General features: G+C 45.7%; 2 protein-coding genes across 2 annotated transcripts; both read left to right on the top strand.

Annotated features, from left to right (window-relative positions):
* Positions 1-26,203: 26,203 nt before the first annotated feature.
* On the top strand, positions 26,204-123,169 carry CYRIA (CYFIP related Rac1 interactor A). Its single transcript, XM_090280935.1, has 12 exons — positions 26,204-26,247; positions 68,619-68,771; positions 93,420-93,499; positions 110,564-110,685; positions 111,941-112,046; positions 114,398-114,534; positions 115,009-115,086; positions 115,266-115,382; positions 115,466-115,545; positions 116,734-116,860; positions 120,970-121,040; positions 123,023-123,169. Exons 3-12 carry the CDS (start codon positions 93,430-93,432, stop codon positions 123,084-123,086), a joined length of 972 nt encoding a protein of 323 aa, XP_090137061.1. The 5' UTR covers positions 26,204-26,247; positions 68,619-68,771; positions 93,420-93,429; the 3' UTR covers positions 123,087-123,169.
* LOC150005635 (glutamate dehydrogenase 1, mitochondrial-like) lies at positions 100,897-102,102 on the top strand. Its single transcript, XM_090280159.1, has one exon. It carries the CDS (start codon positions 100,912-100,914, stop codon positions 102,085-102,087), a length of 1,176 nt encoding a protein of 391 aa, XP_090136285.1. The 5' UTR covers positions 100,897-100,911; the 3' UTR covers positions 102,088-102,102.
* Positions 123,170-144,179: the final 21,010 nt, after the last annotated feature.

The raw sequence follows: 144,179 nt of genomic DNA, 5'->3' as shown, positions 1-144,179 counted from the left end.
AAATAGGTCAACAAGTATCCCATTTTCACACTTAATATGGAAATATAAAACAATTTCTTCAGAAAGCGGAAATGAGACAAGGATGCTGACTACTGCTAATTTATATAACATTGTATTGGAGGTCCTGGGCAACACATATAGGCAAGAAAAAGAAATAAGTAATAAAAAGTTTCAAAAAATAAAAATTGTATTACCTGTCACTTACATGATTGTGTAAATTTTTTAAAAATCTATAGACAAACTAATAGCACTAGTAAATGAGGTTAGCCAAGTCAGTCTCTGGATAAAAGATCAATAAGCAAAACTTGTATTTTTAAATACCAACATCAAAAAGCTTCCAAATAAAATTTAAAATGAATTCCATTTTAAGAACATGAGAAAATATCAAATGTCTAAAGGTCTTTCTAACAGAGGTATGTAAAGACTCCATAAAGTTGCAAAACGTTATTGAAGTGGATTTTAAAAAGACATAAATAAAGGGATATAGCATACCATGAATTGGAACACCCAATATTCAACAGATTTTACTTGTCCCCAAATTGATTTAAAGATTCATTGCAAACAAAACCATAACAACAGCAGATTATTTTGGTTTCTTTCCTATGTATAATTTTTCCAAGAAAACTAACAAACTGATACTAAAATTAAAATAGAAAGACAAAGGACCAAATAAAGCCATGGTATGATAATCCTGAAGAACAAAACAAAAGTAGAGAACCTGCGCATCAGATATTAAGACTTATTAAAAAGTTATAGTAATTAGCCCTGGCTGGTGTGGCTCAGTGGATTGACCGCTGATCTGGGAATTGAAAAGTTGCCAGTTTGATTCCCGGTCAGGGCACATGCCTGAGTTGCGGGCCAGGTCCCCAGTTGGGGGCATGTGAGAGGCAACAGATTGATGTTTCTTTCCCTCTCTTTCTCCCTCCCATTTCCTCTCTCTAAAAATAACTAACTAAATTTTTAAAAAGTTACAGTAATGAAAAGCATATGACATTGGCCTGTGGTCAGAGAAGTGAATGGAGCACAGTAGAGGGTTCAGAACAGGCCCATAGAGAGAGAGAGAACTTATTTATGACAAAGTGGCCCTTCAAAGCCATGGGAAAAGAACAGACTTTTCACTAAATGGTTCTGGGGCAAATGAATTTTCACACTAAAACTCACAAATCTTGATCCTTACTTTGCATTATATGCATCAATTAATTATGCAAACATCAATTGCAGATTGTTTATATAAATATAAAAGAAAAAACAACACAGTTTCTGAATGACAACTTATACTAAGTGATACATAATATAAAGAATATAATTCAGCAAAAAGACAGAGCCAGAAGAAAAACAACAGTGATAAAAATATTTCAATAAGTCTAAATTTTGTTAATTGTAAATGTTGAGACTTGAACTAAATGTTAAATGTATAAAAAATTAGATAGCAGTATTTTCAAAAATTCATGGGCTAAAGAGAAAATAAAACTGGAAATTAATTAATATTTGTAAGTGAACAAAATACACTACACCTTAAAATTGGAAGATGTAGTTAAAACAGTTTTTAAAAATATAAAGCCAAAGGCATTAATTGGAAAACAAGAAGAAAATGAAAACAAATGAACTAACAATAAGGAAGAGTAAAGTACCAATGCAAAGAATCAAAGTATAAAAACCTTTAAATAGCAAATAAAATAGTAACAGAAAACAAATAAACATATATCAGGACTCCTTATTGTTTCCAAGATTCTTCTTTTCAAAAACCTAATAAAATATGAAAATTCATCAGATGAGGGGCTAATACCCAAAACGTATCAGCAATACATACAACTCAATAGCAAAACTGCAAACAACCTATTTTTAAAAAATGGGCAAAGGAACTGAATGGACATTTTTCCAAAGAAGACATACAAACGGCCGACAGGTAAATGAGAAGATACTCAAGGTCAGTAATCATCAGGAAATGCAAATTAAAACCACAATGAGATGTCACCACACCCGTGTTAGAATGGCTGTCATCGAAAAGACAAGAGACAAAAATTGATGAGGAAGTAGAGAAAAGGGAACCCTTCTTTGTGCACTGTTGGTGGGAATGTAAATTGATGCAGGCTTTATGGAAAACAGGGTGAGGTTCCTCAGAAAAATAAGCACAGAGCTGCCTGGCATTTTCAAAATGAGTGTGTCAGGTGCAAGTCTATGCAAAGCCTAGGCCCAGAGGAAACTGTGAATGGCTGTGGGATACTCTGTCCCTTAGTAAACCTTTTGCTTTTTGCAACAACCAGCGTTTCCATTACAAAGTTATGGTGACAAGGAGCCGTTAGGAGCCCCCAAATAATCTTCCAGAAGGAAAGACCCAGGGTGAGCATTTTCTGTGCTGACTCAGCATCCACCAGTAACAGAAACCTCAGTCCTTTTGCTGAAATGATCACTTTTGTCATCACTTACAGAAGGGAGATGCCTCAGAGTGGCCAAATGGGGATATTGGCAGAATCAAGGACACCCAAGGAAGCAATGATGAATGGAAATAAAATCGAAACCAGGTTTCTGCAGCAGAAACACTATTTATTGGCTTTCCACCCAAACCCCATCAGGTCTTTGTACTGTTTTGGGGGGGTGCTATTTGTCCCTCTCTGCTTTGTAAGGCTTCACCTGAGATTCTTCCTTGGGCTTCTGCAGCTGCTTCGAAAGCACCCAGCTAAAATGCCTGGAGGTTACATTCTCCCTCATCACCCCACCACTCCCAGCCCCCTGAGGCCCTGAGTCAGGTGACTGGTGTCAGAGTATGAGACTCATGAAACTGAAAGGGAGGAACTCTGTGGCATGATGTCCACTCCACAGCTCCCCTGTGACATCTGGCTTGGTTTCTTCCTCCTTCCTATTCCCTTTTCTGCTCCTGGCACTCCCTTGCTGGTTTACCCTGGCAGCACATTCTACATAAATCGTTTGCACATAAATTTCCTTCTCACAGTCAGGTGCTGGGGGACTCAAGCTAAGAAAGTTTCTAACCCCCAAAGCAGCTTATAGTTGTGTAAATAAGGATATAAATCCACTGGTGTTAATTCAAGATTCAGCCAACCAATAATAATGGGCATCTTTTAAGTGAAAGCCCTGTGCTACATGTTATAGAGATGTACTGCTGACTCATACCCTCAAGGAATCTTCAGGCCAGTGAAGAGCACAAGATGGAACACAAGTTATTACACCATAGAGCACCAGGTAGAGGTAGGACATCCAGGGTCTTGATGGTCCAGATACTTGACTCCTTCCACAACCCCATTTCCCTTCCCTGTGTCCCACTAAAATGAATCAGTCAGTGATCGAGATTTTAAAAAATACAAAAACACCGGAAAATAATGACAGTTCATACTGCATGGTGAAGCTACAGGTGAGAGTGGAGAGAGAGAGCGGCCATTTACCACATTCAAGGTGAAGCCCTTCCAGGCAGTATGTGAATGGAGATGATCCCACTGCCATCTCTGCTTTTTTCTCACCAATGTCACAGTCATTCATTGCTAATTTTTCAGGGTGGGGAACAAGGACAGTGGAAGCATCAAGTCGTGTGTCAGAACGCAGCAGGACAAGGGTCCTCTCACATGGCTTTAGACACACATGCACAGAAAGCCAAGGACATGTCATGACTTTGGGTCAATAAGATGAACGGGAAGAGACTTTGTTCATGAGGACTGCAAAATTCCTTCCAGAACCTCTGTGGGTGCCCATCATTCCCCACATCTAACAACCTCAGCCTCCTTCCAGGAAGAGGATTAGGCAGAGAAATATCACTGGATACGTGAAAAATTTCAGGAGGTTATTAAAGGTAACCAGGCTCAGCACACAGAACAAAGGAGATGTAGAAACAGAGACTCTCTGGGGAAGAGAAGAACACTCACAGAAACAGAACGAGCAAAAACTCTGTGTGTTCTGAAGTCTCAAGGTTTCAACCTGCTGGGCCTGAAGGTAGTGAACCTGGACGTTCTGCTTTATTCTTGACATTGGCGGGAAAATGTAGGTCATTATTTAATGTACTGAAATCATGAGAAGACTGGAAATAGAATTAATAACTTCCAAATCAATATAGAAGAAACCAAAAAGGAAATAATGGAAGCACAATCAACAGAAAACACAGAACATCGCAGGAATGAGGTCGGTGTATCTGTGATCCATAATAACCATGACTGGGTTATGAAGACAAAACATCATAAGTTAACAGAAACAATGCATTAAAATATACCCCCAAAAGTGCAAATAAAATACAAGTTGTAGTGGCTACATTATAACAAAGTGGGATTCAAAGTATCTATAAAAAGCAGTAAATGGGACGTTACAGATTACTAAAATGTGTACTTCACAATGAATATAGAATTTTTTGAATCCTCAGAAAGATTTTTCAGCCAGAGTTCCTTAGAATATACTCTAACAAGTAGACAATAAATATTATAATAACATGACAGACTGAAGTATACATTGGATAAGCTTAAACCCATAATTATTTTTCCTAATGTACACAGAACATTGGTAATGTAATACTCAACAACAACAACATAATTCCCCCAAAATAGAGATTTTCAGTCTATATTCATTAACGACTCTGTGGTGAAACAAGAAATTACTAGTAACCAAATAACAAACTTAATTTTTTAAAAAATGAAAATATTATTTTTTTAAATAACATTTGTTTTGAAGAGAAAATAAAATTTGACATTATAGATTATTAGTAACTTAATAATCAACTACAAAAAAGCACAGCATAGCAAAACCTAGAAGTGTATATACCTAAAGAAAAGCTATAAAAAAGTTTTTTATAACTAAATAAGAAAGACTAAGAATAAATGAAATAAATATCAAACTAAAAAGTTAAATGAAGGAAAATAAAGGCTGGGAAGAAATTTATAAAGATAAACAATAATATATTGTAAATTTGAAAACAACAAAAATATATTTTAAAAAATTTAAAGCAGAATTTATGGAAGAAACCAGTAAAAAAATCCCTAGTAAATTAAATTAGGGAAGAAATAAAGCAGAACAAGAAAGCCACAAAAAGCAAACTTTTGAAAAAGATTTTAAAATTATAAGACAACTCTATATATTAAAAAGTGCTAATAAATTTGAAAATCTTTTGGATTTTAACTAAAATACAAATTGCCAAAACTGACTTATGTACAAAAAATCTGAATAGACTCATAACTTCGAAAAAACACTTAAGACACAGTCACTTAAAACTAGTATATAAAATGGTACTCATGCAAAATAATTTCCTAATTATTTTTACAGCTGAATACTAGTGTCAAAATGTTTTAAAAAACCCTCAGAAATAAAGTCACAGAACTAACACATTTGGGGGGAAAAAAAAGTATGTCTCTATAAATAAATTACATATTGGCAAATAAAACCCTGTATTTCATGGATTAAAAAACAAAGCTGCCCTGTAAGGTCACTCTGGGCATAACGGTTGCCATTTAGTGAACAGTTGTAGCAAATGGAACAGGCAGGATTCATTTGAGTCATGCAAAGGTAATTCAGCTTTAGGAAATGTATGATAGCAATTTAGTGCATTGCGAAGATACAGAGGGAAAAACCCTATGATTATTTCTATAGAGAGTAGGCAGGCATTTGATAAAATTAATATCCTTTCCTGATGAAAGCAAAATCATTTTTCAAAATGGAGTGAGAGGGGATACGTCTAAATGCCATCACAGGTGAGAGGTCTTGAGCAAAGGTGCTCCCGACAAATGCAGAATAGCACCCCAGGGAGAGGTCACCCTGCACATCGCCCAGAATCCAGTGGGAAGCCAGCTCCAGGGCCCCAGTTTAAGTAAGAACTTGCTCCCTCGCTAGTCCTCATTCCCAATCTCCAAACTGACGGGAGAGAAACTTAACTCTAAATAAAGTTTGGAGTTTCACTTAGTATCTTGGAGTTTAAATTCTAATATCTGGATTGAGATTGTTTAGAATTTAAAGTGACTGTAGAACTATCTGTTACCTAAGAATGAGAAGAAAAATCAAGTGTCTGCTTGAGTTTTTATTGAAGGGCAGAGGAAAATGGCCTTCTCTGAGTACATTTTAAATGATTTGGGCTTTAATTATATTATCAGTCATGCTTAGCCAATTGTATTATTTACATTTATTTTACATTCTATATAAACATTTGAATCTGCTCATTAAATATCTTTTTATTTAAAAAAATCTTGAAATTCCAAGTAGAGTTGCTTTTAATTTATAGACTGACCTGTAATAAAGTGATATTTTTATAATATTAGGTCATTTCTACTCAGGTTTTTTGTTTTTTTTTTAATATCATTTAGTACTTTTCTAATGTCTTCACATAGGTTATGCATATTTTTGTTAGGATTCTCTCTAGGCTTCATTCAGTTTTGTGTAGCCACAGAAATTTTAGGTATTTTTCTTAGAACTTCTAAGTAATAGTTATAATATATTGGGATGTATTGAGACTTCATGTTGGTCTTTAGTCCAGTTACCTGATAAAATTTGTTATTCTCGTTAACTTCATCACTTAAATAATTAAGTGGTCTGCAAATTTCATTTTTGTTTTCTAATACTTATCCCTTTGATTCTTTTATTACATTCAGTGAATTGTGTAATTTTATAGATTTACTTTATGGAAATAAAGATGTTTCCCACTATTGTTAGCTTAGAGCAGAGAGGTGTGTGTGTGTGTGTGTGAGAGAGAGACAGAGAGAGACAGAGAGAGAGGGAGTGAGCTTGTTTGGGTTTTATTATCAGGATATCATTAAGCTGGCTGTGACATGCCCTTTTCTGTGTGCTAGAACAGGTAATGTACCAGGAATTACCTCATTTTTAAAAGCAACCTGGTTAAGACTCTGTCAAACGGCTAGATCTTGACTACTTTTTTCTTCATTTCTCCCATGTTCATAGACAAGTGTGCTAACTTTCATTGATTCAATTTTTCTAAATTGTATGTTACTAGAAAAATCACCTATGACTTCCAGCTTTTCAAGTTTCATTAAAATTAATATATTATTCTTTTATCATTTTAATCATTTTCTAATCTCCATATTTGTTGTTTTTTATTGTTCTTACTATTATTGGTTTTTTTAAAGTTAATTTGTCAAGATTTCCTATTTTATTGATGTTTTCAAAAAACCACACTTCATTTTACTGTTCAGATCTTTTTTGTCACTTTTTTATTTTGATATTTTTTCTTTCTCCTTTTCAAAATATTCTTCTATTTTATTTTGATTTATTTTGATGTGTTTTCCTACCTTCTTTAATTATATACTTTTTTCTTTTATTCTTTTTTTAAGACAAAGATTTTTAAAAATTAATTAATTAATTTGTTTGTTTGTTTATTTATTTTATTTTTAGAGAGAAGGGGAAAGGAGAAAGAGAGGGAGAGAAACATCACTGTGTGGTTGCCTCTCACTCATGCCCCCAACTGGGGACCTGACATGCAACCTAATCATGTGCCCTGACTGGGAATCGAACCAGCGACACTTGGCTCGCAGGCTAACACTCAATCCACTGAGTTTTCTTTTATTCTTAATCTTTTATTTCTCTTATATAAAATGAAAGTAAGGCTATACGTTTTCTTAGGAATACTATGAAACTGAAATTGTACTGTTTTTAAAATATAATAACAGTCACTGTAACCTACTGCCAAATAGACATTTTAACTTCCTCTTTAATTTAAAAACTCTTTTAAAATATTTTGTATAGTCTTTGTATTTAAGTATAACTTATGTACAGGAGCGATCACAAAATTACCAGAATGCAATATAAATCTTTAAAATTTTTAACAGTATATTTTTAGTGTAAGCTATCTTTTTTATGCATTTTCTAATTTTATTACATTACAGTCAGAGAAGACCTATATAAACATTTTCATTATTCAAATTTTATTAAGATTTTCATTAAACCATAACACATTGTCAATTTTTTAACTATTTGTATTTTGGTGTACTTTAGAGGTAGAGAGTCTCATAGAAAATATATGTAAATACATAATACAAACATATATAAGACATCATACATATGTATCTCATCATATCATGTATCAGATCCTATTTCATATTTCTCAGTTACTCCCAAATTGGTTCAGGTCAGAGAACAGCTCACATAGAAATTTGTTTGAACGGCACCTTCGGAAAATGAACGAAGCTGCCTGAAGTCTGACTTGATTGATTGGAGGCTGTGGCCGCCCTGGTCCCTGCAGGCCACTCCGTGACCACATGGATCAATAGCCCAGCACTTCAGTGACCCATCTGCGGCCCACCGCTGAGGAAAGGGCTGGGAAGCTCAGCTCTCAATGATTTTTTATTATTTACTTAACCTGCTGGTTTCAGAAAAACATATGAAATTGTTCTACTCGAATGTGGATTTGTGTGTTTCCTTTAGAATTTGTCAGTTTTCTTCACATATTTTAAAGCAAGATTGTTAGAGGTCTAAAAATCCATGGTCCCTGCCTTCTTAAGGATTACAATTTTATTAAACATCTCGCTATTGTCTTGCTTAGACACCCTCACTTTACATTCTCGCCTCTAAAATAAATGTTGTTCTTCTGGTGTTTGTACAACAATGTCAGGAATAGGTAAGAGTCACTTTAAACGGTTCCTTTTATGGTTCTTTGTTTCGGTGTGCCACTCATAAACAGCACAGAGCCGGCACCCTATCTAAGGACGTCATCGTCATCAGCAGCCGTCCGTCTCGAGAGACGATGGTGTAGCTTCTTAAGAGTCTATCTGCACCGCCGAGAATGGCTGTGCAGTCCGACTCGGGAGTGACACGGTATCTGTCTCCTCCCGTGTTGAATCGACATCTTGCGATGACGCTGGAGTGTCCTCTCCAGTGAAGCTGAAGCTACAGAGCCTGGGCAGGGTGATATGGAGGGTCTGCTGTTGCCCATGCAGCAGACCCCCCCTCTCTTCGCAGCTGAAGGGTCCAAGGGAAAGACGGAGTCAATACAGCTTGGCTTCAGGTGCGCCGCAGGAGTTGCCGGTGTTGACTACAACGTCAAACCCCCTTAGGGACTCCGGCTCCGGATTTTCTGTCGGGGTTTACTCCCTTAGCCTTTCCCCTGAAGAGGTATGCCGCAAGGCAGCGGAGGTTTTTTGGAGTCAGAGTTTTCCTTCTCTGATGTGCCCTGACTGGAAGATCGAACCAGCGACACTTAGCTCGCAGGCCAACGCTCAATCCACTGAGCCAAACCAGCCAGGGCTAAGGACGTCATAGTCACTGTAATTACATCTGCTGGACTTCTTTTGGCCTTTATATGTTCTATTTTGTACACTTTCATGCTGTTTGTTTTTATTTCTCTGTCTTGTTTTGCTTTAATTGATGGAGGTTTCTCTTGTTCATCTTCTTCCTCCAGTTTTTTAATATTTGTACACCCTGACTTTTGATACTGGAAATCCTTAAATCATAATGTTGCGTGTGAGGCTCTCGGCCAGTTGCTCTGCACACCCTTAACCTCCACAAGAGAAAAGCCTTAGTAAAATGTCACTCTCTTCCTCTGTCTAACCCTAGCGTCCCTTCCTGTTAAGATCCAGATTGGTGCTAAAGTATTTTGAAATTACACAAAACTAATTACTTAAGCCATAGGTTTTATTGGTCACTAAGAGGTTGTGTAGTGTGGTTTTTTCTTTCTTTCTTTCTTTCTTTCTTTCTTTCTTTCTTTCTTTCTTTCTTTCTTTCTTTCTTTCTTTCATTCTTCCTTGCAAGGCAATTTTTTAAATCTGTTATTATCCCTTTCTGGAATTTATTATTTATTTTGCCAGAATTAGGGCCTTAACAAGTCTACTAGAAGGTTCTCTGAGTTGTAAATTTTGAGTCCTTGCATTTCCCCTAATATCTTTACTTTATCATCTTGTTACTATAGGTAGTTAACTAATTATTACTAAGAAAAGAGAACAAAGGGAAATAGACATTGAGCTTAACAGACTGGGGAGCATGACCCTGTTTGCATCACTAGGAAGTTATAGCTTCACACACCCCGAGACATATGCTGCCAACGAGACTCAATCCTAGGAGCACAGGAAATCTCCCCAGGAGATCGTAGGGGAGTTCAGGGGGAGGTGCTTGACCACAGAGGCCTGTCAGTCTAACTAGGGGGTGTACCTATCAAAAGCCCATGAAAGGTTGATTGGTTGATTGGTTCTTTTGAAAAAGCACCTGATCCATCCCAAATCCAAGCTAATAGAATCCCAGGGGAATGAAGAATACACACACACACACACACACACACACACACACACACACTCTCTTTCTCTCCACCCACTTCCTCTCTCTCTCTCTCCCACCTGGTAATGCACTTGCCCCTTGCACTCACACTTTCTCTGTAGCCATGTGGCTTTAGCAGCCACGTGACCAATGGCCATGTGGACTCCACACACAGGCTCCAGGCAGGAACCTGAATACCTCAACACAGCAATGGATTGCAGCCAGAAACACAAGCTAAAGTAGCCAGTTGCTGGACTGGACTATGTTTTAAGATGAAGCAGAAACTCTGAACAGTGGCTTTTGTTTTGGTCTTGCTGAGGACACAGTTGCACTTCTTTCCATGGTGGGACAGAGGGAGAGGGGACACTGAAAACCCAGGGGGCAGCTTCTGTTTCCACCTGCATAAACCATCACCACCATCTCCCATGCACGGGTCCTTGGAACACTTTCCTCACCATCCCTCAGAGGAGCCTGATTTCCACCTGCAAGACTCTGATTTCAATTTCAGCTTGGTCCATCCTAGGGTTCCAGTTTCAATATAATTTTATCACCTAACTTTGAAAAAGCATGTTTTATTGTTTTAACAACCAACACTGTGAAAGAGAAGTTGAGTGATAACATAATCGTCAAGCCACTGAAGGTGTCCTGATTACTTCATTTCTATCTCTAAAATCTTTGAAGAATTTTTATTTATTTTAATTCTGAGCGTTTGCCAGCATGGGTCTGGAGGTCTATCATTATTTATTTGTTTGTGTGTTTGTTTGTTTAAATTTACTCTCAGCAGCACTTTTTGGGTATTTAGATTTAAGGATTCTGCTCCTGCCTTAGCTTCTGGAAAGTACGATGTGATCTGTCTCTTTGAAAAAGGCCAGTATTTCTATTGTCAATTGCTTGGAGAGGGGCCGTTTCTTGAGTAAGACCGAAAACAACTCTGAGGGCCAGAATAATGCCAGGTCCTCTGCTTTTTCAACACCAAGGTCACATTAATGTCCCCCCATCTGCCCAGGTTCTGTCCTGGGTGGAGAAGAATGGAAACAGGCTCCCCAAATGATGGGGCAGGTTTTATCCAATCGGAGATTGAATAATGCCTCAGAGATCATTTAAATTTTGAGATCAGCTTAAGCTTTATACCAGATTGAAATTTAGGTCCGGATGTCTTTTCTTTTGTCTATAAGGTGTGTATGTTTATAGGCATGTGCTTGGCATGTGTGTGAGTGTGTTTTGTTTTATTCTGGCTAACCAGCATGCAAAGATTTGGGAGCAAGGCCGTTCAATTACATGCAAATTTTACAAAAATTACCATTTTCTCTGCAAATCCAAGTTGTTGTGAGAGTTAACCTTGTAACTTCCTCCTACGGTAGCCTTTCAAGATGAGTAGGAAGAAGAGGAAACTGGATAGAATCCCAGGAAATTACTTAACTTGACATTTAACTGACTCCATGATGGGTCCCAACCTCCCTTCAAGAATCATTTCAAGTTTCTTCCTTTCATCTACCCAATCCCTTTCAAGAATAATTTCTTCCAAAATTAAAGTCTCTTGGAACATGTGGTACAGCTTCACAATGAGAAAATGGCTGTTTTATTAGAAGCAGGGATGTCCCTTCCTGCCACCTGTCCTACTGCGTCTCCCAAGCCCATTTTTCTTCCTGTCTTTGTTCTGAGTTCTTAGACTCTGAATGTCAAGGCTGAGCCTCAGTGGGCACAAAGAATGGGGACTGAAAGTGGAGAGGAGCAGAAACTGGAGCATCAACCTCTCTGAGACACGGAATCAGATAAGAGCCAGCCGGCAGAGACAGAAAGAAGGGACGCCATCCAAGTGGCACAAAAATGGCCTTTGTGTGGAACCGTCACTGCTGGGAGTTGAGGAAGTAGCCCCTCTGGGCTGCTTTCAGGAATTCCCAAGCATCTTATCAGTGGCCTCTGGCCTTGTTTGCCTGTCAGCTTTCTCTCCCCACGGGAGTGGGGCTCCAGGCTACCACTGCACTGGCTGGGGGATCGGCAACGGTGCCCTATGCAAAGGCCAAGCCTGGTTATAAGGCAAGTTTCGTTAGAAGTAAAACTTGAGAAACTTCCCGCGAGTGTCGGCTGCTGTGTGCCTGACACTGAGCTGGGACAGTGAGCAGCCAGGGAGTTTCATCAGAAAGTACCGGTGCCAATGGGACTGTGGGGGTGGGGGTGGGGGTGACAGGGGTGCATGTATACACACAGATCAGGATCACCTGGCAGTGGAATGAGTGTCACAGTCAGTACAGGAAATGCCTACATCGGCGATGAGTTTTCAGGAAGCTTCTTCTGAATGATTATGAAAGTGAGCCTACTTGGGTTAATGCTGCGCTCAGACCGCCCTTTCGACTCCCAATCCTGTCTCTTTTCCTCTGTTCATGGCTCCGCTGGGTCTGTGGTATTCGGTCATGAGGATTGCAAGGCAGGTCTGGAGATTCCGGAGCATATGAATGTGGTTGCTATAACACGGTTTGTTTGAAAACCATCAGAATTGTGCGTTGTTTTCCTTAGTAACTAATGGCAGAACATTCTCCCCTTTTCACCTTTTCATTCCACCCTTCAGTTCCATCCCTCCCTGATGACTATCCAGCTCCGAGCCTCCAGGGAAAGCCTGGGGCTGGGATCAGCATCAAGGCACACGTTTGAGGCCTCCGGGTCTGAGGCACACGCCGCATCGGCTGCATCAACAACATACCCTGCTTAGTGCTCAGTCTGAGCCTCAGTGACCGCCTGCGTTCAGGGTCCGAGCGTGCGGGCCTTCTCTCCTTAGAGGGCTGGGCTCCCTGTGCCATTCCCGGGCGGGCTGCGTCTGTGCCCTCACAGTGACGCCCTGGACAGCTTTCCCAGCCTCTGCAAAGATGCATGAAATTGAATCATAAAGCAGAGGTTCCATCCCACCGCCCAGTGAACTTGGCAGATGTTCGTTCGTCTTCCCTGGGTTGTGATCGCCCACACAGAGTCTCTCCTCGCGTTCCCGGAACGGCCCGTCATCCTCTCCTTTCCCTCTCTGTGCGTGTCCTCGGCCAGTTGGCTCAGCGTCTCTGTCATAGCCTCCCCAGAGTCCTCCTTCCTCCACCCCTCATCCTGGCTAGGCTTCCCCCTCCTCCTCCTGAAGACCTCTGGGCCCCGTGGATCCTGCTGCTTCCATCCGTGGTGCGTTTCCAGACACCCACCCAGGCTGACCCAGCTTATCTCCCTGCTGGCTCTCCTCAACCTGCCCACCCTCTAGGACACTTAGGGAAACCCGGAGAATTCCGACAACAAAAGGAGCTGACCCAGCACAGAAATGACCCCTCCTGCAGCCGACCAGGCGGTCCTGCCTCAGGTGCAGCCAGTGACAGTGGGACCCCAGGCCTCTCTGGCTTGGGCTGCTCGGACAGGCAGCTCTTCCTCAAAATCAAACAGAAGTGAAGGGGCCGTGCAAACTTCCCGGAATGCACATCGCCTGTGGTCCATGTGTGACCCTGGGCCAGACAGTGGCATTGAGCCTCCCAGTCATTCGGTGAGTGAGCGCAGTTTCAGGGCTCTAACAGCTGCGTTGTCTTCCAGTGTCCAAGCGTGACATGTCACCCCATCTATCGCAGGTCCAGCTCTGCCTCCCTGCAATGTCAGCCCTAACCATACTGCTGTCCTCTGGGGCCACAGGGGGAGAAGTTTCTTCTCTGCCTGGGAGACCCTGCCCAGTTGTTCCTTATGTATATTATTTTTGGGGTTTCTGAAGCCTCCTCATCCTCAGGCTCAGCCTCCTGTGGCAGATCTATAAACTGACAAGAACCCCACCTAAGCTTTGACCCCTGCCTTCTCCCCACTTGGATTCCTGTATGGCTCAATTTTTCTTAAATACACTGAGCTTCTTGGAGGCAGGAACTCATTCATGCATTATTGTTCATAGGTAAAGAAACTATATGTGACCTTTTCATTCATAACTGTTGTCTGACTTCATAATTTTGTCCAACTTCACATGGGAAAGTGAAGCCCATTTCCAAGTTCTCTTAGCTGAGCTAGGAAAGCCAGACTAGCACCCAGGTCTCTTGTCTCCCATTCTGGTAATTTTATTTCCCAGCACATCCCCTTGGCCTGTATAGAATTTCAATACACCAGTTCTATGTGTAAATGATCTTACCTGTTCAGGTGTCTGTACATCCTCTGAGTCACATGATCATTCCCCTTTAATAACATCAACACGTTCATGCATCATCTCTAATTGAGCCTTTGCATTTTTTCAGTCCTTTAAAAGAGCCATGCACAAATGGTCGCTTAATAAATGCCTTTCTGATGACACTAGGGGTTTCTATTGGGATGTGTGCAATTCGAGGGAGCAAGGCTTCAGCTCTCCCTCACATGCCCACACTCACTACCAGCAACTTTGAAGCAGTTCTGCAGATGGGAAATGCCTCTGCGTTTCCATTGAAGCTTTCTGCAGCCATTTCTCTGCCGCCACCCTCACATGTTAATTCCCCAAATAGAAAACGAACTGAATAGACATTAACAAAGTAATCTCTCCGCTTCTTTGAAAATTGCAAACTAGTTGAATTTTTCTCTTTTGGCTGATAACAGCCATGAAGAAACCAATCATAATTCCTTCTCTTCTGCCTCTGAAAAACATCATTTGAAAAAGCTTTCCTTATTGGGAAATAAAGAGAGGAGAAAATTATATTAGCGATTAATAAACTCATCTAGCATTATTTTCATTCCTCAGGGTATGGATAATATTTTTAAACACATTTTTTAAATGTGGACGGACTAAGAGACACGTTTCCTTAAAAGTCTGAAGAGATCAAATTATGGTGATAATTTATTTTTTTCAAGTTTATAAATTTTGAGGTAGGAAGAGAGTCTTTTGCAGCTTTGGGTATTTTTAACTGAAATCACATATTCTAGCTGAAGTCATTAAGCCTAGGGACTGACCCAGATTGAGAAAAAGGAGGCACATGTTTTGAAGGCAGAAACATCTAGAACGCCTGTGGCCACAGCTCAGTGTTGAGACGGCAGGTCCTCCTGTAGAGACGGGCAGAGGGCTTCCCAGGGGCACTAAGCACACATTCCAGGCCGAGGCGTCCCCTGGCAATCCTAGTGCGTGCCATCCAGAATAGGCATTAGCTGACCAGGTCCTGGAGAGTCAAGTACAGGCTGCAGTGACCCCGGAAGCCAAAAGAAAGGTGTAGTGGACAGGTTAGTTGTGTGACCGGGCAAGGCTGACTCTTTGCTTAATAGGTGGTGTGACAGGAGAGTCAATATAAGCCAGCTTCAGCCCAGGGCTTTGTGTGCACCTACCCACCATCTGGCTGCCTGGAGGAGAGACCCTGCCATTTGTACGCCCCTTTCAGAACATACGTGTCTGCCAACCACTGAAAGGGAAGGCAAGTTGAGCTAAAGGGGAAGAAGACACACTCTCCTTACTCAAAACATGATAGGAATGCTGGACAAAAAAAATGAAAAAGCAGATTAGCTAGCAATTGTAAATGCACAGCCTAACTTGAAACCAAGAAAGGAAAATTCTGAAGTGGAAAGAAAAAAAAAGGAGAGGGAATCTCACAATCGGTAAGACAAGTTAAAACAGAAAAGTGTTACCGGGGACTTGGAACCTGTTGTGGACTATAGCAGCTGGGGCTAGGGATGGGTGCCCGCGCAGAGAGGGCAACTCAGCCGGCAGCCCCGTGTGGGTGGGCAGTTAAAGACAAGTGGCTTGTAGTGGTTCTGCAGCCACAGGGGTTGTCATTTGTAAGAAAATCATTGTCCACCTAATCCAAATTCTCTGGGTGGAAATAGACACACTTGCAAGCGATCAGAACACAAGAAGGGATCCAAATTTAAGCCAACTCCGTAGGTCAGGACCCCAAATAAATAAATTAACATAAACATTAGTCCAGTATACTTACATTCACTAAGTCTCAGCAGATGCACACAGGAAATGGTCACCCAAAGCCAGTCACATGGGTTTCCCATTGAAAATTGTCTCACTGGCAACAAGATCATGGTCAAAATTAGGGGAACCATAGGAGAAAAACAAATGAACCAGAAGAGACAAGAGGAACAACAAATAACCCTGGGACAATAGAATCATTTAAAAAAAATTATAAAACGATTATTTTTAAGTGTTTGCAGAGATAGAGGAGTAAATATTAGTAGAAATCACAATGTAAGGAAAGGTCAATATGAGAAAAGAAAAATAAATTCTAGGAATGTAAGTTATTGAGTAACTCATAATACCCGAAGCACAGAGACTACGCAATCTTTTCAAGTACATGAGAAACATTTCTGAAAATTAACTATGTATTAGGACACGCATGAAAATGTGCTCTTGGGCCAAAATGCAAGTAGAAGTAAAATAAACAAAATAAATATATCTTTTTTTAAATTAAGAGCTGGAGACTTCAGGTCTCCAGTTCAATATGTATAGAACTTGGATGTCTTCACTCCCATCCTCACAACAAGAAAAAAGCTGAACAAACCACAAGTCAACAACTTGTCAGAGATGCATCATAGAACTGAGGTCACAGGGATTAAAAAGCGGAGACACAAGAAGATGTAGAGAGTCACAGTTTACCAGAAGCAGGGGCTCAAGCGGAGCCTGGTGGGAACACTCAAAGGGTGATTGACTAAGTGAGGACAAGCTTGAGAGATAAAACCTCCTGGGGCCTGGCCTTAGGCAGCACCTGAGCCTTAGGAGCTGTACCTTCAGGAGCCCCACCAGGTTATCAGGATAAAGATGAAAGAAAAAATCCCTTCCATCAGTCCTACTCGACCTTTAACATTTTCTCCTGAAAGTCCTTACGGACTAGGCTGAATGCGCTGTCCCTGAGTTCTGTAACACACTGCTCATACTGTAAGGCAATTTCTTACATACTTCATGTCTGTCTCCCACCTGAGCAGTGAGTCTATAAGAGCATCCTTCCTGGTATCCCGAGCATCTATCAGAGCATCTGGCATATAGTAAGTGCTAAATAAATTCTTAAATACGCGCAAATATAAAATTTGTCCCAATTTTAATGATGTTTGAAAACCTGACCTCCTGAATGAAATTAACATCAGCTCGCTACACGTGCCACTTTGGCAATAAAGAAAGCGAAATATTCTGCTGTGTTTCTGCTGCTACACGAAATAAAGATTTTTCGTTTAGCTCCTCACAGTCTTCCACATCTGTCATTTCATTTGATTCTCTCAAGATTCCTCTCATGTAAGCATTTGTTATCCATGGTGAACAAGAGAAAACTTTGAAACAAGAGCAGTTGACTGCCCTGCCCCAAATCATACAGCAAATAAAGCAGTGCTGTTTCTACCAGCCAGGATTCAGGTCAAGCTCTTCACCCCGGACCACTCTACCTGCTTACAACGGCACATTCAGATTCTTGCATCCAGACTTGGCCTGGACCTTTCGCTCCATAGACTCATCTCACTTGGGGACAAGACCCAGTATAGGCCAACTGAATAGTTTTGGGATCTATGAGAAATGGTGGAGGAAACTGGATCACTTATGCATAGAGGATTAGCAACCTAGATCCACAACAGGCTAAAAGCTTTAGTGCTCAAATCAGAAGGTGTGTGCAGACTTGTTCTGCATCAGAGAGAGAAAAGAACAGGAGCCTGAAACCAGCTCTCTGTGCTTTCAGTCCTAGGGCTGCCGCTGACTTGCCACATGACCTTGGGAAATCACCTTGCCTCTCTGAGCCTCAAGGTCTCCATCTGTCAAATGAGCACATTAGACTAGATGATCTCTAAGACCCCTTCTGCTCTGAGATTTTTTTTTTCTTGAAGATTGTATTTATTTATTTATTTAGGGAGAGGGGGAAGGAGGGAGAAAAAGAGGAAGAGAAACATCAATGTGAGAAAGAGACAATGATTAGTTGCCTCTTGCATGTCCCAGCTGGGGGCCAGGCCTGCAAACCAGGCATGTGCCCTGACCAGGAATCGAACTGGTGACCTTTCACTTTTTGGGATGACACCTAACCAACTGAGCCACACCAGTTAGGGCTGCTCTAGGATTCTTTACACATCTTGAAGTGTCTAAATGTGGGTAATAAAAGGTAATGTTTCAATTATTTCTTTAAAACCATCTTAAGCACATTCGTGGAAGCCTGTGTATGGATGAAATGCAGAGATCAGAAAACCAGCGGTATTTGCGTATAACAGCAGAAAAATCACCATACTTTCTAAAACCTTCCGCTTCCTCTGAGCAGATGGGAAGCAGTTTGATGGAGTTTATTGGATGAAGCAGCTGCCATCTGAGCAGTCACACCACATGAGTGACACTAATGAGACAGGTGAAATATTCAAGAGCCCAAGACTCTCCCCAAGAAATCACGGCAGCTCTCCCAGGGCCAGCCTGGGCATGCCTGTGAGCAAGTCTGCAGCTCTAAAAATAGAGTGCACAATAATATTTTTTATAATGATGACGGCTATTATTTATAGCTTGCCCCGCCCTCCCAGGCAAAGGTCCAGGAGGAAGAACAAAAAGATGCTTAGTATAATTAAAACAGAAAAGGCAGAGGTGTTGGCATATGAGAAAAGGAAGCGCTTCGGCCTCAGAAGACAAGAGCTGTTTGTTGCGTTTGATTAATAATCACTAACATGCGTTTTATTTTAAGATCACACGGTTAGTGAAGCACATTGTGAGAGTTTTGTTTCATTTGTCACAAAGAAGAAAGGACCCTGGAATCGATCTCTTATTAAAAAGTTCCTATGTTGCTCTTCCAGGCTTGATTATATCTTATTTTTCCAGAAATAACCTGAAAAGGCAGTTTTTCTAATCTCTGCATCTTGAGGGATTCAGTTTAACTCAGATCAACTCAGTGGATGTTTATTAGGGACACATTAGATGGTCCAGCACTGGGAACACAGATGTTTTTTATATATACACACACATTACATATATACAAATACTTATACATATGTGTAATTTTACACATATAATATATTTTAAAAATCTCTAACTTCCAGGATCTCATGCAGTAATGGGCAGAACTAATACACTATTCAATGAGGTATTAACTGGGCCTGAGAATACCAAGAGTCAGAGTTCAGAAATGACTTGGTTAAAAGGTAGTCTTTCTCCCACCTGGGAGGATACCTTGGCATTTATCCATTTGATAATGAGTGGGGAGTGGGGCCTTCTGGGAACTAGAAGGTACAAAAGGAGTGATATCATATTTTGAGTTACAGAGTGAAAAGAAAGAGAAGAAAAGCAACCAAGGAAATGGCCATATGGGTTTGGCAAAGAATGTCAGACTTTGTGGTGAGGTGGCAGGGACCCCCTTGAAGGGCTTGAATAAAGAGGCTGCCATGATCATATATGTCTCTTAGAATGGTCACTGAGTCTTCAGATTGGACACTGGCTTGAATGGGCTAAAAATGAAGGCAGGGGACCAATTAGAAATAACCCGAAATGCCTCAGGTGAGAACTCATAGGGGTTGATCTGCATAGTGACTCAAGAGAGATTAACAAAAAGAAGATAAATGTGAGTTCTAAACATACCAAAGTTACTGCATCACTACTCTAGGTTATTTCTCCAGTGATAAAAGAATTAACACAACAGGTTGAATACTTAAAATGGCCATTTATGTGATGGTCACATATAGTAGTTATGTTCATTTAAACACATTCATATGTTACTAGCAGGACTTGTAAAAAAGCTCTATATAGTTGGCCATTCAGTTTGGTGGGAATTTTAACATTGTCTTAGAACGTAGTTGGGTCTTCAGCTCCTTAAACTGGATAAAACCACTGATAGAAAGAAGGAGAATCCTGGCATATGCCTAAATCAACCTGCCTGCTTGATCGCTGATAAACTTTCTGAAGAACAAACGATAAATACAAAGAAAAGGAAGAAGATTAGCACTGGTTGGTATGGCTCAGTGGATTGAGTGCTGGCCTGGGAACCAAAGTCACTGGTTCAATCTACTCAGGGCACAGGCTTGGGTTGCAGGCCAGGACCCCAGTAGAGGGTGCAGAGAGGCAACCACACACTGATGTTTCTCTCCCTCTTTTTTTCCCTCCCTTCCCCTCTTTCTAAAAATAAATGTAAAAATCTTTCAAAAAGAAAGGAAGAAAGAAAATAAAAGAAGAAAGAAAAGAAAAGAAAAAAAAGAAGATAAATTTGTTCAAGGAATTCAATGCTTGACTCTAAATTCAAGAAGCCATGACACCTTCATTTGATTTGTGTGCTTGTGGCTGAGACTCAGTTGATGGCTTAAATAAGTTACATCAAGCTTTCATTTTCTTGGCTATAAAATGGGTATAGTCAGAAGTCACCCCTACTTACCTGTTGGTGATGCTGCCTAGATGACTGGGCTATGCTTGTAAAATGCTCTCCGCCTTTGCTCAGAGGTCCTGGTCTATGCGTCATTACTTTGTTGATGGTGATTCTGGAGATGGTGTAAGCTTTGTGGGTGGTAAGGCTGAATCCCCTAGAGGGGCTGACTCATTTTGTCAAGATGCCAAAAAACTTTTGGAACCAAAAATTTCTGGATTTACCTGGCCAGACAAAGATTGAAATTACCTGACCTATGAAAAAACATCAGAGGGTTTGGACCTCGAAGAGCATAGAAATTGTACATAGAAATCTTGCAAATTAGAGAAAGAAAGAGAAGGGGAAATGAATGTAGAGATAATTACAAATAAGTAAAAGCACTATTTAAATTCGGTAGCTAAGTGACATCAGGTGCCATGCTCAGTAGTCATTCATTATGTGCACATTGATGACCTCATCCATGTTCTTCTCTGGCACACAGTAGGCACACAGCAAGTGTCAGCTGCATAAACAGCCTTTATGGGAAGTCCTATTATCCCCATTAAATATAAATGAGAGGCAAGAAAGAGTAAGGTTGAGAAAGCTGCCCAAAGTCATACTGATGTAGGGGAGGGACAGGACTCAGGTTTAAACCTTGACCTCACTGCAAAGCTCCTGCATGGTCCCTGTGACTTCCCTCTTACCACTCTGTACCCTTTCAGCAGTGTCCCCTTTCAGTTCCTGGGCTATGTAATTTTTCTCATTGTTGGCCATTTGACTAAGCTTTTTTTAGATCCTTCAAGCTTATTGCCCCCTCCTCTCTTTGGGGGAGATGGGTGGGGGGTGTTGTTTATAATCCTTACTTATCTTAGAAGCCACTATCTGTAGGACCCAGATGTGCCATACATGAGAGATGTATGCCACATAGAATGTTTCTTACATTTAAAGGCAGGACTCTTCTCAAATAACTGAAAGGAACCAAATCAAGTCCTGACATTTATATGAGAGAAGAACCAGACACTTTTTGCTACTATAAATTTATAAGTTGTTGGGACTTTATTACTATAAATTTATAAGTTGTCAGAAATGCAAGTCAGGGTGGCATGGTGCACTCATTCAATTGACATTTATTGAGCATCAATTTTTTTTACATATCAGGGGCTCTTAGAGGTGCTGGAAAGATACAAAGACCAGTAAAACACAGATTCTGGCCACAAAGAGTTCATATGCTAGTCTGGAGGCACATGCAGTCCATGTTCATTATTTGCGGATCCTGTGTTTGCAAATTCGCCTACTCGCTAACATTTATTTGTAACTTCAAAAGTAATACTCTGATGACTCTGTGTCATTTGCCAGTGTGCAGCATGCAGCAAAAAACCTGACTCACCAACATGCATATTCTTAACGGGGGTCAATTTAAGCAGAATTCTGCCTTGTTTCAGCTCTCATACTGTGAACAATCATGCTTTTCATGATCTATTCAGTACCGTATTTTCCACATTTTTGTGCTTTATGTCGGTGGTTTCATTGTTTAAAATGGCCTGCAAGCGCAGTGCTGCACAGCTGTGTGGTGTTTCCAAGTAGGAGATGGCTGTGTGATGGGCTTTATGGAGAACAAGCCTGAGTTAGATCATCTTTGTCCCAAAGTCATGAGTTCAAGTGCCGCTGGCTGTGAGTCCAATGTTAATGAAGCAACAATGCATATTAAGTAAGTTGTCCATCAACAGAAACACATAAAACAAGGTTATGTGCTACTGATCAGTTGATGAAAATGTTGTGAGCATAGGCCCTCAGGAACCTAACCCTCTATTTCCCTTAGGAGCAACGTTTCCCTATTTGCTAGTTCAGTGCTTCCGATAACTCCATAAAACATCGCTATTGTGAATAACAAAAATGGGCTACGTATAATCCGACATGGTCAGCAATGGCTTGGCGAGTGCTATGGTAACGGTGTTAGGGCAAGGGGTGGAAGCTTACGGGAAAGGACAGTTGACATGGCCTTGGAGACTTGAAGACAGAGTTAAGGAGGGGTTGCTTCTGAGCTGGGATTTTTTTTTTTTTTTAATGAGAAGAAATTTAATGCATGGGCCAGGGTGAAAGGCCATTTAAGGCCTAGGAGAACCATGTTCAAAGAAAGGGTGGTCTGAAAGAGCTTGACAATCTCAGTGGCCAAAGAAGAGGTTAAAGTCCGAGCTCTTAAGTCATAGGCTCCAATTCAGCCACAGGCAAAGCTTTTTAGCCATTACCAAGTTTCTCTACATAGTTTGAACTGTGATTTTTGTAACAAGAAATTATGCAGCATGTCAGCTGTGAAGATTGGCTCAATATTCATAATCAAATCTCCTATGTTCCTTCTGAAGCCTGGCGATGTTTCCTTAGAAACCCCTAGTTACCTAAAGGAACCCTGGCCTGTAATTGGCAAGAGAACCCACCACCTTTGGAAGCCATTATAGTGATGCTGGAGGGAAAGCACTATACGGTTTCTGGGGGGCCGAGTGAACAAGGAGGACAAGATAAAGCTCCTTTCTGTAGAGCACTGTAGGGCTTCATGACACCAAACCCTTCAGCTTCCACTCCAACTCCTCACCTATGAAACAACCCACTAAGTAGCAAGTCTGAAATGAGCCCTTATGGCATGCCCAGCATCATTCGAGGCACTAGGCAGACACACACACACACACACAGTGTCTGCTCATGTTCTTTCTTTCACAGCTACAACACAATGTACATCAGCCCTCACACCAACCTTCTAAGGCAAATTTATTACTTCCATTTTATGGAAGAGAAACTCGAAACTCCAAAGCCTTGGGTAGCTCCTGTCCACATAGCCAGTGAGTGGCATGCTCACCTTTGATTCCAAATCAAGTGGGGGTTTTGTCTACATCTCAGAGTAGGTCCTTGTCCTCAAGCCACTTGCATATGCAATGAATAAGTGGCTCCTATGGTCAGTTTTACAAGAATTCAGAGGAAAGAAGTGTGAGGCTTCATTAGCATTGAGACGGGTGGTCTTTGATAGCTGGAGATGGGGAGCAAGTCATTCTGGGGGACTATGCAGGAGCAAAGGTACGGAAGCAGAAATGACCTTTTGAAGAACAAGGGGACTTACACTGCAAAGGGCAATGTTCCACCTGCCCCAGGATGGACCTCAGTGAGTGGAGAGGGGCCGTGGACAGGATCAGCTCTTGTTGCTTTGTCTTCAGAGTGGATGCCCATCTCTCATGATCCTATCATTAAGATATTAAAAAATATTATCAGGGACTGATCTATGACAAATATTATTCTCAGTCTGGGGATGCTTTTCGAACATGAGGGAGCAGAGCCTGGTCCATGGAGGGCAGCCAAAAGCTCTTAGGCAGTGATGTTAGTATTTTGATTATTCTCACTGCAGCCTCCTTTCCTCCTCCATCTCTGGTCCCGAAGTGCCCCAAGCCTGTCACCATTCTCTTCATTGGAGGCTCTAGTCAAGGCTGCCTGGTCCCTGGAAGCTCGCAGGCCAAGTGCAGCCTCCTCAGGCTGGCATTTCAGTTCTCCAGCCTCAGCCTCACTTTGTCCGGTCCCTCTGGCACTGCGGCCACACCAAACCCTTTGGTCCCTCTACCTGGAGGGTCCTTAACCCTATTTCCTACTCATGGAAGTCTAGCTCATCCCTCAGGGTCCAGCTGAAAAGGGTCTGTTCCTGATTTCCCCCAGTCACAATGAATTCCATCTGGTGCTGGGACCACACAGTCAAAATACCTCCACTTTCCTCTGTTTCCTATTCTGCCTTGTTGGAAGCTGGGCTGGCAGACTGTCCGTGTACTCCTCAAGGCTGGGGACATGCGTCCGTCATTTAGCATAGTACCTGGCATTTTGCCAAAATTCACGAAATCTCTTATAAAAAAAGTAAATGACGAGGATGCCCTTGAAACTAGAACAGTTCAGTTTAAATTTAATTTAACTAAGATATTACGGGCCATTTTAGCAAATGTATATTGTGACTAAAAACCATCTGAAATTTTATCTTAAGCTACCTGCCCCCTCAATGATAGTTTAATTTCACTGTAATCTTTATTATACTAACCTCTAAACTTGTTATTAGTATTACTGATGAAGCTGAAAGACTGTTTCATCTGATTATTGTGTCTTAGGAAACACTTAATTATTAAATTCCACACTGGTAATTAGAAACCCTATTATTCCCCAATGGGCTAGGCAACACCATGCAGGTATCCCTCAATTACTGAAACAGAAGCTGTCTTTACATGTGTGGAAGTGAAATTTCATACATCAAATAGTCTCTTCTCACCAACTTAAGTTGTATTATTAGAGACAGGCAGGTGTAAAGTAAGGAGTCTTCTCATCTGAAATGACAGTGTTTTATGGGGTGAATGGCGTCTGGCTGATCCGTCCATACTTTTCCTAGAGCCTGACCAGGTTCAAGGTGGAGGGATTAAGTTAGACATTTTGGTGTGAATGTGTGGAAGTGGAACAAGAAGAATTTTCTAATAAAACCACCCCACAATAAAAATGGATTGTCTTTGCAGGCAATGAGAGCAGTAGCTGGGCCACGTGTGGGGGGCGGGGGGGGGGGAGGGAGGGGGGTGTTGGCAGCGCAAATAAAGAATGGGAAAGTGTTTGTTCTGATCCTAAGGACCCCTACTGATGGGGAGACTATTTCCTTCCAACTACACTGTACCCTCCTGCCTTCTGTCTGAACTCTTGCCAAAACCCAGAGCAGAAGCCGTGCTAGGCAGCTCACGAAAGCTTTTTAGACCCACAAATTGTCTGTCTCAAGGAGACTGGGATGGCATTGAGTCCTGCATGGGGACACTGGAGCTCAGAAAGAGGAGGGACTTGCCCAAGGTCTCCCGAAGCTTCCCGCACTCCCAGATCGGCCTGCCTCATGCTACCAAACCCACACACTCCTGCACCGACACAGCTCCAGGCACATGGCGTGGCCCATTGTGTGGGTTTCATAAATGTTTCACGACGCTCCAGCTGATTGGAAAAGGAAGCAGGAGAAGCAGGGGCCTGCAGGAGGGCCCCCCACCCCCCCACCAGGAGCTCTGACTCACTACCTGTTTGGCACCATCGCGGCCCTCTCCGGTTTCCTGAATCTCTCTCTTTAATGCAAAAAGCCTCCCTGGCAGATGTTTTAAAACAATGATCATGACAATGACTCTGTGATTCCCCTGCTTTCTCCTTGCACGACAGAATTTTTAAGAGTGTTTTTGTAGACTTAACTTCAGGGTGATTATATTCCGACCAAGCAAGCACTCGTGAAGAACCTGTTCAGAGTGGGAGCCCAGAGAGGCTGGGCTCAGCATCCGAAGTAATTTGAGAGTCAGGGTGACGGCCATGGTGTGACTGGGCGCAGGGGAGCCCGTCTGAGAGTGGGTGTGAATCTAGGGGTTGAGAGCAGGCTCTTTCCTGTGTTTTTTTCTTTCTCTCTCTCTCTTTTTTTTTTTGGAGAGGAATAATGGGTATGGGAGAATTCGACGTGTAGAAACAGAGCAGATCCGGACTTGCTCTGGGCGGGCGAAGCCCAGGGGCCAAGGCCGAGAGAAGGGCAGGTGTTGCCGCGTGAGGACGTGGTCAGCACCGGCTCCCGGGCACAGGCGGGACCAGGCCGGGTGACCACGGGGGTGGGATCCCCGGGGGCCAGGGCGGGCCGGGCTGGGGGCGGGGCTGGGAGCGGGCCGGGGCGGGGGCTGGGCGGGGCCGGGGGCGGGGCTGGGCGGACCGGGGCGGGGCTCCGGCACCGTCTCGCAGGCTGCAGCGGCCGCGGGAGAGGCGTCCACAGCGCGGCGGCTGGGGCAGCGGCGGACGGGCGGCGGCGGCGGCGGCGGCGGCGGCGGCTCCGGTGAGCGCGGCGCGGGCTCGGCGGGGGCGCGGCCGGGGGTCTCCAGGGAAGGGGGCTCGCGAGGCGTCTGGGCGCCCCTGCCATCCTTCCTCCGCTCCCGACGCCCGTGCAGCCTTGGCGGCGGGCGGGAGGGAGCGTCCAGGACCCAGTCCTTTAGCCCTTCTGCTGCGATCTCCGTCCAAACGGCCATCTCTGCGCCCCACGGCCCCTTCTCCCCGGAGACAGCCTGCTGATGCGCCAGGTCACCCCCGCGCCCCTCAGCCACTCACCCCCCAACCCTCACCCCCAGGTAGCTCCAAAGCCATTCTTTAGCGGGCCCCAGCCGTCTGCTTCCCCTTTCCCACCGGGAGGGACCCGGTTTCCCACCAATCCCTACGGCCCCAGAGGCAGGGATGAGCCCTCCCCGGGGCCTGCACACCTGGGCCCGTCGGCTGCCACCTGCCCCGGAGATTCTCAGCCGGGCAGCAGGCTGCCGTGCCTGGGACCCAGGCCTCCCGGCCATCCCCCTCCCCTGCCCTCCTCTCCCCGTCTGCCGAAAAGGACTGACTTTATGGATCCTGAGCTTTGGGAACAATTCTCCCCGCTTCCCAAAGGGCTGGTCCCAGGCCAGCCATGCTGTTTGGTGGAGACACCTGTCTTGCCTGCCAGCTGAAGGGCCGAGAAGCCTCTGTCAAAATGGGCCAGCTGGCCCCTGGGTCCTCCTCCAAGCTCTCCAGGCTCGCTGGCCAGTAGCCCCAGAGACCAGGACCAAAAGCTTCATCATTAAGACCTCCAAAGCTATTTGCTGACCCCACCCACGACCCCCAGGATTTCCCCAGCCACTGCGGTGGAAGTGCAGGGTTCAGCCCAGAGGGGGCCCCGGCTCCTGGCCTCATCTCCCCTCCCACACCCTTGTTTCCCCCCACTTGCTCCCTGGGGAACCCAGGGCTGGTGTTCCGGGCCTCGGTCTCCCCTACAGCTCTGTGGCCCTCCTTCCTTTCCCTGTTCGAAACTTTTCCCCTTCCTCCAGTCACCATCACTCTGACTGGGGCTGGACCATGTGCACCGCATTGAGTCCCCGGAACACAGAGCGCTGGGCTGGGGCCATGCTGGACCCGCATGAGGGAGGGTGGCGGCTGGCCAGGCCCACCTGGGCTTCTGGGCGGGGTGGGGGTGGGGGGGCAGGGCTTTCCCTGAGCTCCGAGCGAGCAGGGTCTCAGGGCTCTCTTTGCTGTGAAGAGAGGAGGTAGAGAGCAGGGGCTGTTTTTCCTGCATGCTTCCGACTGTCTTGTGTTGCTATGGTGACAGTTTTGCCTCCCTTCCTCCTTCTGACTCTTCTGGGAGCTGGTTTTTATTGGTCTGTTGCCCTGTCTTTTATGGCTTTAATATCTCCTTTCTACTGGCTCTGAAATAAACAGTCATAAACATGGGCACTGGGCCCAGGCTGGGGGCTGGCAGAACTTCACCTCATCCTGGCCCTGGGCTCCTGGGAGGGAAAACTAGGGCAAAGAAGTGGGGACAGAACTGCCCACACTCCCTCCTGCCCCCAGCTCTGGGGAGGGGGCATGTTCGCAGCACCACAGTCCCAGGCACCCAGTTGGCAGCATCCTGCCTTGGTGCTGATAATGGGTTGTCAGGGGTGGTGGAGGAGCTCACTGGTGTTATTTCCTTTCCTCTTTATGGCAGCCCTGTGGGGTAGGGGCTGTCCCCGCTCTGCAGTGAGCTGCCTCCCTGAGGTCACCCCGCTTTTAGCACACCATGCTCATTTTGTTAAATGAACGGAGCGGAGATGGAGCTGGCATCTCTCTGGTTTTCCGCCCTGTGGGTGGGATTCCTGGTCCTGCTCCCAGAAGGACAGCAAAGCCCCCTAAACCCATATTCTGGGGGGACTCATGGGAAAGTGGTCCCCAGTTTCTTTGCCCCTCGGTGTGCTGCCAGACTCACATGGAGGCCAGCTGCCGGGGAGCTGCCTGTCAGATCCCTTGACCCCAAGTTGGGACCTAAGTTGAGAGGAGAGCGAGGCCACTTGGGACTTCCTGTTTTTACTCAGCACTGTGAAGCCTTGGGTTTGCTTTTACTAGATGCAGCCAGATGAGTCAGGGACACAGCCAGCCCATCGGTCTCTCCAAGCCAGCCCTCGTTCAGCACCAGGCCATAGGGTCGCCCACTATCAACCGTGAGACTCCAGAAGAGCTGCCCCTGCTCTTCCCTTTTATATTTCCCTTCATTGCACCCTCCTCTCTTTCCCCACTCCCTCCCCTCTCTCCCTTCCCATTGCCCATCCTCCAGGCTTTTAAGAAGGAGCTGAAAAAGCATTATGGTAACATGAAAAGCCTCAAGGTCAAACTCTGGGCCTCAGTTTCAGTCTTTAAAACGAGGTTGACAGCCTCTGTCCTGACGTTTGCGTGTCCTGGTAGGATGGAATGGTGTAGCTTATAGAATGCTTTGAAACGCTGAAAGCTGAAGAACCCGTAACATCCTCTTTCTGTTGGGAGGTCTCACTGTTAAAGGGACTCTGGACCACTGATGAGAGATTGAGAAGTGATCTAAAATCTCAGGGTTAGAGGCATTCTGTAGTCATCTTGTCCAGCCTTCATATTGAACTTGTCCCTTTATCTATGCACCTTAGACTAATCGAGCATCTACTTATCTGTACCAAATATAGTTTTGGGAACTGGGGCTTAAAAAAAAATCAGAGCCTGTGGTCTGGGGGTGAAGATGGACATGGAACGAGATCCTTGTAATTAATGAATTCAGAGAGGTGGTGTGAGAAGGGAAAAGGCAGGGTGACGGGGGGCCCAGGGATGGTGACTTGACTGGTCCCCCATTAAGGTGGAATCAGGCAGCCTGTGCTTTGTGGCGGAAAGATGGCCGTCCCTCCCCTGCCTGCTTGGCAAGGCCTCGTCTGGCCCGCACAGTGATGGGCTGATTGCCCCAGAACTCCTCATTCAGCTCTGTGAGCAGGGACCGGAGAGAGGCAGGTGGCAGGGAGCCAGCCCTGCCTTCCTCGCTGAGTTTTGACTCACCCGCTCATAGTAGCCTCTGGTTCCTCTTTCATCTTGATTCAAATCCTTTCTCAGGGAGCTGCATGGTGAGTGGAAGGAGTGGATTTTGAGTTCAGACTCTACTACTGTTACGTCCTAGCTGGGAGACTCTGAAAGAGTGACCTCTCTGAGCCTCAGTTCTCGTATCTGTAAAATGGCAATAACGATACTTGCCTTCTAAGAAGTAAATGATCTTATGTATTTAAAGGGTCTGGCATGGTGCCCACCTCATGGTAGACGTGCTATTATTTAGTTCTATTGATTAGAAGAGTTCTCAGTTACTGGGCCTCTGGGTCCTCTTAGAAACGTGGTGGGAAGCTCTTTGGATGAATTCTGGCATCCGGAGCTCCATTTATTATCTGGGAAGGTTAAAAATCCCCCATGCTCAGGTTCCGCACACTGCTGGTTAATCTTTGCATTATTTATCTCTTACCAGATAAGCTATGTTCTGCAACACCAGGACTCGGTGCACCTCACCAGCGCCTTTGTTTTCTCAAAGAGGAACACATTTCAAATGGCAACAAATGCCCTGAATTTTAAAAACACGTTACTATCTGTGTGGATGATATAATGTGATGTAGTTCCACGTGTTTATTTTCGCTTTTGTTGCCTTTGCTTTGGTGTCAAATCCAAAAACGCATCACCAAGACGCATGTCTTTTGTGTTTTGTTCTAAGGAGTTTCATGGTTTGGGTCTTAGCATTCAAGGTGTTAATTGCATTTTGAGTTAATGCTTGTGTATGATGTAAGATTGTGGTCCAGCACCGTTCTTTTGCACGTGGCTGTCCAGAGTTCTCAACGCCATTTATTGAAGAGACTGTCCCTTGCCCCATTGTGTATTTTTGGTTCCTCCATCAAAAAAATGCTTTAAAGTAAGTGCTCCAATATTTTTTTATTCTGGGCATGTTTTGCTTCCTTTTGTTTTCTTTTGAAGTTACCATATATATGCGTATTTACCTTTTTTCCAAATCATCGGCTCAGCTTTTTGGCATTCGTATTATCATCCCCTGAGGGAACCAGGCAAGGTGCGGTCTCTTGCACAGAGTCCAGCATTTAGTAAGTGGCAGGGCCAGAATTTAAAACTGGGTCCTGCTCGCTCTTTGTACCATGGCGCACAGTCTTGTCATTTCCTTGGCTGGCGTGTCAGTGACCTAAAATAATTGTGTGTGAAGAATGTGAGCCGGTTTTAATGGGGGTAGAACCGGTCAGTGTTGTAACTCAGACTCGTAGTAAACATTTAGAGGCTTTATTAGGGTTTTGCACTCAGCACGGCATTAACAAGGCTTTGTGCAGTTGGCTGAGGCCTCTTTTCTAGAGTGATGAATAGAGGAGGAGCGGGACATGTCTGAGTTAGGAGGAAACCGATGATGTTGGAAGTAGCGTTCTTCGCACAGGAATGGCCTGCTGGTTCATTGCTGAAAGAAAGTGAACTGATTTCGTAACTGAACGCGTGAAGGGAGAGCATGGCAGGGACATCCCAGGGGTCTAGAGAGGGAAGCAAGAAGGACAGAAGGTGAGGTGGACGGTTCCTCAGATTCAGGCTGTTTAACTGCTGGCTAGGAGGAAGAAGGGGGTATTGAAAAGCAATTGCAGAATCGCTCACTAAGCTTTCTTAGGGAACTCAGAAGCCTGATTTGCCTGGTGTAAGCAGCCCATTGTCCCAGAGACTCCAGGTGCTGGAAAACAGGTGCCCTGTTTGCCAGCAGTGAGCTTACCAGGTCCACCTGGGCTCTGCGGACAGATGCGTCTCTATTTGCAATTATCTCGGGCCTGCGTCTGGTGTCTGCTTATTTAATGACTTCCCTCGCTAATAAAAATTCTATGTGGCATGGATAATTAGATCTTTAAAATGAAACTGGGGAATGCAGTGTCCCCAAAGAGTTTAATTGCAGTTTTATGATGGATCAAGCATAAAAATGAGATCGTTCATTCATTCGTTTGACAAATGTGTCCAGGGTGGATTCTTCAGCCTGTGCTGCTCGGGATAGGACACCATGATCAGTATGGCATTTTTCCTGCCCGCAAGCAGCTCCCACTCCGCAGGGAGGCAGAGGAGGAAGCAGGGATCCAGGTGGAGCTTGGCAAGGGTCATGCAGAGTGCAGGGGGACAGGGGGAATCTGGAAATGTCATTGTCTCCACTCAGTGAAGCCCAGCCCATCTTCTTTCCCGTGGGCGTGACCTGTGGAGTGCGTGAATTACATCTGACATGTGGCAGGGAGGGGTGGCATGCGACAGCAAAGCACGCGGCCTGAAGGACTTCATGGCCCAGGATGGGCTCTGCTCCTCACTGCCTGAGTGGACGTGGAGCAGGTCTCTACTTCAGTTTCACCGTGGAAGGTTGGATTTCGTAACTTACAAGGGCTCTTCCATATCTGGCCTATGATTCCAATAAGCCCTTGGACTCCTTCCCCTGAGTGACAGGAGAAGCAGCCGAAGCTGGCAGCCTCTGATTGTCAGCAGAGCTGCCGAGACAGAGCTGGGGATGGGGACAGCCAAGTGTGTTCGCAAAGCCTTTTCTCAGAGCGAGGAGAAACCTGGCTCTCCCTCCCCGAAAGGGAACCGCATTCTTGTTGAGCGTCTGATAAATGACTGGAAGTCAAGGCCGATGACAGAAAGGGGAGAGAAAAGGGGTGCAGGAGCCCAGCAGAGGTGGGGAAGAAAGTGACCAGCTTCCTGCCGTGGCCTAGACCCTCCACGGTCACGGTTATGGAGGGCTTGACCTCACAGATGCCTTCGTTACTGCAATGTGCTCTTGCTTTAAGTTAATGTCCTTGAAAACAATAATTTGGCTTGACGATTTCTAGGTCTTAGAGTACATTAAAATGTACAATGCGTTTAGGATCATGAGGAATAATGCCAAACACACAACTGCCTCAACACACCGCCAAGCGCTCACTTTCCCGCTGGGTAACGTCCCAGGTGCCTGGAGGAAAGAGGTAGCATGCTCGGTCAGTGGGGAGCAGAGAGTCCTAGAGGACCCAGGGTCTTGCACCCATACGGCCCACAACCAAGCAGCCTGAGCTTTGGCCAGTCATGTGTCTCTGGGCCTTGTGTTCCCCTTGGTCAAATGTGGGCAGCACCACCCCTGAGCCATGTAGGCATGCAGGAGGGATCACAAACATTTCATAGCCATTTTTAGCAATTCTCTGAAGAGCTTTGGACATGAAGTCCAGACGTGTTAAGGGACTCACATAGTGTCACCTCCTCAGGTGGAAGGTTGCGTCGTGGCTGGTGTCTGAAACCACATCTATGTAGCCCTGAAAGCCTGATCTTTCTCCGCCACCCACACTAGAAACGAGAGCTGTGAATGTGTCAAATCAATTAATATGCATGTGTCTTGGGTAGAATTCTCATCTCAAAGAGCCAGATGTGCCTGCACACCTTAAATTTAAAATAAAATAAAATAAAATATAGCTGTGTTTTAAGCTTCCCTGTGACCAGTCTCTCTGGCTTTGGACACATGTCCTTTGAGGGTGTCCTCTGCTCAGCTCATTGCATCTGAGAATATGCCACCCGGCAGAAATGAGCGGAGGCTCGGCTGTGTGCAGCCCGTGGCCGGGCTGAGCTGAGGAGCCCCCCACCCCTCGAGGCAGGTTGTGTGGAACTTATTTTTCATACCCCTCCCTGGGACAGTTGGAGGTCATAGGAACACAGGGCTGGCTGGTCTCCGCTCACAGAATGGCAGACTCCTAAGCCACCAAAACTGGAAAAACACCATTAGTCTAATTACTCTGTTTTATAGAAACTGAGGTCAAGAAAAAGGTAGATCGATGATGGATAGATACATAGGTGGAGAGACAGAGAGACAGTCTGAGGGAAACCCAAATCAAAGGCTTTTCCGAGGCTTTTATAAGAATTCAGCCTTATAAAAGCTGCAACAGGACTACAACTCTTTGAAATCCAGAGAGGTGGCCTGTGCTCTAGACGTTCTGGGTGCTCTGGCCGCAAACGGAAAACAGTGCCGGCAATCCTGCCTCCCCTGTGGAAAATTCTTCAGGCCTGTGAACTGAAGTTAATAATATTTGTGGCCCGGGAGGAATATTGCAAAGACTAAGTGAAACATATGTCAGTCTTTCTTTTTGCCTCATCTTTGAAGAAAATGTGTTTGAAAAGCGATTGCCAGTTCCTTGAGGCTCCTCCTTTGTTGTTTGGGTGGAAAAGGGCAGGGAACCCATCCTTTCTCTGATAGACACATTCCTGAATTGCCCGGCGCAAAGCCCTCCATGTCTACTCCTCTGGACCTCTGTAGCCAGTGTGTGAGCCTTCATTTCATATTTTATCTTGGATATGATGTTTATTGGAGGGCAGCAAGGATAACGATTCCGGTCAGCATCCAGCATTGCGCTTACTATATGATCGATCTTTTTCTTATTGTGTAAGTGTGTGTGTGTGTGTGTGTGTGTGTGTGTGTGTTTTCTGCAGTGTTGAGGTTTCAAATCTGGGCCCTTGAGTCCTTCAGAATTAAATGAGATCACAAACTATTTTCTGACATTCCCTTTTTAATAAATCCAAAATACTCTGAACATTTCATTTTTTCATAGCTCAGTTGGAGGCAAAGGCTGGCCTGATTGTACACAAAACTATTCACAGGCAAACCTTGGACATACTGCGGGTTTACTTCTAGAGCGTCTTAATAAAACACGTATCGCAATAAAGGGAGTCACACAAAATTGTCAATTACTGTCGTCTATTAAGTGTGCAATAACATTATGTCTAAAAAGGATGTATATACTTCAAAAAACACTTTCTAAAAAAGGTCACCATCGTCTGAGCCTTCAGTGAGTTGTAATCTTTTTGCTGGTGGAGGGTCTTACCTCAGTGTTGATTGCTGCCCACTGAAAATTGGGGTAGCTGTGGCCACTTTTTCTTTTTTCTTTTCAGCAATCTTTTCAAATAAGACCATAATGAAATTTGCCTCATTGATGGCCCCTTTCTTTTACAAACAACTTTTCTGAGGCATGTGATGCTGTTTGGTAGCATTTTACCTACAATAGAACTTCCTTCAAAACTGGAATCAGTCCTCTCAAGCCACTGCTTTATCGATTAACTTTTTGTAATATCCTAACTTCTTGGCTATCATTTCAGCAATCTTCACAGCTTCTTTGCCGAGGGTGGATTTCATCACAAGAAACCGCTCTCTTTTCTCATCCATAAGAAGCCGTTGCTCGTCCTTTAAAGTTTGATCACGAGATTGCAATTAAGTCACGTCTTCAGGCCCCACTTCTAACTCTCGTTCTCTCGCTGTTGCGACCACATCTGTAGTTACTTCCTTCGCTGAGGTCTGGAATTTCTCAAAGTCATCCAGAGGGTTGGAACCGACTTCCAAACTCCTGTTCATGTTGATATTTTATCTCTTCCCATGAATCACAGATCCTCTTAATGGCACTAGAATGATGAATTCTTTCCAGAAGGTTTTCAATTTACTTTGCCTAGATCCATCAGAGGAATCACAGTCTATGGCAGCTAGAGCCTAGCTATAATAAATATTTCTAAAATAATAAGACTTGAAACCAAAATTACTCTTTGATCCATGGGTTGCAGAATGGATGTTGTGTTAGCAGGCATAGAAACAACATTAATCTCCTTGTACCCCATCATCAGAGCTCTTGGGTGACCAGGTGCATTGTTAATGAGCTGTAATATTTGAAAAGGAATCTGTTTTTCTGAGCAGTAGGTCTCAACCGTGGCTTGAAATATTTAGTAAACCATGTGGTAAATAGATGTCCTGCCACCAGGGCTTCGTTGCTCCATTTATTGAGCACAGGCAGACTAGGTTTAGTATAATTCTTAAGGGCCCTAAGATCTTCAGAATAGCAAATGAGCATTGGCTGCAATTTAAAGTCAGTAGTTGCATTAAGCCTGTCCCTTAAGCACTGACGCAGGCATCGATGTCTCCTGTCTCGCTCTGAGAGTCCGAGATGACCTCTTCCAATATCAGGCCGCTTTTTCATCTACATTGAGAAGAGATTGTTTTGTGTAGCCACCTTTATGAGTTGTCTTAGTTAAAGCTTCTAGATATCCTGCTGCAGCTTCTACACCAGTCCTTGGTGCTTTGCCTGGCATGTCTATGTTATGGAGACAGGTTCTTACCTTACGCCTCGGGAACCCAGCCTCTGCCAACTTCTTGTCTTCCCCCTGCAGCTTCCTTGCCTCTCTCGGCCACCACAGAATTGCAGAGGGTGAGAGCCTTGCTCTGGGGTAAGCCTTGGCTTAGCAGAGTGTTGCGGCTGGTTTGCCCTTCTCTCCAGGCCCCTACAGCTTCTTCCTTATCAACAGTAAGGCTCCTTATCCCCCCTGTATTCACTGGAGTAGCTTTTCATTTCCTTCAAGAACTTTTCCTTTGATTCACAGCTTGGCTAATTGGTGCAAGAGGCCTACCTTTGGTCCTGTCTTGGCTTTCAGCAGCCTCCCTCGCTAAGTTAATCATCTCTAGCTTTTTTAGAGTGAGGGATATGCCATTCTTCCTTTGACTTGAACCCTCCGAGGCCATTGTAGGGTTGTTCATTGGTCTGCTTTGAATATTATTGTGTCTGAGGGCACAGGAAGGCCCAAGCAGAGGGAGAGAGAAGGGGGAGCACTCAGAACACATCCAGCAGTTAGCTGTTAAGTTTGCCATCTAATATGGGTGCAGTTTGTGGTACCCCAACACAGTTACAAAGGTAGCATTAAAGATATCTGATCGTGGGTCAATACAGCAAATTAACGGTGATGAAAAAATTTTAAATATCGCAAGAATTGCCAAAATGTGAAACAGAGACCCAAATTGAGCAAAGGCGGTGGGGGTTACCACACACGTTCAAATTTGTAAAAAATGTAATATCTGGAAGCATGATAAAGTGAAGTGCAGTAAAAAGAGGTGTATCTGGATGCTTTTTATTTATCCCTCTTGGGATGAATAAGTTTCCATGAGAGGAGTGCACCAGACCCTGCCGGGGGCATACATAACATGCTATATGTATTGCATTACCTTTCTAAAATCTGAAAATTTCTGACGCACATCTGAGCAAACAGTTTTCTAAAAAAGGGTTTGTGGACCTCTTCTGTAATAATAATAATAAGCCCACAGGTGTTGGGAAGGCTGAGGCGGGGCCTTCCAGTCTCCTACTTCTGGATACCAGATGGTGTGGTGACCTTAGTGCTTATCAAAAGCCAGCTTTATGTCTCATCGATTTACATAATAGGAAGTAGACCAAATGACCATGCCTGGCCACAAATGACAACACCAGCAAAAAAAGCCTTAAAATCGTGGGTTCCAAAATTTCACTGGGACAAAGTAATTTTTAAAAAAATTCCTTAGAACTAAAAATAAGCTGGGAATTTTTGATCTACTGTGGCTTATAGTCAAGTTTCATCATTGGCCTTTGGGGGGGAGGTGTTCTAGAAGGGAGTTTTTCAGTCTTACTCATCATTCTGGCCTTGTGAGGAGGAACCAGGACCTGTAGCGTGAACATGGGGAAGTGGACGGCTGTGCAGATTGTGAGAAGGTCGTGGTTCTTATCTTGGGCCTGTTCTTGGCTTATAGAGTGAGCTCGGGCATGTTGTTTCCCTTCTCTGGTTCTAAGTAAAGTAATTCTTTCTCTCTCTCTCTCTCTCTCTCTCTCTCTCTCTCTCTCTCTCTCTCTCTGAGAGCCTAGGAGCCGAAGGCCAGGGCCCCACAGCCCAGTGAAACGTGCTGAGTAACCTGCCTGCCTGCATTCTTGTAGCTTCTGTCCAGCCTCTGGGCAGAGTGGAGAGCCGTAGGAAGGCTTCCACGTGCTCAGCCTCCCGGACATGCCTTGGCTTCTCTCACAACGCTGCTCTTCTGATGCCTTAGGCTGGTTTGTACCAGACTCATGTTGGCCCCAGCACCTCCATGAATGCCCAGCAACGGCTCACAGTGTAACCAAGCCTTGCAGTGTGCCCGGCTGGCGATGACCATGTCCAGCGCTCTGCATTATCAGGGCTGTAGTTAAGGCATGTGGAGCATTGTTGGGGGTGTCAGGATAGACAGTGATGGTCCCTGGGGAGGGCATAAAAGCAGGGCAAGAGATCCCCAAGGAAATGGAGCAGGCCCTTGTCATGCTCTGTGTCGTGGTGGGTTCGGTATTAAAATGTAGAATAGCCCTTGCCAGTGTGGCTCAGTTGGTTGGAGTGCTGTCCCACATACCAAAAGGTTGGGGGTTCGATTCCCAGTCAGAACACACATCTAGCTGCAGGTTTGATCCCCAGTAGGGGTGCATATGGAGGCAACCAATCAGTATTTCTTTATCATATGAATGTTTCTCTCTCTCTCTCCCTTTCTCCCTTCCTCTTTCTCTTAAATCACTAAACATAGTTAAAAAAAAATATAAGAAATGTAGAACATTTAGGTAAAGGAGAGTAGAGACCCATGGCCTTCTCTCTCATTTTTTTTTTTTTTTTTTTTTTTTTGGCTTTTGACTCTATGCTTAATGCATCATAATTCTGACTGCCAGCTAGAAAGTGGACCATTTCCTCCAGAATCTAAGGAGGTTTAGAAAGCCAGTGGGTCTGCCCCTCCAGGAGGTTCTCACTTAGCAGTGGCCATGACAGGAACCAGGGGCCTGACCCCAGAGAGGGGCTTTCCATGATGGAGAAGTGACCTTGAATTTCAGGATCCCGAAGGCCTTCAGTTTGTACAGACTGTTGGAGTCACTCAGGAGTTGCCCATGTGCTTGACACCAGAGCTCACTGAGATGAAGACACCCCTGAGGATGACTGGTCCTTGTAGGAGAGAGACCTGGCCCGCTGTGTGTGTGCGTGTGTGTGAGCATGTGTGACTGCATGTGCACACATGTCCTGGGGGTCCTTCAGACCCTGGCAGGTTCTGCCAAGGCCAAGGCCCTGCCAGTCGCCCTCTGGACAAGGCCGTGCAGCCTTGTGTTCAGGAATGGAATGGATCACCGAGGCCCAGGGTTGAGGGGCCTCTTGCCTTCCAGTGACCACCAAGGAAGGTGGTTCTACCTTGTGACTCTCCCCTCTCTTTTCCCTCCCATGAAACCACCCGGGTATCAAGGCCCCGTCCCCTTTTTCCTTCACCCTTTTCATGTGGTAACCTGCTAGTGAGGTTGTGGGCAGTGTAAATTTATCTGTTCAGCCTCAAATTCAGGAAGTAATTTAAGTAGCTCATATAAACTAAAATAACTACAGTGTGCTTGCTGTTTTGTGGTATATGCACATGAGTTATTTTTTCAACCCAGTGACTTACAGGTCACCTAGTATTGGCATGGCCCCTAATTTTTCAAAGCAGACCCAAATTTTTAATTATATTAATGATAATGAACTATAGTCTTTAGCTTGCCTTTAGCATCTCTTCATTCTATTTTGCTAGTCGGTTTGTACACATTTTTCACTACACAGACAACCTTGCAAGGTAGATATATTTATTTCTCTTTTGAAGATAAAGACACTGAAGCTGAGAAAGTTTTAAGATTTGCTTTAAGACAGAGGAATGTGAATGGGCCCCAGGATTTTGGTGCAACTTGGCCCAGCTCACAAAGCCCTATACTTTTCCACACACCACACAGCTCCCACTGCTTCCAGGCCATCGTGGTTTTCCTTTTTCTTTTTCTTTGGAAAATAAAATCTTTTTTCCAGCCATGACTCTACTTAAGCGTCAGAATATACAATCATAACTGGATTTCTTTGCCTTTTTCCAGAACGGAGTCCCATGGCTTTTCCTACGGTAATGTAAACTTCATGCAAATAATCTATTTCCATTTAACCAACTTTGACCGTGCGCTTCTGAAGTGCCAGACATTGTTCTAGAAACTTTCAGTGTGTCATTTAATGAGAGAAGATGTTGTGGACGTCATTGTATAGGGAGCCAAACTAAGACTGAGAGATGCAATTATCTACCCACGGGCAGAGAGCATATGAAAAGTTGTGGCTTGCTTTGGGAACGAACAATCCGGAGGACAGTTCTGTCCTGTCGCTTGGGATTTTGCCTTCGGCCGAGGGCCAAAGCACCCCTTTTTGAACTGCAAGACCGAGTCCCACGGACACAGTCAGCTCCCACCCTCATTGTGCCCGGCTTCCTCCGTCTCTGTCTGCGGCAGTCAGAACTCAGTCTGGTGGTTGTGGAGAAAAACACAGTTCCTCTTGCCTTTTTCTGGCTTGCATCAGCCTATACAACCCTTAGCTCATTTTAGCATTGGTGACTGGCAGTTTTATGCAAAAGCTATCTCTATTTTTTCATAATTGAATATGAAAATAAAAATCTGAATAAACTTCAATATACTTTATTTAGATTTAATGTATTTGAAATGAAACTTTGTACATATCTTCTATATAACTTTTAATAACTTTTTTTGGTATGCTAAACTGTATAGCCGTATATTGTGCTAAGAAACATGAGTTTATTCGTGACCGGTCAACAATGTGTTAATTGTCCCAAACTCCATTTAATTTTATGGCTCATCAGAGACTTGCCAATATTAGGCATGAGTTTCATATTACAGAAGAGAAAACAGTTGTGTGATTTATCCAAGATGACACATGAGGTATACATTCTCTTTCCAAAACAGTCCTCTTTACCCAACACATCCTTGAGATTCACTTCTGGTGTTACATTGTCCTGGAAACCTCCCTGACTCCCCACCAAATTTACCTATACACCCATCTATTCATCCATTAACCATCCACCCATTCATCCATCCATCCATCCATCAACCATCTACCATCCATCCTTCCATCATTTAGCCATGCACTGATCATCCATCCATTATCCACCCTCCATCCATTCATCCATCCATCCATTATTTATCCATCCATCCATTCGTCATCCATCCATCCATTCATCATCTACCCATCCATCATCCTTTCGTTATCCATCCATCCATCCATCCATCATCCATCCATCCATCCATCCATTATTTATCCATCCATCCATCCATCCATCATCCATCCATCCACCCATTATTTATCCATTCATCCATCCATTCACCATCCATCCATCTATCCACCCATTATCTGTTCACCTATTTGTCAGCCACCCATTCACTTAATCAGCAAATATTTACTGAACACCCACAGTGAGGCAGGTGCTCTTCCTTTGGGTCACTCACTGGAGATTCAGCAGTGAACCCAAGAGACAAAACCCCTCGCCCCCACAGAGCTTATTTTCTATTGGGGAAACGTGGACCATAAACATATACATGCATATTATGTTAAATAGGGGTATGTTTCGTGAAGAAAAATGAAACAGTGATGTGTGTACAGAAAGAGGGGTGGGTGGGAAAGTTTGGGAGAAAGAGTTGCTCCTTTAAGTAGGTCAGGGAAGGTCACACTAGACGGTGCCAAGGAGTGGAGATCTGCAGGATTTGAGAGAAGGAGCCACACGCTAGCTCTGTGTTCCGGGCAGGAAGTCGGCAGGCACCAACCCCAGAGTGGATGGTGGACGGTGGCAGTTGGTGTGGTTGGGGGCACAAACGTGGGCCAGCCTTCTTGTTGCTCCCTCTGACAGAGGACTTCTTCTGTATTTTCACTGATGTGTCCCCACCCTGGTCTGGGTGCCCTGAAGGGATGGCCACACTCGTCATTAGTTTTCACATCCCTAGCACTGAGCTGCAGGCCTAGGGGAGAAGGAGAGTTCAGCTTTTATGATAACTCTGCTCCTTTGTTCTTTCTTTTTAAGGCCAAGAGTTCTCATTAAAGATTATTTGTTATTCTTCTGATAAAAATCGGAATTTTGAAGGACTGTCTCCCCTAAACTCCAATTAGCCAGTTCCGTTTTGGACCGCTATCACAGGATGGGGCTGCTAGGTGCCAAGAAAAAGCTGGAAGTGGCAGTGCAGAGGGGAGTGTTACGTGGAGTGGAGAGGAAGGGGCTTCACCAGAAACCCCAGGGGTTAGCGGACGCCCCGTCCCTGCTGGGGACTGGTGTTTACAGAAGTCACCTCTGGCTGGAACCAGGACTCTCTCGAGAAACCCTCCGAGGGTGTCCGGACGCCAGCCAGGGCTTTCCACTCCCCACTTTGCTGACTCAGGGCAGCAGGGGGGAACCGGGGACCTGGCAGACTGTACCTCTGGAGCCATTTCTGGGGGGGGAATAAAAAGCATCGTCCCAGGCAGGGAGTCTCCTCGCAGAGCCAACTCTGGTCTCTGAGGGGCTTGGGTTCCTTCTGAGGCAGGGGAGGACGTAGGAAATGCTGGGGGGCTCGAGAGGCAGAGAAGAGGTCCGAGCGGAAGCATGGGGTCGCAGGTGACCCGCCAGACCAGGTCAGGGACCACGCAGGCTCTCTGCGCCCACCTGCATGCTGGTCTCCAATCCGAATCCTGCATGTCCAGGGCTAAAGGACCCTTAGAGCACCTTGTCCCCACTCGTAGCAGCGGGGCCAAGTATCTCAGCAGGCGGGGAGCGTGGGGGACCGGGTAGTAATGAGTGGATAGGGAATGAAGCTGGAGGCCATTCTGACATCTGTGGGAAGCCACTGGAGAATTTTAACAAGGCCAGGCAGGGATGACATGTGATTTCCCATCAGAGGTGCATATATGTCCAGTGCGTATGACATCGTTAGCACATTGGGGAGTGATGATAAATGAGAGCGGGGGTGGGAAGTGACTCCTTTTTAGCTGGCACCTTGGGTGGTGGGTTTGTTTAAAAATGATAAAAGTAGAGGAAGAAGGGACGCTTTGTAATTACTGCACAACTGTTTCTGTGAAACCAAGTACCTGCAGGCCCTGTGCTAGGTGCTTACTCAGACGTCACAGGTACACTGGGCCCGCACGGAGACTTGCCAGAAGCACGTACTTCAAAGTCCTTGGGTAAAGAACACTTGAATGTCCTGGCTTCACATGCGTGTGGCGGAGGTTTAAAGGCGGGGGGATAAAAATTCGCAGTACCTGTTAGTAAAAGAATGGAGAGACATTCTGTACCTGCCAAGGATCTGTTGAAAGCAGGTCATGTGGCCTTCCCAGGCCTTCTCTGCTCTTCCCCTCACCCACCCCTTTCCCCCGGGAGATGATCTTCTGTCCTGCTGCCCCGCCTCTCAGGGAGATTCTGCAGATAACGAGCTTTGAAAACAAGTGAGCAGCTCTGTCTGAATTGCAAGGTGTTACCAACAAGTCTGTGAGGGGCCTCTGTTAGCGAGGGGGTACCCGGCGAGATGTTTGGATGAAGTCCTACACGCGCCCACAGCTCGGTTTTATTAACCTCGCTTCTGCTGGCGTCTGGCTGCCTGCTGGGGCTTTCTTCCAGCTTCCAGGAGCGCTCTTCCTGATTTTTTGCCGGTGTCTGGATCCTGCAGTTTAGTGCAAGGCTTTCGACTCGTACACACGTGTGTTTCCCTAAACACGACGGGGCCGATGGTTCTTCACTGATGATATTATAGGAACGGAACAAAAAGGCCAGAATTGTTGCTCAGGGTGTGAATACCTTGGGTGTGATGTGGGTCAAAGGGGGAGGGAGGTGTCAATGTGTGATAGCTGTGGGCAGGGTAGGACCCCCCGCACTGTGAATGGCTATGAAAAGCAGCAGGCAGGGTGAGAACTCTCTCAGAGCCCCCCAAACAGTTGTTGAAAATTGAGCTTTCTGGGTGAAGGGCTCAGAGGCTCCCGAATGCCTTTGACATTTGTCAGTGAGCTGGGACGAAAAGCCTGAAATGTGTCTAAATAAATAAATAAATAAATAAGTGATTAAGGCAACTCACTCCTGGTGAAAGGAGTTTCTTTTTTTTCTTTTTTTTAAGTGAAAGGAAGAGGGAAAGAAGACAATAAAGGAAAAAAACAAGCAGCTCTAGAGATTGCATTTTAAACAATAGGAACAAGAAGATTGAGTTAGTCACTCCCGGCAGATCCTGTCAGCTGCCGTCCTGAATAACTACCTCCCGGACTGGGCTTTAAGGTCAGGGTCAGCTGATGTTCAAATTTCCTGGTGAAATCACACACCATCCCCAGGACGGGTTCCGGGCATGCGACAGGCATTCCGGGACCACGTGTCCTGTATGTAGCTCCTGCTCCGATCAGGCAGCCTGGCGATGGCCAGGGAGCTGCCACTGTCCCTGAGGAGCTCCCATCAGAACAAGCGCAGCCTCTCCGCAAGGGGCGCGGAGCTGAAATTCACAGCCCCTTCCGCTCAGTGGAGCTGGAGGTTCTGTGCTGCAGTTCTGTCTGTCCTTCTTTTGCTGATCTCTTGGTTTTTCGCTCCATCATCCCCGATATCAGGAACTGGCCCAGGGACCAGTGAAACCTTTATTATCGGCTAGTGTTTTCATCAGTCTGCAGTTTGCAAGAGATTTTTTACGCTAAAGTGGACTCGGTCTTGTTTTTAATCACGCTTGGCTGTGATAAAGTATGTGGTTTTCTTCCCATTGCTCTGATCTCTTTGCTGTGTGATTTGGGGTCATCACTTCACCACGCTTGGGCCTTGGGGACCTCATCATAAAACACGCACAATTCCTTCTTTGCCAGCCTCAACATAGTGCCTGTAAATGAAGTAATTTATCTAAGAAAATGTTGTGTATTAGTCAGTTTTGCTGCATAAGATATCATCTCACCCTGACCGGTGTGACTCAGTTTGCTGGGTGGCATCCCATGAAGTGAAAGGTTGCCAGTCCAATGTCTGGTCAAGGGACACTCCTGAGTTTCAGGACCAGTCCCCGGTCAGGGCCCATACAAGAGGCTACTGATCAGTGTATCTCTCCTTCTCTTTCTCCCTCTCTTCCCTGCTGCCTAAAACTAAATATATAAATAAAACCTATAATTAAAAAAGAAAGAAAGAATCCTCAGAATCCAGTGGTTGTCACATATTGGGGGTCGCAGGTTGGCTTCTGTGGCATGGGCTCCACATTTCTTCTTATTCTGAGACCTGGGCTGCAGGGACAGCTGCCTCTTGGACTGTGTCATGCTCGTGACAGAGGGAAGAAAGTGAGCAAGGTTGCAGAGACTTGAGATGCTTCTCGAAGCTTCTGCTTTATTCTGCTCACGTTCCATTTGCTAAACAGGGCAAATGGCCAAGTCCTTATCAACGGTGTTCCCCTCCTATGGGCGGGAGGTGGTACGTCCAAGTCCCGTGGCACCCGGAAACACTGTATGATCTTTTTACAGTTGAGAAAATTGTGCAACCCAGCCCACACACTGTAAACCTGTTAACCAAAATGTGACTATTATGTTCTTAATAAAATAATAATGGATGGTCTCGTAGGGATTGAGCTTATATATAGTGTTGATATTTTAGTCAACTAGCCAACATTCAGTTATGCTGGAACATAGCTGCTCCACCCTGGGAGAAATCTTGTCACATTTACCCCCACGTGCTGTGGGTTAAAACTAAACCGTGGCAAACAGTAGGTTTTCGATGCAATGCCAATTATTCTCAATAACTCCATGAGGTCACAGCGGCTCCAATACCTAAGAGTCAAATATAATGAAAGTTTCTATAGTCTGCCTAAAATGAGAAAATTTGGCAAAGCGTGTGTTTTCACTTTGTGCTAGGTAAACAGGTTTATCGATTTATTTCTTAAATTCAAATAGAATCACATCTCTGAAGCTATTTCTCCCCTTATGTTGGAACTCCTGACCTCAAAGAACTTTCAAGGAGCCAACGGAACTCAAGGTCTCTGGTGTTGTTGACGATCAGTATCCTCGTAGGGGCAGCGATAACGGGGCTTTTTGATCGTTGTTGCGTCTTTCTTTGGGCCTGTCCCAAACACTTACTATTCTTCATATCTTTTGTTATTGTTTTTGTTCCTACCCTGTCTTGCTGGAAGCAATGGTAGCCCCTTAAATTTACAGAAATGAAAACCATGCATTAAGATGTGAGGGCCCAGCAGAAGGCCAGGCAGGGAGTGTGGGCTCCGGCTCCTCTTACCTGCTGTGTGACCTTCAGTTAATTACTCCACCTCTCTGTGCCTTATTGTTCACTTCTGCAAAATACAGATAATAATAATTTCATCTTCCTCCTGAGGGTGCTGTGAGGACTTACTGGGTGATGCACGGGAAGTGTTTGGAGCCATGCTTGATGCATAGTGAGTGCTCAGTGTATTCATGATCCATTTGAGTTATTAGCTCTGACCAGCCTTGGCAGAGAGCAGGGACAGAGAGCAGCCCAGCTGTCAGCCCCTCAGGGACCATTCTGCCTCTTGCTGGTCCACACCCATCGTGAACAGTCTCAGGACATGGTGCACAGACCAGAAAACTCTACAGGTTCAGCATCCTCAGTGCTGCTGTACCTGAGCTGGGGCCGTCAAGGGACCTAGTGGGCTTTTGTGTTGGACATGGCTTCTAGCCAGTTCCAGCCCTTGGCCTCAAACTGCTATGGTAGAGACTCAGGACAGGAGCTTCCCAAAGCCATGCTCATCAGAGGCACAAGGGACATTCACAGAGACCTCTGATTGTGTCTCCCGTGACGGCAGGGTCAGGCAGTGCCAGGCCAGTCTGGCAAAGGTGTGAGGCCTCTGTCTGACGTGCCGCTCAGGAAGGAAGCTCAGAGCCATGTCTCAGGAAGATGGCTCAGGGTTTCAGGAGGACATTTACAGGGCCAAGTGCTTCCATTCAGTTGGAGGCTCCTTCCGCCCATACAGCCTCCCCTGAGGTCCTTGCAAACTTCGTCATGTGTCTCCCTCTAAGACCTTGAGTAGACAATGTTCTACAGGGCTGATGGGAAGTGCAGTGTGAACATGAAAATAATAAAATGTCATTCTGCTTTTTATTCTGTAATTGAGGTTTTCCTTTTCTCTCGCACATTTGAGTAGTTTCATTCTGAGCATCCTGACGTATGGAAATCCATTTCAACATCTAACGCTTTTGTCACCAGGATTAACAGGTTTTAGCAAGACAAAACAACTCATTTAAAATGCTGTGTTTTAGAAATAACAAGGACAATATAGGCTTTATTTGAATGTTAATCATTTCCCCCTTCTGCCAGCATTAGTGGGGCGAAACATTCTCTCTGTACAGCTCTGAAGATGTGTTCAAGGGCCCGAGGACACTGATCTTGAGGTTGGTTCCCACCTGCTCTGGCTTTCTTCCTCTCCACAACAATCCTGGCAATTACACATTATTAATGCGCATTGTATGGCAGGGGGAATGAAGATGGAGGGGCCTGGGTTATAAGAGCCGCTGAAAGGAGGGTCCGGGACCCGAACTGCCAGTAGGTCTGACCTGGAGCATGTCCGTGGCATTGCACGCATAGGATAGCGGTCAGCTGGCTGATGATGAGCCCAAGCTTTCTGAGGACCAGAGTGGGTGAAGGTTGGTGTTCATGGGAACCTTTACAATGTGGCGTGAGGTGTTTATGGGAGGGTTGTCCCAGTGGTCAGGAGAAGCAACCCCCTGTACGGAGTCCACCTCCCTCCCAACCATGAGTGGCTGGAGAGTGGGAAGAGTTTAGGGTTGATGCAGTCTGGGGTGTCCGGAGGGAATTCTTCTCCTCTATACCCTGTTGTCAGCTTCTACCCAAGACTGAATGTCTACATCTACCCTTTGTACCTCTGAGCATGTGCAGTGGCAACCGGGGTGTGATGTTGGGCCTGGTTCATTCATTCATTCATTTGCTCGTTCGTTCGTTCATTCCCTTGGACTGTTAACAAATGTTTATTGACCATCTACTATGTTCCTGGTACTGAACAAAACAAAGCCCGGCTTTTGTCTTTTGCGTATATGTGCACACACGAACAATGCCAGGCCGGGGTGAGCACTCTGAGAAGAAGGAAAGCTGGGGCGGGGGGACTGGGAGTGACGGAGGTTGGCTGCTGTGTGGGTGGCTCAGAGAAGGCAGTCTGGTGAGCAGACTCTCAGAGACAGAGGGGATGCGCCACGCCCATGTCTGCAGGCACAGTGTGCATTGCACGGGCAGAAGGAACAGAAAGTGGGGGGCCCAGGGCGAGAGTGCACTGTGCCGATACAAACAGCCGGAGAGAGAAAATGAAGCCAGAGTGGCAAGCGGCCCACTGGTGGCCCCCCAGATCTGTAAAGCCTCGTGGAACGGGTTTCTTGCAGGCAGGAAGGGAACACGCACCAAGCACGCAGTCTGCTCTGAGCCCTGGGCAGGCTCTGATCTTTTTTAATAACTCAGCAGGAGCAGCTGGTCTGGCTGGTGCAGGTGGGAAAGCTGAGGTGCTCACCTGCACTCAGGGAGCTCACAGATGGTACCCCCAGCATTTAGACAAGAGCTCTGGATTTCAGAGCACACCCCAGAACTGCGTTAATTTTAAATCTTTGTTAACTTTTGAGTATCTGAATATACTTTTTTGTTGTTGTTGTTCTTTCATTTGTTTGTTCTTTTACTTCGTCTTAACTGTGATGATACAGGAAAGCTCAGTTTCCACTCACTAATTTGCATTAATACAGTTATTGCCTCTAAAACATCTTTCTGGATGGGAGGCTGTACCAGCTGTGGCTTCATTGCTTGAGCAGATTGACACATCCCCTGTTACCTGGTATGTGTTTGTGTGGGTTTGCTGGAGAAACATGTATCTCCAAGAAGTCCAAGATCTGTGGTCTGCAAGCTAGAGACCCAGGATATCCCATGGTACAGTGTTAGTCCAAGTTCAAGGGCCTGAGACCCAGGAGTGTCGATGGTTCCAGTTAAAAGACCAGTATGACGGCTCAAAAACAGTCAGACACAGGAGGTGAATTTGTTCTATTCAGGTTTTCAGCTGATCGGATGAGGCCCACTTGCAGTAGGGAGCTTTACTCAGATGTGAAACCTCACCCAGAAACATCCTCAAAGAAACAACCCGAATAATGTTCAACCAAATATGTGGGCTCCCCATGGCCCAGCGTGAGTTGACACCTAAGACTAACCATCACAGAGACTGTCTTTATAAATATAAATATAGTTAAAGAGAACGTAAAGTTACGATGAGGAGGCTCCCACACCAGACGACATGCCTTCCTTGGTCTTGCAGGGAGTCCTAAGCTCACTTGCCAGGACAGTGCCCAAACTCCTGTGTCCCTTTGCATGGACTGGTTTCTTCCGGTTCCTAAGGCTCTGCTCTTGGCCAGTCCCAACTCCGTTCATTTCAGGGCAACGGTCCAGCCCCACTTGATTGATTCACCAAACAGGCAGATGTTTTAAAGAGATCATCTGGACTAGGGATTTAAAAAATGTTCTGTGACATGGCCACAGATGGTAATTTCATACAATACATATAAAACTGGGCGAAGCTGCTTGTGGCCATGGGGGTGTGTCCCGTGGGGCTCTCGCCACCCTGACACCACCAGCTGTCCCCCTAGACAGAGGCATAAAGTAGCACATCTTTGCCACGTGGTTGGAAAAACCCAATTTAGACCAAGCCATCTATTTTACAGATGGGAATACTGAGGCTCAGTGAGGGAGAAACCAGAGCTATCTGGCCCCTATTTGAGACCTTCCTCACACTCCTGGTTGCACTGCATGACCTGCTTTACCGTTTTAGTCACTCTGAATGTTTGAATTATTCATCAGCCATTTGTCACAAATTGTCAGGGGCAGCTGACTTGTGTGTGTGTGTGTGTGTGTGTGTGTGTGTGTGTTTGTGTACACACATTAATTCTTCCCGGCTAGGTTATAAATCATCTAGAGACAGAGTCTTTACCATGTTCTTTTTCTTTTCTCAAACCCTCCTTATTAGGAAGCACAACGGCTTGGACTTCTCTGTGTATAGAAATGAATACCTTTAACATAAACTGTGGCACCCTCTTACATCATCATGTCCCTTCTTCCAGAAAGCCTCCTCTGATGTCCCTGGCTGTAGATAATCTCTGCTTTGTCTGACCCTCCAGAGCATTTTCTTTGTGACATCGTAGAGCTTTTACCGCTTCCTGCCTTCCTCGATTAGAGTCATAGGTGAATGTAGCACAGCTCCCTTTCCAGTAGGATGACTACTTCGGAAGCAGAACCAGGTGTTGTACGCATCAAACTGGCATTGGCTCAAGAGGCATTCCATTCAGACCAGCATCTTTGACGACCTGTTGCGCATCAGACACTGCACCAGGTCTGTCGTTTAAAAGCTCACTGAGTCTTCAGCAGCCATGGGGGGTGGGCATGGCACATGCATACTAGCTTCATTTTATTCTGTGAGGGGACTGAGGCTCGAAGAGGGGAGGTACCTATTCAGGACTCCCATCGCTGAAGCCGAGACCTCTGGCTCCAAATCCCTCCCTCTTTGCACCAGCCCAGAATACAGCCTTGCTCACCTCAGCTAATGCTTGTTGAATAAACACGCAAGCCACAAAGAGATGAGTTAATTAATTTAGAGGCTAATAAATGCCGGACATAACTCCTGTGTGATTTTTGTTAGTGGTTGTGAAAGTGTCCTTGTACTGGAAAAAATGAGAAGAATGTTGGTCCTCGTGGATGTGGTCTCTCTTCTGCCACTTGTCCCCTGGAATGTCTGCAAGTTCAGCTGAAATATGACTTGCAGATGAAAGAATGTTTTAACTGTCCCAAGTCCTTCTCCCCTGATTTCTACCCCCCAAAAAAGCAGAAAAACCAAACAAACTAGAATTTATACTTTTTCTATTTAAATTAATCCATTTCCTTGTAAGTCTTGCATTTATCAGGAAAGTCCAATTAGCTGCTGACCAATAGGAGGCTTAAGGGTTGTGGCTCTGTGTGTGTGTGTGTGTGTGTGTGTGTATGTGGCAGGGCCATGAACCTCCTGCTCTATTTTTCCCCTCTACTTCCTTCTTATTTCCCATAGCAAAAATTGAACCCCTTCCACGTAAAAAGCCCCCCAAAGGTAGAAGCAACATGCACAGTGATGCTGAATGCATCTTCTGTGGAGTTATCTTAGTGTGGCCTCCAAAGAAGCTAGTTCTCAAGCCCAGTTCATTCCTGACTCTAATCAGAGCTCACAAGCCTCTAATCATGCTTCTGAGTTGGGTCATGGCCAGTCTCTCCACACACATCTGCCAAGAAAGACGCCTAGAGGAAGCCCGAGATAGCAGTAGTTAGGCCACAGCACCCGCCTGACACATGCATCTTGAATAGCTTGGCAAGCTCCGGCTCACTGGGGGACATGGCAGGGAGCGCCTGCAGAAGGAAGAGTTATCCGAGGCTAGCCCTCAATGAGGCCCGTTTTCAAAGGGGCCTACAAATCCCTTTTCATGGATGCAAACACTGAGGCTTTTATGACTCAATCTGTCCACTAAAGGAGCTGATCTTACAGGAGAGCCTTTCTGGTTCCAATCATAACCTCTCTGTGTTCCAGGGTGAGCCCCACAACTAAGTGGGGTGTTCCTCTGGGTCCCATGCCAGCTCGGCCTCAGATCGAATCCCAGCAAGAGAGCAGAGAATGCTGAGACCCTGGCACAGAGACTCAACAGAAGGGCATACATCGGTGTCCTTTTTCCAATCCCGGGCCTGCAGGGATGAACTCGAGTAGGCGTTAAATCCTTATTGAATGCCTGCTGGAAGCCAGGCACTGTGTGAGCCAGCCACTGGGGGCAAAGTGAGGGCTAGTGCATTTTCTGCCTCAAAAACAAGTTTAGTGCTCGGTTGTTTCTCAGATTCTTACATCCTGGAACTGGTCCTGGCAGGAGACGTTCCAAAGGCATTCACTCATTTCTTCATTCATTGAATAAATAACTTCAAAACCCTGTCTGGGTGGGCACTGAGGGAGGGTATGCCAGGGAGCAGGACTGACCTGGTCTGGTCCTTTGGGAGAAGATAGATAGAACTAAGGCTATTATTGTTGTCTTATTTTAGGAAAAATGTGTAATGCAAATAAAATCATAGAAGAGTGTTTATACACAATTATTTATCAGCTTGGATGTGTTTCATTCCCATTTTGACTGTATTCCTTTCTTACAAAAAGGTAGTCCATTCAAGTCCCTTGAAACTTTCTTAGGCTGGTCTGGATGAATTGAAAACTGCTCACCTCTCCTTTAGTGGTTTGGTATAACTCAGGTAGGCTTTGGGGGTGCTGCTGCATCTTACGATGTTGGGGAAAGCTGTATCTCTAGGTCCTTGCTTCTTGTGTTTCTCCTGCCTGTATATGCCTCTCAGAGGTGCCTTCCTCTGTGGCTAAACGCTATTTAGCTTTTAACCTATAGTCCCAAGATCATCAGATAAAGTCATTTGTTCAAGCATTGAACAAATACTCATTGAATGCCTACTTTTTGCCATGCATAGTTCTAGGCACAGGACACATCAGTGGAAATAAATGCAAACATGCATACATACATACATACATACATACAAACTGGTAATAACTCAGGTAAGTGTAACAAAGCAGTATGTATTGCCTATCAGAAGGTCAAAAGAGCAGGGGGAAACATGAAGCGGAGAAAAGGGGATATATTTTTCTCTGTGCTGGATATATTTTAAGGATAAAGCCAGAAGAATTCCCCGAAGGGTTGGATGTGGGACGTGAAATAAAGAGGAGGCTGAGATGACTCAGTGTTTTGTCCTCAGAAACGGGAAGGATGGAATTGCCATTAGCGGAGATGAGAAACGCTGGGCATGAAGCAGGGTCGGGAGGGGAGGGGAGTTCAGTCTGAGGCCACGTTAAGCTTGCGCTAGGCACCCGCGTGTAGGTTTCGAGTACGGCTGTCGGTTATTGTAAACACAGGAGAGGTCGAAGCTGGAAATAGGAATTTGAGATTTTTCAAAACGTGGATGATATTAAAGCCATGAACCTGGGTGGGATCGCCCAAGGAGTGAACCTTGATAGAGAGGGGAGAGACGGAAGGCCTGAGTCCTAGGGAAGGCCAATGTGAAGTGTTTGGGGTAAAAGGAGGAACCAGTGAAGGAGACTAAGAAGGAGCAGACACTAACCAGGGTAGAAAATAAGAGACCGCATTCTCCTAGAAATCAAGTAAGGAAGATTTTCTAGAAGGGGTGATGGCTCAGTGGGGTCAACATTGCTGATGGTCTGGTAAAGATGAAGACTGAGAATTGACTTTTGGATGTAGCCTCACGGAGGTCCCCAGTGTCGTCCACCCAGGACCCCAGCCCACCCAGCTCGCCTCCTCAGCACCCTGGGTGTTCCTTTAGTGATGCCTTTCTACACGCAGTAATCTGATCTCTGGAGGTAGCTCTGCTTGCCACCAAATAGCCGCATGTCTGTCCATGATCCTGGTGCCATTGCCTGAACTTTGCCTAAGAGACTCCTATTTGTATCAGGTCCTATCCAGAATGAATATGCCACGGTCAGTTGGGCACTCATCTGCCTTCAGATATCTTGCAGTGAAAGGTGAAGAACAATGTATATAGAACCCATTACAGCAAAAGAAATGGGTTGAGATATAATAAAATGATGAGCGTCCATCATTTTCCCTGGGGGCTGAGTTTGAGTCCACAGCTGAAGTGGCCTTGAATTTGGTCTTGAAGGATGACTAGGAGTGGAAGGCAGAGTGGAGAGAAGACTCTTTTAGACGGAGGGAAATAGAAAGCAAGGCCACGCAGGTGGGCCAGCTGGAAAGGGGGCGCTGAGCTGGAGCAGACAGCAGTTGTGGGAAGGAGAAAGAGGGGTGAGGCCAGACTTTTGGCCAGGTCCTGATGACAGGAGCCTCTAGGGCTGGGCTTTATTACTTAGCCAGAAGGGGAAATCATGCCTTTTGAGCCATGGAGGGGCACAGTGACAGCTGTGCAACTTTGGGGAGAGTCATCTGGCTGCGTGAGCAAACCCGTTCTGGACAAAGATAATGAGGTTTAAGTTAGGGCAGCGGCTGTGGGAGGAAAGGGGAGAGGCCATGAGACCCCGCAGAAGCTGAATCTGCAGGAGAGAGCACCCCAGAAGGCAGGCTGCGGGGGTGTAGCTTTGGCTCTGAGCCCTCCCTAAAAACCACATAAGCCTTTACAAGTGCAGGGGCTTAGGTGGCCACTGGTCCCCTCCACCCCCATCCTCCCCCAAACGGCATATTCAAGCTTCACCTCAGTAATGAACTGACGCTGCTTATTTTTAGAACTCTGTGATTCACATGGCTGCTGCAGTTAAGAAACAAAGAACTCTGAGCATTTCAGGACTATCCACCTGCACGGCACCCACTTTAAAAAGATAATGGTGGAGAGGTGAGCTGTGGGACTGCTGGCCAGTGCCCATCCAAGTCACCTCCATCCTCCGGTCTCTGATCGTCCGTTGCATCTGAGCTGATCAGTTGCAACTGAGCTGATCAATCGCATACAGCATTTTCGGGCATTGTTGAGCAAAAGCAGTTCTCAAAGCCCAGAGGGGGAACTTCATGGTGCCTGCCGCCTCAACCAGCAGTGCCATAGGAAGTGCCAAGTGACTCAGTTGGTGCCTAGGCAGCCTGCCAGCTCGTTTCCCCCAAATATTGCAGCCCCAGGAGCGTGGCCTCTGTTCCAGAGCATGGGGACCCCCTAGCTGCTCTCTGATTCCCTCCACATTGGCTCATACATGGCAGGTAATGGCGTTGAGGGGGATCGTCCACGATTTTGGTGAGACTGGAACCCCAGGCTGTGGGGGAGGGGCCTGGCCTGCAGCCAGTCCGAGCGCCCAGATTCATGCGGCTGTGTTGGGGGAACAGCCTTTCTGGCGAGGCTGGCTTCCTCCTGAATTTGCCCATAAAAGGATAAAAGTGCTGCTATCTGGTTGGCATTGGGTAGGGTTGCTGATGATAAATTTTTTAAAAGTGTGGATATTTTTTTCCCTTCTTGCAGAGTGTGTGTGTGCGTGTGTGTGCCTGTTTTCACACACTTTGCAGCCTATATGTGCTAACAGATGGATTCAGCCTCATCTTTTATCTAGTGTTACAGAAGATAAAACTGAAACTGGATGATATGCTGCCTCTTCAATTTAAAAGAGAAAAATAATAAAATAAAAGGCTCTTTCACGGAAGACCTTCTGGTAGAAAAGCATGGTCCAAAATATTGCCTGGCTTTGCTCAAAAGGCAAATACAGAAGACCCACTTAAAAGTGATTTTCTCCCTCCCCCTTCCTGACATCTCCAAAATATATGAGCTCTGTGTCAAAGTACGCCAAGCTTTAAGGCTATCATGAATTATATATCAAGAGGCCTCATTACCCAGGAGTCCTGAGCAAATGCCCCACGGTTTAAATTTTACAGACATTCTACTGTCCCCCCACCCCCTTTACCCCCCCCAGTGGCAGCATTTTCTGTATTTGCATCCTTCCTGAGATGGAAAAGGGGGTTGTCTTACAAAACACAGGAAGAGCGGTTAGGCTAATAAAGGCAACCGCGCAGTGGTGAGGCAAGGTCCCTCCGAAGGGAGCCTTCATCTCCCTCGCTGGCCTGCACGCCAGGTTCCTGGGCAGGCAGACTGCTTGGGAAGCTTTGTCTTGCCTGATTTCGGCAGGAGCCAGACAGCCACGGAGCCAGGCTGACGGAGGGAGGAAACCGGTCAACCCGGCGTGTCTCTGCCCACCGCCACGGCTAAGACCTTGTCGTTTCCTCTATAGCAGGTGTGCTTGACCCACCCGTGCATTTGCTAGGGTTCAAGAAGGGTTTTGAGAAAAGAATTCTTCTATCTGAAATTGGAAACATTCACTAGATAAATCAGAAAGGTAGGATTTGGGTGTTTGGTGTTTTGCCGCCTTGGTTGCATGGATCAGAAAGTTAGCCCAGAATGCAGGCTCCCAGGACAAGCCAGTCCCCAGTCGCAGCACCAGGTGGGGCCCTCCTGCCAGGTCACCTACAGTGGCAGGAAGTGGTCTCAGCTCCATGCGCCCTATCGTCCCTTCTGATGTATTCTTCCGGGGTGGGTGTGTCACAGTGCTGGGCTCTCCTGTATGCAGTCTGAAGAGAAATCAGGTGTCATTCTCCCTACAGGCTTCTCATCTTTAATAATTATTTCGTTCATGATCTCACTTTATTCTTATCATGCTTTTGGCATATGGAGAGGGCATTGTGTTTTTCCCTTTTTAGAGATAAAATAATTAGAGCCAGAGTAGAGACGTAACTTGACGCAGGTCACTACCACTAGAGTATATGATATAAAGTCACGTTGTTACTGTCAAATAATTAAAGGTAAATCCCTATGATCCAGCCCCCATTGAGACTATAGATTCCTTGAGAGGCTTGGCCGGCCCCTGCCTCCCGCTTCGGTCCGGGCTTCTCTCCTGCTCCGGCCATCCCCAGCTCCTTGTCTGCCTGCCCCCCTTACTTCCCGAGCTTCCTCTCTGCTGCCCCCCTCATTGCCTTGTGATGGCTCCCGGAGCCCCCCTCCTTCCCCACTCGCATTCTCATGACCTCAACCAGCCCTTCCATGGCCTTTCCCTGACGCCTCCATCCGCCGGATTCCCACCGAGTGGGTGAGGTCAGGTGCTGCTCACGGGGGACTCCACAGCAGCCCAGGCTTTCCACTGTAGCAGCTGCTGCCCTGGACTTGTGGTCCCTGACAAACGGTGGCTCAAAGGACCAGTTTTCACCTTTACGATGAAGCCAAGGCAGTATGCTTAATAAAGTCCGCAAGGCATTCAGCACTTGATCATAAAATGAGCTTTGTGTTAGGTGGTTCCACCCAACTGTGAACTAATGAGAGTGTCCTGAACACACTTAAGGCGGGCTAGGCTAAGCTATGCTACTTTGGTAGGTGAGGGGCGCTAAATGCATTTTGACTCACTGTATTTTCAAGTGCGATGAGTTTATCCGGAGGTAACCCCATCATCGTAAGTTGAGGAACACCTGTATTTTAATTGTATTTTTTCTGGCAGCGCATGAGCCCCTAGCAAACACGAGTGAGGTGCCGCTCAGGGTCTTCATCTGCGAAGTAGAAGAAACGCAGGAAGCTTGTGATAGGCCGCAGGGGTGGGCCTTGGTGGGACGCTCCCTCCTTAGTGCTGTTCCTCCGGATGCACTCCAAGCAAGGACTCAGCCCACCACGCAGAGTTTGGTGACTGTCCTGCATTCCGTTCAGGTGAGTGGCTGCATCCAGACTCCAGGATGAAGCCGCAGCCGCCGCCCCATTCATCACCTCCGCAGACCCAAGCCCTGGGCACCGTGCCCAGTGGACACATTTAAGAAGCAGGTTAATCTCCAGAGTCTGTGGTGTTTGATGTAGCACTGAGTCAACACACCACCGGGGACAAGCAGGTCATTAACGTTGAAGGAGCTCACAATTCAAGAGACTCTGCCCTTGGTGGGCTGTGTGATCTCAGGAGATTCACCTAAACGCTCTGAATCGGTAAAATTAGGGGAGGGAGCTGGTTACATAAAGCTATTTTTTAAAATAATTTGAGATTATTTTGTATGTACATTTGGCTCATAAAGGATATTCAGATATATTGGCCATTATTGATATAAAAAAAGTAAAGCTTGCAATCTATTAAGTCAGGAAAATATTAATAAAATAGCACAATGATGTTGCCCTGATTGAAGGAGTGATCATGTGGTTGCTTTGGACTATACCACATTAAATAAAAAAAGAAAAGATTTTGTTTAAGGCCCAAGTGTCAGAACCAAGGAAATTCATTAGCCGTCTAGCCTTTGGAGCATTTCTTTACCTTTTCTTTTTTCTTTTTTAAATTAATTGTTTGTTTACTTATTTTTAGAGAGAGGGGAAAGGAGAAAGAGGGAGAGAAACATGACTGTGCGGTTGCTTCTCACTCATGCCCCCAACTGGGGACCTGACGTGCAACCTAGTCATGTGCCCTGACTGGGAATCGAACCGGCGACACTTGGTTCGCAAGGCCGATGCTCAATCCACTGAACCATAGAAGCCAGGGCTCTTTACCTTTTCTTAGCACGGGCTCTCCTCTCTCCATCCTGGGCAGATAAGGCCCCTGCTGCAGGGCAGTGGGTGTGAGGAGTGAAGGAGAGGCCGAGCCCACACAAGGACAGAGCTGGTGCTGATGAAGTGGTGGTTTGGAAATGTATCTCTCTGAGGGTCTTTTGCTTCTACCCTGTGTCCTTGGTCCTACCTGGATTGTAACCAGCTTGTTCCAGAGCTCCAAGTAAGTCTTGGAGTTGAGCGGACAGAGACTTAAACCAAAATGTTTTTTCTGGATGCGACGTCTGCATTTGCCTGGGAATCAGTGAGGGGCTCAGAGCAGCACTGGGGCAGCGCCTCGTCCTTGGGCCACGGTCCCTCATCTATAAAGTGCGGGGCTGGGCAGACAGGTGCCCAGGGGGCTTCCAGCCCTGGCATTCTGTGCGTCTCATCTATTAGAGTTGAGTGAGCTGTCATTCACAGACCAGAAAGGGCAAATCATCTCATTATTCTGCTCGTAGTTCTGGTGTCTGGGACGCCGCTGGGTCCTGCCACATCTAGAATTAGCTCTGAACCCTTGGGCTTTTAATTAAAGGGCTTTGTGAGTCAGATGGTTTATGGGGAGATTCAGATCTTCAGGGAGACACCGAGGGAGGTCCTCTGTCTGGTCATCGACTCCTTGAGAAATCGGCTGTCACTCTCCATGTCAGGACGGGGGATGGGGAGCCTTGCAGGGGACTTCCGGGAGAGGCTTGCGGTCAAGCTTCCATCTTAGGCGCCCTGACTCCAGGCCCTTAGGGCCAGTTGGTGTGTTCCACGTCACTGCACGTTCCCTTGTGACTGTCTGCGCCGTCAGCCTAGTCTGACTCTGATACTGTTCCCCTAGTTGCCATGAACCCCGGAGTGTGTCTTACCCAGTGCTGTTTCTGCTTCCGGTTTGTGCTAAATGTATTTTCAGTCCCGAGTGGTACAAGGGATAAAAGGATTGTCTACAAAAGAGTAGGCTGTGTCAGAAGAAGGGCTGCCTGGTGTGTGTTTTTAGCAACTACCTCCGCAGAGGAGGGTTTGAAAACCTTACCTTTCAAGAAGTTCCAACTCGTATTAGGAAGTCATTAAATAAAATTGCTCTCTGATCAGTGTCGCTGTGGCCACCAGACTGGTAATTATTAGTCTAAATGGAGGGCCCAGGGCTGGAATGTCACACCACTTTTTTCCCTGTACCTGGCAGAGGAGGTGACACCGCAGTTGTCACATTCTTCTACCTGTTGTCATATGGTGGGCGGGGCATATGCACTCCCTGGAGTGTGGGCCTGCTAGACAGAGCACAGTAGGGTTTCCATTGGACCCTTTTGGTTTTCCCACAAAGCACTATTGAGCACCTACTGTGTGTCCAGCACCACATTAGGGCAAGAGCTCTGGCGTATTCTTGCATCGTCACCTGTAGCAAACCCCACAATGTTCTGCCATTGACCTTCAGGGTTCCTGGCCCTGTTTTTTACCACTTTCCTTCATTTTTTTTCCTGGATGCTGATGTGTTCAAGGAACTTGAATTGGCCACTGGGTTTGAATCTCTTTCTGTCCGGGTTTCTCAACCTCATCGCCACTGACATCTTGGGCAAAATAAGGCTTTGTTATGGGGATGGTCTTATGCATTGCAGAGTGGTGACGGTATCTCTGGGTGCCAACAGGACCACACAATTTCATTGGGACCCACAAAAATGTCTGTAGATGTTGCCAAATATGTCCTCATGACTTTATACTGACCATAATGTCCTCTGTCCCCTGTCTTAGTTTATACAGGTGTGTGTAAGGAAAGCAAGAATTTTGTTCCCTTTAATAAGGTAATTGAGGACCAGAAAGAGAAGAAACTTGCCCATCACAGAGTGAGTTGAAAACAACTTACATTTCCTCTCATCCCAACCCAGTGTCCTCCTGGATCCATTTAGTGGTAGGCTGGTAAATGTTTCCTAACTGGTTCCCTGGGGGTAAAACAAAACAAAACAAGACACACCAGGTTAGGAGTTCTTGCCAACGGTGGTGTAAATCCTCCATCATTGCTGGTTTCTACTTATCAGATCTCACTGAACGTCAGGTTGGGAGGAGGTATATAAAATCAATTGGCTCTGCCAAGCCGGTGTCACCTGGCTCCAGGTCACACCAAATCCATGTGTACTTTGCTCAGATATTCATCTTGCTCCCTCCAATTGCCCCCCACCCCCATAATCACACACGCTTATTACTGTGAGGTGGGATGGGGAAGCATCAGCCTCATAAGGGTTTTGATCATCTGACTGGATGAATATAGAGAAATTAGAATGGAATATTCTTCCTCCCTTTTTTGTTGAATGAACACTTCTTTCCATAATCTTCCTATTTAAGGGCTGCAGAAACAGTAGGACCGTTCTCAGAGCAGCTTCCCTAGGGAGCTGATCAGTAGGACCTCCTGGACCGAATGAACCCCTGGGCAGGAAGTAAGGGTGGGTGCTCAGCATCACATGTGTTGAATGTGCAGCGTCTGGAGGTACGAGGCAGTGAGGGCCAGTGGGCTGTTGGATGTGCTGTGCTAGATGGAGCATGGGGAAGGGGGTTGGCTGGGGCTGCAGTCCGGAGAGGCGCTGTGACTTCTCTAAGTCCTCAGTGTCCACGTGGGTGAAAGGAGAAATCGTAATCTTCTTCTCACTGTGGAGACAAGGAGCAAACGCACTATCTTATATCTGAGCTTCAGATGCCTACTCTTCCCGTTTGTTCTTTGGTGGATTGGCCAGTTGTCATAATACCGAAAACTCATCGAGCCTAAGGACTTAGCTGGTCTTGTGTTTTTGACCTTGGCCATCATTCTGTGCCGTCTGCTCCTAGCCATCTTCTCTGTGGTCCAGCATTAGAACTGGGGAAGCCTGGGTCTGTGGGAAGAACCCTCCTCTAGTGGTCAGGAGATCTGGTTTCTCATCCCACCTTTAGTGCCACCTCATCACCTAACTTCAGGGAGCAGTTTGGTGTGACTGGCTGTGGGGAGCCTCAGAGGAGGGGTGGGAGCATGTGGTAGCATTTGGACTTGATTCTTGAGGGCTTTAAGCAGAGGAAATGCATCATCAGAGGTGCACTTCAGAAAGGTCTTTCTGCAGGGCCCTGGGCCAGAGTCCAGGCAGGATGGAAACAGGAGGCCGGTACAACGGTCCAGTCAAATGTGATGGGGCGACCCGTGGGCACTAAATGCTGAGCGGTGCAGATAGCAGGTGCCGAGAGTTCAGAGAAGGAGAGGTCAGTGTGAAGCAGGGTGTCATCAATATCAGAGAAGATGTCATGGAGGAGGTGCAGCCGCTGCTGGCCTTGATGGATGACAGAAAGAATGGAGGTGTACGTCTGTTTGCATATCAGGGCACAAAAACACAAAGCTGCAGTAAATCATAGGCGGCTTCCACTGAGAGATTATATAAAGGATGATTTTCATTTTGTGTGGACTTGAACTTGAACACTAGGCTTAGGAATATGGGGTTTTACTAGACGGTGGGGTTCTCACAGGGAGAGAACATTTTCTGTGTTGGTTTCTGTGGGGAGCTTACGCCCAGCACTTTCCTGTCCACAGCCCCCGCTCTCTTTTTCCAGCGTCCAAGTGCAGGGTTCTTGGGACCCTGATGGAGGGGTATGTGACACACCCCCCACAGCCCTGTGCTGTCAGGGAAGGCAGAATCTTCTTGAGTCCTGAGGTGGAATGAGGCCTGAATGCTGATCAGATGACTCTGGATTCACCTCGCAGGAGGGACCCAGGGCCGAGAGCAGCTGTGCTATTATCTCGGTCAGTCGCCAGTGTTTGCCTGCCTAGGCCAGGGTGACTGTCCCTCCGCCGCAGAGTAGATAAGCTGGCTCCCAGCTGTCGCCGGTACCTTCTCCATCATTCTTCCTCGCGTCCGCTCTGACTCTCTCCCCTTACTGAGAATAATGGAAATTCCCCGTTGTCTCCCTTGCCTGCCCTGTGAGAGCGTATGTGGATCTGTCCACAGAGGTGAAGGATTACTAGCCTTGTAGCATCTGAGTAAAATTAGATTGATACTTTCTGTGGAGTAAAGCAGAGCTTGACGGGAAATGGGACAAGCCAGATAGCATTACCTCTAAGGCTCCTGCGAGAAAACTGAGGTTCAGAGGAGTAAAGTGATTCCCCCAAGGTTGCACAGCCAAGAGTCGGTGGGGTGAGAACTAGAAACCAGCCATCTGTTGACTTCAGCACATTCCTGTTGGATTTGATGGGGGCATTCTGTGGGAGATGCTCCTTTTCATGGTTTTTTTTTAGCAGAAGTCTGCCTTGTAGAAAATTACTTTCTCAAAGATCAGCGTATATCATAGGTTAAGCTCTTATAGAAACACTTGGTTGAAGGGCTGTTCTATACACTGAGGGTCCCAAGTTCCAGAGTGCACTTAGAGAGATTTAGGGTCAGAGCAGAAATCAGAGCCCAGATCTCCTGTTATTCAACCCACAGTGTTTTGCTGTCTCCCAGCCTCATGGGGTAAGTGTGGTCTTCATGGAACATCCAGTGTAAACCACCCAAGAGGTAGCCTGTGTTGGTGGCATTGTAGGCCAGGGGACCCTGGGGAGCTCGCAGGTGATTTGTGTCACTTGGTGATGTTTGCCATGCGGGGACCCATATGGTTTTGGGTACACAGCTGGGCTCGCAGGTGCTTGGTGTCACTTGGTGATGTTTGCCATGCTGGACCCATATGGTTTTGGGTGCACAATTGCGGCAAGTGTTTGCAGATCTCTGCAGCAACCTGGGGTCACCAGGAACTTGGGCAACAAGTGGCACCAGCCAGGCTGGCTCTGAGATCACGCTCAGTGCTATCTCGCCGTGCCCCCATTTCTTAGGCAGCGCTGGGCTTGAACTTCCATAACAATGATTTACTCTGATAATCTAGGTCAGCTTTGCCCCGCTTCTTTAGAGGTAGTTTGCATTTGCTGAAGTTCAAATAGGTACCGAGTACTGCACTGGCCACTTTTAACATTGGGTAACTCATAACGACCCTGCAATGGAGCTGTTGTTTTCATTACAGAGACAGGGCAGCCAAGGCCCCGAGAAGTGACAGTTCTCAAGGGTTGGGTTGGAGACCCCAAGCTCTTACTAATGCTCCCCAAAGCGTTTAATACACCAGCTTACTGCTGGACATCACAGTCAGCCTTGGGACACGGAAAGTCCTGCACAGCCTGACACCAGCCTCTTTTCAAACGGTGTCGCTGCCACCTCTCTCCTGCCTGCCCAGCCACGCTGAGCTGTTCACTGTCCTTCAGGAAGCCGAAGGTCACAGGTGCAGTCCTCAACGCTTGTCATTTGTGCAGGGCTCTGGATGAGTAAGACATGCCCCTCCTGTCAAGAAACTTTCCATCCAATGGCAGAGATAAAAGAAGAACATAAATAACTACAGTACTTTAGAAGAAGAGAAAGCTTGTGGGGTCTTCGAAGCAGCCCAGAGAGGCTTGCTGGTGCAGAGAGAGCAATCATTGTAAGATATGCATGTAACAGACTTTGCACCTGAAGATCAGAGAGAAGAAAGGAGGGACTAAAGGTCCCACAGCTCAGCCAAGGCCAGGTTGGGGGTCAACCCAGGTCTCCTTGCTTCACTGTGAAGCATTCATTCTGTATCAAGGCATCATCCTGTCTTGTGGTCAGGCACGGCCTCTGAGGCCTGAGCTGTTTGTTTCTGTCTTTAAATTTTTTTTCAAATTTATTTTCAATTACAGTTAACATGTAATATTATATGTGTTTCAGGTGTACAGGTGTACAACATAGTGACTAGACAGTTATATACATTACGAAGTGATCCCCCGGTAAGTCTAGTGCCCATCTGACGCCTTACTTAGTTATTACAATGTTATTGATTATTCCCTATGCTGTTCTTTGCCTTCCTGTGACTGATATTATAAGTGGCAATTTGTACAGCTCCATCTCTGTCTTACTGCTGCCTGTCTGGTGGGGATGGGGCAGTGTCAGCTGCTGACGGCTCCACCTGTTAAGTCCTTATGGTGACAGTCCTTGAGCTGCAGCCCCAGGAAGAGAGGAGGGGACGTGAAATGCCCCAGGCTATCTGAGATTTGATTGTACTGCTGTTTGTGGTTGCCAGAGAGAGGACACTGACCCCCTCTGACTTCTAACACACCTCCTACTCCCCACCCCAGAGGAGGACCTGATGGGAAATCCTGTCTGAAAGAGAAGGCATTGACCTTGGCAGTGTGTTCAGTTGAAAAACGGGGTGGGATTTTCTGAATTCATCAGCCAGTTTGACCAATGCTGTCCTGCCGTTCACAAGGGGCACTAACCTTAATGGCTGTGTAGGTGGGAGAAAGATCAGAACAATGATGAACCACAATCCTGGGAAATGGAGCAAACAGAGCTTCAGAGTAGAGACCTGGGCTCCTGTCCTGGTTCTGCGGCTCCACCACCCCTTGTCACTGGTCACTGCCCCCACCCCTTTCACCCTGTGCCAGGTACCCCATTTGGGAGCGATAGCTGGGCCCCTCTTTGGCTGAGGAGCACAGCGGTTGGAGTGAGGGCTATGACATTGAACTTGGGTTCAGATGTGCACTTCATTACCAACTCTGTTATGAATGTGTGTGCTGTTAACCTTGGGATGGTCACACAGGCTCTCTGAGTCACCTCCCAGTGCCTTATCTGTAAAGTGTGGCTAATGGGAGACCACCATTTTCAGTAGAATCGAAAGGAGGGCCAAGGGAGACAATCAAGGGCTGTGACTGCAGCCTGGTGCCTTGGGGGAGAGTCAGTGCAGTGAGGCAGAGGGATAGTCTTTTGTCCGACCACCGTCAACCACTCCTTGGCCTCTGAAAGTCTAGGGTTGCCTGAGCCCAGGCCACTTTGGTTGGTCACCATCAGGTCTCTAGGCTGCTTCCATGACAGGCTCCCCACCATGGGTTCCCAGCAGGCCGATGTGGAGGGGACTGAGTTGGAGGGGAGACCTGGGTTCTAGTCCTGGCTGCTCCAGCGGCGCTCTGAGTGACATTAGACAAGTTTCTTCCTTTCTCTAGGACAGAGGCATCTCCTGAATAATACCAGTAATAGTAATAGTAGTAGTGGGTTGAATGGTCCCCCACCACCACCCCCTGTGAATGTGGCCCGGTTTGGAAAAAGGGCCTTACCTCTTTACTGAATGCAATCGCTTACAGAAGCTCCTACACAAAGCAGGTCACAAGCCCGGCTGTTTGCGTTCCTGCAGGAGGAGGGCCCAGAGCCCTGTTACTGGACTGTCCAGGTGTCTGGATGCCCCTCAGTCCCCTGAGCTTCTGTAGAGAGCTATTAGAAAATCTCTGCACTCATGTCCCATGATTCTCCGCGATTCAGTAAACATGGAAGCGCTCTCTTCCGAGAAGAGACCAAAGGTGTTACTTTCTTATTAGTATTTACGTTACCTGTATTGCTGGATGAGTTTGAGTCAAGACTATGTTCTGGTTTCAGAAGAACAGCAGATTTTTCTCTTCTTGGTCAGAGATTCTTAGAAAAAAACAAAAGCCAGCTTGAAGTGCTGCCTCAGTCCTCCCCAGGCCAGTGGGGTAAAAGGGGAGCTCTTTGGCCCAAGGGTCCATCTGCACCCTCCAGGCAGGGTCAGTACCTGCTGGCGGTGGGGAAGGACCTGCCCTGTCCTAGGAACATGCTACCCCTTGAGAAAATGGGGTCTTGTGTCCTGCCGGTGGCCTTCAGAGTCTCCAGGCAGACAGGGCAGCAACGGCCGCTTCCCACGTGGGTTGTCTGTCCAGCTGCCTTAGGTGGCATGAGACAGGGGAGCCACCTTGTCCTCAGGTCGGGAGGCATGGCTGGTTATTGAAACAGCTGGGCTTTGGGTTCTAGCTGCCAGGGCACAGGGACCCCAACAGTCCTATTAAAACACATGGCTGAGATGAGCCACACCCTTGCTTCCCGCATCCTGGCGTGACTGCTTTACAACCGCGTTGCATCAGCCTGTTTTATGCGGAAGGACTAGAAGCCCAGCAGCTTTGGAAGACATTCCCGTGAGCACAGGGAGAGCCGAACTGTAGCAAAGGAGTATTTGTGTGAATTGGAAAAGAAAGGGGGTGGCCCAGGACGGTTGTCTGCCAACACCCAGGGCACAAAAGTGACTGGCCCATGGGACTGTGGGTTATGCTACGGTGACCATCTGTCCTGTGTGCCCGGGACAGTCCCGGTTTATGCCCGTTGTCCCAGTGGCATTAATGGTTCCCTTTTCACTCCCATAAGTATTTGGGTTTAGATGATAAATTCCACGGCCGCCCTGATTGCACGTGACCATGTGCATGCACTGGCTGTCGACGCAATGTGGGTAACGCAGTAAGTAAAACCCAGTACCTGTGGTTTGTCTTCACTGCATTGAATTTATTGGTTAATAAAATTACATCGGTTTCCGGTATATAATTCTATAATCCAGTCCCTGTGTGTTCACCACCCCAAGTCAAGTCTCCTTCCACCACCGTGTGCTCTGACGGCTCACAGGTCAGCTGTGGGTTCGCTTCCTCGCAGTCATGGGTGAGGCATGACACCATTTCACAGCACGTGTGGTTTACAGGTGGGGATTTCATGGGACAAATGTCATGGAGATTGTGCTTCGGATCCTTTCTCCTAACCGACTAGCTCTTAGACCTTTAGAAAAATTGCTTAGTATAGCTCAGCTATAAAGTAGGAGTACAGCAGTCCCTCTCTATATCGCGGTTCACTTATCACGGCCTCACGGTATTGCGGGATTTTAAAAAATATTATATTTAATTATTTATCGCGGATTTTTCGCCATATCACGGGATTTTGCGGTACTGTACAGTAAATACTAAAATGAATGTAAGGTCCCTACTTCGCGGATTTTCACCTCTCGCGGGGCGGTCTAGAACGCAGTACCCTTGATAAGTGAGGGATCAATGTAATCATACAGCCCTCAGAGTTGGTGGAATTACTAAATAACCTATGTAATGCATCTAGCTTACTTTCTAACATATAATAGGTTGCCAACAAATGGCATTATTGTTATTATTATTCTGTGACTATTATTCTTTTGGCTTTAATCTCGCCATCTCTGAAGTGGTGAGGGATGATCCCTATCCTACTCTGCCCCCCAAGTCTTTATGGGGCTGAAACTGGAGCCTAGGGTCCCTGTGAGTATTGTCGTGTTTGAAGTAGGGACATTGGACTGCATCTTGCTTGCCTGCCAGAGGGTCCCTTCCCTTCTGGATTCCCAAGACATCATCCCTTACACCCACCCTGATGACCTGGCCATCTCAGGCCCTCCCTCTATCCCCTCCCCAGCCTAGCCTGCTTTTTCCTCCCTCCCACCAAGCCATGCTGTGTAAGCACCAAGGCCAGATGCCATTTACTGCTGCTGGCTGACTCGAGGCCATTGTGGAGGATTGGGGCAGGCTGCCACTCAAGGGAGGCCGGGGACCAAATTCTGGTCCTGCCTGCCCAGCACCTGTCCATATTCCTACCTGGAGTCTTGCCACCTTCCCTACCTCTTGAATAAAGGTGTCGTCTGTTCACAGTGTCCTTACTGTATTCCTTATTTCTTTCCGCTAATTTGCCTTTCTGTAAGCCCCACCCTCTTTTTTTTTCTTTTTAATGTAACTGCTTGGAGAGAGAGTATTACATAGTGGCCTGTTAGGTCTGTGCACTCCTCGTCCCTTCCTGGTACCCATCAGGAGGCCCTACGCTATTGTTAGTATTAGTATTGCAGCATGGTTAGGTTATTAGTACTAGGGGTGTCTATTTGTGTGGTTGTTAAATTTACCAGGTGATTGTCATCCTTGATGATGTCCATTGGGAGCTGGGGGACTTTTATAAGAGTTCATAAACAAGTTGGACAAAATACTCTGGAAGCGCCTTAGAATCATGATCTGGAGGAGACTCACCCTTCTGTGGGCCTGACCCTCTGAGTTTTGTGGTAGAAGAAAGCGGGGTTTTTGCTGGGCCCAGATGGGTAATCCAAGTCCCAATCCCATACACTGAAAGCAGATTATAATTTAGAGAGCATTTGAGAAGGGGAGCAGCGGGGTGCGATAACACCCCTGGAGACCCCGTCACTTCCACAGCTTCCCTCTCGTCTCCGGGTCCTTGTGGGGCACAGCTGGCCTCAGCCACAGCCAAGAGGTGAGAGACTGGGTCCTACCATGAGATTCTCTGGGAGTTTGTTCTATTCTTTGTCCGCCCCCGAGTGCCCGTGGGAAACAGTCCCTGCCCCGGGGCCCCTTTTCCTGAGGCTGTGCTCTGCGGTCGCCCTGTCTGGGCACACACCCCAAGTCTCTCTCTGCTACCACCACCATCCGCTTTCTCAAAATGCAGAGCCACCCCACACACATCAGCTCAGAAATCACTTTCTCATCAGGCCCAGGACTTCTCAAAGTTGCTGTGTTTTCTCTATCATTTCCTTCCCTCCCCCCTTCACTTCCTGTTTTTTCTTCCTCTTTCTCCACCCCCAGCCCATCTCTGAGCGCTGTCCCTGTTGTCTGAGAACAGGAACCAGCATGGAGCGCTGAGCAGCGTGACTTCCTGACCGGCTGGCCCTCTCTCCGCCGCTGCGGGCTGGAGCCAGAGCGGCCGGGCTTCTGTGGGGCACGTGAGCCCCGGCCGGGAGCAGGGCAGGAAGCCGTGGCCTTTAGAGCCCGCATCTGAAAGAGAATCTCAGAAGAATAATCCTTCATGCCCTTGCAACATTTTATAGCTTCCCAAGAACATTCTGTAGCTTTTGAACTAAAACACTGCAAACTCCTAGTGTTTGGCCGGGTACATAAGAGTCCAGTTTAGATGAGCAAAACCTAGATCTGGGAGTGAGATATGAAATATGAGCTTATTAGCGATTCTGCACCACATTCTCTTTAGGACTCTGCAGATCATTCTTAGCTCTCTGAAGTCTGGTCCCCTAACCCTCTGGAAAAATGAAGTTAATGGCATTTATGAGGACAAATTAGGGAAATATATCTATGAGATTCACATGGCGTGCCTGGCAGATATTATTTGCTTAACAAATGCAAGATCCCCTTTTTTTTTTTTTTTTGGTTTTGGTTTTCTGCACAGAGGAATGGCCCTTCAAATGTGCAGTAGCCAGAAAAGTCACCTAATTAATGATACCCATGTGGGGAGAGGCCACGTCTGTTACTGTGTTTTCCTGATACATGGAGGGAGAGAGAGAGAGGCAGACAGAGAAAGATATACCGGCTGGGTGCAAACATGCCTATCTCTGAAAAACAAAGCCCACCCCCCACTGTGCTGACAGGTCACGCTGCTCCATAACAATATTTTTCTAAGGGGAAACAGGGAGAACCATCCCAACCACATGCCTGAGGTGGACTGTTTTACTAATTTAGCTCCCAGGGGGAAAACTACAAAAATGACAAAAACAGCAATCTGGAAAAAGGGCCACCTCCCTTTTTTTTTTTTTAAATCTGTTTTTAAAAAATAGAAAAAGAGAGAGAAAGACTTCCCCTTCAGGGTCAGTGACCAGTTGTTTGAGAATTCTGCCAGACCATGTGGCTGCTTTGTAAAAAATTCCAAAGGCCAGAGAGTCAGAGACACGTTCTCAACAGGATTCCTCTTCCAGGCGGCCGACACTTAAAGGAGGTTGTTTTCTCCCCTGAGCCTCAATTTCCTCAACTGCAAGATGAAAGCATGAGACAAGGTTATCATCACATTGATTTCTTTCAGCCCTGGGAATCTATGATTCTGGGACTCTGTTGTCCTTAAAAAAAAAAAAAAGAAAAAGAATTTGCTATTAAAGGAGGACAGGAAATGGCCTCTCGCAGTAACATGACTTGCATTCCCTTTTCACAGATTATCACTCCCTTAAGGACAGAGAAACCACGGGACTCCGGAGGGCCACAGCCCTGATTTGGGGAGCCAGACTTGTCTCAGCCTGACGGCAGCTCGGCGGGTTCATTCCATTGGCCTGAATTGGTGAATCTGAATCACAAGAGCTATTTCCAGGTAAGAAGCACCTGGTGCAGCTCTTTCAGGGTGGGGACTGTGTGACAGGCATGCTTCTAGAAAGTATTCCGGATGGGCACTTCACCAGATTTGTCATCTTTGATTGGAAACCATGCGTCCTAACGCCACATACATGTAAAAGGGAAAAAAAAAAAAGAGACCTAATTAATCACCGATACGTATTTCAAGGTAGCTGTCATTCGGGAGTGGTTAAAGGTTCCTGAGTTCTATCAGTGCATTCTGAGTGGGAGCGACCTTGAGACTGTTGAGTGCCGGACACCAAGCAGAGCAGTTAGAACTACGTGCAGGAGGAGAGCGTGTTAGAAATGTCTTGGGTTGCATGTTTTCTTTTTGTTGTTGTTGCTGTTTTCAGAATCCATTTCGGATTAGACCCTTGGGGTTTCTTTCTGGCCACCCAGATTTAGCCAAGCAGGGGAGAAATCTGGCTGGCATGTCATTCGCTATAACATTCTGGAGACAGATTCAGTTCATGAACTTGTCGTCCAAGAGCCCTCGCAGGGCACAAGGTGCCCCTTGTCCTCCTCCCTCGCCACCAACACGCTGGCTCTCTCGTCACCTCCCTCCTTTCTTACCTCCCAATCAGTTATGGACGCTTTTCTTCTTATCTACAAAGAGAGGGTCACATCTACTTGAACTTCTTCATTGAACTTGGACCTGAGATGAGCTGACATCCCTTCCCGATGATTATAGATCTATGAGGGATCCACCCCTAGACTATGTCACATTAGCATCGCTCCTCTAATCTGGCCTGGCGACCCACACTCACAGGATCAGGAGTCAGGAAGGATGTGCCCACATCCCTTACCCTTCACTGGGTGCCGGGGTCACCTTCTGCTGTCCTCCCTCCTGAAGTCCTTCTTTTTCATTGAGAGATTGTGAGTTTCCTTGAAAACTAAAACCAGAACATTTTATAAAGCTGAGGACAGTAGAGAAGGTAAGACCAGGTGGTTTCTAAGGTATTTTCCAGTCCTATGTTTCTAGGTTCATTTTATCCCAGATTTGTTCCTCATACCAGATTCCCATTCACTGGGGCACAAGACCTACCTTGTGCGCACCTTCTTCTTTCTCTTCCTAGTGTGGTTCCCTGAGCTGTTGCCTAATTCAGAAGGAGGAGATGAGTTTCAGAATCAGACAGGCCTAACTTCAGGTCTCAGTTCTGCTGTTGATCAGCTGAGTGAGTTTACCTAGATCATGTTAAATTCCTGATCTTCTGTGTCCCCATCTGTGATTCTCACCACAAGCCTATAAATTAGAATGTCCTGTCCCCGTCCTACACGTCACATGGCCTGATAAGATGTATGTATGTCCATTTACCTGTTCACAACCCTCAGTCCAACCAGAACACAAGCTCCATGAGCACCGGAACTCTGTTGTTCCATGCAGTACCCCTAACACCAAGAAGGACACCTGCCGCGTGGTCCATGCTCCGTACACATTTGTGGAATGGATGGACAGCTGGATGAATGAATGCCTCACACAGTAACAGACGAGGAAGAAAGCCAAAGTCATGGTCCTGGATGAACATGTGCTTGAAGCTAACTCTTGCTGAGTGCCAGGCCAGGACATCTGTCCCCAGATGAATTGATCCCAGCTGTCAGGATATTCCCCTGGGTCTTGAGACTATGCTGGTCCAGAGGAACAAGAGCTGCTGGGAAGGAGTTTGTTTTTGCCTAACACCTCCTGTAACGAAGGATGGGGTCATGGGGCCAGGAGAGGGGTGGGCCCTGAAGTCAGATATAACAGAGCAAGCCTTCTGGATGGCTGGGCTGCAGAGGGCTCTCTGGCCAGAGCCAAGGCGAGGGAAGGCTGCTATTGAGGACAAGCTTTGCAAGCCGAAGCCTGTTAACAGCGTCCCTCTTCTGTAACAGGTTGGGACTTACGGTGTGTGTACATAAGGCCTGGCCCTGGATTTGAGGTCCAAGACTCAAATGGATCCCAATGAAGGATAAAATCCATATTTAAATAGCTCTAAATAAGGCTGGACAGGGAGAAAAGCTAACATTTTTGGAGGTATAATATAAGCAAGGGAAGGCCTCCCTTGTCCCACGTCACTGGAGTAGGATCTGGACAAAGTGAGGGAAGGAGGCATCTGAAAGGCCCCATGCAGAAAGCGTCCCAAGTAGAACTAAGGACGGATGCTCTCGTCTGGGAGAGTTTAGCTATTCACTCAGAGACCCATCTGGGCAGTAGGTACTGAGGCTGGAAATGAATGAGACAGGGGCCCATGGACTGGCGCTCGTTCCAGGCTGCTTGGGGAAGTTGCACCCATAAATTAGACGGAAGTGAGCAGTTGTCCTAATTTGGTCATTGTGGAACCAAGTTGCTAGAGTGGGAATTTTCCACGGGAACTACCCACAGGTCATTTCTACCAGTTTCCTTGGAATTCATCTGCCTAGACCATTGCCAAGTCCTGGTTTCAGAAGACAGGAAGGATCCGTTCATTCAGCAGACATCTGAGAGCCTGTTATACGTCAGTGCCAGTGCTACACACCAGGGGCAAATGGTGATTAGACTCAGCCCCTGCCCTGAAGTTCTTTGTGGTTTTATTGGGAGACTTACTAGTAACTAGACAACACACACTTGTCAGTATTGTATTAGAGTGGGAGTGAGGGAGCCCAGAGGAGGGATCCCTGACCCGCACAGAGGGGCAGAACAGGCAAGCTCCCTGGAGACATGCCATCTTCACCCAGTCCTAAAGGTGACAGGTCATCAGGTAGGTGAACAGCATGGAGCGTGGGACACTCCCAGGGTGGGGTATAGGAGTTTCCAGGCGGAGGTGAAGCGTCAACAAGGGCCACCCCTTGGAGGACTGTGTGCAGCGCCATTCACTGTGGCTGTGGAAGGCAGTGTGAGGTGACTCAGGGACCACAAGACTCATCACAATGAGGGGCTGGAACCTGGAAGGTCTGCCCAAGAGGGTTGCGTCTGTCTTGAGGATGGTGCAGAGATGGGAGCAGTTCTTTAAGCGAAGATTGATGGCCTGATAAGATGGGCGTTTTATGAAGCAAAGGGTCTAATTTTATTTGCCCTTTTCCCCCAGTTCTTTAAAGTGCTTGTTTTACACCCATTTCTGGTAATGTTCTAAGAGCACAGTTTCCTCAGCTGAAAAGAGGCTGATACCATATGAACTGAATGAGATGTCCATTGGGAGTGGATGGGTCAGGGCATTTCCACCACTGAATGCCTATGGATGTTAAGTGTGAACAGTGTTTCACATGCAGTCCTGGTCTGCGCCTTGGTGGGAAACAGTGAGAACAGGAGCCTTGTTTCTGATGGGAGAGTGTGGCTGACAAGAACCCATGCTATTCCAGTAGAAATCTTGGGTTTTAGGTCTTGATATATTTTCTCCTTGTCAGAAAATGAATAGGTAGTATCCATCTCTTAACCCTCTAAAATAGAAGTGTTCTCTTTAGAAATGTATGAATTCATTAAACAGATAATACCTGAGTGCCTACTATGTGCAAGACACTGAGCTAGGCCTGAGAGCATCAAAACAAATCAAACATGATCAAACCCTCAAGGAGTTCATGAGCTTGGGTGGGGGACGGGGTGGCAATAGTCACAGCAGCAGATAGTGAGTAAGAGCTTCGGCATGATCAAAGTGATGTGGATACAGAGAAGGAGCATCTCTCTGCTCAGGGAAGGCAGGGAAGGCTTCGAAGAGGGGCCGTGTGAGCTGGGCATTGAAGGATGAGTAGGCGCTGGGACCTAGGAGAGAGACGCTCCTGCTACTGAACAGCACTCCGTAAATAAGGGCCAACACTCGATCCTCTGTGATGGCGGTGGGGAGGAAATAGCCAGAGTGACTGCAGAGCGTTGGGCGCAGATGAGGCCTCAACTCTGCCTTTTAGAAACTCAGTGGAGCCACCTCCTCGCCCTCCCACCTTGTCCCCAACAGTGACTAAAAATAACTAAATGGGCTCATTTGAGTTGATCTCTTTTCTGACTCCACGGAGGTGTGAATGAGCAGAATAGGAGTAGTAAAGAAGGAGAGAGGAGAGGAGGAGGAAGCCAGCTCCATCATCCCCCAGCACTGCGTCCGCAGCATGAATGGCGCCAGGCCTCTCCGGGGGCCAAGGCCAGCTTCTCAGAGAATGGGATCTGCTTCTTTCCAACGAAAACTGCAAGAGACTTTTAAAAACTGTGTCTGTCCTTCTACCTTCCTCTTAGAAAAATATGCATTTTTTTGTGGGCAGGTACATAGGTGTGCTACCTATGTGTATGTATGTATACACACATATGCATGTATGTTACATAGAATTTATTCAACCCAGGGCGGAACCTGGGGCCGACAGCACCCAGGCACACTTGCTGGCTGGAAGATGAAAGGATGGGTTGGAATTGACTGTGCTGAACTGCACGCTTTCCTAGATATGCCCAGGTCAGTGCACCTCATGGTATTGCGTGTTCACAAGCACACCAGGAGGGAGTTTGGGAGCAGTTGATCCAAGGCTCATAGCTACTGCTGGTCAGGAGTCATCACCCGCTTCTAATCGTCTCCCCTTCCACAGCTCATGCCATGTCACCCTCAGATAAATAGGCGAAGCTTCTGGTAAACCAATGAAGAGCAACTAAGAGTCTCCCTTGGACGTGGTCCTCGCCTAGAGCTCCAAATGCAGAACTGGGCAGAGCAGTGGCGTCTTGTCATGGAGTCAAGGATGCCTGTGTCTGAAAGTCCTCTCCAGATTCCTCTGGTGCTGGCAAACTCAACATGCTTCCAGAGATGGGGAGCTCACTACCTAATAAGGCAGCTAGTTCCAGTTCCAGGCACTGGACACCCTTCCCTCTCTACAGAGTCATCTCTAAACCTAAGCACGTCTCACTTCTGCTTGGCTTACACATCTCAGTATCTGCCGCTTTAAGAGCAGGTGCTTTGCTCTGATTGGAGTCTTTCCATTTCTCCTTTTGGAGACCAGTTGCCCTCACCAGAGCTGGGGCTTTCTAGTTTCTGGCTCTTGGAGGACCTGTTAGCTCTTCCTCGTGGGCTGGGCTGAGTATAACACATAGAACCTGGTTTCCTCTATTCTCCCTCCAAGGAGGACCTCACCGTGAACTTTCTCTCACTTCCTTCTGTCTAGAACCCTGGCTGTCCCCCAGTAAAGTAAGCATTTCTTTTAAATGCTTTTAATAGACATAAGATGAAGTTTAAAAAAAGAAAAGAAGAAGAAGAAGGAGAAGAAGAAGAAAAATGAAGGAAAAGAAAAGGAAGAAAGAGAAGAGAAAGGAAGACAGGAAAGCTCATAATGAAGGAAAGAAAAGTTTCTGCAGCCTTCGAGTTGAGTTGGGCTCTAGTCCACGCTGTGACCCCGGCTCACCTTTTGACTTGGGACACCCTCTTCCTTTCACCGTGGTTACTATGGGGGACTTGGACTTGACCATCCAAGTGCTTCCATTTCCAGACTTGCCCCCAAAGACAGTCTTTGAATCCTGCTGACTCCCCAGGTGGTCCAGCAGGAGCCCAGGGTGAGGTTCGGCATGTGCATCACCTCCGCCAGGAAGCGCCTCTGGATGGTGAGAAGTTAGACCCTTCACCTCTTCATGGAAGGGCGGCCTCCATCAGTCGTGGAGCGCAGAACAGCTGATCCCGCTCACAGAGTAAAAGGGGGCTTGACCTACACCCCACCCTCTCCTGGGGTGCTGGGAGCCCTGGTATAGCTGCAGTCTTGGCTCGTTCTCTTGCTCTGGTCTCTGGCTTCCTTGCAGCCCTGCCTTTGCCTCTTCTCTGGGTTAGAAAATAGGACAATCAGCGTGGAGTGTTTGGCCCCAGTGAGCCTGCCTTTCTCTGGTTGGGTCTTGTAAGCTACTGGCGCCCCAGGATGGAGACTTCACATGACGTGAAAAGCAGGAAGAACCCAGGGGTCAGGACCAGGCTGCCAAGTGGCAGAAAAGTTCTGCAGAATTCTTAATGCTGAGAGCAGACTCGGAAAGCATTTCCTCTGAGGACCTAGGCTTGGCCATTAGCGCCCCTGCAGGACACCTCTTTCTTTCTCTTCTCTTGACTCTGCTGCTGGCCAAGGAAGACAGAGGATGGCAGTCTTGATTGTCTTCAATTGCTATAGCGTGGGGCACAAGGAACCTGGAAATGTGATGACATTTGCAAAGGCACATGTCCCTAGTTTTAAGGAATGCCATGTGCCAAACGTTGTGCCCTGGAGTGGACCTTAGGTGAGGCTGGTTTAATTGTGATCATCGTGACTGCTGTGTTCTAGTTAGGAGCACAGATGGGGCCACACTGCCCAGGATGAATCCTCCTCTGCCGCACGCTAGCTGGTGAGCTCAGCAGTCATCCCCTGTCCCATTCTCCAGCTTCCCCATCTGTAAGATGAGACAGTCAGCCAAGCCTGCCCCATAAGGCTGCTCTGATCATTCCATGACTTAATATGTGTCAGCTCTCAGAGTGGGGCCTGGCGCACAGAGTGGACACAATAAGCGTTAGCTATTTTTACTTTGACCTAAAACCTCAGTTGAATTTTCTATTACAAATAAGTTTCTGGGACATGGTGTGAGTTCAGTTATTTCATCTTCTTCTCTGGGCAGAATTAGTCTTAGATGATGAAGGCTCAAAGCTGACGTCAGCGACACTGGTAAACACAGACATATCCCCAGTGTGTGACACCATTAGCACCCTCGGAGCATTTTAGGGAGCCAGGGGCCTTTCAGAGGAACTGCGAGGCCTGGAGTGGGGCTGGAGTAAGGAGGGGATGGAGGCGGGAGATGGGGGCAGACCAGACGGCACGTTGAGAGATGGCGGAGTTGACTCTGATGACTTGGGGATCGGGGTGCCATTCTGAAAGGGGAGCTGGAGATGGCAAAGGAGAGAGGAATTGCTTGATAGGGTTTTTTGGTTTGGGTGCAGAAGGTAAATGCCGCCTTAAGCCTTTTTGATGTGAAATGCCTGAGGACGCCAGGTGGCGACCCTGCCACTTGGCCCGGCCCCAGTGATGGGGAGGAAGAGGGGTCAGGGCGTGGCCGTGGAGGCCCCTGCTGTCCAGACAGAGTTGCTCCCTGCAAAGTGAGCACAGGCCCGTCTGTGTGCTGCTGAGAGCCCGGCCCGGCCTCGGCTCCTCCGGGCCCCACAAAGGCTTGCTTGTTCTCCCCTGACATCAGACCTCGCCCTCAGGATTTCTCTGTCCTTCTGGGGCAAGATCTCACACAGTGATAATAGAGGGAATGGGAAGGGAGGACTGAATGAAGGCTGGCTCGGGCGTCGCCATGCCAACCAGAGCGGAGGGTAGGAAGATGGCGCCTGCCATGGGCATGGGCACACCTGCCAGGCCACACCCAGGACAGTGCCCTGCTGCTGAGCTTCTGGTGGGAGCGAAATAAAAGCCACTGGTATTGGCTCTGGGAGACGCTAGCTGTCTGGTCAGTAATGGACACTATATTAGAGGGGCAGATTAAGTAGCTGCTGTGTACAATACATTGATTGTTTAAGTAAGGAAGCATTTCACTTAAACAGCTGGATTTTCTATTTTAGCAAAGATTTATAGAGAGAATTTGGCCTTGGAAATTTCAAGAAAGCTTCCTGTTTAGAGGGATCTGTGAGATCGTCTAGTCTTGCTTCTGTCTGATCCTTCTTTCAAGTGAGTAAACCGAAGCTAGGCAAAGAGGAGGCAGTGCTGAACATGGAAGGAGTGAAGAATTTATGGCCATATAGTCTCAAGCTGCAGGACTGGGACAAGCATGTAAAGCACTTAGCACAGACCTGGCCCTCCGTCGGGGCTCCATCGATGCTATTCCTGGTTACTTTGTGAACTTTCACTTGTGCTGATCAATAAACGAGATCACTTATAAAACAAAATGCATATGAAGCAGGTACAAGGGAAACTCCTGATTTTATTCATCCTAAACCAACAAGTCCCAAAACAATCATCTAGTTATAGATGCAGGAGGAACAGGGGATTTGACATTGAAACTTCAGATGCTGAGTACAGTGTCGTGGCTCTCAAACTTGCGGCCAAGGTCATATACTAGTGACTAAAAGGTGGGCCGGCATCTCCACGGCCCCTTCGGGGTTCTACCCACACCACACTGGTCTCCAGATAGGCCAAGATCACTTTGTGCGGCTGGGACTGAGGAGTGGCCCCAGACCTCAGGTTTGACTACCACCATGCTGTCTTCCAATGGAACTAAGAAGGAGCCTAAACAGGCTTTGGTCTGCCTCTGGGGCCTGCGCACCCTTCAACGAGGGAAGGGCAAAGCTTTCAAATACAGTCATCTGTGGCCGCAGACACCAGCCTGGGAACGGGGCTGCAGGGTCAAGTTGAAATCAGGACAACACATGGTTTACTCATCAAGAACAGGGTTGGGCTCAGACATAAATTTGGAGATAAACTGGGTGAGTTTGTTTGTTTGGTTCAATTGTGGTCTGGGTTGGTCAATCCAAACAGGGAAGTCCCGTGGTGGCTTTGCTCCCTGCTCTGTGTATGGTGAGTTTCCTGCAGGAGCACCTCCAAAAGAAACGTCCCACTGTCCCTTGCCATCAGCCCTGGGGTGCAGGTCACTAACGGGGTCTCCCACTATCTTCATTTGCACTTCAGAGTAGTTTCCAGTTCCACAGTACAACCAGAAGTGAACATTTCTCCAAACTGAGTGATAGGCACTCATTTTGATAAGTTTAGAATAGGATTTTAGGGTTAAAAAAGAAAAATGTTCCTCTTTGCAACTGGGGTCCAGTTGATTTAGCCCCAAGACAGATGTTTCCCTTGGTAGAAAACGTGATTTAAGGAATTAGCAGAAGGGGCCGGGGAGGACATTTACTAAGCCAAGTGTCTGGATCTATTAACTTTTCATCCTCAGATGTCCTGGCTCCTTCTCTGGCAAACTGGTAATGGCCAGTCCTTTTGAAATGACCTTGGACAGTAATTGAGTTACCGCCTGGGGGCTGCAGCTGTGGGTTTGAACACATTTCACAACTAAGAGGAGGAACATTCAGGGTGCTGAAATTGATCCCTCTGCTTTGTCTGTTTGTTATTTTATTTTTTTTTTACAAACTCCTGTTTTTGTACTAGTACCAACCCAGATGGGGCCTGGAGTTTTTAATATGAGACGATATCGCCTCTTAGTGGAGAAAGTACATAACTGCAAGCTCTTGAATTTGGCCAAAGAAAAGCTGTTTATTTAATAGAGTATATCACTTTAGTAATTCAAAGTTTAATTACTGATCTGCTTTTGCATTATTGTGAGAATTAATTGAGATAATTTGGGAGCAGCACTTAAAAATTACAGGGTTATCTGGTAATGAGAATTTTTGGAAGCAGGGGACTGATTGAACTAATCTTTTTTTTTTTTTTTTTTTAAGATTTTATTTATTTTTTTTAGAGAGAGGGGAAAGGAGGGAGAAAGAGAGGGACAGAAACATCAATGTGCAAGAGAAACATGGATCAGTTGCCTCTCATGCGCCCCCATCTGGGGACCTGGCCCACATTCCAGGCATGTGCCCTGACCAGGAATCGAACCGGAGACCTTTTGGTTCCCAGGCCGACACCAACACTCAGCGTGCTGAGCCACACCAGACAGGGCATGAGGCAATCTTCTGAGTTTTCAGAATTTCAGGTTCAGAGTCCCCCTGTGTCAGCTCTGAAAGGTATTAGAAGAGGTGGCTGAATATTAGCAACAGGGTATGTTCAGTTGTTCATATGGATAAAGACAGGCAGGCTGCGCTGATAACAGTAGCTTTATTACCACAAAAGAATGTCACTTGCACTGGGAACCTCCTTCTGCCCACTCCTGTCACTCCTGTGTGTCAGAGCCGTAGGAGGGCAGAGGTCAGTTCTAACCTGAGAGCAAAAGTGAGGGTGAGGGGTGGGGGTGGGCACATGTGTAACCCGACAGGGCCAGTAGAAGTCTTCCAAGTAAACAGAGTTTTTGTTACACTGGTAATTTCTAGAAATTTTGAAAAAGCTTATTGTTTATTCCATCTAAAGGCAGCCATTTCCTGGGCAATGCAAACAGACTTCCAAAACCTTTCGATCTGTATTAACAGCTTTGTTTCATCACCTCCTGAAATTTGGTACAAGCCAATGGGTATCCCCAACCTGGTGTCTTAATGTTACAATTTTGCTATTGTTGTATTTGCATTGAGACCTGAGTTGGACTTCTAGTAGGGCTGGGACCAGGGCGGGGGTCCTCTGTGGCTTCTCAAATTCCAAAGGAAAAGCACCTGAATTAGAGAAATTAAATTAGACCTTTGAATACACGTGATCGATTAAACCAAGCTGCCCAAGCATTGCCTAACATAGGGCCCCCTTTATTAAATATGTGAAAATCATTTGTAGTTAGCTTATTTGTGCATTTAATGATGTTTGATGCTTCTAAAGTACACAAAGGCTTGAGAACAATTTCTCTTGAGGAGTTGAAGCATCCTCCCTGACTTTGGAATCACTGCTGTTCACAGCGATAAATGCTTGTAGCCCGCCCTGACCATGGCAGTTTCTAGGCAGCATGGCGCATTTGAAAGTGCTGGGACTCGGTCATCACCATCCTTCCCGGCAACTTTAAAACCCAAGGGCTTCACAGCACAAGGCCAGGGGTGCTCCTCGAACATGCTGTTCGTGTGCAGTTCTGCTTCCCAGGCGGAAGTTGCATCCCATTTCTATTACTGAGCTCACGGTTTGGCATGAGGTCACCTGAATATATATCTAGTTATTGTTACACGTTCTCACTGCATAAAACTCTAGTCTCTCAGCACAAGGAGGACTTTTCCAGATCATGCACCCAATGGGTTCCAGGGGATAAGGATGAGACTCAGAGAAGGAGAATGACCTTCCTCAAGGTCTGATAGCAAAGAGGTGACCGAAAAAAGATTAGGACGCAGAGCCCATGACTCTCTATGCACTCCATGGCCTTACAGAAGCACTCCAGTCCTTGGGATCTTCCTCGTCCTTCAGGCTCAGGGTTACACATGACCTGTCTTACCCTCCTCGGCTGCCAAGACACAACATGCCTAGGCGGGTCCTGCTTCCGCATTCTGGTTTCCGATTTCCTACCTAATCCGTCCTCAGCTGATTCTCCTGACCTTTCCTCCCCAGCATGCACTTTGTCTTTTATAGTCCCATGATATCCCTCATGAAGACCATGCCCACCCACATGCATTTCCCCATCCCCTAGAAGGAGGACGTCTCTCCCATCCTTATCCAAGAGAGAGTGTGGGACCAAAATATGTCCTGAGCGCCTCTCCTCCCAGGGGATAAGGAGGAAGAGGCTTATGCTCATTGAAGGAGAACCTCCAAGGGATCGTGGGAGTGCTGTTCATGAATGAATAACCTCATTCATTCCACATAGAGGTATGGAGTTCCTGCTACGTTCCGGGCCCCAGTCTGAGAGTCAGGGGTGCATATGCCAATGGAGATAGAAGTTTAAAAAAATAAAGACAGTGATTGGGGGGCGGGGGGGGCGTGAAGTACTGTTTTGGACAGAGTGGTTAGATGGGGCTCCAGTGAAAAGTAAACCCTGAACAGAGACCTAGAGAAAGACCATGCAGATATATTAGGGGCGGGAATGTTTCAGGCAAACGGACCAGCAAGGACAGAGGCCCCGGGGCAGAAGCACACGTGTCACATTCAAGAAAGAAGAAGTGAGGAGGTCAGAAACAGCGACTAGCACAGCAAACGCGGGAGAGATGTCAGAGGCGGGCTACCTTGGAGTAGCATCACCATGGGCCTCGTTGCTGACTGTGATAAGGACCTTCTGTTTTCCTCTAAGCGAAACAAGAAGTCCTTGAAGGGGGTTAAGCAGGGGACTGACATGCAGTTTTTAAAGCTTCACTGTAGCCGTCCCAGTGCAATTGACCAAGTAGTTGGGAGTGGTTACGAGTGAGGAGGTCTGTTTTAGGAGGCAAGTATGATATTCTGGACAAAAGATGGTGATGACCTGTGGCTTGATCTCGAGCACTGATGATGGAGGGTGTGGGAATGATTGAATTTAAGATACACCCTAAAAGTAGGGCTGATGGAATTTGTTAGCTTGGAGATGGCGTATGAAAGGAAGAGAGGAGTCAAGGATGACACCGATATTTTTGGACCGAGCATGTGGAAATGTGGAATGGCTGTAATTGCTGCTGACTCAGACAGGAGACACTTGGGAGGGGGCAGATTTTGAGGGGAGAAACCAAAACTTTAATTTTGAGTGTGTTAAGTTTGAAGTGTCCATTAGAAGTCAAGTGGTCAATTGTTGATATGAGTCAGGAGACAGTTATAAATTTGCAAGTCATCAGCATATGTACTTTAGGATGGTATTAAAAGCCTACACAAGTATTAATATTCTATAGGAAAGAAGGATTCTTCTTCATGGCCAGGGGAATAGAACTGAGACCAGTGGGTAAAGCAATAAAAATTACAATAGTAATAGTGATTATGGCAACCACCCTTTAGCGTCTGGTTTACATATGTTGTCTCACTGCTAAAAACCACTCTTGAAGAGATTGAATTAATCCCTGTGTTACTCCTGTTGAAGCTCAGACTCCAGAGAGGTTAAGTAAAGATTGTTAAAGACGTTGATTAAGACCACCCAGCTAATTAAGGGCTGAGCTGGGATTCCAAGCCAAGTTCATGTTCTTGGTGCTACACTGACCATCACGAACTGGATCACAGCTCGGTTTAAGAAGTTCAATGGAGCGGCCTTTCTTTCATCTCGGAGAAATACAACTTCGCTGAGACTTACCGCTGAGCCTGTCCTGGAAGCGGGCCATTCAGATGCCTGGTGAGGCTGCATAGAGGGGCTGCCCCGGGCAACACAAACACATGATGTCAAGCAAGGGAGAACAATTTGAAAAAAGGTTAAAGAGAGGAGACCTTTGGAAGATAAAGTCATATTTCTGCTCTAAACACTGGCTGCAGTTTCAGCAAAGTTTCCACAAAGATAACCATGAGGCGCTTATTGATTTCCTTTGCCAGTTTCACAGGTCAGAGGGCAGCACCTGCCCTGTGGAGGCAGGTGGAGAAGGGGGAGTGCAGGCGTTCACTGGACACTGGCCAGGCGGCAGGCACTGGGCTGTGTGCCTGTCGCTTCCATCACGCCTGCCTCAGCCAGGTGAGCGCAGCGAACTCCATCTAGGAAAGTAAGATCTGAGCACGGGATGACCAGTCCATGGCCCTGTAGCTAACCCATGTTACAGTTTAAGTGTGAGCTCGGCTTTCCAGGCCCTGGAGCTCGCGTCTGTTTGTATGTACACCTTAAACGGGGAAAGAAGAGGCTGGGATCCTGAGGACACCTGGTCTGCTTTCCCACCTGAGTATCCCAGCCTGCAGTTCCGCGGGTGGCCAGCAGAGGGCACCGCGCACCCGGGTTTCTCCAGCCCGCGACCTGAAGCCATATTGAATGAGCAAATGTCTGCAGCAGACTCCGTGAGATCTGAATGTCTCCGTGGCAGGAAATCCGCGAGGAGCACTGCGGGGTTGTGCAAACAGCCTTACAATGTCCGCTTGTGTGTGTGCACTTGGCTTCGCCCGCATCGCCCACAATGCTCTGTTTTCTTGGATAATGGGGCTCTGTGGACCCATATGCCTTGTCATGCAAAGGGAGTGACCTGCGTTTGTCATAAATGGGCTCTTGTATGATTAATAGCCATGCGAATGAGCCCACAGCAGCCGTTCAGCCCTCGGCTTCCCTGAGGTGGTGGTCTGAGCAAGGGCTTTCTTCCCCCTGCTCCAAAGCAGCAGTGCAGAATTTATTGTAAAAGGGAAACGACGTGCTGGCATTGTGGTTGCAATGTTTCATACGCACGACAGGAGGGGCAGTAAATTAGCTGCCTGAATGCCAGATAGGACACTGGGTGCTTTGCCTGCGTGACCTTCTTTACTCAATAACAATACTGCACAGGAAGTATTATGATTTACATTTTACAGATGAGGAAAACTCAGAAGAGTGGAACGACTTGCCCAAGGTCTCCTCAGCTCCTGCAATTTCTACTCAGTGACTCTTTGTCCCTTTCATTGTGGTCCGTGCACTTGGAAACGCCTTTCTCATCCTGCCCAGGGACATTGATTTGAAAATAGATGAGGGATTTCCATTCCTGGGCTTCCGTGTGCGTGTTATTATCTCCTGGAATTAGATGCAGAAATATGTGGGTCTGTGCACGTGTGCATTTTTCTAAGACGGCCGATTTTCATCAGGTTTTCCAAGTCACCTTGGTCATAAAAACGACAGAATCATGTACCCCAAGATATTTGTATTTGGGGAAATACTGATTTTCCCTGACCTAGCCCTCTTAGCAATGGCTGCTTTCCCTGCTCTGTGTGGCTGCCGTTGGCATCCGGTTGCAGTCGCTATGCGATGACTGCTGGCCTAACACTTCCAGGTCATGTCAGGGGACATGAATGGTGACAGTTGTGTGCCGGACCTGTGCTTGGTGCTCAGGGTTGGGGGGGGCGGTGGTGGTGGAAATGGGCGACATTCTGAAAATGAAGATGTAGCCCTTGAAACAATTCACAGCAAGGAAGGTTGTTCATTCAACTTGGGGGTGGGTAGGAGGTTTCTAGGAGGAAATGCTATCTGATGTGGGCCTTGAAAGACAGATAGGACATCCAAGGCAGAGGAGAAGGGGCGAGCGTTCCAGCCAAAGGGAAAAGCATGAGCAAAAAAAAAAAAAAAACCAGAAGCAAGAGCAAGAGAGGCTAGAGCCCTTGACCCTGTCCATATTCTAGCCTGACCAACGTACAGAGCGTTCAGAGGAGCTAAAGCTCAGACCAGGGCGTCAGGGCGGGTTCTATGGCCCTGATCACCTTGTACAAAATTGTGCCATCTTCATCCGACAGCCAGCTTGGGAAGTGTTTGCCCTGAAACATCGCTTCCTTCCGTCCAGCTAATGGTGTCCCGCTCAGCCACAGAGTCTGTCTCTCAGCTCTGAGCAAACTCTGACCTCACCCACCGTTCCTGATCCAGCTTCCGTTGATGGTCTTCACCACTTGCTTGGGGTTCAAGCCAGGGATTTTATTTTAAAACATTACGTTTGGTTTGCAGTGCAGTGTGCTTTGAAATCAGAAACCGAAACAAGCCCAGAAGCACTCCTGCTTCTAGGGGGATTTCAAGGGCGCCTTCGGCCCTCGGACGCCAGGGAGCCTGCCAGTCTGCTTTGCATACAAAGTCTTCAGCATTCGCGTGTGCCAACTGGTTTCTCTGGGTGTTTTCAGTGCCTATAGAATTTTTGACAGGTCTCACTTCCCAAAATAAATGTGATCTGGGAAGTAATACCCCTCCCTATGTGTTGACCCATCAATTCCAAAGCCTCCTTTGTACATGGAGGGGGCGGGGCTTACAAATCAAGTCAATCCACAGCGCTGGGGCAGGTGGGGTTCCTCAGGGGGCTTTCCCTTCCTGGAAGGGCTCCCTCTGACAGCACGTGCCTTCCTGCACCTTGATCTGCTAGGTCTTATTGCACCTCCTGACGGCGAACTGTGGGCACAGAGGAACTCCATCCACAAATGTGTGATGCGTGTGTCCAGGGCACGAAGGGCAGGCAGAGACCAGGGGAGAGCCTTTCCTTCTTTTTAAGTCTATATTGTAAGATGGCAGCAATGCAGAAGATTTAATTCACCAGCACTTGGTGCACGTGTAATAGGATGCTTAGTGGTTGGTGGGAGATGAGAAGGAGGTGAGGGTCGTGGCCAGAGGTCCTAAGGACAGACTGCCGCAAGGGGAGGGGCCTAGAGAAGAGGCGCCTCTAAGGGCAGCGTGGAAAATTCAGTGGATAGAGTTTGGTGAGAGAGTGGACTTGAGGGGTGCAGAGGAGGCAGAAGTCTCAGATGTCACTCAGGTCTCTGGCTCCTGTACTTAGGTGATGATGCCTTGCACTGAAGGAGGTGGGGGGAAGACATAGGGGGACAGAACTGGAGGGCATTAAGCCCCTCCCCCCTCCGCCCCCACCCCCCAGACTGCTATGCTTGCAGGAAATTCGCTTAATGTATGGGCCTGGCGTTGGGGAGAGTTCCGATTTGGGGCTGGAGGTTGAGAAGTCCTCAGCATATGGACGAAAATTGGAGCCTAGAGGGTCTCACCGGGGATGGTAGAAAAGGCGTGAAGAGAGACCATTGGAGGCCGACATTTGAAGGTCAGATGGGGGAAGGACTAGCCTGAGAGATAAGAGGGGAACCAGGGAGACAGAGGCCCTCCGGCATCTCGGGGAGGAGGGTTTGACCAACCGTGCGCACAGCACACCCCCCCTTGCCCCTCCACGCTTGGAGGAGAGGGGCCTGGCTCTTGTTCATTTAAATACCTCAGAAGGAGTTCTGGAAAAAGGTTTGTAATCCAGGAGACCTGGTGTTCTGTCTAATCTAAACCACTGATGGCCAGAACAGCCCAAACTAGATAACTGTTTAGCGTTTCCTTTCGTTTTCCAGGCTGACGCGAGGCCCTAGGAGGGAGGTGAAATAAATAACTTCCCCAACATCACTCAGTAAGCAAGAGGCGCTTCTGACCCCAGCACGTAGGTGCCCGGGCTGCTGGCTTGGCAGAGGGTGTCCTTCCCTTTGACACGAGGCAGGGCTGGCCTGGCTGGGCGGACACTCTCCGTCCTCCTAGGTAAGGGCAGACTTAGCAAGCCATTTCCTTGCCACTTGTTCTTGATGTCACGAGTGAAAGGGAACAAATTCACTAACGACTTCCCAGAGGCGGGTTGGTCCAGAACTCAGCCCCAGTCTGATTGCGTTCACGGTCCCCAGCATTCGACATCGGGAAGCTGTTGGCTTTCATTACCCCCTACAAGACGTCAATGTTGCTATTATTTCTTGGAGACCTCTTGCTGCTATAATAATGATGTTTACGGGGAAATTAGCTATGATGAGGTAATAGTCTAATCCTGGCAGTGCTATCGTCAGCCTACATTTAGTTGTTCAGCTCCGCGATGGTCTCTCGGTATTACTATTGTTGTTGGTTGTTTTCTGTTTGTTTTTGTTTTTGAGAAATCCCATGGACTGCCATACAGCTGGACTCTTAACAACTGGCATTCCATGGGGAACGCCAAGCCCTTTTGAGGGACACCATGGTATTAATGATCGATGAGAATATTCAAAGCATTTTCCCATTTGAGTGCCATTACTTGTAGTGTTAAAACGTTTTGAAAACACATTTTAGCCATTAACTCATTTTTATTGTCAGATGAAAGTGCTTAATAGACTCACTCGACTTCAGTTTTCCTCCTTCATCTTGGAATGAAATCATCTGTTGGGTTCTTGGCAACACATTCAGCCACAGAACAGAAAACCTTATGACTTCACTGCAGAAGGGGCAGATGGGAAGGGACTCCCAGCCAGGCCCAGCCACCAACAGCCCTCACCTGGCTGAGCAAGTTCAGGCTCCCGGAATTTATAAGCTGAGCTACTGCCTCATTACGGTGCGCATTTCCCCCCCTCAGAAAAGCAGGTGCTTAATGTCTTTTAAGAAATGTGCCTTTAGAAAGTGACACGTTTTGTATCTGACCCTTAGAGGCTCATGGCTAACTGGTTTTGCTTATAATTCAAAACAATTAAGTGGCGTAAATGTCATAGAAGGGGGTTCCTCGGTTATCGGGAGGGTGTCCTGAGCTGTACGAACGCCGGCGTATCGGGGTTGTACCGTGGACTCTGCAGAAAGTTTGTGGGTGGCGAGAGGCATTGCTTGCTTTGCAGGGCAGTGTGGGGGCTCTGCAAACCTCTGGGGTCCCGGGCCCAATTTCTCCAACTCTGGACCTTGTTGATTGTGTTGAAAGGTAGATTGTCCTAATAGCGCTCCTAAAATCACATCCAGTCCCCAGAGACATTCCTATGCCAGGACGGGACCACGTGACCCCACTTTGCTGGGCCCTGTTGTGGTTAGGAGGTCAGACTTACGGTAAAACTAGGAAAGGCAGGTAGCGGGACACAGCTGCAGGCACTGGCCTGAGACAGGAAGCAGGTCCCTCTGTAGCTCTGCTCCCAAATCTGGGCAAATCACTGACTATATTAGCAGCTCCTGGACTTGGGAATTGCATAAAGCAGTAAAATTTCAAAATCAACGTTGAGGATTTCAGATGCAACTATCACCATCATTCCGTAAGATAAAATCACGGTACCATAAAGAACGTCTGAAGAGCTTGAACCTTCTGCAAAGAGTATCATGACGCAGCCTTTATCTTTCTCGTTTGACCGCGGAACCCCTGGACGGAGCCATCTTAAGGACGGCTTTTCCGGTGCTGTGTGCTGGCCCTGTGCTGCGCGCTGGGGGGGCAATGAGCTGTGAAAACAGCCCTGAGCGAGAGGACCTGCCTTTCAGAGAGACGTGAAAACGTGTCATTATGGTCCACACCAAAGGGCCCCGTAGCACGGTAAACACGGCATGGTAGGTGGGCAGAGAACGGTAGAACTCACTCCAGTGACTGGGTTTTGTTTTATTGGAGGTGGAGTCAAAGACTAGGCAGAACGCAGGGGGTTCCTTCTGAAGGCCCTGATTTTCACACTCGCACTTGAAGGGGAATTCGGGGGAGCTTGTTGCCAAGGGCCTAGGCTTAGAGGTCAGATGCAACTGGATTCCAGACCGGCTCAGCCACTTGTGAGCTTCAGCAAGTTTCTAAAGTTCTAAGATTATTTCTCTTTTCTCTCAAATAGGGATATTAAGAATTCCTAGCTCTCATGCTTGTTGAGAAAATTAAAATAAGGTATATATGAAAAGCTCTCATCACTACGGCCTGTAGATCATTTTTTAAATGTTAGCTGTCATGATAACTGTGGATAGAAGGAGCAACACGTGCAAAGGCCCTGAGTCCATAAAGAGCAGGGCTCCTTCGGAGCAGTGCAGGGTGAGGCTAAGGTGTGGGCACAGGGGCCTGGCAGAACAGTGGGCACTGAGAGACAAGCAGAGGCCGGGTGTCCTGTGCCCAATACATGCATTTGGACTCATTATATCCCGTAGGCGCTGGGGTCCCCAGAAGCATATTTAGCAAGGCAAGGGCTGGTTTGGAGGCTGTTTTCAGGACACGGGCGAGGTCCACTGTGGGTCTGAATCAGGATAATCCACGTAGCGGTGGAGAGAAGTGCACACAGTTTTGCGGACGACCAATGGAGGTGTCCTTGTCGGGTGGCTGTTGAGCATGTCCTGGTGAGACCCTACTAACAGAAAGCAGAAACTAATGGCAGCAACACATGGTGTGTGATGTTTTATGTCTTAAAAGATGGAGTTGATGTGACATTTACTTTTTGTGTTAGTGCACAGACCATGAGATTGACTTGCCCATTCTGGTCTTTCCTTTGGCTCAAATGAGTTGTGGGTCCTTGGGCAAGTGCTTTTTTATGAAATAAGAATTTTAAAAAGACGATCCAAGTTCTGTGTATCAGGAATTCTGATGGCATGTGGGACTACAGTCGGGCTTCAAGTCAGGAAGTTCAGGATCCATTGTTTGGACTTTGGGAAGGACACTTACGGTACCTGACCCTCCAGTTCTGGTCTGTAAAATGGGTTCAGTGATACCTTCCCTGCCTTTGACACATGCTCAGGTTGAGGACAAATGTGGACAGACGGAACTTTGACAAAGATGTGACGTTCTATAAATATAGGTCATTGTTGTAATCATGATTGATCTGTGGTTTACATGGTAACTATGTTGACAAAAACTGTTTGGATCAACCAGGATTCCTAAAATACTGAGTTATGGACAGAGAATCTAAGTCTTTGATTTGTTAAAGTCTTTTCCCCGGGGATGCTAACTGTTGTAGATTCCGGGAAGCGTGGCTCATTCAAAGCGCTAATAAATGCCATGCCTTCTGATAGGGGCATCGCCTCCTTATCGTCTTAGACCTTAAGGAAAACACCGGAAAATAAAGCCCTGGAGGACTGCTGTGTTATTTATTGACTTATTTATTTTCTCGCCTTCTGTTCTCTATTGACGGAAGGTGGTATTGGCTTAGGGATTCTCCGTTCGAATAGTCGTAGCTACAGGAAAAGTCTTTTAAGTGCTTCCTCTCTATTCATAAAAATTGGGCATGGATGTTCTGGTGTTTGCTGGCAAAGGCCGGCGCTCCTCATGCCCACACTCTGGGCCTGAGTCCTTCGTTACACCCTTTCTATAGAAAACAAACAAATTCCCACAGGAACTATGGCCACCTCTTTTTAACGTAGGCCCTGGTTGATTTTATTTGGTTTTATTCTCTGGGAACACAACTAATACTATTACTTAATTTCTTTCTCCCAAACAAAAACAGAGTTCAGAATGGGGAGGGACGGGGAGTGTGTGTGTGTGTGTGTGTGTGTGTGTGTGTGTGTGTGTGCATGCATGCATGCATGTACACACCTGCTTTAATTCTCTCCTCTTTTTGGGAACTGGAAATAATTCACAGAGAACTATTTCTTTCAGAGAGTAGTTGATTTCCACCAAGGAGCCTTGGAGCCAGCTCCCTTGGAAGTGGTTTTGAAATCAGAGCCAAGAAAGGAGTCATAGAAAATAGCATGTGTACGTCCCAAACTGTCACCCCTGGGGGACGAGTGCCTCCCTTGGCAGGGACATGCAGGCAGTCTTTACCGGCTCTGTTAGCCCTCCTGCAGGCAGCAAAGAACACCCTCTTTCTAGACGACTTGGAAAATAATGGGAAAGGACCCATTTGAAAATTGTTTGGCAGTAAACAAAGCTTGAAGAATACTCCGGGTTTTAGAAGACTTGTTGACACCCAGCCTGTATCTTTTGTTGTCTTCTCAGCCCTAATCCACCCCCCACCCCCCACCCCCACCAGCTGGAGGGCTTCTCTGGGCCAATCCAGATTCCCAGCGTCCTTCATGCCCGGTGGCACCTCACTTCTCCTATAAGCCAACTTTTCTGAAAGACCCTATTCCATGCGGTTTTCTCTCTTGTCTGAATTCCTAAAGAAGTATGTCCCTCCCTGTACAAGCCACAAACAACACTAGTGTGGAGCAGGCCACGTGGTGGAATTCTAACAGAAACTGCAGATTTTCTCCCCAGAAAAAACGAGCATCTACATACAATAGTGCAATATCCTGTGCGCACTTCCCACAGGCCATGGGCTCTCCAAGTCCCCAAACAGACACCTTCTGCAGGTTCAGATCCCCAGGTCTTCTGTGTGGAAAAGAACATAGACTTTCGGTTCCCAGACTCTCCAAATCAAATATGACTCTAGCTTTTATTCTCTTGTAGTCTTCAGAACTACGCTTCACCATCTGAACCTCTTTTCCTTCCAGTTAACCTGAAGATAATTATAGCTACCTGCAGGGTAGTATTTGTAGTGTCTTCCTGAGGACATATCCAACTGGTAAATTCTTTACTGGCTCTTCAGCTGGGAGCCAGGACCTTGGACTCTCCCTTGCTGTGCCCCACCCAGACCCTCCTCACAGGAATGAATTCAAATGTCACAACACTCAGTGGCAGCACTGTTACTAAATCCTGTCCCAGAGAAGCATCAATTGACAGTGACCTCCAGAGCCGCCAAGGGAGGCATGTGTCCATGCGTGCATGTATGCATGTGTTTGTTTAAAGTAAACCTAAACTTCACAATATATACAACACACTCGTTTTAAATAACAAACATACTCTACTTATGATTGTCCATCCTCCTCTATGTAAGGCCGCTCTTATGTGGAGATTTCTCTCTACCCCAACTATCTCTGAGCCATGATCACATTTTTTTCCTTTTCTTTTTCATCATAAAAAGCTATACTTCTGTAGTGTAATCCATTTGTTTTATTTTCTGAACACCAAATCTTGAAAGAGACCAGTTTTTCTCCTTTGCTTTGATTGTCAGAAGCTCAGGTCTGAAATGATAAGCCATTGTCAGCAAATGTGAAGACCTAACTTCCTACCTCTTTATTTTTCTCTTCCTATTCTACTTGTATTTTCTCTTTTCCCCACTTTTATATCTAAGAATTTGCATTCTCTATGGTGTAAAACTTCCCTTACATTCTCTTCTTGAACAAGGTAAAATATTTCAAGAATAACTTTCATATGAATTAACTCAGATGTCTCACTAGGAACGTGGTGCCTAGCAATGTATCGTGTGTGCACTGAGGGGCTGTTTGAGATGATTAGAGTCTCTGTCATAAGGAATATATCTAGGGCTGTAGCGGAAGTCCCACGGGTGAGGGATCTTTCCAAGTGGAGCCCTGGGTGTAATTAAAAACAAAAACAAAAACAAAAATAATTGTCTCTACTCCGGTAACCATTTTGTAATATCAACTCACTTTGCACACCTGAAACCGAAATATACCTGCATGAATTCTTGTCCACCTTGGAGGAAAGCAAGATGCGTCGAATCTTTTGCCATGAAGGAGGTGAAATATTTCTGTACCTACTCAAAGAGCTTGTGTTGCTCAAAAGTGGACTTGACCCCTAATACTACATAATGTCCTGCAATCATCGATATCAAACATTGGAATAGTGAGAGTTCCTTAATCGAGCTGGGTTGATGTAAGATACATGTTCCGAAATATTTGACCCTATCAGCCAACCAGATTCCATAACCTTTGACCAGATAGCATTCTACAGCCCGCTGATATTTGGGTGTATTTCCATGTGTGTTCCTTTCAGTCTGTTACTAATTTTAAAGGCTTGACATATTTCTCACCTAGGTGCTCTGACAGTAAAATCATGCACAGGACAGAATTATAGGGGAAAGCGAAATCCACTCAGGTCTCCTGTGACACGTTAATAGCACAAAACGAGGGAAATTAAGAGCATTTAACTTCCATTAGGGCATTTTCTGAGAATGCCAGGCTGCTACTAACCAGTAGAATCATCCTCCTACAAGAAATGCGTCCGGGTCTGAATTGGAATCATTCATTAAGCTGGAAAGAGATTCCTTCCTAGAGACCCTGAGGGTTTGTGACAGTTGCCCAGTGGCAGGGATGGACTATAAACAGTTCCAAATTTTAATTTGGTAGAACCTGCCCCACACAGGGCTTTGCTCAAAAGTATCTTAAGAGGGGGTGTGCATAAAGACAAGGATGGAAAAGAAGAATGACAGAATGAATACGGGAGATTCTTTTGGAAGACAGAAGCATGGTGGTTGCCTCTTGTTGCATGTGTGTGTATCCCCACGCATGTTCACATATGCAAATATTGATATACTTCAAGATGAGAGTTCTAAGAACTATTCAGTCCACCTTGTGCCCAATCACTCATTTTTACAATATTTTAAAGGGTTGATATAGTATATTTCTACTTAAACACCACCAGTCACAAGAAGCTCACTATTTCACAAAGCAAATAATTGAATATTCAGACAACTCTAATGGTTAGACATTTTTATGACCTTTATGACCTTGAGTGAAGGTCTTCCTTTTTATTTGCTCTTCTCTAAACCCTCATACACCCTGTCTAAATTATCTTTCATAGGAGAATCCTCAGTAATTATTTGAAGGCAGTTGTGATCATGAAGATGATGATGGTGGTGATATTTTTCATCATCGTCATGAATAGTAACAGCACAGAACATTTCTTGAGCACTTCCTGCAAGTGCTGTGCTAAGCATTTTCTATTTAAGCTCATAAATCCTCGTGACTGGCTGAAATAGATACATTTAATAATTCATTTTACAGATGGGGAAACTGAGGCTGAGAGAGTGAAGTCGCTTTCCCTGGATAACAGAGCTGGCAGGAAACGGCCAGCATTGAAACCAGGCCTCTCTCTAAATTGTGTCTTTTTTTTAGCTTCACGCTAGTGACTTATCCCGTGGATGGTCACTGCAAGTATAGGGGTGTTTCCTCAGGGCAGGAGGATGGACGCTGGGTTATACCACCTCCTGGAAACACAGGAGCTGCTTGTTTAAAGTCCGGTGATCTTTCAAGTTTATCCTTCACAAGCTGAGGTGTCTGAGTCATGAGTCAGAGAAATGCCTTGCCAAGAGCACAGCACCCAGCGCCGAGCTGTGGCTCCTTCAGCATGTGCTGAAGGAAGGAATGAGTGGCCTCCCGAAGGAGATGGCTTAATGTCTAGAGCTGGGAGCTGTGGAAATTTTGCTGTTTTCTTAAATAATAACTACATTTGGCCTTTTCTTCTTTTTTCGGGGGGGGGGGCATTGAGATTGCCAATAGGTAACAAATTTGTATTCCTTTGTAGATTTGATTTGTTTTTGCAAATGCCTTAGGCTGAAATTTTATTGAGAATAGATTTTGGATGTTGTAGCTCTTCATCTTCACATTTCATGAAGTACCCAGCCTTGCTAATACTGAAATGTCAAGTTATGAGAGCCTCTGAGTTGCCTGGAAGTTGTACCTCTGGGAAATGTGGCCTCCAATAGAGGCAAAAAAGGGTCCCTGGGGTTGTATATCTGTGTTGTATAAACTCTTCCTCAAGAACTTTCTGGGCAGATATTTTAATAAAGCCCTCCCTGTTGTGCTTGTCCATCGACATGGTATGTCCCCCCCATCAATGGAACAGAAACAAAGCAAAGCTGAAATATTAACCTGGAGGATTCAGGGAATTAGTGAAGGGGGGAAGGGAACACTTTGTAGAATATACCTACACTCTGCCTCCTGTAACTAAAATACCTGATTCTTTTACTGGAAATAGTAGCTAGGTCATTACTCATCTCCCAGCATGAAGATGTTTTTTATAGGGCGTGAAGACATAGTTATGGGAATCTGGTGGCATTTGTGCAAGTTAGTCAAATATGGTCAGCCCTTTAGAAGATTATTTTTTATATTGCTAATGATATATTTTTTTTTTGTCGCCTTTCCTAGGTTTGCTGGCATGGGAAACCTGCTCAAAGTCCTTACCAGGGAAATTGAAAATTATCCACATTTTTTTCTGGATTTTGAAAGTAAGTTTTAAAAATTAAAAGATAACGATGAAAAATTTTCACTTGATAGCTTGCTGATAAGGAAGGTGTAACATGAACATTTTATATGGTAATTAAGCACTTAGAGGTCACCATGAATTTCTTTGTCTTCAAAGATCATTTTCCTTCTTTATTTTCCTATTTAAAAAAAAAACTAAGTGAAACATCTTTTTGCGGGCCAGGTACCTGGTTAGGAGTGAGTGAGAGGTAGCCAATAGATGTTTCTTTTCCTCTCTTCCTCTCTTCCTCCCTGACCCTCTCTCTAAAAATAAATATGTAAAATGTTTTTTAAAAAATTTGTTGAAACATATTTTTAAAATATGTCCATAGTTTGCTTTGACTTTAGAAGTGATCGGCTTTTGTAGACTTAGCATAAATTATCATACATATTTTTCCTAATAATATTAATGAATTTCCATGGCATTTTCCAAGGAAAAATAGTATGCATAGTAATTTGCACAGGTTAATGTAAAGCAAATTTTCACCGGACCTGAAAGAAAAAATGATCAATACCAGGAATAAGGCTTAGAGATGATTTAGTCATCTCTGTCTCCTTTTTATATATTATTTCATAATACACTATTTCAGGGTTTTGAGATACACTCCTTTTATCTGGAAGGTTGTGTTTCTTTTATCAAAAACTTTAAATATTTTCTAAGATAAAGTGGCTTATGAATTATGACCAAATAAACACAAAGATTCTTTCTTCATCTTGTTTATCTTCTTGATTGAATATATTTACAAGTTAATGACACATTCACATTTAATTGACTAAGCTCATGTTTCTACCAACTTTAAAGCCAAGTTTAGGAAATAGGATTTGCAGAATCAAAAAACCAAAATTATTATTTTTTCATGAGATACCTTTCCTTGTAGATGACTAAGACATCCTATATCCTGATGGCTGTAGACGTAACTTTGAAACTCTGGTGCTCCAGAGAATACTAGTTGAAAATCACCATGGCTTTAAATCCCTGGAGATTTTACTTTTATCACTTTCAAGGCTTTTAAAGTTAGACTTGAAAAAGTCTAACCTGCCAAACCAGGTCAAACCCAACTAGACCCAGTCAAACCCAGTCAAATCCAACCAAACCCAACTATACCCAGCCAAATCCAACCAAATCCAACTAAACCCAGCCAAATCCCATCAAGCACAGCCAAATCCCACCAAATCAAACTAAGCTCAGCCAAACCTAGCCAAATCCAACCAAATCCAAGAAAGCCTAGCCCAGTCTGACCAAACCCAACCAGTCAACTCCAGCCTGCTTAAAGGGCGGTGGATTAGTTAGAGGATTCAGGAAGGAGTCTACATCATAGAGGAAGAAGGATAGCTTACTAGATCAAAACTTTTTGTGGAGGAACCTGGACCCTACTCAGTTTTGTGACCCAGTACTTAGCTGACGTTAAGCATGGCTCATTGGTCACCGACTGAGACTTAGTAACAAATGCTGGCCATGTGAGGGAACAGGGCAGGCCAGGTCTAGGAGAGCACAGACATTCAAGAACAAGGAAGGGTAAATGGATTCAAATGCAGTATGGTCAAGAAGGACAGACTTGAACAGGGGATGACGAATTGGGAAGTGAGCTGCCCCACTGCTGGTAGCCACTGGGAGAACAGATTTAAGATTTGTTGCTTTGTGTACAGAGGCTGGATTGCAAGGAGTTAAGGAGTAAGCAGTAGAGGGAGAAAGGAAGGCTGAACAGCATGTAGCGGGAGCTTAAATGAATTTGGCACCTCTGCTTTGAGTGCTGGATATTCTTTTTGAAGTCAGTGATGGAATATAATTGGACCAGGTCAAAGAGATATAATTAAGCTGGGTCAAAATATAACACAAAATTAGACACATCTGTCCTCAGGTTTCCAGTTATTTGTGTAGATCTGATTTAAATTCTTGTTTGACCTTTGCAGTGAAGTCTATACTTCATGCTCACATTCCTGCATAGCCACTTAACATCTTTTTCATTGCTGTGTTTTCTTCTCGCTCCTTTTTCCTTTTGCGCTCTCTACTTGTCATGTCTACATTTCCTCTTTGAAGGCCAAGAGACAAAGGGGGAATAAAATGCAACCTACTCTTTCATGAGTGATGGTTCTGGGGCAAGTGTACAGAAAGACGTGTGCCTCAAGATCGGCTGCTAACTGTTCGGTTGGATCTGCACGTTATGGCGTACCAAGTGGGCAGCAGACATTAGCCGTCCAGTCAAGTCTTTCCCATGATTCCCAGACTGAAATGAGCACTAGAAACACGGGGCACAACTTTTTCGTGTAGTTTTCCGAGCCGAGCCTCCAAATTCGGATTCAGTGGTCTAGTCCCAAGAATCTGCTTCTGCCCACATTCGTCAGGTGTTTTTGAAGATCACCCACTTTGGGAACCACATTTAACTAATGCATCCAAGTGAGGCATTTGCCCAAACTAGTGTTTGGGACAGGGGAGCTAACGAGGCAACTTTTTCAGTTTCCAGATCCAGAGCTGAGGTCTCCAGAACTGGACACAGGGGACCCCCTTTTAGTTCATGTCTCCCAGTTTTCTCTTGCCCAACGGGAAGTGTAGAGATAGCCATACGTCAGAGCTACAACTCTTCAGGGATAGTCCTTCACACAGTGTCTGTGTGCCCTGGAGCGGAAGGTCTCGAAGTCAGGTAGAAGTTCAAGTAGATTAAAATCTACATGTTATGACAGGCATCAGTAGTTCATTTCCCCTTGTTTTGCTGAGTACAGTCATCCCTCTCTATATCGCGGTTCACTTATCGCAGCCTCACTGTATCGCAGGATTTTTAAAAATATTATATTTAATTGTCCATTGTAGATTTTCGCTATATCGCAGGATTTTGCAGTACTGTATACATATGTTGTTAACATTACATAGGTTTAAGAGTGCAGAATATGTTTAAGAATATAAATAGTGTTTATAAAAGTGTGGAAAAGGTTAATAAGGGACTGGGAACGGATTATAAGTGTGTGGGAAGGGTTTATAAAGCCTTAAAGTATATATAAATACTAAAATAAATGTAAGGTTCCTACTTCCCAGATTTTCACCTGTCGCAGGGGCTCTAGAACGTAATACCTGCGATGAGTGAGGGATCACTGTACTCTTGTGTTGTATGACAGTTTGTGTTTCATCATCCTGTTGGTGAACACCTAGGCCATTTCCAGGTTTTTTTTGGTTATTATGTGTAAACCTACTGTGAACATTCTTGTAGAATCTCGGCGGGCATTATTTCTCTTGGAAAAATACCTAGGAGTGGGGTTGCTGAGTGAGTTGTATGCAACTTTGCAAGAAATTGTCACATAGTTTTCCAAATGGGATGTACTGTTTTCCATTCCTATCAACAAGTGTTCTACATCTTTTACAGCATTTAGTATTGCCAGTCTTTTTTTTTTTTAGCTACTATAGTGGTTATGGGATGGTATCTCATTGTGGTTTAAATTTGCATTTTCTTCATGACTGATAACGTTGAACACTTTTTCATGTGCTTCTTACTTGCTTATCATTTTTAGAAAATGTCTACTCAAGTCTTGTACCCATTTTTAATTAGGTTATTTGTATTTATATTACTAAATTGGAGGAGTTTCTTGCTGTATGCTGGATAACTGTCTTCTGGGTAACTTGCAAATATTTTCACTCAGTCCGTAGCTTACCTGTTTATTTTCTTAATGATGTCTTTTCATGAACACAAGTTTCAAATTTTGATGCGGTGCAATTTATCATTTTTTCTTTTATATTGAGTGCATACTGTATCATCTTTAAGACATTATGGCCTAGCCCAAGGTTATAAACATATTTTACTATGTCTCCTTCTGGAAGTTTTAGAATTTTAAGTTTTATATTTAGGTCAATGACCAATATTGAAGTAATGTTTGTATGTTTTGAGAGAAGTGTTGGGCTATTTATATTTTATGTGATATAAAATTGTTTTAGCTCATATAAATTGCTTTAATGCCCTTAATAGAAATTGTTAACTGTAAAGTGACTTCTGGTCTTTCTAATCTCTCCCATTGCTCGATTGGTCTTTTTCACCAATTAATATCAAAATATAATGTGATAAGTTTTGAAGTGAGGAAGAATAAGTCCTTCAACTTGTTCTTTTTCAAGATGGTTTTGACTATTTTACCTCTTTTATTCATTTAATTAAATTTTACAATTAGCTTTCAATTTCTACAAAAAAGAATCTTGCTGGGATATTGATTATAATTACTTTCAATCTACGCATTGGTTTGGTAAGAATTGGCATCTACACAATATTGATTCTCCCTATCTATGAATATGGTATATCTTTCTATTTATTTCAATATTCTTCAATTTCATTCAACAAAGTTTTATAGATTTTTGAGATCCTGCATATCTTTTGTTGAATATATCCCTAAGCAGTTTGTAATTTGACCATAACAGCTTTCATTTGCTTAGCATTTGGCTCCTATGTGTGCCCATCTTATCCATACATTTATCTTTATACTTTGTTCTTGCAAACAACACACAGTTCACTTAACTTTTCATCCAAGCCAATAATATCTACCTTTTAATTGGAGTGTTTAATCTATTTGCATTTAATTGTTGTATGTAAATTTAATTAATGTTGCTATTTGAATCTATCTTGGTGTTGATTTCAGTTTGTTATATTTGCTCTTTGTTTCTCTCTTAGTGTGAGTGTTATATGTTTTGCTTCTCCATATGCTATAAACTCATTGCAATAGTTTTTAAGTATATTTTATTGATTATGTTGTTACAGAAGTCCCAATTTTTTCCCCTTTGCTCCCCTCTGCCCAGTACCCCTCTTCCCCCAGCAGTTCCATCCCCCTTAATTCATGTCCATGGGTCGTGCGTATAAGTTCTTTGGCTTTACCCTTTCCTATATTATTCTTAACTTCCCCTTGTCTATTTTGTACCAACTGATTATGCTTCTTAATCCCTGCACCATTACCCCATTTCTCCCCTTCCCCCCTCCCAGCTGATAACCCTCCAAATGATTCCCCTACCTATGATTCTGTTCCTATTCTGGTTTGCTTAGTTGGATTTTGTTTTTATTTTTTAGATTCAGTTGTTGATAGTTGTGAGTTTGTTGTCATTTTAATGTTCATAGTTTTGATCTTTTTTTTGTTTGTTTGTTTGCTGGACTTCCATGCAGCTTGATTTTCTGGAACTTCTGGTTGTCTCTAGTTTTGAGGTAGTTGTATTCCTTCTGAGTTGTGGAGGGAGACGTAGCATGTCTGTCTACCCCTCCATCTTGGCTGGAACTCATTGCAATAATTTTTTACTTTAAACTCACAGTAATCTTTTAAGTGTGTGTGTTTGTGATTTTAATAGATCTCTTATAAGTATTTGTTCTGGTGTTCTTCATTACGTAACTAGGTCTCTGGTATTATTTCACTGTGGTCTAAAGAACTTCCCCACAGAGAGGATTTGGGTGGCATCTTTTTTAAAACGATTTTATTTATTTGTTTTTAGAGAGAGGGGAAGGAAAGGAGAAAGAGAGGGAGAGAAACATTGATCGGTTGCCTCTCGCACACCCCCAACTGGGAACCTGGCCTGCAACCCAGGCTTGTGCTCTGACCAGCAATTAAACTTCCGACCTTCCAGTTTGCAGGCTGGTGCTCCATCTACTGAGCCACAGCAGCCAGAGCTGAATGGCATCTTACGCTTATATCATTATGTGTCTTATCTGTGTCCAGAATGGGACTAGGCATGAGGTAAAGGTTAGGAACTTTGATCTTTTGATTGATACTAATTCTGTAACTACATTCAGTGCATCTCCTGCATCATAGCATCAAGCGGAAGCAACAGGGGTGAGGACTGGGCAGAGGCACAGAGGGATGACACAGGGCATATAAATATAGGAATATTAGAAGGACATGACTGACCTCTTCTTCAAAGAATATTATTATATTGGGAAGATAAAGTGCAAATACATTGAAGAGACAATAATATAGGTAGTAGAGAGATCTGTATTAGAACAGAGAGCCGGAAGTACAGGATCCTAGGCTATTCTGAAGGTGTGTTTCTTAGAAGATAGTAACTGAGAAATGATTTCCTTATAAGATAAACCAGCCATTATGAGCATAAGAGGAATGCTAAGAACAATCATGGTGGGGGTGAGGCAGTCAGGCAAGAAATTCTAAAACCCCCCAAACCATTGTACTCTCAGGAAGATGGAATATTTTGACCTATAAAGACTCCAGGCTTCCAGCCTTTAAAGCAAAGAGGGTGTCAGATTCGCTGACCATCAGGGATATTTTGGTTGACACAGATCACTTCCTGCCACTATTGATCTCTTCTTTCATCTGTCCCTCTTTGGTACCCTCACCTCTGCTGAGGTGGTTCAGAGGATACCAGATAATCTTAGAGAGAAAGGGGGACAATACGATGTATTTTGGTCACTTGGCAAATGAAACAAACCCCAATAAAACAAATCAGACTTGGGAAGCGATTTATGAATGCCAACACAGAGATTCCTTCACAACGATTCCTTCAATTTCTAGTCCTTTCACTCTCTGCGGGCTTTTCCCCTGTGCCCGCATTTTCATTATGACGACAGGGCCATACAGGGAGGAGACGGGGCGTTTCCTAGGGAGCTCTTATGAGCCTCTCTCCGTACCAAGAATTAACCTGAGGCTCAGAGAGATTCATCGGTTTGCCCTGGGGTCTAACAGGGAATGGCAAGACTGGCAATAGGACCTGGGTCTCAAAACACTCCATTCTCGAGTGCCCCGCGCGCCCCCACCGGCTTCCCAGGGCGGCGTGCGCCCCTCGTCTTGCCATTCACGAGCAACATTGGCCCGCGGCCCCAAAGTCGCGCCGAAGGGGAGGGGACAGCTAGAAAGGCGGGAAGCTGCAGCTTAAAAGGGCAGCCCACACTGGGCCCTTCCTCCCTCCCAGGGCCCCCGAGCTTCTGAGAGCGCCCCGCCACCATGTACCGTTCCCTGGGCGAAGCGCTCCTGTTGCCCTGCGTCGGGCCCGCAGGCCTGGGCTCGGGGACGCTGCTGGGCCGGGCCGGCGGGCATCCCCCCGCCGCAGCCCCTCCGCCGGGGCTCGCGCTGCCCTCCCGGGGACGCTACCGTAGTGAGGCATCGGCTGGACACGAGGACGACCCCAGCTTCTTCAAGATGGTGGAGGGCTTCTTCGACCGCGGTGCCACCATCGTGGAGGACAAGCTGGTGGAGGACCTCAAGACCCGGGAGAGCGAGGAGCAGAAGCGGAACCGGGTGCGCGGCATCCTGCGGATCATCAAGCCCTGCAAACCATGTGCTGAGCCTGTCCTTCCCCATCCGGCGCGACCACGGCTCCTGGGAGGTCATCGAAGGCTACCGAGCCCAGCACAGCCAGCACCGCACCCCCTGCAAGGGAGGGATCCGGTACAGCACTGACGTGAGCGTCGATGAAGTCAAAGCTTTGGCTTCTCTGATGACATACAAGTGTGCCGTGGTTGATGTGCCATTCGGCGGTGCCAAAGCTGGTGTTAAGATCAATCCCAAGAACTATACTGATAATGAATTGGAAAAGATCACAAGGAGGTTCACCCTGGAACTGGCTAAGAAGCGGTTTATTGGTCCGGGCGTTGACATGCCTGCGCCAGACATGAGCACGGGCGAGCGGGAGATGTCCTGGATTGCTGACACCTACGCAAGCACCATAGGACACTGTGACATTAATGCCCGTGCCTGTGTCACTGGGAAGCCCATCAGTCAGGGTGGAATCCACGGACGGATCTCTGCGACTGGTCGGGGAGTTTTCCACGGGATTGAAAACTTCATCAATGAAGCTTCTTACATGAACATTTTGGGAATGACGCCAGGGTTTGGAGATAAAACATTTGTTGTTCAGGGATTTGGTAATGTGGGCCTGCACTCGATGAGGTATTTGCATCGCTTTGGTGCTAAATGTGTTGGTGTTGGTGAATTTGATGGGAGCATATGGAATCCAGATGGTATTGACCCAAAGGAACTGGAAGACTTCAAATTGCAACATGGATCAATCCTGGGCTTCCCCAAGGCAAAGCTTTATGAAGGGAACATCTTAGAGGCTGGCTGTGATATACTGATCCCTGCTGCCAGTGAGAAGCAGCTGACCAAGTCCATTGCACCCAGAATCAAAGCCAAGATCATTGCTGAAGGTGCCAATGGACCGACAACTCCTGAAGCTGATAAGATTTTCCTGGAGAGGAACATTATGGTTATTCCAGACCTCTACCTGAATGCTGGAGGAGTGACAGTGTCTTACTTTGAGTGGCTGAAGAACCTAAATCATGTCAGCTATGGCCGTTTGACCTTCAAATATGAAAGGGATTCTAACTACCATTTGCTCATGTCTGTTCAAGAGAGTCTGGAAAGAAAATTTGGAGAGCATGGTGAGACTATCCCTGTTGTGCCCACAGCAGAGTTCCAGGACAGGATTTTGGGGGCATCCGAGAAAGACATCGTGCACTCCGGTTTAGCTTACACTATGGAGCGCTCAGCCCGGCAAATCATGCGCACAGCCATGAAGTATAACCTGGGATTGGACCTGAGAACAGCTGCCTATGTCAATGCCATCGAGAAAGTCTTCAAGGTGTATAATGAAGCCGGCGTGACCTTCACATAGATGGATCGCTGCTGACTTCTTCGCTACCCTCTTCACCTCTTCATCTGTAGACCTATCAAAAGTTTCCATGTAACCATAGAGATCTCTTTCTCTCATTACTTATTAGATAACGTACGCCATTCTCCACAAGTCAGTCCAAATCAGCCCCTTAAGAAAAAAAGAAATGAAGGTTAAGGAATCATATACAAAGCCACAAGTAGATGCCAGAGAGACATTTCAGTATTTTTGCCTTTAAATAAAAAGTCCCTCTATTAGCCGCACGGCCTTGCTTCACAGCTGCTTCCCCACAGTCAGAGCCGTGGCCAGGGAAGCACCTGTTGTCCAAGAGCGGTCAGCTGCTTGTTGCTGCAGCTCTGGCCAAGTCTGAGGTGTGCTGTAACTGTGACATGTTTAAGAACCAGATGTGTGGCATTTTCAGAAGATAGCATGGTCCTCAAGTGAGTTATTGGCATTTTATATAAGTAAAAAAAAAACCAATTCGATAGATTGCGGACAAAAATAAAAACTGTTTCTTATTCTTTTAGAATAAGTTAAAGTATATACCGCTGTAGTTAAATTGCCTTTAATCACTTAATAAGCCTAACCTTGACTCAAGCAGCGAATGCCTATAAACATGATGAATGAAAGAAGCTAGTATTTGTATAACATAAAACAGTGTCATTGATAGCTTATCAATAGTATATTGTCCAGCAAAACAAAAGGCCCAGTGGAGAATTAAGTTCTCTTCATACATAATCATTGAACAGTGAATGATGAAGGCTGTTTTTGATAAGAATGTTGGAATTTACTAACCATAAATATGACATATCGTCCAAAGAATGCAGTAACCTCCTCGACATGTTAATGAATTGTTCTTCTCCTTTGAAAACCTGTTGTGTTAACTGATGAAACAATAATTCAAAAAAAAAACCTCTTGGCTCCCTCTTTGGAGTCTGGCTGGCAGCTCTGGGCACTGCCAATGACCAGCTCACTCGTCCCAGTTTTGTGTCTTCTTTCAGGGGCCTCTCCTACACGCGGCTTTATTCACCATGGCCTGGAAACAACCTGGGGCTGGGTGTTATATTGTTATATTTTGCTGGGGAGCTTTTGAATAGTAGTGTTCCAATGAAGTGCTAGATATTATTTATATAAGAATGAGCCTTTTTCTTTTTTTTAAAAGCAATACCCTTTCACAAATTTCTAACTACTTTGTAACTGCATGATTTAACCTGGTGATAAAAGCAGTTATTAAAAGTCTACCTTTTCCAAAAAAAAAAAGAACTCCATTCTGGAGTCCCCCTTTTTCCCCCCATGACATCACAGGGATCCCATTGCACATGAATGAAGTAAACAAGCCCTCAGGCACCCCCAGTTTCGCTGCCCTTTGCTGTCTCTCATTGGTCGTTCCATGGGCAAGGGCTCTGGGCTCTGGTGTGGGGTGACTAATGTTCCTGTACAAATAAGTATGTCACCCCAATCACACTTATATTTTCTGATGGACCTCGGTGATTTTATGTTGTTTCTGTAAGCACTTACAGTATCACACTATACATCATGCCCATTTTCCATCCCCAAATGTTAATAATAGATAGTTATTTATGTTTCTTCATTTCCCTTGAAAGGGAGAGGGATGGAGGAGTGAGGAAGTAGGTTGGGAAGAAGTGCTATAGGTTTAATTTATGGCTCTGGCAAATCCTTTTTCTGCTATACCTTTCCCGATGTTTATACAACAGAGGGTGGTGTGAAGAGATAGTGAGATAGCCTATTGATCAAATGCCAGGGACTCCTTCAAAGCCAAAGACATCTCCAAATAAATTGCGTCTTCCCTTCATGTTATCTTTGGTGAATTTATTTGATTCTCTGTCAGATTTCCTATACAGTCCCATGTAGGTTGTTAGGCGAAGGTATGTGTGCTCCTGCTGCTTGTAAAGACGGAGGGGATCCTTGGCTGATTCACTAAGATAAGAACCTTTTGATGTGACAGCGGCTGCTCTGGGTTGAGCCTTGCTGCCCTGCCCTGGGGTGTGTTCACCTAAGATGTTCACTCCTGACAAATAAAACACATAGCCTCCTTCCTCTCCCTCCCCACAGTGGAATGCCAGGCACGCTGCTTTCAGTGAATATCAGTCTTCCAGCTGACCCCGGTGACACCAGAATGCTGACAGCTACGATCCACCGTCACTAGCACATTGAGCCAGAGAAGGGTAGCTGACCCGCTGCAAACAAACTGAACACCAATTTAACTCTCTTAATTGATGAGGGAATTTTTCCCATTAAAAATTCAAGGCGCTTGGCATTCAGTGAGTTCTTGAGAACGAATGCGTGAATTCAAGGTCACAGAGCACATGATCCATTTCTACACTTTCCACAATAGCAAGTACAGGACAGGGGTTTAAATCATTGCCTGGGGAATGGCCTGGATGGGCTGGTTCCAAGGCTCCTGCAAGTATTGGTTTCTGAAATTGCCCGCGTAAATCACGGCGAGTTTGAACAGCTTCATTGGGAGGCAGCAGCAGCCCAGGTTCCTGTAACCATTCTCTTCAAATTCAGTGAAATCATTGGGAATGATTAGAAGTTTAGAATGTGATTCTTAGACAAAACATCACAAAAGAATTCACTGGCTGCGACGGGAAATAAAGGTCCATTTCCATCAGTAATATTATTGGTGGACATTGTGTATATGTGTGTACCTTTCACTAAAAGTCAATCTTTGTGTTAAAATAAAAAAACAGAATTCAGTGTTTGTGTTGACTCAGCAAATGCTTTGTGAGGCTCCAGATAGGTTAAATATAATAGACACAGAAGAAATGACAGAAGTCACGGGGAATAAACAAGATGAGTCGGAGCCTGCTTCACAAAATAATTCTGGATGTTTAAAAAAACTGCTCATTTTCACAAAATCCCAATGAGTTTTTAAAAAGTGATTCGTAAAAAAGGACAAGAAATGCTGCTTCATTTTAGGTACTAAACAAGCAGGCAGTTGTTACTAATTTTTGTGGTTTTTAAAAAGTAAAAATGGAAATGGAAATCCTTATGAGATTTTATTAGACTTTTGGCTTTATTTTTTTCTGTAATATCAGCAGTGTCCTTTTTTGAATAAAGGATATGTATATTTTTATATTGTTATCAAAGGTAGGGAGCTTTCAAAAGATTTTTAATATATTTGGGGTATTTTGGCATACTTCAGAAAATTTGAGGATTTATACTTTCAGTTATGCCTTAATGTGAGGAAAAAGTTAGCAGTATAATTTCAGTCTCTCGTTTTATCTTGCCATACTTTAATTAGTTCAGAGAAGGAAAACTCTGACTCCAAAAAACCTCAGCTGCCTTGCGGCATACCTCTTCAGGGGAAAGGCTAAGGGAGTAAACCCCGACAGAAAATCCGGAGCCGGAGTCCCTAAGGCGGTTTGACGTTGTAGTCAACACCGGCAACTCCTGCGGCGCACCTGAAGCCAAGCTGTATTGACTCCGTCTTTCCCTTGGACCCTTCAGCTGCGAAGAGAGGGGGAGTCTGCTGCATGGGCAACAGCAGACCCTCCATGTCACCCTGCCCAGGCTCTGTAGCTTCAGCTTCACTGGAGAGGACACTCCAGCGTCATCGCAAGATGTCGATTCAACACGGGAGGAGACAGATACCGTGTCACTCCCGAGTCGGACTGCACAGCCATTCTCGGCGGTGCAGATAGACTTAAGAAGCTACACCATCGTCTCTCAAGACGGACGGCTGCCGACGACGACGAATAACCTTTCAATCACTAATTCATAAAGATCTTTTTCCAAATGTCTCTCCTTGTCATATACAGACACAATAATTTTTTTTAAGCATGGTTACCAATATGGAGAATTCCAAAAGTATAAACCCCCAAAGCCTCTCAAAGAAATATTCCAGGAAGTAAAATGATAAGAGCCTTAAGATTGGGAGAGTAAACATAATTGTAGTTTTTCATTCAACAAGTATCCTATTAGTGTGTTAACTACACTGAGGAGACATTGAGGCCAAAGATAAATGCTGGATGATTTAAATATACTCCTAGTAAGGGAAGTGTGAAGAGCTGATTTCATTGTAAGCAAACACATGTATCTTAATGAAAACAGTGAGAGGTGTGACAGCCATTTGAGAAGAGACAAAGGGTAGCACCTAGAAGTAATAAGTTGTTTTTTTTTTTCACTGCTTCCCAACACCCACATTCTCTGCCACCTGGTCAATTGCCTCATTTATCCATTGATTCATAACATGTTTATTGGGCATCTCCGATCAGTAGCACATATGGGGGCTCTGAGGACAAGAATCCCGCCCTCGTCTTCAAAGATCACAGAATCCAAAGACAGGCAGGAAAATCAGGATGAAACATAGTATGAGAAATATATTTAAATCACTCATTCAGCTCTTCTTTCAGCCAGTTTTCCTTGAGCATCTACTATGTGCGAGACACTGGCCGGAGCCTGGAGACACAATGTGAAATGAAACGAGGCCAGCGTCCTGCTCCCTAGTGGACCACATTCTCGTTAATTAGTCCTGACTAATCGTTTAGCTGGAGGATAAAAATAGGATGAATTATGGCCTTCCACAGGGACACGGGCCAATGCCAACCGTCACTTAAGGTCACACAGTCCTTTTCCCATTTAGAAGAAACAGAAAAACAGATTAGAGCTTGTCCCTCTCAGCATTTTCTTTACCTTGAAAATTGATGCCTCTTGGGGTTTGGGTCCCCTGAGACTCTTACAAGCCCTACCCCTGGCCCAGAAGGCAGGGACTGTGTTTCTGGCATCATAAGCCTAATTATTAACTGGAAGAAGTGGTGACTTCAGGTCCTTAACAGGAGAAGAAGGAAGAAGCAGGGCATGCAATGACACCCACAAAGTACGGAAGAAAATGAGCCAGCTCACTTGTAAGTCAGGAGGAGAAAAAGAGAGGTGGATGGATTTCTTCCACCCCACCCCTGCTAGACGGGGCCCCATAAGAAACGTTTCAAACAGGACTCTAGGACCTCTGCCAAAAAGAACATGTTTCCAGAGACAGAGGCTGGGGGCAGAGGGCCCTGCTTCTCAGATCATCCCAGGTGCCAGGAAAGAGTTGCTGGGTGGTGGGACACACCCCCACAGCCCTCACCTCTGCCCCCTCTGGGAGAGAAGGGACACCACCCCCCGGCTCCGTGTCCCACTCCTTGTGATTGCATAAATGTCGGTATCAGAAAGTGTCACTTCGCCTGGGATGGACAGAGAAGCCTGCTTTTCTATAGCCAATACTACTTTCAGGCCACCCTATCAGAAACTCTCTTATTTGGGAATTACTTAAGTCCTCTTGTCCCTGGCTGGTTTGGCTCAGTGGATTGAGCATCGGCCTGCGAGCTAAGTGTCGCTGGTTCGATCTTCCAGTCAGGGCACATCAGAGAAGGAAAACTCTGACTCCAAAAAACCTCCGCTGCCTTGCGGCATACCTCTTCAGGGGAAAGGCTAAGGGAGTAAACCCCGACAGAAAATCCGGAGCCGGAGTCCCTAAGGCGGTTTGACGTTGTAGTCAACACCGGCAACTCCTGCGGCGCACCTGAAGCCAAGCTGTATTGACTCCGTCTTTCCCTTGGACCCTTCAGCTGCGAAGAGAGGGGGGGTCTGCTGCATGGGCAACAGCAGACCCTCCATATCACCCTGCCCAGGCTCTGTAGCTTCAGCTTCACTGGAGAGGACACTCCAGCGTCATCGCAAGATGTCGATTCAACACGGGAGGAGACAGATACCGTGTCACTCCCGAGTCGGACTGCACAGCCATTCTCGGCGGTGCAGATAGACTCTTAAGAAGCTACACCATCGTCTCTCCAGACGGACGGCTGCCGCCGCCGACGACTTAAGTCCTCTGTTTTTAAAAAACTGACTTTGAAACCTTTCTCCTTTTGTGTTTCAGTAATCAGCCAAAGGATGGGTTTGGGGGTTTTGTTTTTCCATCACCCCTCCCCCAGGCCACTGGGCTTTATTCTTTTTTGTTTAAAACGTATGAAGCGGTGGCTTGCTAAGCTACAGCCATGTGACGGCCGGGATTGGAAGGCTTCATCTTCTGGTTTCCCAGCGTCTTCTCCTTCTACACCTACTTTGTAACTACAGTCAAGTAGACTTACCCCTCGGAATCTTGGTCACAGACTCGATTTTCCTTTTTCTCCTCTTCAAAGATACATCTCTTTAAGAAAATTGTCTCTCTTTAGCTTGTGATTTTTTTCAATACATTCATCAAAAGGGGAAAGGACTCACGCATTTGATTTTTATTTGTTTTCTGGGATCTTTGCTTTGCATGCTTATCTGTATTCTCTTCCCTGAGTTTCTTCATACTTGAAAATTGCCAGCATGACCCTGGAATTCTGTTCCACTGAATGAAACACTTTCTTCAGTTTTGGGGGCTTCCTAGTTTGTGGGTTTTAGGTTTCTGTTTTTAAGATACCCCTATCATGTAGAGAAAAGTTTGGAAGAGCAGGGAGAGCTCAGATATAAAGTGGTGAATATTGTGGGTAGCGTTGTACCGAGAAAACTAAGCAAGTGCTTCTGGGAAAGCGTGAAGGGCCCCAAAAGATAAAAGAGCAACGCGTCCCTTTTCCCTCCTGTTTCCGGGCTGCACCCTGGGCTCTGGTCTTGCAGGTCTCTTCCCTCCCCCAGGCCCAGCCTTGCTCTCCCAGCGGCCAGCCTGCCCCATACTGTCCACAGACACACTTGCCTCGCCTCCCTTCTGTCCCGCTCAGGGCCCGTCCCCGACACAAAGTGGATTCCCCTCCTCCCGGCCCACACCCCTGTTTTCCTTCGCTGAACCCTGGTGTGCATGTACTTCAATCCTTCTGCGTTCCCGGCTTGAAATCCCTCTCATTCCCAGAAGGTGCAGTTGGCAAAGTTTCCGGAGAATCTATAGGGTCGTTGTTTTTGTTGTTGTTTTTCTAAAGAGAATTACACCCTTCACTTCCCAGGTAAACCTGGAAATTTCTTAGGTCTTAACAGGACGTGGTAAGTAAATGGTCTAAAATTCCCCATAGGCATCGCTGCTCCAGGGTCTAGCCTTAGGGTTAGTGCAGGTCTAACAGATGGTCCCTGAGCAGGGGCAGCCATACATAACTGGCCTAACCCCTGTTTCATTACACAGCCTTTCCCAAGGCCCAGTCAGCTTGGTCAGTGTCTGGCTTAGAAACCACCTGTCCTGTGAATTCTCTTTCATACCCCCTGAGTAACACGGTGAGTTATTGCATTTCACAGGTCAACCCTTCGTGCTTCCAACAAGATTAGTCAAAATGGGGATTTGATCTGGGGAGTGTTGGCCAGGCATGACTCTGTCATTCCCTTTCGTTGATGAGGTCTTCTGACAGAATCTAGTGCCTCGGGACTTAGATTTTTGGAAACAGAGTTTTGGGAAATGACATCTATCTTCATTCTTCATTCACAGTGCCTTTGTTTTAGATGGAGATTAATGTTCTTACTAGCCCAGGCAAGTAACCCATTTTATAGGTATTCTGAGATAAGAAAAACCCAGTCATGACCCCCACTCGGCTTTCAGCCACCAGCCTGCATAAACCACTCCCGGGACAAGAGCTTATATTGGCTACAGGGATGTAATCAAGTGAAAATTCACTGAGGAGCTAAGGGGACGCTTCTGTGACTGTTATAATACATTCTTCATTTATGTGAGCTTGAATATGTCACTTATTTTTGTGGGTAACATTCACTGTCAAGACAGCTTAAGTGAACTCTTGTGCTTCTTGAGTTCATGTTCAATGAGAAATCTCAGTGCTTTCTACATTGCACTGTGTTCTGCAAAAATATAGCTCTGTCATGTCTCTGAAGGGTAATTATCTAGTCTTTTAAGCTGATTTTTAGATGGAAATATGAGGGAGATCGTTTTTCCCATCTACACTCGGACTCACAGATTTTTAATCATAATGGAAGATATTCAATAGCTTCTCCTATGAAAAGTGGACACAGCCCTGGCCAGGTAGCTCAGTTGGTTGGAGCGTCTTCTCAAACACCAAAACTTTGTGGGTTCAACTCCCATTCAGGGCACATATCTAGGCTGTGGGTTTGATCCCCAGTTGGGAAGCATATGGAAGGCAACTGATTGATGTTTCTCTCTCTCTTTCACTTCAAAAACAAAGTCAATAAACATATCCTCAGCTGAGGATTTTTTTTTGAAGTGGACTCAAAAAGACAATGTTTATACCTTCTGGCACCCGGAACACCACTGGACACCTAGTAGGTGGATAAAAAGTGTGTTTGACAAGTAAAGGAGTACCCACAATGACTCCAACATGCATGGTTTCATGTGTGCAGAAAGACTGATGACTATTTTGTACTGAGCAGCGGGCAGAAGTTGTGTTAGTTTTCCATTCCTGGTGGCTTGTTCCACTAAAGAGTAAATACCAGCCCTGCAGGGGTCAAATAAGGTTGTCTAACAGGGAGAACTGCGTGCGGATCCTCTTCCCCAGATGTTTATAAACACAAGTGCTCTGTGTCTTTTGGTTTCCCTTCCGCTCAGATGCCCAGCCCACGGAAGGCGAGAGGGAAGTGTGGAACCAGATCAGCGCCGTCCTCCAGGACTCTGAGAGCATCCTCGCGGACCTGCAGGCTTACAAGGGCGCGGGGCCGGAGATCCGAGACGTATGCCAGCGGCACCACTGAACTGACAGAACCCTTGGAGGGGAAGGGACCCCCACACATGCACACACTCAGCAGCAATAACTAATAGACCTAGGATTTCCTAGTGTAGTAGGAAGAGCAAGGATGGTAATGTGTCCTTAAAAAAAATCTATGAAGGGCTCCCTTTATTCCAGTACATTAATGCGAGCGCACGCTGCTGTCGACCATGTAAAACATTAGCCATTTTCTTCTCAAACATACATGGGATGTTGCGGGACTCCCACTTAAACAATAATTTGCCAGTATATTACTTAAGTGGAGGGAAATAGACATATAAAGTCTATGAACAGTTGAAATCTGAGTCATGAGGCCTGGGTTTCCGTGAACGTTTTAACACTTTGTAATAATTTGGGCAGGTCCCACCAGCGCCACAAACAACAGTCATAAACGGCCTCAGTTTTTGTCACCGCAAGCCTGTCGTTTTGAACTCACTTCTGTGATTAAAAAATAATAATACATGAAACACAGAACACCAACCAAAACAAAAAAAGAAATTTCAGTGTGGCTTTTGAGACTTCCACATGCCTTAAAGACAAGAAACTTCTCACTCATCTTATTTGAAATAATTAGTTTTGCGGAAGTATCAACTCCTACATACATGTGTGCATGCATGTGCATACGTGCATATATATGCATACACCTTCTGCCCCTGCCAAAATTGTTCTAGAAAAAAAACACTGCTAACATCACAATTCTCCAACTGCTGAAACCCAGACAAACGGTATCTCTAAGAAACTAACAGCCTGTTCAAAGGTCGTTTTTCTACTCAGGGGGTCACCATTAACTTAGGTAACTTAGGTCACATCACAGGCAGGCAGGAATGTAATCCATATCACAGAGGAAGGAAAAGATGTACAGAATTTTCATTTCATAATGAGCACCAGCTCTACTCTAAACGAATAAGTGGTGTTGGGGGAGCGTTGCCTTGTTTCCAGTGAGATGTACATTGTTTTACACTTGAGACCCGAGAAACAAATAGTGGAGACGGGATCTAACTGTAGAGTCACTCACATTATGTTCAAGTCTTTCAAGCTTCGTGCTAACTGACATCTTGGAGGGCAGTCCGATGAGCTGCTGTCAGCGGAAGAAGTACACATTAGCAAAACGCATCAGAAGTTGTGTTTTTAAAATTGAAAGCCTCTCCCAGCCTGAAGTCATTCTGATGTGGAGCTTACTGCTTCTTTCTAAACAGTTCTGTGATTTTTCCCCCCCATAGGCAATTCAAAATCCCAATGACATCCAGCTTCAAGAAAAAGCTTGGAATGCAGTGTGCCCTCTGGTCGTGAGGCTAAAGAGATTTTATGAGTTTTCCATAAGGCTGGGTGAGTTTGTGTATATGGTGTTCACCACCAGGTGTTTGGGGAAGTCACAGGAAGCACCTGATGCCTTAGGGAATGGCCCACACCCATTCTCTGTGTCCCCAGGGGCCATTTGCGGACAACAGCACCTGTTGTGTTCATTTCTTTCGATGTACTTCAACATCCCTTCTTCTGAATTGCTTAGCACATCTAAAGTGTGTATCGAGGTGGTCCCTTTGGTCTTGTTCTCAGCTAAGTCTGACCCTTAACAGTTTCAATCTGGTCTGACCGTAGGTGTGGATGATAGAGAAGTTGGGAGATACATATAGGTTACTGCTAACCCACTGGCTGGTTTGGCTCAGTGGAATGAGCGTCGGCCTGCGAGCTAAGTGTCGCTGGTTCGATCTTCCAGTCAGGGCACATCAGAGAAGGAAAACTCTGATTCCAAAAAACCTCCGCTGCCTTGCGGCATACCTCTTCAGGGGAAAGGCTAAGGGAGTAAACCCCGACAGAAAATCCGGAGCTGGAGTCCCTAAGGCAGTTTGACGTTGTAGTCAACACCGGCAACTCCTGCGGCGCACCTGAAGCCAAGCTGTATCGACTCCGTCTTTCCCTTGGACCCTTCAGCTGCGAAGAGAGGGGGGGTCTGCTGCATGGGCAACAGCAGACCCTCCATATCACCCTGCCCAGGCTCTGTAGCTTCAGCTTCACTGGAGAGGACACTCCAGCGTCATCGCAAGATGTCGATTCAACACGGGAGGAGACAGATACCGTGTCACTCCCGAGTTGGACTGCACAGCCATTCTCGGCGGTGCAGATAGACTCTTAAGAAGCTATACCATCGTCTCTCGAGACGGACGGCAGCCGACGACGACGACGACTGCTAACCCAGGAAGAACTTGGTTGGCTGGAGTCATGTGATAAATTTAATACAGACATAATGTTCTGCCCTTAAGTTTAGCCTCCCCCACCCCACCCCACCCCCAAAAAACAATAAAACAATCCTGTATAGGTACAGGATGGCTTCTCAGAATTAAGAGTAAAGTTGAGTTTGCTTGACAATAGGCTCAACTTGATGACCCATATAATGTCACCACTCCCCTCACCAGTAAAGCCATCTGAGATTTCATTAGCCAATATAATATATCTAGAATGAGGAAGCGGGTAGTCTTTTCCTTCTTTACTCTTGCCATAGTTGAATGGAACATTTCAGGAGGAAAACAGAGAAATTGAGAATACCAGCCATGATGCTGAGGGAACCTGAAACTAAGACCCAGAGGGAGTAATTGAATGAACTGAACCAGTTTTTGAAGACGCTCAGGTTGATGAGGGATCAAGTTCTGTGCTTCCTCCAAGTCTATGTCTAGACCCAATGAACTGAAACCCTCAGGATCCATGTTTCAGCTCAACAGAAGGAAACAGATGCACCTGCCAGAGCAGGGCCAGATAGAACTAGCTGCTTCAGAAGACAGTGCATTCGCAGAGATGGAAAAGGCAGGAAATGCCCTTGTAAAGATGCTGCGAAGGACATTTAAGGACTATAGAGTAGGTGCTGGCAGACATTTCTGTAAAGAGCCAGAGAGTATATATTTAATGCTTGTGGGGCATCCTGTCTTTGTTGCAACTAATCGGCTCTGCCATAGCCACACAAAAGTAATGATAGCCAGTACATAGAGGAAGGAGTGTGGCTATTTTTAAATAAAACTTTATTTAATTTGTTTAAAACTTTTAAATAAAAGTGGGCCATATTTGGCCCGGGTGGTCATAGTTTACCAACCCCTAATGAAGACGATTGATTAAATGACTCATTGTTGATAGAAACACATTTAAGTGAAAACTGGGACGAATGTTTAGAAACAGACAAGTGGGAGCAATAAGACGGTTTCAAGGACAATAATGGAGGTAGATATGGCAATGGGTTTGTAGAAAAAAATATTGCTGTGATTAGGTGAGACTAAATACAGAGAAGAGCTGGAAGGGGGCCCGAGGTCTCTCCCTGCAAAGCAGGTTATCTAACCCATGTGTTCAGGGCCACCTCATCTCATCCTGGATCACAAATGGCTGTCTCATGCCCATGATCCAAAAACACGTATTCGTGGTTTTCTAACACTGTTAGCACTTGAAGAGGGGAAGCTGCAGCTCAGCTTTGAGAGGCATCTGCATAACTGTGGTAGTAGTGGGGGCAGCCTGCTCAGCACAAGCTCCTCCTCCTCTTCATCCACGCACGTCACATCGCACAGAGTTACAGGGAAGGACAGGGAGAGGACGGACCCCAGCAGGTTCTCTCTGCAAATGTCCCCTGGGTCTGCAAAGGGTGCTTTGGGAAGGATCTCTGTAGGCCACCTCAAATACGTGTTTACCTCTCTGTCTTTCAGAAAAAGCTCTCCAGAGTTTACTAGAATCTCTGACCTGTCCACCCTACACGCCAACCCAACACCTGGAGCGGGAGCAGGCCCTGGCAAAGGAGTTTGCGGAAATTCTGCATTTTACCCTTCGATTCGATGAGTTGAAGGTGAGGCCACGGAGCTTTGACCACTGAACAAGCAGGCACTGAGCACCTGCTGTGTACAGGTCCTCTGCAGAGCTCTGGAGTGTGGGGGGGTGGGGGAGACCAGGGAGATGTAGCTCCTCCCCTAGAGAGACATAGAATGGGGTGAGAATTTACACTCATTGCTGTAAAAGTGATTTAAAATGGTAGTTTTTATGTGAAAATTCAAAATCTGCCTAATGCAATAAGAGAAAACCTTTTTTGAGTGCCTGTTCCTCATTGAGAACAAATATGCTTTCCCTGAAGTCGAGTCTACAGTGAAAACAGGGCATATTTTTGAATAATGAAACTGAGTATTTCTTTTTAACCAGAAGTTGCTTTGAGCCTTGTGTAACGAGACAAGTCCTGGTGTATTTACAAAGCTAGTGTTGGGCACCCCACGCATATTCCCCATCTGATTCTGAGAGATGACCTTCTTTCCTCTCTTCTGAATTTCAGATGAGGAACCCAGCTATTCAGAACGACTTCAGCTACTACAGGAGGACCATAAGTCGCAATCGCATTAACAACATGCACGTGAGTCCCTGGGTCTCCTGGGCCTCGGTAGCCGACTCCCACATCTCTTTTGATGCCTGCATCAGGCAGGGCACAGGGAGGAGACAGAATGTTGTCTGTAAATCCATTTCCAGAGGACATCGTTCGGAGATTTTGACCATCTCTTTATCAATCACATCTTCTCTTCTTATTTTCATCAGCTAGACATTGAGAATGAAGTCAATAATGAGATGGCCAACCGAATGTCCCTGTTCTATGCAGAAGCCACGCCAATGCTGAAAACCCTTAGCAATGCCACAATGCACTTTGTCTCCGAAGTAAGTGGAACTGAGCAACAAGATGTTTTTTTTTTTTCTTAGTTACATGTAAAAGGTGACCTCCATCTGTGTCTCCCATTTAGAACAAAACCCTGCCAATAGAGAATACCACAGACTGCCTCAGTACGATGACAAGTGTCTGTAAAGTCATGCTGGAAACGCCGTAAGTCACATCAGAGGTGTATTTGTGGTTGGGAACTCCCCTGGGCAGGGCCTGTTGATATAATGATGATGATGGCATCTAACCATTGGGTTGAAGATGCTATGGACATTGTGTAAGAATGAAGCGGAGGATTGGGTGAAATAACTGGGTCTTATTATGAAGAGGTTGGAGAAAAGGTTGGCGAGAAGGTTTAGGGCTAAGAGAAGTGGTAAGGCTGTTGCAAGAGTGATAATGAAGACCACTTTGGATTTAAACTGGTTACTAGATTTAAAAAGTGGTTGAGATGATTGAGGATGAGGCAGCATGGTAACAAGGGAAATCCACATTCAAACGTCAGGATTCCACTTATATCCGTAGCCCCTTCTGGGCCCGTAGACAACTGGCCTGAACTGCCTGGGCCCTGGCTTCCTCACACGGTGACATGCCATCTAATTTGCAGAGCACTGGGGAGGCCCAAAGAGGTCACGAATGCCTTGTAAAATTTGATGTTCTGTTCAAGTGTAAGGTGCCATTCATATTTCAGGTATTTTGCTTATATCAAAGTTAAGATTTATTCCAGGACAAAAACAGTGATCATCTTCACTGTGAGGCCAATTCATAATAACATAGACTTGAAGAAAGCACCCGCATTATCTGAATCCTCAGAGGCTCTGCCAGGGGAGGGGAGCAACATTCAAACTTCCCAAGTACTCTCAGCCCAGTGAATGGTACATAATTTCCTTTAGGCATCTTTCACAGTTGAGTTCAATCTGCAGCCCGCATCTTAACAAAGGAAGTTACCCTGACTGGAGACACGATAGCTGCCCTGTGGAAATGAGCTTGATTCTTTTTCTCTATAATGAAGCCATTATTCTCTATAATCTTGGACAGCCAGAGGGAACTGCTATAAAATATTCAAGATTGATGGGTGGGGAGCGATGTACCCGAGGAGCTGGCTGGCTGAAGGGCAGAGGGGAAGAGAATGGACTGCCCTCTAATTTACCTTATTTTCACACTGAACTGCTGGTTGGTTAGATTCAAGAAGAATTATCATCATGGGTTTCTCGAAGAGCATATTAACCTGGTTGGTGCAGGTCCGAGATTGTTCTCAGGAGAGGATCGGAGGAGTCTAAAGCCGCCGGTGTGGAGCCAGAAATGAGCGTGCTCAGGCCCGGAAGTAACCACACTGCTGTTTCTTCTCTCTCCCAGGGAGTACAGGAGTAGGTTTACGAGCGAGGAGACGCTGATGTTCTGCATGCGGGTGATGGTGGGGGTCATCATCCTCTACGACCACGTCCACCCCGTGGGCGCTTTCTGCAAGACATCCAAGATTGATGTAAGAACAGTTATAAAATGTGCTTTCCAATAAGAAGTCGTGAATGTTGCCAAAGAGACCTTGTTTCTCGCTCCCCTCCATCCCCCACTAAGAAAGGCCTCTCCAGGACGCAAGCCCCATCCTGGCAGCTCTCTTCCCCTTTTTTACGAGCTCACAACAGAACAGCTAGCCTCAGAGGCAGAGCGGGAGCGTGCAGGTGCTCATCCCCTCAGCCTGTAGAGGAGCTGAGCAGATGAACAGTCACTCAGCTGCCCACTACCCCTTCAGGTTACCTACAGTGCTATATAAATATCTGTATTTTAATGTGTTCTGTGAGTCTATGGGAAAAGCATTGGTTGATGCTGGATCACAAGACACCACGCTCAGATCCCAAACAACATTCCAGCTTCCTCTCCTACTGTGCTTTCCGACGACGCCACCAGACTCTCACGCCTGCACCCCTTTCCCTGCCCAGAGTGCCCTTCCTCGTCTCTGATGGGTGGGTCCCTGTAAGACCCTTCTCCAACGTCCCCTCATCCTGGCCCTGCATGGCTCGGCCTTTCTTCTCCTCTGACCCCCAGAGCACTGACCATTTTTGATTTTCCGGTTCCCTTTCAGACACAGTCCATTGACAAGAGCAGGGACATTAATCTATACACCTAATGTCTGATTTACTGCCTAGCGGTGTCCTTGGCACACAGCACAAGGGTCTCAATAGATGCTCCACAGAGTTTTTGCTCAATGTATGAATATAATTGGACCCGGTACGTGGTGGGCCTAGTGGTTGAGGCACGAGTTCCGAAAGCTGTGCAGTGAGCATAGCTGGAAAACAAATGCTTTTGGTGTGCAGGTGATTTCCTGCGGGTAGCGGGAGAAAGCCCAGCACTTGCTTCAGGTATCGCCCAGGAGTATATCCCGTGTATTGAACAGGGACTCTTGGCTCAAACGTTCCAACGCGCCAAGTTTGGGCAGCGGCCTCTATGCTCCTCCATCTGCACAGAACAGCATCTTTGATGCTTTAGCCCTGGACACACGGAAAGTCCACATGCCCAGACGGGCCGTGAGTCTGTAAGAAAGTTTATCGCTGAAAAATGAGACCTGGATCACTCCTTTAGAGGGTCTGGCTTCCTAGCACCGAGTCTTTATTATTGTTAATGAAATTATTTTTGTTTACCGAAAAAATAAATATTTAGTATGAAGACTTTTGAGAAATAGAAGAAATCGAAATACAGAAAATTAAATTTATCTGTAGTAACCTCATTATAGAAAGATGACCACTATCAGCAAGCGTATGGCCTTTCTGTGTATGTAGATGTTTGTGTGTATGTGTGAATGTACTTCACAAATTGGATCCCTGGAATAATTGCCATTTTTAGAACATTTAACTTATACAACAGTATATTATGGAAAGTTTCATAACAATAGTTATTTTACTGTTCTTTGTGAGGCCTAACATTTTTATACTATAGAATGAGTATAAGTAATTCTATTAACAACTCCGTGAATATCATTTGAATGTGGATTAAGCTTATTACCTGATGTTCACAGGACAGTCTCATCTACCATAGCCATTTGCTACCTTGTCACAGAGTCAATAATTAAACATACACAAGGTACAATTATGTCTTGTATCCCTAACCTTTAAAAAAAGCTTGTCCTTGCTTCTCATTTACTGAGTCTTTCTGTCTGGTGTCGTGAGCATTATATGATGTTAATCCTAACCACACACCATCTTGATGAAGTCTGTTTGTTCATGCAGGTCTCACTAAGAAATGTTTTCATATTAGAGTTTGCATGTATCTCTAAGAATATTTCGGATTAACCGAATACAGCATGGATTTGGTGAGAGATTTTCTCTGATGACATAGAGGATCTCTTCCTGTCTGCTTCTAAGCCAGCAGTTGCATGCCCTGGGTTTTTAATCCTTAGGTGTCAGCATCAGCTGTGAAAGAACAAATATTTACCTGTGAGGCTCTGACATGGGAACTTTTATCTGCACTTACAAACGATATGCCCTGTGGTGCAAAATAGCTGTTCAGGGAGCACTAGAAACCCAAGTGAGGGAGACACTCATTCTGCTTAGAGGCAGAGACAGAGGGCCATGGTAGACCATCAGCTTTTGAGGTAGAGCTTGAAGAAGGGGGAGGTTTTTACCAGATGGAGACAGAGAAGGGAGATTCCCAGGCAGAAGAAATCATCAGAGCAAACTCACCGAGGCCCATGGTGGGTATGCATCATTTAGAGAATAGATACCACTCTTGGCTGCGAGAAATGCCAGGCTGAAACAAGACAGCATTTTTAACTGATTTCTCTAGAATCGCATGAAATGCTCCCGAACTCTGCCCCTAGCCCACATTACACCCAGAATGCCAGACCTTACCTCCTCTGGATACCTGAGACATGGCCATCCTCAAATCAAAGGCAATCCTCTTCCTCCTCCTGGGCTATGGTCTGAGGTATTTCACCTTCTTCTGACCCAGTCTTTAAGCCAGAAGCTGTAATTGTCACTCAGAACCTAGGACTAGTCTTCTTCCTCTTTTTTGCCCCCATATCTTATCCATTCACCAAGCCCTGGGGATTGGACCTCAGATTAACGCTCTGCTCACCCGCCACACCCCCAGGAGCTCGCGCTGGTCCTCCTGTCCCCAGTCTTGCTTCCTATGACCCACTTCCATAGGAGCCCCGGTGCCAGGTGGTTTAACACCTCTAAAGGGTGCTTCCTCCAGGTAAACGCCCCCAACTTCAGAAAGTGCTATGGAACCCACATCGAATCTGGCCCAGACTACGTCCCTGATTGCGTCTCATTTTCCACACCCACAACTTGGATCGGCCTGCGGTGAAACTAGAAATTCCCAGGGGACACCCACCGCTCTTACCACCCGGCTCTAATCTGTTCCCATTACTCTTTTGACATTTCTTACAACAACACATATCACACGAGGATAATGAGCTATTTGTCTCTTTCCTCCCACGGGGCTATGAGCTCTGGTGAGAGAGGGACTAAATCTCTGCATCCCCCAGCTTGCTCCCATCTTGTACTCATGATTCACATCTCTGATTGACCATGACATTCTTTCTTGATGAGCCTATACATGACCCCCAAATGATTCTCAACCCTGTGCTTCGGCTGCCTTCATCAATCTATCAGGGTTTATCAGGCTTTTAAGAAAAACTCAGCATTCCAGAGGCAACCCACAGAAAGTGTCTATAAGTGACCGTTATAAAAGAGGCCCTTAGTGTACTCGAATCTAATATAGTACATGAATGTTTGAGTTTAAAATGAGTGATTTTATTCTCTGCAGAAAGGTTTTTCCATTGTCAAAAAAAAAAAAAAAAATCCAGGATATGCATAGTATATTCTGATCTATATAAACTCAATTGTCACGATCTTCCCAAATTTTAAATAAATTCTATTCCAAGGGCACAAAAAACTAAGAAGCTTGCTTAGATTCACGAGGATACTAAACTGGCAAGCGTCGATTAAACCCAGTCATTCTGCCTCCGTGTGGTGCACATTCCCAGCCACTGTTCTTCCCCAGTCCTCTCCCGGCCTAGTGAGGGAGACGCATTACTCTGGGCACGAGAATCTCCAAAGCTCTCTAAACACCAGCATCCTATTGAGACTGCAGAAAGGCAGTGGTGATTTCTACGTGGTGAAAGTAATGCCATCAGAAGAGGCTTCCTGGTGTGAGCGATCATCAGCTGAGTCCTATAAAACTTGTTGGGAGTTTCCCAGTCAAACAGCCGAAGGAGGAAAACATTCTGGGCAGAGGGATAGGATCAGGTTTGTAATCCATTCAGTCTCCGCTGAGTACCTATTGGAGGGGAAACCCTGCGCTTGGCTTTGGAATGTAAGACAAGAAGATCAAAAGTTCGAATCTTTGTCCCCAGATGTCAGAAACTTAAAATGTTCAGTTGCAGTATAGTATAACAATGGCTGTAGAACCTTCTAGAAACCCAAAGGAGCAACTCACTGGCCCGAGGGCAGGGGAGTAGAGGAGGAAGAAAAGGTCTTTTGCGTATTACTGTTTCATGTCTGGGAGAAGCAATAATGTGATGTTATTGTGGACAGATATTATAGTGGACAGATTTACTAGGATGTTAACAAAATGCTGTGTTTTCTCCTCTAGATGAAAGGCTGCATAAAGGTTTTGAAGGAACAGGCCCCGGACAGTGTGGAGGGGCTGCTGAATGCCCTCAGGTGAGCTTCTTCCCGGGGGTGGACTTGCCAAGGGCGGCCAGCCAACCCTTCAGGTCCTTGGCCAATTTAGATGCTACTAGGGACTGAGGGCTGGGGCACCAGGCTTAGCCCCTTGCTCTTCCCAACAACGTGTTAAGGATGGCACCATTTTTATCATCTTTTAACAGATAGGGGAAAAAAATCAAGATATAGAGACGTCAAATAACTTGCCGAAAGTCGCACAGCAGATGGCCAAGCTAGGACGTTAAGCCGGGTCTGGGTGACCCCATGGGTCATGGGCCTAACTCCTGGTCACAGTACTTTGTGGTTGTCACCAGCAGGGACACGTCAGACAAAGCAGCTTCCCAGGTCTCACTTCCCCCTCCACCCAAAACTGGCTGCACCTAAGAATTGCGTGGGTAGCTTTAGAAAACACTAGTGCTCAGCGTCCAGCCCAGACCAAGGGAATTAGAATCTCGGGGGAGCAGCTCAGGCATCCGCCGGTGTTCGCGGGTTTGTTCGGAGGCTCCCGCGCGTTCCCATGTGCAGCCGCCAGAACTGGTGAGCCTGTTCCACGGTGTCTGAACACGCAAGCATTTGGCATCCGGGGCTCATGACAGCGCCTCACTGCTAATGAGGAGTGCCTGAGCACCTTCAGGAAAGGGATTCCTAATTCCTTTTAGCTGTGACACAGCTATAGGAATGTGTCACGTCATACATTGTGTCATTCCAATGCTGGACTGCTGTCTGGAAGGTTTACAGTCTCTGCCGTCCTGTCCATCTTTGATTTCCATGAGTCCCCCCCAGCATTGTGTAAGCGGGATGGGTCAGTGATATTCCAGCCAGGTAGAACACGTAAGTTTCCTGCTTCACTCCCAGTCCCGTTGGCTCCTCTACTGTCATCATTCGGTAAATGAAGGAGCTGAGACGCACATGAAATGAGTAAACTAGGCACTGAAATCGATCCTGTTTTCTGGTGCTCCTAAGCTGTCATTGTTCCAAGCAGTTGTAGAAGGAACACAAGAACCTTCCGGGTTCTGTGGGTCACCAAGGCTTTCTCCAGCGATGCCCCTTTCACGGATGGCCGGCTTTCCATCTCAGCAAGGAGACGTTAGCTACTGACGTTTAGAAGTCTTCAGCTTCATTCGGCCAAGCACGACTCCTAGACGGGGCACTTGGTAGGCTGTGGTCCCCTCCGAGTGCCGACGTGTGTGTCCTGTAGGCACTGTGACAAAGTGAGAGAGCACAGGATTCTGAGGCAGCCAGACCCAGGTCCCAGTTTTTCGCAAACCTTCATCGCTGTCTTTGTGATCTGGAATGGGTCACTTAACCTGTCTACCTCTCTGTGTTGACATCTGTGAAAGGGAGGCAAGTGACCTCTACTGCAAAGTGTTAGTATGAGTGAAGTGGAAACTGGCATGGAGAGCCTGGCACGTGGTCAAGCTTTCCGTACCTGTGCCTTCTCCTTTCCTTCCTCTTCAGGAACTGCAGTAACGTGAGGATGCCGGTGGCATCACTTTTTTTTATTTGTCCCCCTGCATTTGTCCCCCTGGAGGTGGCTGTGAGGCTGAGTGTTGCCTGGAAAGGAGAAAACCAGATGTGTTGTCAGAGCTGCTGGTCCTCTATGTAAATCCATATTTGGAAACGTGTGACTTAGCAGGGCCAGCCTAGATGGCCAAGGTTCTGCAGTCAGGCACGGGAAGGCTGGCTCCCTGGAAAAATGAGATCGCTTAATATCTCCGCTATAATTATTCGATTATTTGATCTCCTTGTTTAATAACCATAAGACACCGTTCCTTTGGAAGGAAGAATCAAATAGTCACTCCGTGTAAGACTCTACGCTGGGCATTGGAATGTGGCTTTGTGTCAAAAGAACCAAGCCTCAGTTTGATTTATATGTATTATTTGCGTCTCCCAAGGTAAAGATGGGCTGGTGAGTCATTATTGAAGCTTTCACAGGGCGCTATTTGCACAGTCAACTCCATCATTTTCTCTCCATCCAGGTTCACTACTAAGCACTTGAATGATGAATCGACTTCCAAACAGATTCGAGCGATGCTTCAGTGAAGCACAGCTCCGAGAAGAGGATCTACGTACTGACCTCAGAAGATGTATATGTTTACATAATTTAATACAGATTGATGTTAATACTTGTGTATTTACATAGCCGTTTCCTTGTCGCTGAAATATATGGACCTTAATTTGTATCCTGACTGACTCAACCCAGCAGAGCATAAATTGACTTGAGAGCCTTACCTTTGATGTCTAAAACAAAACCCCCCTCCTCCAAAGGCAAACTGTGGAGACTCGAAACTTTGCCCCCGGAGTCCTGTAACTAGACCTGTAACAATCAGAAATTGCTAATAGTTTGTGGTAGTGTTAAAATTCTAGGTGTGTAAGCTCTCTGGGAAGCATAGTTACAGAAACACGAAGTATGTGATTTCCTGTGTCAGCTCCCCTGCAAGAAACACGACTGCTCTCCTGACGGAGAGACAAGGGGATTCAGAAAAAGAAAAACGCGCGTAGAGATTCCGGCCCGAGCGTTTGGAATTCAGCACGGCCCCCCTCTCTTTCCTGAGACCACCAACCGCACAGGCAGCCTTTCTGTGTGCACCTGTGCTGCGCATCAGCGTCTTCCCTTTCTGTCTGGATGTATGTCCCTCTGAAGTTTCCTTTCGGTTCTGCAAGAGGAAAGCTACCTGGGTGTGAACCAGTTAGTGGGAGAGAAGCAGGGCCAGATAGGTGTGCTCTCCTAGGTGGGACAGGCTGGGAGGAAGGGTACCCAAGCCATAGGACAGTCATCTCTCTGCTTCAGCCCTCTGTCCACAGGGACAAGGACACGGAGCCCCGGCTTTGAAATTGTGGATAAGCTTGCTGGTTGGTGTGGTGCTGGGCACACAACCCCTCCTAAGAGGAACCTTGTTCTCTGTGGACCACTCATGTGACAGCAGGGGTCTGGGGTACTTTATTAGTCACTAGAAAACTGGGGGCATTTGGAGGGGAAAAGATGAATGTTTTCTGGTGACCTGCTGTTTAAAGCTCAGCTTCTCCCTGAGCCCACTGCTAGCTGGCCGCGATGTATAAAGTCTGGCCAGAGTTTCTGGGTTTAGCTCTAGGCCTATTGATTCCCAGTGTGACCTTGGGAGATTCACTGGGGCTCTGTGTGTCACCTTTGTCATCTATAAAATAGACACTGAAAACAGACAATCTCCAAGGGCCCTCTAAGGCTATGTAGGAGTCACTAAAACGAACGACTCCTACATCCTTCCTTGGCAAGCAGAATCCCACCTCTTTCTGATGACTGACGATCTGACAAGGCCTAGAGCCTCTCTGTCTGAAGATCAGAGCTTGGGAAACTGTGGAAATCTAATCTCCAGCGGAAGCAACAAGATGGGGGACGAAGTCCATCTGAGACCCCTCCCCCCCTCCCCCAGTGTAGGACTAGGACCTAGGATGCCTCACCCCTGACTCCACATTTTCTCTTTCACCACGTGGCCTATGCATACCTACTACGGGAAGAGGCCAGATGCTTTAAAATAAGTCCTCAGTCTGGCCTGTGTGATTAACTTACCTATTTCTGATGGATGGGAAGACTTACCCAGTGAATGATAATTCCAGAAGTTGGGTCTGGGTACATTAGAGCTCAGCATCATTCACAAATGCCCCAAGAAATGAGCTGTCACACCATTGCTTTCTAAATTTAGTGGCCAGCTGGCATTCCCTTGAGTCCTCCAAGAAAAGGGGGGACATGCATTTGTTTTGTTTTATTTATAACAAAGAAATCTAGCCAAGTGGAAGAACAGATTCTGTGGTCTATATCCAAATGTCAGTCCACAGGGACAGGAAAGGCCCTTTTCTCTAAAACTTTTCAAACTGAACCAGAACAGCTGCTTACATGCAATGTTCTCCAAAACAGAAATGTGCTAGGTGGCCTTTAAGACCTTTTCAGGTCTAGAGATTTTAAAATCCCAGAGGAAGCCAGAATATGGGGTAACGGTGGGTAAACACATTTGTTATTGAAATAAATATTCAGCTTAAGAAAATTCTTGTGCCTGGCAGCCACATGTTATCCTTGGGCGACAACTGTCAAGACTAGAAATATAGAGGCACAGAATGTTTGTCATCATTGGGTCCATGTTCCTCCTTTATCAGGAAAGGAGATTAAGTCTTGGAAAGAGGAATGGACTTGCAGAGTGAATAGTTGAGCACGTTTATAAGTTTTAATTAGATGTTCAAATGGGACCAAATATATGGGAGGGGCTGCTGGCCTGCCCCAATTGAGCCAGGTCATCTTGTCTCAAAGCCAAGATGCAGGTACCAGTATAGGGATTCTCAAAAGCCCAGGGTCTGAGCTGTTGCCTCTGAATACCAGGGCAGGTTAACGGAGTGTCTGTGATCACTGACAAAGGGTGGGCCTTGGGTCCACTCCAGAGCTATTGTGGGAGACAAATTCTTTTAACAGACTGTCCTGCAGGCATCAGGAGTCCTTGAACAACATGTTTCTGTGCTGTATGCACATGCGTCCAAGACCCATGGGTGGTTTAGAGAAAAGTGCTAGCAACAGTATCCGTGTCAATGTCAACTATATTTCATCTTTGCTGTCTCAGTTTTCAAATAAACAGTGTTTTCCATTACTCAGATATTTATTTTGGGGGCAAGCAACAAAATGAAAATTACATTTCTTAGAACCACTGCTGTTTTCGCATTCTAACTTTGTTCTCAGAAACCTTTCATGCACCACAAGGAATTGGTAGTAAAAGAGAAAAAAAAAAGAGGTAGCAGTAAATGTTTGAATGCATTCAGGCTGACATATTAATTAACAACCAGAAAGAAAGTCTTGGATACTATCTTTTAACTATTAGTTAATATCATACTTTATCAAAGTTTGTTCCTAGTCATCACCATTATATTGAAATATCAATGGTAAACTGAAATTTTTGATATGTCATCACATTTAAGTAAAAATAATTTCATGGTTCCTCAAAAGAAAAATAAAACCTACTCAACTTTAGGATCCAATTGTCTAGTAGAATTTAAAGACTTCTCATTCAATCTTGTATCCTAGACAGCTGTTTCTCTAGATGTTAATAAATATTAGAATTTTATCCTAAAGAAACAAATACTTTGAAGCTCAATTTCCCCATTACATCTATAAAAATTGTTGCATACACGGAGCTCTTTCAAAATTGTCATGTATTGTTTGCTAAAGTCATTGTAATTTTTTTGGCCTGCTTTGCCTCTTTTTGTACAGAAGTTCTGGGTGTGAAATGAAAATTAAAGTTTGGTACATATATTTAAAAATAGATCTTTATTTTACATGATGTTCAAGATTGAGTGGGATGAAAGCATATGATCATATAAATACATGCCAAAGAGATATTTGCTAAATGTCTGTTCTGGGCACCAGGAAACCACACCATCTGTCTCTGACTTCTCTGTACCTCAGTTTCTTCATCTACAACATGAAACACCCCAAAATGTTACAGCTTTTGGTATCAGCTATATGTTACTCATTTCAGCAAAGACTCCTCATTAGGAAAAATCATGCATTAGAGATATGATTGGTATCTAGAAATCTATAAGATATACTTGTCCAACGCCCTGGCTGGTTTGGCTCAGTGGATTGAGCGTCGGCCTGCGAGCTAAGTGTCGCTGGTTCGATCTTCCAGTCAGGGCACATCAGAGAAGGAAAACTCTGACTCCAAAAAACCTCCGCTGCCTTGCGGCATACCTCTTCAGGGGAAAGGCTAAGGGAGTAAACCCCGACAGAAAATCCGGAGCCGGAGTCCCTAAGGCGGTTTGACGTTGTAGTCAACACCGGCACCTCCTGCGGCGCACCTGAACCCAAGCTGTATCGACTCCGTCTTTCCCTTGGACCCTTCAGCTGTGAAGAGAGGGGGGGTCTGCTGCATGGGCAACAGCAGACCCTCCATATCACCCTGCCCAGGCTCTGTAGCTTCAGCTTCACTGGAGAGGACACTCCAGCGTCATCGCAAGATGTCGATTCAACACGGGAGGAGACAGATACCGTGTCACTCCCAAGTCGGACTGCACAACCATTCTTGGCGGTGCAGATAGACTCTTAAGAAGCTACACCATCGTCTCTTGAGACGGACGGCTGCCGATGACGATGACGATGACTTGTCCAAGGAAGCTAAGAAACCCTAATAAATGCTCTTTCTATCATTCTTTGAAGTGCTGGAGCGCTTGATGAATTTGGCAAAATCAGCAAGTAACCTACTGCTTGTTAAGTATAGTTTTTCAGGCAACTTTCGCTCTCAAACAAGACTTGAATATTGAACATTGAAACGGTCCTAAAGCGTTACATATAATGCCTACGCCTTTTAAGCTGATCACCTGAGACCTAATTATGTATCATCATAATGGGTCAGAGTCTCCAAGAGAAGCCTATGATGTCCTATACAAAAGATGAAGAGAAATGAATAGAAATGGTACATTTTCTATAAACTGACATTTGGACAAATTATACATGGACAAAAGCTGTAAAGAGAGAGATCCTTAATAAATGAGTGTTGAGAGAAAAATGAGTGTAGGAAGAAATGGGGAATAGAGAATATGTGTGATTGTTAAGAATACAACTAGTAAGGAAGTGAACACACTTCATACCAACCAGAAAAGTGCTTGTTAATGAGGGTTCTCTTGGAAGGATTGGATGAGGAGTTCAGCCGGCTGCATTCATGAAATCTGGTGAATATTTGCAATGAGTATTTACACGTGATTTTGTGCTTTAGGTTATCAATGAGTAGATAGAATTTCTAAATGTTTGCTGTTTGAAAAGTCTATACTATAGTTACACATAACAAAGTAACTGATTAAATAATAATAAATAATATTGATTAATTTACTTAAACTATATTTATTAAGTACATTAATCTATCCATTGCCAAAATTCTGATGTCTTTTAGTAGAAATCCCCTACCCCTGATCACATCTACATGGTATTCTGGCTGTTTTGTCTGCTTCAGTTCAAAAGTAGAACTCCAAAGAAGGGACATTTATGCCCTGGTCAAATCAAGCTTCTGGGGCTATGTTTTTACTTCTGTAGCTCTTCTCTTGCCCATTTTCTCTTACACAAAGTGCAGAAACCCTGGGAGTGTTGGAGGTGGGCCTCCTGAAATTAGGTACCTTCTGCAGAATGACTCCATCAAAACACCCTTTCAAATTAAGATTTTAGACATCCTAAAATTTAGTTTAGAAAGAGCCTTTTAGACTGAAAGTCCTTGTAAATTCGCTTTTAAAAAGTCTCAATGAACTCTTCCAGTTTCTCCCATTAAATAGCACATTTCCAGATTCCTCCTCTTTGCCTGTGTTTTCTGTTCATTTTAAAACTGTCGTTGTTTGCAGCGTGACAGACTTCATTCCAAAACAGGAGCTATATTTTATTAGCCATTCCTAAGCCACCCAGGAGCTAACGTCTTCAATGTTGGGACTTAAGGACCAGTAGTTTTAAAAGTCCCCTTACACCTCAAAGAAACATGTCTCTAGAAAATATCAGAAGAACTTGGGGGAAGCTATAAACTTATTTTCTTCCAAATGTCAATATATTTGAAAGAATTTTCTTCGTTTTGTGTGAAAGATGGAATACAATTACTGTAGAGAGGGGTGGAAAGGTGATGGTGTTCTATGTGAATACAGGTGGGGAGCATGAAAGGATAGGAAGCTCTCGGCTGAATCAGGTGAGTATTTACTACCTCCAAAATATACCATGGGGATTTCCCCTCAACCATGTTGTCATTAACGTACACTCTCTTCCTCACTGTCAACCTGACGTCTAACATTGCATCAAGACCCAGCTCATACTCCCATACTCCACCTCCCCCAAGAAGCTTTCCCCAACTACCCTAGTCCATGTTAATCCGCTCTCTTCTTGGTCCCTAATGCATGTAATTTATTTGGTACTAAAGATAGGTCACTGCACAGTACTTCAAATGTATGCGTTTTCTTTTTCCACTAGATTCTAAGTTCCTGAGGACAGAAAAATGTCCCTTAGAGGGTCAAGCTCAACATATGCTAGTGGCCCATAGAAGCTGCGTGCAAACTGGAAACCCCCAGGTCCTGAAACTGCAGTGTGCTGAAGTGAATCCCAGAGAATTAGCTTTTACAGTTCACAACCATCCACAGTAACAAATTTTCTACTACTCGGTTGTATTCCAAGAGGAAATATTTACCTATCTGTCAGGATAGTTTTAACTTCCATGGACAGAGAGAGCTTGCAGCTCGCCGCTGATGTGCTAGGAGTCCATTTGAGAAATCAGGCTGATGTCTTGATCAAAAATCAGAATCAGCCAATTCTAGCAAGGACAAGCATGGTAAGTCCTCAGTCTGGGACAAGGCAGCTATTGCATCAGAAGCAGTGGCAGGAGGGCAACAGAAGCGGTTTCCAAACACCAGACAAATTGATTCAGCACCTTGGATAGCAATCTAGGAGTGTTGCCTTAACGGTCCATAGCCATTTATCCTAGAATCTTGAAGCACTATTAGTTGGTTTAACTTCATCTCTAGAGCTCTGGTTAGCAAAGACATATGTTCATTCTAAAAATGAATTTACTAGGTAGCTGTAAAAAGCATGTTTCTTTTTCCTGGGGCTTCTCACTATCCCATAAGATGAGCAGAAAGTAGTTTGGAAAGGCCTGGGTATCATTTTGAGTTTTCATTTTTACAATGTCTTCAGATTCAAGCCAAACTCATAGGTATGACTCTTTTTTTCTCCTTACCCCCTACTCTTCTAGCTGATTATTGAGACCTAACTACTATCCTCTCTAAAGAGTTCTCAAAAACTATCAAATTCTCCCTGGTTTGTTTTGCTTTATATATGCCCAGCCTCATTATCTGTCCCTTAGATCAATCCAACTTGACTCTCGCCCTCTTCTAATCCATTCTCTACACAACCAACATTCATCTTTCTGTGACATGCACCTGATAATGCCTGTGCCATACTTTTAGCAAGTTTTCTGAAATATGTTCTCAGAGATTTTAATTGCTGTTCCATTAAAAAATATATTTTTAAATTAGTTTTGGCTATTTTGGTCTTTTCATTGCCACTAGAATATTATAATCAACTTGTTGATTTATAACCCCCCCCAAAAAAAATCTTAATGGGATTTCCTTGGGATTTCTTTGAATATACACATTAATTTGGGAGAATAAACATATTAACAATATTACGTCTTATGACCCATGGATATTGTACATCTTATTTAGTTGGGTTCTCTTTGATTTCTTCAGATGTTTGATATAGGCTATCTGTGAATAAGGACTAAAAGTTTTACTTTTTCTTTGTCAATCTGAAACCCTTTTTTTCCTAGCCCTATGACACTAATTAAAACTTCTAGCACAATAGAAGTGGTGAGAGTGGATTTAAATCCTTGAAAACCTGAAGAATTATATGTTGTTTAAAGATCTTAAACAATTGTTTAAGAAACCATTTCAATCCACATTTTTAGCAAGGCATTCTTCAGTCAGTATGCTCGATTCCTTCCATATCTGTGAACCTTGTTTGTGTACTCTATACATTTTTTTTATCTTTAGTAGTTTGCATTTTTATAGCAAAGGATACATTTTTTCCACACTTTGACATTTTCAGCAAAAACTTTTTTATATTATTGTATTTTAATTCTCAATAGTTTTTATACCTATGGATATATCCATTTCTTTGGAATGAATTCTTTTTGAATGTATATATTTTTCTTTTTGTACCTTGATTAGACAAATACATGATCTGTGTGTGTGTGTGTGCGCGCGCGCACAAACATGCATGCCAGGAATAGAAAAGTGGAGAGTAGCACCTGAGTAGACCACTGACATTTCCATGCTAACTGCCCACCACTACCACCACCGTCATCCCGGGTAGGCCTAAAGAATCTGGTGTGGGGACCTATACTGTGTGTTACACATAAAATTGTCTCCATTGGTAAAGTGTGCCAACAATAAGATTTTATTTTTTTAAGGATCTTTGGTATATGATATCTAGTCCTTGCTTCTTAATTAGTATCAAGGAGAGCTCCATACCTCACAAGGCACACAGTTCTATTTAGGGACATATAATAGTGTTACCATTTGAAAGAAACAGATACAGTTCTATACCTTCCTATTTAAAAAATGGTAAATAATTGTATTCTAACTGGAACTTAAAGAGTAAATAAGTCTTTGAGAAAATCAGTACCATGTTACCAATTAAGAATGGGTAGAATAGGTGCATTCTGCAATCATTAGCATTAGTAATCTCCTGAACATATATTGTTTCCTTTCCTATTATTGCACATAACACCACAGAGTTATAGAGTTACTCTTCATCTAGGTAGAAATAATAATCCTGTAAGAAAGTATATTTGTAATATTATATACTGAGAGATGAAAACCTGACTACCTCTCCTTCATTAAGAGACTTGTAATTTTGTCTTTGGTTTTAGTATAACTTGTTATTGTACCCTCTACTACTGAAAAATTATTCCCAAAGGATTTTAGATAGTCTCCTGATATGATAAAGTCAGCATAAAATTCCTTGTGGCAAGTAAGGAACATACATTCTTAAAACAGAAAGGGGGGCTAAGGAGAGTGTATGGAGAACATCTAAAAATATTTAGGACAGATGATGGATTAACACTACTACTGGTAATTTGGGATCTTATGTAACATAAGATGTTACAGATGGTAGGAATTACAGATATGAAAGGTCTCACTCTGACAGTCTTTGCCAGTGTTTTTAATAAATGTCCCATTCCAGCCTTAGAGTTGGGTTGTTCGGGAAGCAGAAGTGCTTGGCATGTTGACTTAAACTACCTATTATTTAACTCACTTTGTTGCCTCAGGATAACTAGGCTGTACTGGTGGCATTATAGTTTCCCTTGCACAATTTTTCAAAGGGTTGTCAAATTAGCATCTCTGAATTCCTGTGGCGACAAGTGAAGAGCACTGATGCAAGGATAAAGGGGGGAAAGTCTCAATGAAAACATCCTTCATTTCTTCTCTGAAACTCAGTCACTTTTTTTTTAATTTCTCAGTGACTGAGTTATTACATTGAGTATAAATAAGGCCACATACTAATGATCAAGAATGTAGTCATGAAAGTCAGAGAATTCACATTCTAGTAGGGGCGCATAAAATATGATTCAATTTGACCATTACTAGGATGGAGATAAACACAATGTCATGTGATAAAGGACATGAGAAACCTAACCTAGCCTGGTCAGGTTGAGGGGGGCAGGGAGGTCGTCCAGGTGATGACAGGAGCTTTGAAGGCTGGGGAGGAGCATCCGGAGGAGGAGCAAGGTCGAAAGGGTGACTGTTTCAGTTAGAAGCAGCAGCATGCACAAAGGCAAGAAGGTGTGATGCCATCTGGGAGGAAGGGGGCTGGAGCACAGGGGGCATTGGTGGGTAGGGAAGGAGAAAACCACAGATGGGATTATGAGAGAAGGTGAAAAGGTATGATGATTATAGCAAATTATGGAAACACCTTAAACTGAGAAGAGACATGGCCAGACTTATGAATGGGGGCAAAAAAAAAAAAATTATCTCATGGAGGGCAGGCCCCTTTAGTACAGGCTTCCCCCACAAGTGAGTGTTCTAGGAACCCATCTGCATACCAGCTGGCGTTGTTGTGAGAGGCTGCGTTAGGCTTCAGTGAATTTTTTGAAGTCTCTTTCAATGTGTTTGTCCATCTCACAATGGGTGATTTACAAGCGCATCTGCCCACACAGCACCAAGTGTTCATCAGGTTTTTTTTTTTTTTACCAAAAATGGCCTAAGCCCTATGCCCCACCCTCTCTATTCACCCAATCTTTCCCCCAAGCAACTTTTTTTTCCCCCCCAGGATGAATAAAGTTCTCAAAGGGAAATGTTTTGCCAATGTGGAAGAGGTGAAACAAAAAATGGCAGGAGCACTAAAAGCTATCAAAATTGATGAGTTCAAAACTCTTTTGACCTGTGGACAAAACATCTTGATAGGTGTATTGCATCAAATACAGAGTACTTTAAAGGTGACTGAAATTTAAACACGTAAGGATAAATACACAATTCTTTATAAATAAATTCCAGGGTTTTGGGGTCCCCCTTTGTATCCCTTCCAGAGATTATTCTGACCCCTGGATAGGAGGATCACTTGGAAAAGCAGACTGAAGAGGGGAAACCAGCAATTAGTAGCAAATTAGTGTAAATATTTATATGGCACTTACCAAGAGCTAGACTAAGTAAATTATGCATATTAACCTTTCTATGTGATACTTAATATTTAAAATAATTCCATTTTTGCAGAGGGGAAAACTGAGGCACAAAGATGTTAAGTAAATGCTCCAGGTTTTCAGGTCTGTGAGTGGTGGGTCTAGGATTCTAAGCCAGGCAGCTGAGCCTCAGCTCATGTTCAATCGTTGTTCTATAAAAACTTGAGAACCTTGAATACGGGCACTCACTTCATTCATTTAGGCCATGCATTAAGCACTTAGCTTATGTTATCCCAATTTCTCTGCACAACAATGACCATAGGTAGGTGAGAGTATTATCCTCGTTTTAGGGATAAGGAAACTGAGGTTGGATACGTCTCCCAAGGGCACAGAGCTAATAAAGGCCAGACCAAGGATTAGGAGCTGCGCTGTCTCATTCCACAGCCTGTGCTTCAATCGCTGTGGTTTTCCCCATCAGGAAGTGATTGCTCTAATTCCACAGTGGCTCTAACTCTTACCAAAGCAGAAACACCCCTAATAGAAAGGCATCATGGAGGTTAGAAGCTGAAGGATCCCGAATGAATTAAAATAAGTCTGCCAAGATCAGAATCTCCTTACATCCTTTGATATGACTGGACCTGTCCATTTCCTTGACTGAAATATTTCTTACTCAAATCTGAGCTTTTCGAAGCAAGGAACCCTAATATGTATATTCCCAGATAGACAAATTAATTAATACTACTCAAGCTGGGACTGTTCAGGCATAGGCAAAAGGTCTTTGAACAAAGGACACGTGTTTCGCATGTCAAGGATGCTGTGAGGCAGACTCACAGGGAGAGCGTTGGTATTGCGCCTTCCAGATAGTAGCCCCTAATGAAATGTAGCTACTTAAATTTAAATTTGGTGAAAATCATTAAAATTTGGAATTCAGTTTCTAAGCCTCACCCATCACGTTTCGAGTCCTCAGTAGCCTTGTGTAATGACGGCTGTAGTGGAAAACACAGATGGAGAGCATGCTCATTGTGGCAAAAAAGTTCTACTGAAGAGGACCTGCATGTCCCCCGGCCCCTGAAATGTCTGTGTCAAAACCCCCTGGACAGCTTTTTACAGAGCAGTTTTCTGGACCCTATTCAAGACTGGCTTGATCAGAATTTCTTTGCAGAAATCCAAGGAATCCTCAGTCTTTATATGCACCTACGCGATTTCTTTTAAGGAACACTGGTTTTGACTTTCAGTTTTCAATACATTAACTGGATAATCCCTTTGGTTAAACAAAAGCTTACCTAGAACCCCAGCAGGTAAAACATGGACATCAGGGCTGGTGGAAGCACGGGATGGTGGGTCTGGATTCCCACCTGCTCACTGCCTGATCTCCATGCAACGCTGAAGAACAAAATTATTGAACTTCACATTTGGAAACTACTGGTTCAGAGGTTATGGGAGCTTCCCAGCAGCTCTGAGGTCTCACTCCCTAAAGAATGGGAAGGTAGATGATGTGGAGATTGAGTTCCTAGTGCCACGATCCACAAACTGGGCCTGGAAACATGGCTAATATTTTGAACACAGGTGTTGGCACAATTCTTCCTAACGAAAGTTGAAAGATTGAAGTGTCCCTCAGTAAGCCAGGCTTAGTGGTAGATCACCCTGGTGTCAATGGGAAGCGAGGGATTGCCTGTCTCTTAGCCTGCATGGGTTACATCACACTTCTGGGATTCTTCTCAACATGACAGTTTGGGACAGCTGCAATGGCCCTAAGACACCTCAGGGTTGGATCCTGGGGTTTGGGGTCTCCACAACCTACAGATCAGTCTGACACAGAGGCAGGGAAAAAACAGTGCCACGAGGGAGTGAGAAGATTCCGATGGAGGACTGGGAAATGGTGACTTCAGTCTCTAAGATGATGAGGTCCAGGATAGATTTCAGCTCAAGTGGTGTGTACGTACGACTATCACTCAAAGCACAGGTGTGCGTGGGAGAGGAAAGGGAATCCCTTGCCCGGTGGATCTGGACAGCTCACTAGTTAATACAGCACACATCCCAAGGTCAGAATAATGCCTCCTGCCAGGTGCCTGGGGTTGGCCCACTTTCCTACAAGAGCCAGTGTTACTGCGTTTACTTGCAGCGAGCCTTGTTCTGGGACTTTTATCGGTTCGTGAAGCTTCTCAATTCACTCCGCAATCTATGAAGGATGATTGCCAGGCAGTAGTGGGAGGGACGGGCATCCCATCATCCTCATTCTTTCATCCTTGGCTTAGCTTAGTACAGTCACTGGCATCTACTCTGAGCAAGTCATGCCCAGATGTCAGATAATGTCTATAATGTCCCCATTGCAATAATCACCTGGGAGATGACGCCTTTTGTCCTTAGTAAAATGCAAGTGATTTTTGGCACCGAGTGTTTTTTTCCTCTGGGTTCGGGGTGTTGGAGCGCCGATGGAGAGGATGACCTGTGAATACAGAAGTGTTTCCTGAGTTCCATCCATTGTCCTGGATCCTTCCAGCTCTGACAGATGATCACGTGCATGATGTAGTAAACTCTCCTGAGGGCATCAAATGAATGAACAGACAAAACAAGGACACAATGTTATTCTTTTGAACCACTTTGATTTTCAGGGTTTCATTTGTAAACTACAGTGCATGTCATTTATTTCACTTAATCTATCAGAATGACACTTCATTCAATTAAGAAATTTTAATTAACTAATGAAGATTTCATTGTCTACTCTTTCAGTGTTCTTATTAAGCTAGGCCATTTTGATGACAACTTTTATAGCTATAATTAAATGTTTCTAATAGATTTAGTTAAAATTTGCAAATAATAAGGCATATTTTATCTTTATTTTATTAGTCATGACATATCCAATTTAGCTTAGTGGCAGTCACCCAGATTTCTGTGTCTTCTCTTATTTCTTCCCTTACAAGACTGTGCTTACTTAAGAAAAAGGCTTGAAGTGCTGATATATCAGAGTTATAATATTCATGAAATTCACTAATAGACCCATGAACAGAGGAAGTCCTCCTTTCCCTGCTGTGATATGCGGAGAAAGGCAACCCCAAGTGACCAGCACACATATATCTCACAGCTTAATCAGCATAAATCCAGATGGTGACAATCTGGCATGTGTTTGCTGGGTTCCGTGCCACTCAGAAGTGCCCTTCTATGACACACTTAGGAGAGGGTCATTCTGCTGATTGCTGCACACTTCAGTGGCAAGAAAGATCTGGAAAAGAGGTGCTGTAGCCCTGGGCACAAGCTGAAGATGCTGAGGTCGTAGGTCATCCTCTACCCATTGGCCATCTGTGCCCTGCTGGGACCTTGCCTTATCCTGAGCATCTGTGGGACATTTGTCAAACTCCATAGATCTCAGGATCTCTGCTCTTTGGCTATGTTTCCACTCTTGTTCTAAAGCCTGTCTCGCCTTTTCAGCTCCCCCCACTCCAGTGTTGGGGCCTCCTAAACCCAGGTACCCTCCAGCTCCAACAAAAGCCCTTCCCTTCCAAGGAACTGTTTCTGACTCCTCCAGCCTGTAGGGGTTTTTCTCCTCCAAGCACCACAGCTCTGGCTGCTCGTTTCTCTGCTCTTCCCAGGCGGCTGCCTTCCCGATTCACTTTTCACATGGATTTCTGTGTTTCTCTCCAGCACTGGTATGGTCTTTAGGAGAGTGGAGATGAGACCTGAAATTCGATGCATGTCTTCACTGTACGACACGCCCCCCTCCCCCACCTCCTGCAGGCTTATATTCCCAGTGTAAGCTCTCAGACCACCTCCAGATGTGTGAGCTAACACATTACCTGGGATATCTAGCCATATCAATGAATTTGACCCCATCTATTGCTATAGTCTTCCTTACTCAGTCTAACATCCATAAATTCTACTCTCACTGGTGTTCCCCAAGTCTCTGCCAAGGTACTCATATATTGGCACAATTTTCATCCTTCCTGTTGTAAGTAATTTCTAAGTGGGTCTCAGTGTGCCCCTATATTTCTAGAGCACAAAGAGCTGTGACTTTAGCTGCGAGTCTTCTGGCAACAGTGGGTGGGTGTGGTGAATTTTGAAGAGATTGATCATCTGTTGCAGAGATTTTCAACCAGTGCGCTGCAAGAATTTTTAAAACATGCACTACCTGACTGTTGAGTGAGAGGCACTGACCTCTTTTCCCGTAGAGTATCAAATTAAAAAATGACAACAGCCAATACAGCAATAACTGTCTGGTGTGAATGAATCAAAATTATACCTATTTTTTATTTCAGCAAAACGTGTACTTTTGGGTGTGTCACAGAATTTTAGTAATTAGTTTATGTGTGCCATGAGATGAAAAATGTCGAAAATTGCTGATCTAATAGTAAGGCATCTGTCACCCCAAGTAAAGTTATAATAAGGTTTTTGGTATAAGAAGGTGAGCCTAACTTCAGCGCAGAAGAAGGAGAGATGTTCAGTGGAAAGGGAACTCCAGAGAGACTTGGAGGCTCAAGATGGTCAGATTCATCTGGGTCCAACCAAATGTTCTCATTCCAAGTTTAAGTCCCCTCATCTTTCCCAACAAATGTCCTAACTTCTACGAAGACACTTGGCAAGACTCTGAGTTCAGTTGTTACTGTACTCCAACAACGTGCACAATAAATTATTTTGTTGATTTTTGCAATATTAGCCCTGAGGCTATAAGAAATAAGGCATATTTTAGAACCATCTCGGGTTCCTCTCCGCCTGTGTCTTGAGTGGATAAAAGATTAGAGTTTGACATTTTCTTTCTATAATTTCTCAAGTCTCTCAGAAGAATCGTCCCAGACCACAGTCCTTAAAGTCATCATTACCGCCATAAGGGTCATGTGCAGTAGCCACTTGGGTTTCCAAGGCATGTCTTCAGTTGGCACTTTATCACATTTAGACCTAGGTGGTAGCTTGACCAACTATGATGCCATTGCATGCTGTGGGTTACTGGGGTCTCATGTCTTATTGGTAAAACAAAAACAAACGAACAAACAAAACTAAAACTAAAACTCTACATTTAAGTTCAAAAGCACAACCAAACCAATCCCTACATCTTATCTTTGCGTATCAATTTCCAGAAGCTATTTCCAGAAGCTATTTCCAGTAATAATTCTGTATCAGTCAGGGCCAAATCAGGAGACAACCAAATACAGTTATTTGAACAGTGAAGATTTAATGTAAGGAATTATTAACTGTAACAGTCAGAGTTAATTTATAAAGGAGTAAAGAGTAATTGAAAGAATTCCCTGTAGTGGGGAGCAACTAAGGAAAAAATAAACTTGGAAGGCAGAGGGCCTTCTCCAAGGATGGAATTCACCTCATTGGAGAAAGTGTGGTCTGTACTTCGTCGAATGGCAGAAAAATTGAGTTGTTTCAGGTCAGAGCTAGTCTACAGACATGAAGCTGAGGTTGGTAGGCAGGAACTGCAGCTAAAAGTAGCAAACAGGAAGTACTCTCTGGGCACAGGGAGACTGCGACAGATGTGCAGGGACCTGCGGCTGTGGCTGACAAGCTGGAAACTTACCACGGGACAGGGAAGGCTGGGAAGCTCGCCACTAGAATGCTTGTGAGACTCGGTGGAAATTTGCCCACAGATGTACCATTGAAAATCAAAAGAAAATTGTCCACAGAGATGCCACCAAAAGTTGATGGGGATGAGCAGCAGTAGATGTCTCCGAATGTGCCATTGGTAGAAGAAAGATAGAAGCAAAACACAGCACAACAGAATCAAGAAGAGAAGCCCTTTCCTCCTAGACAGTTCCCACCAGCGCCCTATACGGAGAGGACTTAACATTGCATGAGCTGATGAAATTATTAGCAGGGTCCTAAATTATCACAGAGCAAGCAACGAAAGGTGGATTGGGAGCTGAGAGGCAATAGATTGATGTTTTGCACAATACCGTCAATTATTGTGATAATGGTTAGCATCTTCTGTAATTTTTACATGTTGTCAAATTACCTTATTTCATCCCTTCAATTACTAACTTCACTTAAAGGATAAGGAATTCGAGGTTCAGAGATGTTCACTTATTCAGTGTCTCACAGGTAAAAAAGAGTGAGCTGAAGTTCAGGTGAGATTTCTGGATATAACCTGAATTCTTCCTACTAAGCTTGTGGTCTTCCCCTGGGGGAAGTAAAAGAAAGGGAGAATCCACGGACACTTCCGTTAGACCAATATTTATTGAAAGGCCACTGGGTGCCAGGCACTGAGTCAGGTTTGCAAAGTAGGTAAAGAAATGTACTCTCTGCTCTCATGGAGCTTAGGTTCTAGAACAGGTTTGGCAAACTTTATCTTAAAAGCTAAATATAAAAAATAATATTTTTAATTTTGCAGGATGAAGAAGCAAAATCAAAGACACCACGAAGGTGCTTATATAGCTGTTTACAATGTAAAAATCACTTAAACTCATAGGCCAGGTAGGTTATAATAAGCAGTTTATTATGTTAGTAGAAAGTTTGTTGATCTCTGGTCCAGATAAAGAGAGATGAAGAATGAATACATGTGTGGGTACAAAGCGTAAGAAGGACCAAAGGAAAAGAAGTGCTCCCTGGGACGAAGTAAGGGGCTGTCAGGGAGATTAATGAGGACTGAGGATCAGGGCAGTTCTGTCTGAGGAAGGGCATGTGGAGAAGGACCTGAAGGATGAGCTGTTAGCTGGGCAAAGAATGGAGGACAGAGCCTTCTGAGCAGAGGCCACACACACACACACACACACACTGTCACATTCACAGACACACACACTCGAACACACATAACACATACAATACATACTCATACACATAACACCCACTCACCCACACATGGATGCACACACGATGCACTCTCACACACACAGAAGCACACTCACACATCCACTCTCACACACAGAGACATATTCACACACCCACACATATACACGCTTACACATCCGCACACAAACACACATTCGCACACTCACACACAACACCCACACTCACACATACACCCTCACACACATAAACACATCACCCGCTCACACATAGTCACATACGCACACACACACACGCATTCACTCACACACAAACACATTCACACGCAGACACATGCTCACACACATGCACACACAACACACTCTGACACACACAGTGGAGCTGGAGCAAGGACACAAATGGGAGGCAAACACACAGATTAAGGTGGAAGCTGGGGCCAGCTCATCAGATCACCCAGGGGCTTGCGAAGAGGCTCTGGGGTAGTCCCGCCGGGCAGTGGACAGAGAGGAGAAGGGGGAGGGGAGCAAATGCAAGGGCAGCTACCCCAGGGCCCTCCCAACCTCCCAGCCATGCACGTGGAATGCTGTCAGGTGTGTCAACCCTCGGGAAAGGCCTGCCCCTCCAACCCCCCACCCTCGCCCACACACGTTCCTTTCAGGTCTGCACTTTGATGCGTCTAAAGGGAACTCAAACCATCTTTCCATTTCATAATTCAGTCCGTTGCCCCAGGCTGGACAGAAAGGGCAGGAAAGCAGTCTGGCCACCTTTCCCGCTCGGGAATCGGGGCAGTCAAGGGTCCTGGGAAAGAATGTGGGTACAGAAGCGGGAGACCAGGGTCTCTGTTCTTGCTCCACCCAGGCCTCACCTTTTCCCTTCACATCTGGCTTCTGATTGAATTGGTCACAGAGAGCCAATCCTGTTGTAGCTGTGAGTACACACTCCGGCCTCGGACCCAGGCCTCTACCGTCCTCCATCTGTGTGCCTTTGGCCAGGTCATGGAAGCCCCCTGACCCTCTCTCAGCTCCCTTACCTTCAGGATGGGATCATTTTGGTACCTAGCTGGGAGGGTTGCTGTGAGCAGCAGATGGGTTGTGTGAAGGCTTAGACCAGTGCATAGCACACAGAGAGCAACTCAGTAAATATCTGCTCTTCTCTGGACCCTTCTGTAACTGTGTGAGACAGGCAGGGCACAGATTGTTATCCCACTGTGCAGATGACGGACCCGAGATACAGCAAAGCCAAGTCCCTTGCCTAAGATCACGTGGCAGAGCTGTTCTCAATTTCACGCCTTCTGAGCTCCAGTCTAAGGCCCAGTCCCTCTAGCCCCATAGTTCAGTGTAGTTACCTTGGGCAAGTCACTGTATCCTTATGGGCCTCAGTGAATAGTAAGATAATGCGAGCGGTGGGGAATGTGTGATCTCTAAGTTCTTTTCCTGATTTAAGCATCCATAGGCTTACAATCTGTTCCGTACACTTGACCATTTTGGAACTGACTCTGCTTCTGTGGATTCAGGGTTTTCCTGGGAGTGGGTGGGGGTCAAGGGGATGGCGCTGGGCAAGGTCGTGCCCAGCCTTTGAGGAACCACTGTTTCTTGGCAAGGTCTGGGTAAGCTGCCAGCCTCTGCTCTGTGCTCCAAATGGGCCCTTCTCACATAAAATTCTCCTTCTGACACCATTTCCCTTTAGAAAGAAAGTAAATCATAACTTCTCACTTAAGCATTTCTGCTTCTAGTCAGACCTGCTTTAGCCTGAAGTTGAAAAAGAGTATATTTGGTTGGATCACATTTCAACTCAGTCTAATAGATATTTGCTTAAGGGGGAAAAAAGGTTGAAGAAAAAAGGGAAATGTCAAAACAGAATAATAAAATGGCCTATAAACAGAAGCAGGTTTTCTGCGATACGTTACCCCGATAAACCCGATAATGGTTCCCAAATGCACTGTCCTGGGTGGATGCCAGGCTGGGCGGTGGGGGGTTCTGGGTTACTTTTAATTTTACTGTAGCCAAACCATGACCTCATCCCGTAGGAATTCTCTCCCACCAAAGAGCTGTATCGAGTTATTTGTCAGCCGAAATTCATTTGAATGTGGATTCATCGGAAACATGTGTGGCCACAGAAGCAACCGAGAGGGAAATCTAGGGGGAAAGTGGGGTTTTCAAGGAAACCCTTGCCTTTGTTTTGATGCAATAAGTTGGTTCTTGCGTGGCCTCAGGCCTTTGACAGTGGGGACCCTGGGCCTGCTGCTCTCTGTGGCTGTCCTGTGCCTGCAGCTGCCCCAGAGCAGCCCCCCTGCCCTGTATTAAATGCAGTCATTCCCCATCATGCACCGGGGTCAGGTCCCTGGGTGGCCACCCTGTGAAATGGACTTAGGCGTCTGGAGCAGGAGTCCTGGACCACACCCACATGACCTAAAGCCAGTGCAGAATAATGGTCATCAATAAGAACAATGACTCCCCCTTACTGATCACACACCATGGGCGGCGCGCTAAGGGTTTTGCAGGTATTCTCTCTCACCCTCACAGCAGATGTATGAAATATGATAACTTCCCATTTCGTGGCTCCAAAAACTGATGCTCCTGAAGAGCATCCTGGCTATTCAGTGACTTTATCAGATTTCAAGCCCAAGCCTGTTTTATCTCAAATTTCTACTCTAGCCACAATGCTTCTCTATATAAATGGAAACCTTCAAGGGATTTGGTAAGAAGAAAGTTGCCTTTAGACTGGAAAATCAGAGAAGGCTTTATGTAGGAGGTGGCATTTGAGCTAAGTATGAAGGACAGGCAGCATGTGGACAAAGGGAGATACGTTCCAGACAGAACAAAAGTCAGGAAGAAAGGGGACATATCAGGGCAACATAGACCAGACCCGGAAGGACTAAAGAACCTGGTCTGACTCTGAAAGGAGAGGAGTAAGAGATGAGATGGGAAGCGTCTCAGGAGCCTGTGCTATGGACAGCACCTGGTCTTCAGATGCCCAGGCGGGCTTGGCCCTGACAGACATAGAAAGTCATTGTCAAGTTTTAAAAAGTAACAAAAGCATCATGAGTTTTCATCTGCAAAAGGGTGGCATGGGAAACTCAGGGAGGGAGAGCAGGAGCAGAAGAATGATCTAGAGAACTTGATTGATTGTGATGTGGGCTTAGGGGTTTGCAGGTGGGTTGTTGGGGACAGCAATCCACAATAAGTCCCATGTCTCTGTACAACTGACTGGAGTGGCAGGGTGGGGGAGGGGGATCATTCACAGAATAGGAGGGAGTCTGGGAGCAAAATGGGTGAGTGTAGTTTTTGCACGCCCAGCTTGAGTTCAGTTACTTCTATCTCCCGGCTCCCGCAGAGATGGACACCATCACGCTCCTCTGTTTCCCCGGGCTGCTGGCACAAGCCTCGGCATGTAGATTGCGCTCAGGGAAAAGCCCCAGAGTGACAGACTGGTACAATCTCACCACTCCCTGTGGCCTAACGGACTGGACCCAACAACAGAGCTGGGCTGGACCACACTCAGCATCCAGACTGTGCAGGCAGGAGAGGCACCATCTCGGCAGCAGAAGCAGAGGGGCAGCTTTCTGAGACCGTTACATGCCAGCATGTTGGGTGGGAAGACACATGGGAATTGGCAATGGACCCTGCCTCTCGTCATCCCCAGTGTAGAGATGGCCCCACATTACATCATGGCCAAAAAGTTCAAAAGACCAGAAAGAAAAGCTTGTTCAGACCAGCCAGGAGGCGGAATTAGTTGTTTTGGTTTTTAATAAAAACTCTTTTCTATGCAAAACAACCTTGTAGGAAACTGACTATGCTATTGCCTTCTTGGAAGTGGATACTCTGATATTGGGGAGAACGGTTTCCTGCAAGATCGAAGAATAATGGTCTGTGTGTCATGGACTGTCATAATTTTTTCCGGTGTCTTCTAAAACAATTATCATAAATAATGCATACATCACAGAAGACTTGGAAGCAGAGGAGAGAGTACCCACCATGTCCCGGTCGGACAAGAGCCTTCTCATTCCACGTGGCTTTCCTGTCTTTGACGACAGGGGTAGGTTGCTCGTGACATTTGGTCTCCTCCTTTCTCAGGGCCACACTTACCCATAAGACCCTATATAAACCACAGTGAGAGAACAGAGCTTATGAAAACAAATTCGTTGTGAGGGCTCAGTTTCCAGAAGTATTAATTTCTGAGAAGAGCTGTTCCATTTTGAACTTGGAAGTCTCTGATACCGACAGGACACAAGGATAAGCCACTTGACGTGGGGTTTTTCAAACATTAA

Source organism: Furipterus horrens, unplaced genomic scaffold (genome assembly GCF_987537825.1).
Source record: "Furipterus horrens unplaced genomic scaffold, mFurHor1.1.pri manual_scaffold_6, whole genome shotgun sequence".
Taxonomy (NCBI): Eukaryota; Metazoa; Chordata; class Mammalia; order Chiroptera; family Furipteridae; genus Furipterus; species Furipterus horrens.
Note: the sequence above shows the minus strand (reverse complement) of the source record. Positions and strands in the feature narration are given on the sequence as shown.

Excerpts from the sequence above, each read along its gene's own strand:
- LOC150005635 (XM_090280159.1), top strand. The coding sequence starts at position 100,912 with ATGACATACAAGTGTGCCGTGGTTGATGTGCCATTCGGCGGTGCCAAA.
- CYRIA (XM_090280935.1), top strand. The coding sequence starts at position 93,430 with ATGGGAAACCTGCTCAAAGTCCTTACCAGGGAAATTGAAAATTATCCA. Across the intron at positions 110,686-111,940 it reads CGGGGCCGGAGATCCGAGAC|GCAATTCAAAATCCCAATGA; the intron begins GTATGCCAGCGG and ends TCCCCCCCATAG. Across the intron at positions 112,047-114,397 it reads TGAGTTTTCCATAAGGCTGG|AAAAAGCTCTCCAGAGTTTA; the intron begins GTGAGTTTGTGT and ends TCTGTCTTTCAG.